Genomic DNA, 144,179 nt, shown 5'->3' on the forward strand with positions numbered 1-144,179 from the left:
GGAATCCCCATCTTCTGCTGAAGATTTCTCAGCAGAAACCATACAAGCCAGGAGAGAATGGGATGATATATGCAAAGTACAGAAGGAAAAACCCTGCTACCCAAGGATACTATATCCAACAAAGTTATCTTCTGCAGATGAAGAAAAAAGAGTCTTTCCCAAACAAGCAAAAATTGAGGGAATTATTCACCAATTGACTGGCCTTACAAGAAATGTTTAAGGGAGTCTTCTATCTGGAAGTGAATGGTCAATATCTACCATCATGAAAACACAAAAAGTATAAAACTCACTGGTAGAGCAGATATACAAATGATTAAGAGAAAAAAAAATCAAGTGTTATCACTACAGAAAATCACCAAACTGCAAAGATATTAATAATAAGAGAAAAAGAAACAAAGGATATACAAAACAACCAGAAAACAATTAAAAAATGACTGGAGTAATTCTTCATCTATAAATAAAAACCTTCAATGTAAAAAGTTTAAATTCTCCAGTTAAAAGATATAGACTGACTGAGTGGATAAAAAAGCAAGACCCAATCATATGTTTCCTACAAGAAGCTCAGTTCAGCTGTAAAGGCACATGGACTGAAAGCGAAAGGATGGGGAAAAATAATTCACACAAATGGAAACAAAAGACATGCAAGTGTAGCTATACTTATATCAGAAAAAACAGACTTTTAGTCAAAAAACATTAAAAGAGACAAGAAAGAGATGAAGTAATTATGTCATGACAGAGGGATCAATTCAACAAGAGAATATAACAATTAAAAATATATAAGCACCCAACACCAGAGCACTCATATATATAAAGCAAATATTATTAGAGCTACAGAGAGAGATAAATTCCAACATAACAATAGTTGGGGACTTCAACATGCCACTTTTAGCATTGAGCAGATCACGTAGAAAGAAAACCAAAAAAGGAACATTAGATATATTTCACTATAGACCAAATGGACCTCACAGACATTTATAGACATTTCACCAAACAGCTAAAGAATACACGTTCTTCTCATTGGCAAATGGAACATTCTCCAGGATAAATCATATGTTAGGCCACAAAATAAGTCTCAACACATTTTTTAAAAATGAAAATTAGATCAAGTATCTTGTGAGACCACAATGGAATAAAACTAGAAATCAATAACAAAAGAAACTTTGAAAACTGTACAAATATGTGAAAATTAAACAACATGCTCCTGATCAACAATGGGGCAATAAAGAAATTAAGAAGGAAATAAAAAAATTCTGAAATCAATGACAATAAATCCATAACAACCCAAAACCTATGGGTACAACAAAAGCAGTGCTAAGAGGGATATTTATAAAAATAAACACCTATATCAAAAAAGTAGAAAGATTTCAAATAAACAACCTAACAATGGACCTCAAGGAAAAAGAAAAGCAAGAATAAACCAAACCAAATAATAATAATAAAGAAATAATAAAAATCAGAGCACAAATAAATGAAATTTAAACAAAGAAGCCCCAAAAGATCAATTAAATTAAAATTAATTTTTGAAAAGATGAACAAAATTGATGAGGTAGATTGAGAAAAATCCAGACTATTCAAATAAATGAAATTAGAACTGAAAAAGTAAACATTACAACTGATACCACAGAAATGTAAATATTCATTAGAGACTATGATAAACTATACACCAACAAAGTAGAAAACCTAGAGATAATGGATAAATATTAGGACACATACAACCTACCAAGATTGAACCAGGAAGAAATAGGAAATCTGAACAGACCAATAATAAGTAACAAGATTGAATCAGTAATAACTAATCTCCCAACAAAGAAAAGCCCAGTATCAGATGGCTTTACTGCTGAATTCTCCAAACCTTTAAAAAAGAAGAAATATCACTAATTCTTCTTAAACTATTTAAAAAATTGAAGTGGAGGGAATTCTTTCTACCTCATTCTACAAAGCCAGCATTATCCTGATACCAAAACTAGAGAAGGATGCAAAAAAGAAGAACACTACAGGCAATATCCCTGATGAATATAGATGTAAAAATCTTCAACAAAATACTAGCAAACCAAATCCAGCAGCATATCAAAAGGATAGTGCACCATGATCAAGTAGAATTTATCCTAGGGATGCAAGGATGGTTCAACATATGTAAATCAATAAATGTGATACATCATCAACAGAATGAAAGACTAAAACAATATGATCATCTTAATAGACAAAGAAAAAGTATCTGATAAAATTCAACATCGCTTTATGATCCTTTAATAAACTGAATATAGAAGAAAAATATCTCAAAATAATAAAGGCCATATATGACAAACACACAGTTAACTTCATATTGAACAGGGAAAAACTGAAAGCCTTTTTTCTAAGATCTGGAACAAGATAAAGATGACCATTATTACCACTTTTATTCAATATAATACTGGAAGTTCTGGCCAGAGTAACTAGCCAAGAGAAAGAAATAAAGGACATGCAAATTGAAAAAGAGGACATGAAATTATCCCTGATTGTAGAATACATGATATTATATCTAGAAAAACCTAAAGAATTCACCTAAGATATTTTAGAGGTGATAAATTCAGTAAAGTTGCAGGATACAAAATCAACACACAAAAAAACAGTAGTATTTCAATACACCAATAACAAACTATATGAAAAAGAAATCATGGAAACAATCCCATTTGCAACAGCTATAAAAAGTACCTAGGAATAAATTTAACCAAAGGGGTGAAAGATTTCTACAAGGAAAACTACAAAACATTGATGAAAGAAATTTAAGAGGACACAAACCGATGGAAAGACATCTCATGTTCGTTGACTGGAAGAATAAATATTATTAAAATGACCAATCACCCAAAGTTATGTGCAGATTCAAAATAACAGTGATATTCTTCACAGAAATAGAAAAAAAATCCTAAAATTTTTATGGCTCCACAAAAGCCCAAATAGTCAAAGCAATACTGGGCAAAAAGAACAGAACCAGAGATACCACACTACTTGACTTCAAAATATATTACAAATCTATAGTAACCAAAACAGCATTGTATTCATATAAGGAAATTAGTATATCAAAGAGATATCTGCATTCCCATGTTTACTGCAGTGCTATGCACAATGGTTAAGATATGGAGTCAAGCTAAATGCCCATCTAAAAATAAATGGATAAGGAAAATGTGGTATATATATATATCTACAATGGAATACTCTTCAGCCACAAAACAGAATAAAATCCTGTCATTTGTGGCAACATGGATCAATCTAGAAGATATATGTTAAGTGAATTAATACTGCATGATCTCACTCATATGTGGAATCTACCCAAGTTGATTTCATAGAAATAGACAATAAGATAGTGGTTAGTACAGGTTGGGCAGGTAAGGGGTAGGTGGGTATGGGAGAGGTTGGTCAAATGTTTCAAAGCTACAATTAGACAGGAAACATAAGTTTTGGTTTTCTATACACAGTAGAGTGACTATAAGACATAATGATGTATATTTCAAGATAGCTAGAAGAGAAGATTTTGAATGCTATCACTACAAAGAAATGATAAATGTTTAAAGTAATGGATGTGAAATTACCCTGATTTGATCATTATACAATGTATACATGCATTGAATCATCACACTTTACCTCATAAGTATGTAGAATTATTATGCATCAATTATAAATAAAAATTAATTTTAAAAAGTATAGAGTAGAATTGTGGTTATTAGAGGCTCAGACAGGTAGGGGGAGGGAAGGATAGGGAGTCATTGCTAAACAGATACAAAATTACAGCTATATAAAAGGAGTAAGTTCTATTGTCCTGTAGAACTGTAGGGGAATATAGTTAACAATAATTTATCATACACTTTCAAAAAGCTAGATCAGAGGATTTTGAATGTTCCCAATGCAAAGAAATGATGAATGTTTGAGGGGATAGATATGCTTATTACCCTGATTTGATCATTATACATTGTATACATGTATCAAAATATCACTCTGTACCCCATAAATATCTACAATTCTTACATGTATACTAAAATAAAAGAAAAAAATCTGAAAATTATAGGTTGCCGTTTTTAAAAATATGGAACCAGTCAATATTCAACTAATAGCTATTGGTAATTGAGATGTATAAATTGTGCTGAACACCATGAGGGGTGTTAATAGTGATGTAGTCTTTCTTTTCTAAGAGCTTTTCAAAGGAAATCATAGGTGTTAGAAATATAAGGAATTTTTTGAGGTTGTTAGTACAGTCCCTAAACTTTATGGATAAGAAATCTAACGTCCTAAAAGGCTAGGTGACCTTGGCAAATGCACTTAACCTTTTTGAGCTTCAGTTTCCTCATTAAAAAAAGGAAATCATAATATCTAACTCATAGGGTTTTCATAAGAATTAAACATAATAATATATGTAGAGTACTAGTCAACTGCTATCCTTAAAAAGCTACCAATAAATGGTACCTTCTTTTGGTATTACTATGGTTGTGATTATAAAATAAGAAGTAACAAAACAAGGACACAAAACCATTTCCTTCAAGCCCATCACTTTATGTAGTTGTCCATGCTATAAATGTATTATTTTCCAATCTAGGCAAAATTTCTCTTTCATTACAGCCATATTTAGAAATTGATAGGTGTTAATTGTTAGACTGCCATTTGTTTTCACCAAATCACACCATAAACAAAATAATGTTTCAAATAAAAATAATAGCAACAAAAACCCCAACTCTTTTTTGTGTGCATTGCTGAAATGCAGCATTAAGTTAAAACTTAAATATATATATATATATATATTTTAAGTTAAGACTTTCTAATATAGACACATTAAATGTCATCCATTTGTTCTGCTAAGCATCCCAAATGCTACAGGATATGCTCCAGATTGTAATTCCTATTAGATCTTTCACACTTTCATTGCTTATCAGTTTGTCTTCTGCTTGTTCTAGTAGTGGTCAGTCTGGCTATCTCTTTCTGAGGGGCAGGGCTAAATCCCACCGTCCAACCTCATTTGCATGCTTTCCACCCAGAACTGGGCAGCAGCCAGAGCTACTGGAGGCTGGTGAATTGGATGTTCACCAACCCTCTGCTCTTGGAAAGCCTGTCTTCTTATCACTTTATGTTCAGTATGGATGGGAAAGTCTCTTCTGCTCTAACCTGCTAAGTTTACCCAGCTCAGAAATCCAATTGTTCCTTTCTTATGGAGGCCTGGGTGGAACAATGTTTAATAGACTTCTACAGAACTGAAATGTGCTGTTTGTGTCTCTGACATGCATTTTCATGTCCTCTATAACATTATTTTAAAGCAATATTTTCCATCAATTTAGTGACATTAAGTAGCTTTACCACTTTGTGGGAAGTTATTCTTTGAATATAAGCTTTATTCTAATGTCAAATTATGTCGAATTATTACATCTGCTTCTTTGTCTTCAACTCCTCTTTGTTGATTTCAGACATCTTAGCTGTATTCACTCATCAACTTTGATCCTAAAACAGCAGTGCTTGTATTAGGGTTTTCCAGAGAAACAGAATCAACAGGGTGCTTATGTATATGTGTGCTTGTGTATACATACATATACATTTTTATATATATGTGAATTTATATATATAAATGTGTATATATGTGTATCTATCTATATACATAGATATATGTTAAAAAAGAGATTATTTTTATGAGGAATTGGCTCATTTATTAATAATTATGGAGACAAGTCCCAAGATTTGCAGTCAGCCAGCTGGGGACTCAGGAGCATCTGTAGCATAATTCCAGTCTGAGTCTGAAGACCTGAGAACCAGGAGAGCTGATGGTCTAGTTCCAGTCTGGATGCTGTCAGTCCTGAGACCCAGGGAGAGCTGATATTTCAGTTCAAGTCCATAGGCAGGAAAAAACTAATGTTTCAGCTCAAGGCAGTCAGGCAGAAGGAAGTCTCTCCACCTCTTGCCCCCCTTGTGAACCTGTCAGTATTTTTGTTCTATTCAAGCCTTAAACTGATTGTATAGGGCACACCCATGTTAGTCAGGGCAATCTGCTTCACCCAGTCTATCGATTCAAGTGTTCCTGTCATCCAGATGCACACTCACAGACAAACCCAGAATGTTTGACCAAATGTTTGGGCACCCTGTGGCCAGTCAAGCTGACACATAAAAGTAATTATTGCAGTGCTTAGTGGTTAGCACGTGTCTTTAATCTCCACTATACAAAGGAAAAACCAGGAATATACTTTTGTTATTCATAAGCATATATGACTATTTATGAAACTAGCCATGATTGAACTTTTACTTTCATAGAAATTTTATTTTATTAATGTAATCCTAAAAGGAAGCACTTGTGGGATTAATTTGCTAATCTGCACAGAGTGAATCATTCAGATAGAGTGACTCAAACTGGGGTCCCCCAAATTGAATGATTTTTGGTAGGGAGAATAACGTTGCTTTCTGTTAAAAAAGAAAAAAATTTGAAGTTGGCTAGATTGTAATTTGAATCCAGGCTTTTCTCTGCAGCATCTGTGTAAATTAGACATATTATTCAACTTTTCTGGGTCCCTGTGTCCCTCTTTGCAAAAATTGGGAAAATAATACCTATTTCATAGTGTTATGTTAATTAATGGCATAATGTATGCAAAACAGAAAGCTTTTTAGTCATTAAATATGAACTGTCCAATTTCAAATCGAAAGTTTAGGTTATTATATCTCAAACAAGAAACAGTACAATTAATTGAAGCATGTGCCTAAACTATTGACATAGTTTTACCATCTTAACAGTACCCTATTTATGCCAGCAGTGAAGAAACCTGGAGAATGAGTGGTGATAAAATCATGAAAGGCATTTTCCCCAGCTTGTTGAGAATTTAATACTTTTCCTTGCAAGAAGTGGGCCAAAGCCTGGAAGAAGTGGTGGTCAGTTGGTGCAAGGTCTGGTGAATACAGTGGATGACAGAGAGTTTCCAAGTCCAGCCTCTGTAGTTAGAGCAACATCGTTTGTGTGACATGTGGTTGAGCATTGTCTTGCAAGAGGATTGGCCTGTCTCTATTGACCAATCTTGGCTGCTTAATTACAAGCATCCTCATCATTTCATCCAATTGGTTGCAGTAGATATCTGGTATAATGGATTGACCAGGTTTCCTGAAGCTGTAGTGGACCACTAAACAGATATCATTAGCATTTTTTGATGAATATTTGGATTGTGTTTTGGCACTTCACCTTTATCCAACCATTGTGTTGAACGCTTGCAATTGTCATAAATAATCCATTTTTCATCACATGTAACAATGGGGTGTAGATATGGTTTCCCTTTATGTCGTGACAGCAAAGAAAGGCAAGCTTTGAGACAATTACTCTTTGGACGCTCCAGCTTCTTTACCTTGCTGATTTGTTTCAAATGGTCCAATATTGTTTGAATAGTAACATCAAACCTTGCTGTTGATTCATGCTTAGGTTGAGATGGATTTGCTTCCACTACAGCTTTCAGCTCATCATTATCCACCTTGGTCTCAGGTTGCCCTCATGGCTCATTTTCAAGATTAAAATCACCAGAATGGAACTTCTCAAACCACCAGTGTGTTCATTAGCCAAATACTTCCCAAACAATTATTTGATGATTTTGAGCTGTCTGGGTAGCATTGATTCCACAATGGAACTCATATTTGAAAATAACTCAAATTTTTGACTTATCCATGGTTTCAAAAAATTGCTCTAAAGAATTTTTGAAAGATAATCACAAGCCACACCATCTGTTTGAAAGAATGAGGATGTGCTCGCACAATTAAAAAAAAAAAAGTGTCAAAGTGAAATTTCAGAGATATCAACTGTCAAACTTAGAGTACCTAAGGAAATAGGACATTTCATACTTAATAACTTAATAAACTTTTTATTAGATGTTGTCATTCTATTCTCCTTGTCTCTTAACCTTTCTTTCCAGTTTTTTAATGTCTCTGTTGAATCATTAATTTTTCCCAATGTTTCCTCTAGATCACTAATTCTCTATTCAATGTGTCTAAATTGCTGTTTCATGTTTTAATTACAGGAAAATATTTTAATATGGATAATCTTTATTCAGTTCCTTTCAAAGCACATCTTGCCTTTATTCATGATACTTTGTTTTCTTGTGATGTTTTAATTTATTTCTTCTTTTATGTCTTTCATAATATTTAAAATTCTTATTTAATAGAATTTATCAGACAATTCTATTAGTAAATGTTATGAAGCTTTAACTCTACCATCTATATTGTCTATGGACTATTGTCTACAGATAATTTTTTTCTCTTTTTAAAAATATTTAACTTGGGACTTCATCTCATAATTAAGTGTTGCTTAATATGTGAGACTGATGTGTGGACTGGGTTGATGGTATCATTCTAGAGCTGTTTTATGTTTGTTTCATTTACCTATCCTAGGAGTACAACCAGCTCAAAGTGTCCTTTAAAGGAAGTATCATTTGCATGAAATGAAATGTATAGATTTTAATTGTGCTATTTGATGACTTTTGACAAACATATACATTCATAAAACTCACACCCTAGTCAAAATATAAATATCTCCAGCACCCAAGAAAGTTCTTTTGTGCCTCTGTTAAGTCAATCCTCTCATCAGTGTTCTGCTTGCTATCACATATGTTAATTTTTCCTGCTCTAGAACTTCCTAAGTAGAATAATGTAGTATATACTATTTAATGTCTTGCTTCTTTCACTCATCATGTTTTTCAAATTCACCCATGTTGATAGGTATACTAATAGTAGGATTTTTTTTATTGCTGAATAGTATTTCTTTGTATGGATATGCCACAATTTTTTATCGATTCACCTGTTCCTGGACATTGGGACTGTTAACAGTTTTTGGCTATTATGAATAAAGCATTTATGAACATTCATGTACAAGGTTTTGTGTGGATATGTTTTTATTTCTTTTGGGGAAAATACATAAAAGTAGAATTGTTGGGACATATTATAAACGTTTATTTAACTTAAACTTTCACATTTCTACAATGGTGGTACCATTTTAAATGTCCACCACCAAAGTATGAGCATTCCTATTGTTATATATAGAGGTTGTACTAATTTATATTCCCACCAACAGTGTATAAGTGTTCCCCATTCACTATATACTGCCAAGGTCTATTGTTTTTGACTTTTTAATAAGGGCCATTCTAATTGAAAAGGGTCTCATTGTGGTTTCAATTTGCATTTCTCTGATGATTAATGATATAGAGCATTTTTTCATATCTTTATTGGTCATTTGCATATCTTCTCTAACACATTAACTACCATTGTGTTTAACTCACTCTAGTTTTGACCCTGGGGCCACGTGAAGCACATATAAAATCTTATTTGTTGATGTTCTTATTATTACAATTAATATTGGCAATTTAATTCTAAAAATGTGGATTAAATGAATAGAAGTCAATAAATTTCATTTTTCTATTTATGTTTACCTTTAAATTACACTCAAAGTTTTTATTCTAGTTTCATAATAAAACACTGTGGCTCCAAAGAAAAATTTCTGATTTTTTTATGTGGGAGTCAATGTGTTAAAGAATCCTGTTCATGTAATTTTCCCACTTTTTAATGGGGTTGTCTGTTTTTTTCTGGCTGAGTTGTTTGAGTTCTTCATATATTCTGGATATTAGTCCTTTGTCAGATATATAGTTTGCAAGTATTGTCTCCGATTCTGTAGCTTGTCTGTTCACTCTGTTGATTATTTCTTTTGCTGTGCAGAAGATTTTTAATTTAATTAAGTTCCATTTCTGTATTTTTCTATTGTTGCATTTGCTTTTGAGATTTTACTTATAAATTATTTGCCTAGGCCAATATCCAGAAGAGTTTTTCCTAGGTCTTCGTCTAGGATTTTTATAGTTTCAGAGCTTACATTTAAGTCTTTCATTCATCTTAAGTTAATTTTCGTATATGCTAAGAGATAGGGATCCAGTTTAATTCTTCTGCATATGGATATCCAATTTTCCCAGCACTATTTATTGAATTAGGGTGTCCTTTCCCCTGTGTATGTTTATGTCTGCTTTGTTGAAGATCAATTCTTTCTAGTAATATGGTTTTATTTCTGGGTTCTCTATTCTGTTCCATTGATCTATATGTCTACTTTTATGCCAGTACCATGCTGCTTTCATTCCTGTAGTCTTGCAGTATAATTTGAAGTCAGGTTATGTGATGCCTCCAGATTTTTTCTTTTTGCTTAGGATTGCTTTGGCTATTTGGGCTCTTTTTTGGTTCCATGTGAATTTTAGAATTGTTTTTTATAATTCTGTGAAAGATGACATTGATATTTTGATAGAAATTGCATTGAATATGTACATTGCTTTGATCAGTATGGACATTTTAACAATATTAATTCTTCAAATCAATGAGCATGGGATGTCTTTCCAGTTATTTGTGTCATCTACAATTTCTTTCATCAGTGAATTATAGTTCTTGTAGAGACATTTCATCACCTTGGTTAAATATATTTCTATATGTTTTATTTTCATCTACTGTATGTGGGATTGAGTTCTTGATTTGGTTCTCAGCTTACTCATTATTGGCATATAGAAATGCTATTGATTTTTGTACATCAATTTTATAACCTGAAAGTTTGTTGAATTTATTTATCAAATCTAGGAGTCTTTTAAAGGAGTTGCTAGGGTTTTCTAGGTGTGGTTTCCTTTGTAGATGATTAGATACTTTTCTCTTGCTAATTTTAAAATTCTTTTTTTTTTCCTCTTTGACTTTAGTCATTCTGATTATAATATGCCATGATGAAGTTTTTCTTCCAATGTATTTGAAAGAAATACATTGTGCGTTCTGTATCTGAATGTCTCTCTTGCTAGCCCTGGGAAGTTTCATCAATTATTTCCTTAAATAGATTTTCTAAACTTTTTTTTTTAATCTCTCTTCCCTCTCAGGAATATCAGTAATTTGTAAGTTTGGTCACTTTATGTAGTTCCAGACATTTGGAAAACTTTGCTTATTCTTTTTTATTCTCTTTTCCTTATTTTTGTCTGACTGTATTATTTCAAAAGACCTGTCTTCAAATTCTGAGATCCTGTCTTCTGCTTGGTCTAGTCAATTATTGAAGTTTTTGAATGTTTTTTATATTTCCCTTAATGAATTTTTTAGCTCTTGAATTTGTTTTTGTTTTTTTTTTTTTAGACATCTTTCTCCTTGGTAAATTTCTCATTCATGTCTTGAATTGATTTTCTGATTTCTTTGTACTCATTTTCAGATTCCTATTGCATTTCATTGAACTTCTTTAGAATCAATATATGGAGTTCTTTATTTGGCATTATGAGGAATTGTTTTCGATTTGGATTCATTGCTGGACAATCTTTGTGGTCCTGTTTTTGGTGTGGTATTTCCTCGCTTTTTCATGTTTCCCATGTCCTTCTGCTGCTGCTACCTGTGCACCTACAGTAGCAGTTGCTTGTTCCAATTTTTTGAAATTCCCTTCAAAAGGAAAATTTTTTTTTCCTGAAGATATATATATGTGTTGTTGGTTGAGTAGGACATTTTGACTTTGATTTTTTTGTGCTTATGGTATTTTGATTTTCTTCTAGTTTAGCAATATACAGGGTTAGTGGTTTCTGTGATTTCACTGGTGGCTTAGGGTACAGTTCTTAGTTGATGTTGTCATGAAATTTTGCTAGGAGCTTGAATGCTAGCTGATCCAGTCTTCAGGCCCCAGTAGTGGCAGCAGTAGGCTGAGTATGCTTGATTTTATACCCCCAAGCAGCATATGCTGGCACTGGTGTTAGTGTGTCCTGGAAGGCCAGTTGTTTTGGGCCTTAAGGTGGTTTGCTGAGAAATTAGCAGTTAGAACAAAGGGCTGGGTGTGTGGGAAGGCTCTCAGGGCCCTGAGTAGCTGGTGTGATGTGACAGGTGGCAGTAGCTGTGTTGGAGCTACCCTTCTGGGGCCTATATGGTCTGTGTTGGTGATGCTGATGGCTGCAATGAATTGGGCAGGTTAGTTCCAAGTTCCACAGCTGCCTATATTACAGAGCAGTGGGTATTGTCCTAAGTTTGCTTATAAGAGCTTGGTCTGCCCTGTTCCTTTCTGGCTGGGTGGTGGCTGTAGCCAAATTATCTTGAATTTGGCCTGAGGGCAAGCCACAGCCCAGCATTAAACTCTCAAAATGGCTCTGCCTGTGGGCTTACAATCAAAGAGCGCTTTCAGGCAAGCAGCATGGGAAGAAACTGTTGACATATGCTTTTTGCTTATGTCTCAGTCTCTCAGCTGCCAGCAGCAGGACGGTGGTTATTGTCCTAGGTGTATATAGGAGAGTTTGGGCTGTCCCCTGTCGCTCCTCAGCTGGGCAGGGCTTCAGCTATGTCAGCCCAAAGTTAACCAGAGGGTGGGGTGCAGCCCAGATTTAAATTGCCAAAATAGTACCTTGGGCCTCTGACCAGAGATGATATAGCCCTTTTCAGGCAGGCTGCATTGGCAAGAAACTGTGGGGAATGCAGTTTGCTTGAGACCCAGTATCATAGCAGCCCATTGAAGGGTGGTGGGTATTGTCCTACATATGTTTTGGAAAGGCTGTTTTTCCTGGCCCTTCCCAGCTAGGTGGGAGTTGCATCCATGTCAGCCTTAATTTGGCTGGAGGGCAGGGTTCAACCCAGTGTTGAACTCTCAAAATGGATCATTGGGCCTGATATCAGAGAGGCTGGCAAGAAACTGCGAAAAATACTGTCTGCTCATGCCTCAGTCTCAGCAGCAGCCTTTCAGCACAGTGGGGACCTTCCTAGGGGTGTGTGGGAACACCTGGGCATCGCTGTCCTTCCTTAAAGCCTCACAGTGGTTGCAGGCATGCCTGCAGTTCCCTCATACCTAAACTGTCGGAATCGCATTGAGCCTAAGCTGCTGTAGGCTCCCATGTCTGTGGGATTCTCTAGGATTCCTTTTCAGGAGCAACATCGCTGTGCAACCTCCAGGCATCTTCCTATGTTAGGCCTAAGACCTGCTTGGGTCAGGGGGTTCTCTTGTAGTCAAGATTATAAAAGCACATCTCAGAGGCTGGAGCCTTATGGGCTTCTGTCTTACTGTTTCCATGCATCTGGGAGCTTCCCCCAACTCTTACCCAGTCCCCAGCCCGGCAAATTGCCCTGAACTCTCTGCTTACTCACTTTTGTTTCTTCTTGTCACTTCTCTGGTGAATCCTAATGTTCTCTCCTAGACAAGCTGTTCAAAATGTGAGAATCTGTTATTATGGTTCCTCTCTGTGGAGGAGGCACATACTACCTGTGTCTAGTTGGTTATCTTGATCCAACTGTGTCAGTCCATTTCTAATAGTGTTTTGATGAACAGATATGTTAATTTTGATGAAGTCCAGTATATTATTTCTTTTCTTTTAGAATTTTATTTTTGTGTTCTAAAATATATTTCTTTTAATTTAGGCCAAGAGAAATTCTCCTTTATTTCTTCTAAAATGTTTATATTTTTTGGTTTTAAGTTTAGCCCTATGAGCCCGCTTAAATTTATTTTTATGTTTAGTGTGAGATAAAGGATAAAGTTTATTATTATTATTTTTCTAACTATACATATATATGACATCATTTTTGTTGTAATGATGTACTTTTTGTCATTACATTGTTTTGGTACTTGTGTCAAAAATAATTAATCATTTAAGTGTGAGTCTGCTTTCAGATTCTGTATACTGTTATATTGATTAATACAATAATTATGTATCAGTGGGTTATTTCTTGCTACTTTTTATCCAGTCTGATTTTTTTATCTTAATTTTGTAGTATTTATAGTATTTTTAAAATGTAATTGTTAATATGGTCATGTTTAAGTGTACTATCTTGCTATTTGTTTTCTCTCATCTGTATTTGTTTTTCTTTCATATTTTCTTTTTGAAGTATTAATAGTTAATGAGTGCCAGGCGCACTGTCTGGAGAATGGACACACTTGAGGCTCTGACTCAGAGGGATGGGAGGGACATGGACAATGTATATAACCTGAGCTTTTGTACCCCCATGATGAGCTGAAATAAAAAAAAAAATAGTTAAATATTGTCTAGTATTCCATTTTATCTCTATTTTCTTTAAGATTGGTTTAAAAAATGCCCTGATGGCAGCTCTAGGGTTTACAATATACAACTTTAACCTTTTACAGTCTATTATGAATTCATAATATACCATTTTATGTATACTATAAAAACTATGTAACAATTTTATTCTTTTTACCTTCTCTAGTGCTTTCTGCTATTGTTGATATATATTTTTGTACACATTTTTACAAGCCCTACAGTACATAATTTTGACTTTTGCTTTAAAGATCATTTATAAAAATTAAGAGACCAGATTTTCCTTTATATTTATAGACATATTTGCTATTTATAGCATTTTTAATTCCTTTTTACAGATCCAAATTTCCATCTGGTATAGTTTCTCTTCAACCTGCAAAATTTTTTTTGGCATTTCTTGTAGTGCAGGTCTGCTGGCAACAAATGCTCTTACTATTTGCTTATCTGAAATTATTTTTAATTAAATTTCTGTTTTCAAAGGGTATTTTTGCAGGAAATATTTAATATTTAAATTTTAAAATAGATGATTCCACTTATTTTCTGGATTGCATTTCTTCTGATGTGCAGTCAGGTGTCTTTTTTACAGTTGTTCCCCTGTATATAAGATTTCTTTTTATTTCTGGATGTTTCTAACAATTTATCTCTATTATTGTTTTCCTGTAGTTTGACTATGATATGCCTCAGTGGTTTGGTTTTATTTAACATATATTTACTCTGCTTAGGATTAATTTAGCTTCTTGGATCTGTAGGTTGGTGATTTTCATCAACTTTTGAAAAATTTGCACCATTATTTCTTTAAAAAATGTTTTTGTTCTATTCTTTTTCTCCAGAAATCCAATTAAATTCGTAGAATCCTTGATATTATCCCAAGGTTCACTGATACTCTGTTCATTTGGTCATTTTTTTTTCTCCATGATTAAGTTTAAATAATTTATAATATCTGCCTTCAAATATACTAATCCCTTTTCCTGCAGTCTTCTATCTGCTGTTAAGACCATTAAAATAAATATTACATTGAAAATTTTTATTTTATTTTGTTTTGGTCAGATATTGTGTTCTCTAGTTCTAGAGTTTCTTTTAGTTACTATTGAGAGTTTTGATTTTTTTAAAAAACACGTATCTTTACCCATATTATAATTTTTTTCCTGTAAACTCTTTAACATATTTATAATAGTTATTTTACAGACCTTGACTTATAACTTCAAAAATAAAGTCTTTTGTGGGTTTGCTTCTGTTGACTATGTGTATTTAAATTTTTAAAAAATTACAGATAACATTTTCTTGATTCTTTATAAATTTCCTAATTTTGGATTATATTCTAGACTTTGTATGTAACATAATAATGGATGAGGATGTTTGATTTTTGGTTATTTTTGTTTATTTTCCAGAGAATGCAAGTTCGTTATTCTAATTTGAAGGTAGAATAAAGGCTGATCTTACTGAGTCCCCCTAGATTTGAGTTTTACTATGGCTAGTCAGCAGTTTTGAGTATATTGAGTTTACCTATGATTAGCCCAAAGCCCATTCTTGACCCTTTTTTGATCTTATAAATATTTGCATCAAGAGTTCAGCTAAAGTCTCAGGTAGTTTTATTTTAACCTTAGATTAAACTCCAGTAGGGCTTTGGAACGCAAGCTCTGTGGAATGATTGGGTCTCTGAAATATCTCTTAGATTTTCAGCCCCTCTTCCACTGCTACTTTCTCAGAAAAATGTAAGATGGAGTATGAATGATGTGTATGGATGAATGATCAGGCTTTGTGATTTGCATTTGGGCCTCTTCTAGATTCTAATCCATTGCTCCAGCTCACACTGTCATCTAAGGCTCTGCTCATTTCTCTTCAACCCTGCAAAGACTCTCCTTCTTTGACAGGCATGTTCCTCCATCTAATTTTGTCTAGATATCCCTATCTTCCCTCCCCAGGTATACAAGTTGCCACAGCTTTCTCCTATCCTATGAAGAGCTCATTTCTTTTTTGAATTTAATTCATAAAGGCTTGTTTGTATTCACTTTTTTTACTGTTCCTATAGAAAAATCATTTTTATTTTTCTGGGTTTGCTTTGTTATCTCAAATCTTAATTGGAATTAAAACAACTTTGAATAAGAGGTATAAATTCACAAGCAGTGTAAATTTACACCTAAGACTCATGTAAATGATTATGAATTCTCAGAGAAGACTATTTTTTCCATTTTTTAAAGCTTAGTCTGAGACAGATTTTATTGTCATCTCTTTGAGTTTGTTTATAGTTCTAGAATCCTGCGAATCCTGAGCATCTGGCTTTAGGTAGAATTTTTAACCACAACCACCTAATTGTGGTGACCCAAGATGTTTTTATAATTTGTATAAATTTAAGGGTTACAAGTGTAGCTTTGTCATGAGGATATAGTTGTGTAGGGGTGAAGTCTGAGCTTTGAGTGTAAACATCACCCAAATAGTGTACATTTTACGCATTAATAATTTCTCATCCCTCATCCTTCTCCCCACTTCCCACCCTTCTGAGTCTCCGATGACTATTATTCCACACTCAATGTTCATGTGAACACATTATTGGTGCCTCATCAGTGAGGACATATGGTATTTGACTTTCATTTCTGAGTTGTTAAGATAATGGCCTCCAGTTCCATCTATGTTGCTGCAAAAGACATGATTTCATTCTTTCTCATGGCTGAACAGTATTCTTTATTTTTTCGTTAAATTCACGAGTGTACTTAAGAAGATATGTGTTACATTTATCTCTAATTTACAGGTTTTTCCACAACGGTGAAGTTTTTGGTTATTTCAATTGTCCTATTATTGGAAATAGAAGTTTCCCTTTTGCTTTGGTACTACATGTCTGTTCATATCCCCTAACCTTCCCTTCCTCCTTTTTGGTACCTAAATGTAGGTGTTGAACTCTGAGTGATGATAGAGGGCAGGTGGAAATGAACTTTACTTGGTGAACAAGCATCCATGGTGATTGTTCAAGAAAATGTGCTCACTTGGGGCTATCCTAGTTTGGAATCTGATGGGGAAAATCCCAGTTACATCAACTGAGCAGTGTGCACTTTGTCTATCCTTAGTCTTTGGCTGTGGGGATCATGACCCAGCAATGAAAAGGTCGGGTAAGTAAGTATGGAAAGGAGGCAGAATGGTTACTGTTCTTTTTGTCTCAGGAGAATCCATAGGGGCCACCACCTTGGACCCAGGACAGTAGCAATAGTCTCCTCTCTCTCCCACTATACACTTAGGGGAGAAATTTTAAGGAGTTTCAAGAGCACAGTCTTTGGAGTCGTACCAGCTTGACTATTTATGGAAACCTCCCCAAGTCCTAGTTTCTTTAGCAGCTAAAAGAGCACGATGATAATATTTATAGCATAGTTTGTGTTTTTATTTTTTAAGGATTAAATGAGGTATAAAGTAATGCTTTCAGAGCACTTAGTATATAGCCTAACATGTAGTAACCTCTGGATTGATGTTAGCTATTATAATTTGTTAGTAGTATTGATATCCAAAATAATTATTATGTAACAAAACATTTTAAAGTACATGTTAGGTCACAATAGCAACAATGCCACCCTTGATATGTAGTGATCGTGAACTCGTAGACATTATGCACTTGAAGCCCCCTCGTGCCCCCACTATAATCAGCCAGTCTATCATTACAAGTCAGGCTTTCATGTGTCATAAGCCATGCGATTGTGTCTTACTTGGATATTATTAATGCTGTATCTGGAGTGTTGGTAGTATATCTTTAAAAGATTGCAGGCCTACTATTTATACATAAGTCACTATGAAAAAAATTGTACCATGTTGTAATAAAAGAACCCTCTCAACCAGAACTGAAGTGTTGTTTCCACAACAGTGAAAGAGGGACTAAACAAAGCAAACTGGAAAAGCTGCTTGGTGTTATGTGAGCAGTTCACATTGTTTTCCTCTTTTATTGTACTGTTTTACTACTGGCAATCAGTGTGGGGCCTTCACTTATGAAAATATAGCTGTTGGCGGTTTAGGCTCAATTTCATTCTCAAGCTGTCATAAATGATCACATGGGAAGATAATACTTGATAGAAATTTTGTTTTTTCTTTCCATTTTTTTAATTTTATTTTTCTTTGAGGCAACTTGTTAGAAGAGCAGATAAGATTTAGATCTATGGTATATTGCAATGCTTGGAAAATACACATACATTCTCGGAAATTCTATTCACATGGCAAAAAGATAACGGCAATGCCCTAATTGAATTAAAACATTTGTAGTCATTCCCAGTAGTTTTCTATTATCATCTTTATAATACACTCTTGAAGAAGAGATAACATATCAAAATTCTGTTAAATACATACATTGCAGCAGAAAATCTGTGGCTTTTTGACCAATTTTATAATAATTATAGCCTCTATTCATTCTTTTTTAAATTATAAATTGACAAATTATAATTGTATACATTTGTGGGCTACAAAGTGATGTTATATGTGTACAATGTGGAATGATTAAATCAAGGTAATTTACATGTCCATCACCTCAAACACTTACCATTATTTGTGTGAGAACATTTGAAATTTACTCTCTTAGCAATTTTGAGATATACAATACATCATTAACTATAGTCATCATGCTATACAATAGATCTCAAAGAACTTATTCCTCCCGTCTAACTGAAGCGTTGTATCCTTTGACCAACATCTCCCCATTTCTTCCATCACTTAGCTTCTGATTACTGCCATTCTGGTCTCTGCTTCTGGGTTCAATTGTTTTAGATTCCACATGTAAGTAAGATCATGTTGTATTAATATTAGCCCTCTCTGTGCCTAGCTTGTTTCACTTAGCACAATGTCCTCTAGGTTCATCTATGTTGTCACAAATGACAAAATTTCCTTCTTTCGTAAGGCTGAATAGTATTTCATTGTGTATATATACCTCTTTTTTTCTTCATGCATCAATTGATGAACAATTATTCTATAACTTAGGTATTGTGACTAGTGCTGCAATTAACATGAGAATGCAAATATCTCCTCAACATAACTGATTTCAAATCTTTTGAATATATGCCCAGAAATGGGATTGCTGTATGGTAGTTCTATTTTAATTTTTTGAAGAACCTCCATAGGTTTTCCAAAATGGCTGTACTAATTTATATTCCCACCATCAGTGTAGAAGTGTATTCTTTCTTTCCACATCCTTGCCAAGATTTATTTTTTGTCTTTTTGGTTAATAGCTATTCTGACAGGTAGAAGGTGATATGTCCTTGTGGTTTTAATTTGCATTTTCCTAATGATTAATGATGTTGGGCATTTTTCATGTATTTGCTGGTTATTTGTATTTCTTCTTTTGAGAAATCTCTGTTCAGGTCCTTTGCTAATTTTTAAATTGAGTTATTTGTTTTCTTGCTACTGAGTTGTTCGAGTTACTTATATATTTGGATATTGACCCTTTATCGGATGTAATATGGCTTATGACTATTTTGTCATAATCCATAGGCTTATTTCTTCACTTTGTTACTTGTTTCCTTTTCTGTCCAGAAAGTTTTTTGTCTGATGTAATCTCATTTGTCTATTTTTGGTTTTGTTGCCTGAGCTTTTGGGGTTAAATCCAAAAATCAATGACCAGATCAATGTCATGTAGATTTTCCCCTATATTTTCTACTAGTAGTTTATAGTTTGGGGTCTTATGTTTAAGTCTTTAATCCAGTTTGAGTTGATTTTTGCTTATGGTGTGAGATAAGAGTCCAATTTCATTCTTCTGGATGTGGATATCCAGCTTTCCTAACACACTTTATTAAAGAGACTGTCTTTTTCCCATTGTGTGTAGGCACCTTTGATGAAAATGAGTTGACTGTAAATGCATGGGTTTATTTCTGGGCTCCCTGTTCTGTTCCATTCATTGATGTGTCCATTTTTTATGCCAGTACCATGCTGTTCTAATTACTATAGCTTTGTAAAATAGTTTGAAATCAGGCAGTGTGATGCCTCCAGCTTATTTATTTATTTATTTATTTGCTCAAGATTTTCTTGGGTATTTGGGCTTTCTTGTGGTTCTACATGAATTTTAGGATTATTTTTTCTATTTGTGTGAAAAATGTCATTGGAATTTTTATAGGGATTGCACTGAATCTGTGGATTGCTTTTGGATAGGATGGACATTTTAACAATATTAATTCTTTCAATCTGTGACCAGGGAATATCTTTCCATTTATTAGCATCTTCTTCAACTCCCCTCATCAATGTTTTATAATTTTCAGTGTATAGATCTTTCATCACCTTGATTAAATTTATTTCTAAATATTTTAGTTCAGTTTTTTGTAAATATTATAAATGAGACTTTTTCATAATTTCTTTTATACATAGTTTACTATTATTAATAGTATATAGAAATGCTACTGATTTTTATCTGTTGATTTCATATCCTGCAACATTATTAAATTTATTTATTAGTTCTAACAGTTTTTTTGGTATAGTCTTCAGGGTTTTATATATATAAGATCATGCTGTCAGCAAAGACAATTTCTTTTCTTCCTTTCCTATTTGGATGTCTTTTATTTCTTCCTTTTACCCAATTGCTCTGTCATGATTTCCATTACTATGTTGAATAGAAGTGGTGAGAGTAGCCATCCTTGTCTTGTTCCTGATCTTAGAAGAAAAGCTTTCCACTTGTTGCCAATGAGTATAATGTTAGCTATGGGCTTGTTGTATATGACCTTTATTGTGTTGAGGTACATTCCTTCTGTGTCTCATTTGTTGAGAATTTTTATCATGAAATTATGCTGAATTTTGTCAAATGCTTTTTCTGCACCTATTGAAATGATCATGTGGTTTTTGTCCTTTATTTTGTTAATAGTGTATCAAATTTATTGATTTGCTTATGTGGAATCATTCTTGCAACCCAGGATTAAATTTCACTTGATCATAATGAATGATCCTTTTAGTGTGCTGTTGAATTTGGTTTGCTAGTATTTTGCTGAGGAATTTTGCATCTATATTCATCAGGGATATTGGCCTGTAATTTTCTTTTCTTGTAGTGTACTTGTCTGGTTTCAGTATCAGGGTAATGCTGGCTTTACAAATGAGTCAGGAAGTCTTCCCTCTTATTCAATTATTTGGAACAGTTTGAGAAGGATCAGTAATAGTTTTTCTTTAAATGTTTGCTAGAATGCAGCAAAGAAGCCACCAGCTCCTGGGTTTTTTTGTGATGTGAGATTTCTTATTACTGATTCAATCCCCTTACTTATTATTGAACTGGTGAGATTTTCTATTTCTTCATGATTCAGTCTTGGTGGGTTATGCTTTTAGGAACTTATCTATTTCTTCTAGGTTATCCAATTTGTTGGCATGTAATCTCTTAGGGTCCTTTACATTTTTGTGGTACCAGCTATAATGTCTCTTCTTTCATTTCTGATTTTATTTACTTGGGGTTTCTCTGTTTTTTTCTTAGTCTAGCTAAGAGCTTGTCAATTTGTTTATCTTTTCAAAAAACCAACTTAGTTTTACTGATTTTTTAAATTATTTTTCTAGTTTTCTTTTCATTTATTTCTGCTTTGATCTTTATTATTTTCTTCCTTCTACTGACTTTGGGCTTAGTTGCTTTTCTTTGTTTTCTTGAGGTATAACACTATGTTGTTTGTTTGAGATCTTTCTTTTTTTTTTAATTGGCAATTAGGCTACAAATTTCCCTCTTAAAACTGCTTTTGCTGTGTCCCATAAATTTTGGTATGTTGTGTTTCCATTTTCATTTGTCTTAAGATATTTCTAATTTAATTAATGAATTCATTCTTTTTTAAAACAGTCACAGATGCATTTTTTAAAGCAGTCACAGATGCATTAAGATATTTTTTAATTTCCTATTTAGTTTCATCTTTGACCCATTAGTTGTTCAGGAGCATGTTGTTTAATATCCACATATTTCAGAATTTTCCAAGATGTCTCCGTTATTGATTTTTAGTTTTATACCATTGTGGTAAGAAAAGATACTTGATATAATTTCTTTTTTTTTTTTGAGACAGAGTCTCACTCTGATGCCCAGGCTAGAGTGAGTGCTGTGGCATCAGCCTAGCTCACAGCAACCTCAAACTCCTGGGCTTAAGGGATCCTACTGCCTCAGCCTCCCGAGTAGCTGGGACTACAGACATGGACCACCATGCCCGGCTAAATTTTTTTTCTCTATATATTTTTAGTTGGCCAGATAATTTCTTTCTATTTTTAGTAGAGATGGGGTCTCGCTCTTGCTCAGGCTGGTCTTGAACTCCTGACCTAGTGGTCCACCCGCCTCAGCCTTCCAGAGTGCTAGGATTACAGACATGAGCCACTGTGCCCGGCCAATACTTGATATAATTTCAATCCTCCTAATTTGTTAAGACTTTTTTTTTGTGGCTTAACGTATGATCTACTCTGGACAATGTTCTGTGTGCACTTGAGAAGAATGCATATTATGTTGCTGTTGGATGGAATGTTCTGTGTATGTCTGTTACATCCATTAGGTCTAAAGTATAGTTCAAGTCCAGTGTTTCCTTATTGGTTTTCTGTCTGGATGAACAGTACATTGTTGAATATAGGGTATTAAATCCCTTAGTATTATTGCATTGCAATCTTCTCTCTCTATTTAATATTTGCTTTATATATTTAAGTGCTATTATGTTTGATACATACATATTTATAATCCTTATATCCTCTTGATGAATTGACTCCTTTATTATTACATATTATCCTTCTTTGTCTCTTTTTACAGATTTTGTCTTAAAGTCTTTTGTCTGATATAAGTGTAGCTACCTCTGCTCTCTTTTGATTTCCATTTGCATGGATTATTTTTTCCTTCCTTTTACTTTCATTCAATGTGTGTTCTTAAATATGAAGTGAGTCCTCTTATAGGCAGCATATAGTTGTATCTTGTTTTTTTAATCCATCAGCCACTCTATGTCTTTTAATGTAATCTATTTACATTCAAAGTAATTATTGATAGGTAAGGACTTACTGCTGTCATTTTGTAATTTGTTTTCTGTTTGTTTTGTTGATACTTTGTTTCTTTTTTCTTTCTTACTGTCTTCCTTTGTGGTTTGATGGTTTTCTGTAGTGGTATGCTTTAAATCTTGTCTATTTATGTCTTGTGCACCTACTATAGATTTTGCTCTGTGGTTACCATGAGGCCTATATAAAATATTTTATACAAGGCTATTTCAAGCTGATAACAACTTAACTTTGGTCACATATAATAACTGTACATTTCCCCCCTCCATTTTATATTTTTTATATCCAAATTTACATCTTTTGGTAATTTGCATCCTTTATGGATTTATTGTAGCTATAGTTATTTTCATTATTTTTCTCTTTTAACTCTCATACTAGAGATAAAATTGCCTTATACACCAACATTACAGTTCTATAGTATTCTGAATATGACTCTGCATTACTTATACTATTGTGTTTTGTACTCTTATATATCTTATTTTATTAATTAGCAGCCTTTTATTTTGGCTTAAGGAATACCCTTTCTCAATTCCTGTAAGGCAGGGCTCGTGGTGACAAAGTCCCTTAGTTTTTGTTTGCCTGGGAAAATTTTTATTTCTTCCTCATTTCTGAAGGATAGATTTACTGGGTGAAGTATTGTTGACAGGCTTTTTTTTTTTTTAACACTATGAATATATCATCTTGCTCTCTCATGGCCCACAGCATTTCTGCTAGGAAATCTGCTGATTGCCGTATTCAGATTCCTTTGTCTGTAATATGTTTCTTATATCTTGCTGCTCTCAGAATTTTTTATTTGTCTTTGATTTTTGATAGTTTGATTATTATGTGTCTTGGTGAGCTCCTGTTTGAGTTGAATTTGATTAGAGACCTCTATGCTTCCTGTATCTGGATTTTGGCATCTTTTCCTAGATTTGATAAGTTTTCATCAATTATTTCTTTAAATATGCTTTCTGGCCCTCTTTATCTCTTTTCTTCTTCTGAAACTGTTATTATATAAACTTACTTTTCTCACTGGTGTCATTAGATAATTCCCATAGGCTTTCTTTATTCTTTTTTGATGTGTTTATTTTTGCTTCCCTCACTGGGTAATTTCAAATGTGTTGTCTTTGAGCTCATTGATTCTGCTTAATTGAGTCTGCTCTTGAATCTTTCTTTGAAAACATAATTTTTTAATTTTTCAGTTCAGTCATTGTATTCTTTAGCTCTAGGATTTCTATTCATTTTTTGTTTCTATTTCTTTGTCTTCCCATTTTGTTCATGTATCATTTTCTAAATTTCATTTAATTTTTGATCCATATATATTTTAGTTCATTGAACTTCTTTAAGAAGATTATTCTAAATTCTTTGTCATTTCATAGATCTCTATTTCTTTAGAGTCCGTTATTGAAGCTTTATTTATTTACTTATTTATTTAGGAGATATTATGATGCTCTGATTCTTTGTAATCTTCTGTCCTTTCATTGGTGTTCATCCATTTGAGGAGACAGCCACCTCTTCTGGCCTTTACAGGTGTTCTTTGGCAGGGATAGACCATTATTTAGTCTACTCTGTGATTCTATATGTGCCAACTAGTAACAACCCTGGGTAGTCAGAGCTTGCTGTTGGGTTTTCTAGTTGGCTGGGCTGCTGCCTTTGCTCTGAGGTTGCATAGGTCTGCTGGCTAAGCTATGCTGCTTGGTGAGATGACTGGCTGGGCACTGTGATTAGTTCTGATTGGGCAGGGTCACAGAGTATATTTCCTGGGCAGGAGGTACTGCTATTTGGGTTCTGCAATTTGGCAGAGCTGCATTCTGGGACCTGAAGTTAGGTGGAGATGCTGTTCTAGACTAATGGTTCCAGAGGCTATGCTCCATAGAAATGTACATTTGAGGTTGCCTATCTGCTTGTGTGGGGCCTCGGAGTAGGCTAGGCATCTGAGCTATGTCACACAGGTATACACTGTGATGGATGTTTTCTTGCCTGGATAGGCTTTGGGATGAACTCTGAGGCTAACCTGAGCTGCTCCTTGGATTCCTAGGCCAGGTAGGTATAAACCCTTTACTCTACAGAAATGCAATGTTGCATGCATGTCCTGCCTGCATGGGTTCTTGAGTTGGGCTCTAAGGCTGAAATGAATTGCTGTTTGGATTTTAGGGTTGGGCATATCTAGCCCCTGTACTCTGCCTATATGTGTGGAGGTGAGCTCCTTCCTTCCTGGCTGGTGCCTTGGGGTAGGCTCTTGGCTGGTTGTGGAAGCTGGCCATCTGGAGACTCAAAGCCAAGTCAAACATCTCACTGTACTTCTGAAAGTGACCAGCTCATATTTGTGGATAATCTATGCCATCAGCTGGTATCTGGTATCAGGTGCCACTGCTGGAAGGAACACAGAGGTACCACCCCAAGAACTGCATGCTGGTTGCTATAAGCTCTGCCTCCTTGCTCTGTTTCTACCTGACCCCAGGTAGGCTAGCCCTGCTGTTTCCCCCAGTGTTCCCTATGAGGTAAGACAGGGTGCGCTTCCTGGAAAGCATCTCTGAATGATAGGGAAGTAGAATATCTACCTCTGGTTCTCTTTTCCTACTGTAGAAACTGTGGGCCCTGGGGGTTCTCTCTTTGTGTCACTGTGCTAACTTGGAGAAGGCGAAGGGACCATGCAGTTAAAGTGAAACCATTCCTCTTAATCCTCTGATGCAGTTTTTATTTGGTACTGTGGCCCACATTGATGTCTCAGTGTCCTTCCCAAGTCTTGGGGTTTTCACAAAGGTGTTCTTGTCTGTGGGTAGTTGCTAGTTGGACTTTGTGTGTGGTGGTGGGGGGGGGTGAGAGGTGGGGGAGAATGAAGTCTGGGACCTCCTATTCTGCAATCTTGCTGCCATCACTTCTTGCCCTCATGCATTCTTGCCACAGATGTGTAACCTGATTGAATCAAGATTTTAAACCTAAATTCTAATTTATACAACACACAGTTTTAAAGAAGCATCAATCAGATGCTTATAGAAAGTAGGACATTATTCTAAACGACAAGTGGCCTCATCTCTTCAACAAGTCAATGTTATGGGAAAAACAGGGGGAGAGAAGAAGAGGAATTTTCTAGATTAAAGAGACTTAGGAGACATAACAAACAAATGAAAAACAAAATGTAGTACTTGCTTGGACCCTGGTTTGATCAAACCAGCATTTTTGAGAAACTGAAAATTCAATACAGATGCGTATTAGTTGCTATTGAGAAATTTTTGTGAATTTTGGTAGATGTGATAATGGTATTATAATTAGAGAGATAATAGTATTGTAATTAGAGAAGAGACTATTATTAGTCTTTTTTTTTTCTTTTAGAATTGTATACTGAAGTACACAGGGAAGAAATGTCATCATGTCTGTTATTTACTTTATACTACTTCAGCAAGACAATACATGAAGCAGATATTGCAAATTGTTAAAAATGGTTAAATGTGGGCATTGAGAATATAGAATTCATTATACTGTCATCTACTTTTCTGTAAATTAAAAATTTTTCTCAATAGACAGTAGAAGAAAAAGTTTTCATGGTATTACTCCTTTTAAAAACAAAGAGTGATATTTAAAATATTTTCTGAAATGAGAGATTCATAATGCACAAAAGGAAGAGCCACAGAAGTAGAAACAAAGGTTAACAGAATGAAAATTGTACTCAAAGCAGAGCCCCTAAACACATTATTAAATATTTGGAGATATTTTTCTTTTTGTAAAGGGGGCATTCAGCTTACGAACCTATTGGGTTATGCCTTTTTTAGGTATGAAAACTTGAAAGATCAATACAACATGTTCCTTGTAAGAAAAATAATGATAGAGAATTTCAGACCATGAGCTTGGTGCTGTAGTAGAGGAAATCGTCTTGGTGCATTGGCAAGAACCCAAGTTACGCCATTGCACGGCACTGATTTGACTACTGCCTATTATGTTCTAACAGTGTGAACTTGAGAGCAAGTTTTTCTTAGATTGAATCTCAAATGTCTCTGCTGTGAAATGGGGATAATAAAACTTATCTTCCAGAGAATGCTGTTAGTATTAAATGAGGTAACATACATAAAGAGTTTAATGTAGAAATGAGTAAAATCTAGCTGAACTGGCTGTATTACTATTTTTTACAGGTTAATTAAAGACAAGTAGAAGGGGAGTGATTAGGAACACAGAAGAGGTCAGATGTGAGTTGAGCCTTCACAAATGGAGAGGATTTCAAGAAAAGAAGATGGCAGCAGAGGGAACATTGCCGGTGCGTTGAAAGGATGGAGCTAGTATTGTACATGTTATGTTTAGAAAGCAACCACAATAATAATTGATTCCATTTAATTTGAATATAAGTTTCCCAGAGTAGAATAATGAAAAAATACTTCGGTGCCTGATTATTATTCCTTTTAATTGGTTTGTCCAAGAAACTTGGACTTTATTCATGATGCTATTTGAAAAAGCTTTGAGTGGTTCTTATGAGGTTTGACATGGTCCAAGTTGTGTTTGAGAAGATAAATCTGGCAATAAGGTTCATGTTGCCCTGGGAAATCTGAAGGCAGGATTCTGTGGCAAAGTCCGCTGACCATCTCCCACCTTTCTTATAAGACATTTTGTTGGGGATGGTGATACAACAGCTTAAAAAGGAAATAGAAAACGATAAAAAAAAAATGCAACCATTTTTGCCTTCCTTCTTGGAAGAAAGGGATGGTAGTACCTAGTTTTGGACAATGTAAAATAACTGAAGTCATAGGGTGAGTCTTCCAAAAGTGCTTTTTAAAAGTGGGAGCAACTATAGGTGATAAAACTGCCTAAGACCTTAAGGACGTAATCAGGGAAAGCCAGCAGTATCTTGAGTTCCTTATGACACTGTGAAACTGCTACCCTATCCCACACTGCCTACTGTCATTTGTATTGTGATGTGAGGAAAAAAAATGACTCCCTATTTGTTTTCAAGATGCTGTATGTAGGGCAAATGTTTTTGTGTTACATGCAGCTGAATTCAATCTGTAACTGATGTAAGCACCAATTAGGAAGTTTTGCAAGGGCGAGAAACAAATGAGATGCAATAGGAAGCTGGAATATGGTAGGGGCAGCATCAATACAAATGGAAAAGAATAATGAATAGCAGACACATTGGGGGATAGATAGCCTAAGACAATTATTGATTGGATGTATGAATGGAGGGAAAGGAAGCAATCCAATATAAATTTAAAGTTTAAGCTTGAGTGACCAGGAAAATGGTAACATTATTTACTGACTGGAGATAGCTGTGAGAAAAGATGACTCGAGTAGTATGCAAATGAAAATAAATTAAATTTTAAATGAGTGAATTTTACTCAAGAAAGAAAAGTCTGAGTACTCGAAGAGCTAAATCAGTAGTATCGACTCTCAAGACCTTAAAAAGACTGGTAGAAAGAAAGGATAAGCGGTTTCCTACCAGACTGTAGGGTTTCTATTTATTTTTCTCAATTTGAAGATGGGCCATAGTTACTGGTCAGAAGTTTTAAACATGAGTTTAAACTACTGGAAAATGTGTAATCATTTCCTCTGGGGCAAAGCAGCTGGAAATATGGCTTGCTTAGCCAAGGCATAGGTCTGCTTTTAGAGTAGAACAGGATCTTGGTGACCTCTGGATGCGCTTTACAGTTCTATGATTCTATAATTATCTCAGGCTTCAAATCACTTTCCAGGGAACAGCAAATAATTCTCACTAATAAAACACCATTTGAAACTTGAAACTGAAATTACACATTTTCAATAAAGTGTTGCAATAAAGATAGTGACTGGAGAATCCCCTTAGGAATAAAGAGCTAAATGCATTGGTTGGCCACTCGTGCAAGACAAAGCTAAAGTCTGCATTGATTCATGACGTGGGAGAGGTAGATGCTCTATATGAGTTTTAAAAATCAACCTGATAGATAATGAAAGAACTAAAAGGACATTGTTATTTCAACGTGGCATCTGGAATCTGCATTTAACATCAGTAAATGTTCTGAAGTGTAAATTCTGCATCAAGCCCACTAAGAAACTGTTGCTTTATTTTAGTTCTTGCATTTAGCTCCTTTCTGAAGCCTCTTTATTGGTACAGTGAATGGAAATCTGTCTTTGAGTTCTTTATAATTTTGCCAACACTAAGAGACCAATGCTATGAGAAATAGGTAGGAAGATATGGAGAGCTCTCATACCGATAAAATTTATCCTAAGTTGCCACAGATTCAGAAGAGCAATTATTTGGGTAATTTTGTTTTTCAGAGGCCTCAAGCATATGACAGAGAGCAATTATTAATGTAAATGATTTCTGATATATTAAATAGTTATCATTTTCTTAAAAATTATACTTCCTACAGAAGCTTGTGATCTGAAATGTAAGGCTGATACAAATAGTAAAGTGTAGTCATTCTGAAAGTGACTTCAGATAATAAGCATTCCTTCAAAAATTATTCCATGGTCAGATAAGTATGGGGCATTCTTTTCAAACAAAAGCACTAAGTTTCCTTCTTGTAGTTCTTAAGAGCCTTATAAAGCCCCATGACCCACCAAGAAAGGAATAGAGGAAGCGGCGTTTCCAGCAATATTACATCTTAGAATTATTTTTATGAGATTATTAGAGAGGATGTAATCAACATTTTTTATTTTAAACAAACATTTATTTCTTGCCACTTGTTATTTTTTGAATGAAAATACCAAAATTCAAAGATATAAAGTAACTTAGACTGGTGTGGATGATTTTTTTTATCTTCTCCATTTTGGGAATTTCTCCTCCCTAAACTCCCTCCTGTTTCCCATGGTTACAGTAGCAGCCCAGCCATTAGTACAGCTTGATACCCCACTTCTTGCTACAGTGTATTGGGCCATCCATGGGCACCTGATCCAAATTGGCGTAATTTAATTTCTTTCCTTGGGAATTTGACATGGAGATCAAGAAATTCTCTCTCTCTTTCTCTCGCTCCCCCACTCACTCTCTTTCTTTCTTTTTCTCCTGTAAAGCTAGACATATAACATGTAAGATATAAATGATATGTTTTTAGTCCATGTGGACCTCATGTCTAGAGACAAAAAAAAAAAAACTAGCACAAATGTATAGAGAGGAAAAAGGGAGGATGAGAGAGCAAGTGTGTGAGTGAGAGTGAGCACTCCGAAAGTGTTTTCAGTCCTTCTTTCCACTTTGTTCAGATGTATTCAGATATATCCTTCCCCCGGGGTTCTATGAGTCTCTTGTAAATTTGAGGTGGATTCTTTTTCTCTTAAAGTTGAATTATTTTCTGCTTTTTTTCCCAATGAAAAAGCGTTTAATAACTGTAGCCACACAAGTTAATAGCAGAATAAGAGCTAGAAAAATCACTTAATAATCAGTGAAATGCCTTTTCAACTAGAAGGCTTGTATAACTCTTGAATAATACTTTACAAATATTGGCTTATATTTAAAAAAATGTAATGCTAGGAAAAAACCATTAATTTTTTTCATCACAGTTATTCTTAAAACTATCCATGTTTGCTTATCTATATGCATTGTATTTAGTTTACTTAAAATTTAATAGAGAAAACCACAAAATAAAAATAACGCAGACTTACATATCTACTATTAAAATGAATAAATGTTAGCATTCATAATATTTGCTTAAAATTTGTTCACTTTTATTCACAGAAATAGGAAAAACAGTCCTAAAACTCATATGGAACCAAGAAAGAGCCTGCATAGCCAAAGAAATCCTGAGCAAAGAACAAAGCACAAGGAACAAAGCTGGAGGCATCATACTAACTGATTTCAAAATATAGTATGAGTCTATATTTACCAAAACAGCATCGTATTGGTATAAAAACAGACATATAGACCAGTGGAAGAGAATAGAGAATCCAAGAATAAATCCACATATTTACAGCCACCTGATTTTTGACAAAAGCACCAAAAACATACATTGGGGAAAGGACATCCTTTTCAATAAATGGTGCTGGGAAAACTGGATATCCATATGCAGAAGAATGAAACTGTACTCCTGTCTCTCATAACATACAAAAATCAACTCAAGATGGACTGAAGACTTAAATGTAAGGCCATAAACTATAAATCTAGAAGGAGAAAACATTGGGGAAACACTTCGGGACATTGGCCGGAGAAAGATTTTATAGGTAAGACTTCAAAAGCACAATCATCAAAAGCAAAAATAGACAAATGAGATGATATTAAACTGAAAAGCTTCTGTACAGCAAAGGAAACCATCAAGAGAGTGAAGAGACAACCTGATAAATGAGATAAAATATTTTCAAACTATTCATCCAACAAGGAACTAATATCCAGAATATACCAGGAACTCAAACAACTCGACAGTTTAAAAAATCAGTTTAAAAGTAGACAAAGAACATGAATAGACATTTCCCAAAAGAAGACATACAAATGGCCAACAGGTATATGAAAAAAATGCTTATGTCACTAATCATCAGGGAAATGGAAGTTAAAACCGCAAGAGATATCATTTTATCCCAATTAGAATGACTGCTATTAATAAGAAAAAACAAATAACAGATGCTGGCAAGGATGCAGAGAAAAGGGAATCTTACACACTGTTGGTGGGAATGTCAGTGAAGTCACCATGGAAAACAGTATGGAGATTTCTCAAAAACTAAAATTAGAACTACCATATGATGCAGCAATCCCACTACTGGATGTTTTTCAAAGGAAAATAAATCCGTATATCAAAGGGATACCTAACCCCCCATGTTTATTGCGGAACTATTCACAATAGCAAAGATATGGAATCAACTTAAGTGTCCATCATGGATGAATGGATAAAGAAAATGTGAGATATATACACACACATGTATACACTCACACACAATAGAATACTATTTGGCCATAAAATGGAATGAAATCATGTAATTTGCAGCAACACAGATAGAACTGGAGGACATTACGTTAAATAAAATAATCCCACACAGAAAGACAAATATCGCATGTTATCACTCATTTGTGGGGCTAAAAATATTGAACTCATGGAGGTAAGGAGTAGAATTATCTAACAGAGGCTGGGAAAGATGTGTGGGGGTGATGATGGTGGCGATGGTGAAAGAGGTTAGTTAATGGGTAAAAACATACAGTTAGCTGGAAGTTCTAATGTTCAACAGTGAAGTAGGGTAACTACAGTTAACAACAATGCATTGTGTATTCCAAAATAACTAGATGAGAGGACTTGAAATGTTCCCAACACATAGAAGTGATAATACTCAAGGTGATGGATACTCTAAATATCCTGACTTGATTATTACACTTTCTACGCATGTAATGACATATCACCTATAACCCATAAATATGTACAGATATTATGTATCAGTAAAAAATTGTTCACTTTTAAAGAAAGAAAAGGTAGACACATTTTTCTATGTTCCCTACCTCTGATCCAATCCCCTCAACATCTCTACAAAGAAAACTCCTAATAGGAATTTGGTGTATGTCCAAATCATATTATTGTGCTTTTATGACATAGTAGTCTCTATTTGATATATTTGTATGCTTTAAAAAATGTATTTAAATAGTATTGTACAACTCATAACACCATGTAATTGTCTTTTTACACTTAACATTATGCTTGTGTGTATATTTAAAACTTTTTCTATTTTAATTTTATTGAACAAGATTTAGCGTTTATTTTATAATCATTATCCTTTACTTGAGAGACATTTTGCCATATTGTTGCATGGTTTTTGTATTTAACTTTTACAATGCATGGATAATCTCCCACTGAATTGATACATGATTGTTTGCTTTACTATTCCCATATAGTTTAGGTAATTATCATGTATTTTTGGCCATTATAAATAAATAAGGAAAAAAAGTAGGTAAATGATAGAAGTTAGGATATTTGTATCTAAAGTTAAGAGATAGTTCATTAACCACTACTTAAGCCATAAGGATATTTGCTGTTTATGTAATAAGCCAATGCCTGTTTGGCTACTCAACAATGCTTGGGATGTGAGTCAACTTCTCTGCGACTCTTGTGGCTTTCTCCTCCTCATCACAAGATGGCTGAAGCTGCTTCAAACACCACATCAGCACAGGGCCACGTCCAGAGAATAGGGTGGGAGAAAAGAAGGGCATTTTCTTCATGGCTCTGTTTTTTCAGACAAAAAAATTCTTCCCGGGAGCTCTTATCAGACTTTATCTTAGATTTTCATGTCCAGAATAAGGTGATATGTCTAAATAAGTCTCAGCTGTGCAAAGAACAACAGATTGTCGTGATTGACTTTATTATTACAGGTCTGGACACATTGCCCCCCAAAGCACACTGGATTTCAGCTGGCTAAGAGAAAATGAAAAATGGCTATGTATTACGTTTCTTCAGAGAATCAATAAGATGTATGTGTATGTGTATATATGTATATATATGTTTATATATGTAAGGTGATTATTATAAGTTATTATAAGGAATTGGCTCAAATGATTGTGACAGCAGACAAATTCCAAGATCTGCAGAGGGAGTCAGCAAGCTGGAGACCCAGGAAAGCCAATGGTTTGGTTCAGTTAGAGTTTGAAAGCCTGAGAAACAGGAAAGCTTTTCTAGTCTAAAGGCCAGTAGGCTTGAGATCCAAAAAAGCTGTTGTCCCAGTTCAAAAGCCATCAGGCAGGAGAATTTTCTCTTAGGGGAGGCTCAGCCTTTTTGTTCTATTTAGGTCTTTGACGGATTAGGTGAAGCTCACTCACACTATAGAGGTTATTTACTCTACCAACTTAAATGTTAATTTTATCTGCAAACACCCTCAGAGAACCACCTGGAATAGTGTTTGACCAAGTATCTGGACATGCTGCGGTCCAGCAAAGGTGACAGATAAAATCATCACAGTAGGGTAGGTGGGTAGCCAATAGTGTCTGCTTCAAAGGTAGGGGACATCATTACATAACATTTTGGATGTTTTTAATAGCAATATATTATCAAGAATGGATTATTGAGTCCAACTGATGGCAAATATTTTTGATACTTTTGATATGTATTTCCAAAATGCGTTCACAAAAGACTTCTACAATTTGCAGTCTTTATCGATGTTTTAGAATACATGTTTGCAGCATTAGCCCAGTATTATGTTTTTTTAAAACTATTGCTTATTTATTAGGTGTAAAATGTTACTCATTATTGTTTTAATTTTCATTTTTTGATAAATAGAATAACATCTTATCATATTTGTTTACCTCATATTTGTATTTCCCTTTTTGTGCATTTTTTAATGAAATCTTAGTAGTGCTCTTAAACATTTTGTAGGTTTCATATATAGTATATAAAATACAATATAAGATATTATTTGATAATATAAACATTGATATTTAATACACTAATATATTATGACATATTATAATATATAATAGTATAAAATGTATAATATATAAAATATATTTATCTCTATTCTCTTGCTATTCTTTTCTGATTTTTTCATTTCTACCAACCTGTTTTCCTTTTTATTTAAATGTTATGATTTTTTTTACATAGGTGTTTTAATTTTCTCAATGTTACCCATTTTGATCTTTTCTTTTATAATTTCTCCTTTTATTATTAATCCTCTTAGTTGTGATAAATACTTTTTCTTCTTTCTTGTGATTTAATTGTAATCTGCTTAGAATTAGTTATGGAGTAAAGCATAGTTTTCTTAATATCATTTATTAAAGAAAGACTCCCATTGTTTTGGTATGCCAACTTTATGATCTGTAAATGTAATGGAGTGAATTGCCCCCCTAAATTTATATGTTCAGGCCCCAGCCCTCAATGTGACTATTTGGAGATAGGGCCTCTAAGGAGATAATTAAGGTTAAATTAGTTCCTAAGGGTGGGGCTCTAATCTGATAGGACTGGTGCCCAGAAGAGGAAGAGACAGCAGAGTTCTCTTTCTAGCATGTGAGGACACATTGAAAATGTGGCCATCTATAATCCAGGCTCAACTGCAGACTGATTCTATTTTTTTTCCTTCAATAAATTTGCATAAGCAATTGATTTGTTAACATTATAGAGAGGTAGCCCAAAATAAACATTTCTTGCTCTTTAAAAGTTGACCATAAGCTGTTTATTACTATTTAGGAAGAGTTTCCAGGGGAGAATAAAACGATTCAATATTTATGAGTTTTATTTTGCTTTAAATTAGCACCCATAGTAATGAAAAAAATAAGATAGGAGCAATTGGGAGATTTGCTATAACTCCTGAATACTTCTAAGTGCCCCTTCTGCACTATGGAGGGTCCAGAAGGCTTGGCTGCTGGTGCTGAGCCTTGGCACATATGGATCGCGTTTATCTGAGAATGTTTCTGAAAAGAGGTCATTGTTCCAACATCAGTACTATTCTCACCACTCTTTGATCTTCCTCCTTCACCTCCTGAAGGACTTTTAGATGCTGTTTTTTGTCCAGATAATGTTTATCACATCCCAATCACAAATTCATTTTCTGGGCCGTCCGGGTCCAGATTCCTCTAGGTCTAAACAGTACCCCTTCGCTAGGGCTGAGTAAACATAGCTTTATTTTTTCTGCACTCCAGAGTAGCTTGTGACTTAAGAGACAGCAAGTCCAATAGGACATTAATAGGACAAAACAAAAAAAAAAATTGAATGGTCAAAACTTAACTAAATTTAGTGCTGATGCCTTGAGAAAAAAAGAAAGGGGAAAAATAGCCCTAATTCAACACCCAATTATTTTTTAAAAAAGGATCTAAAGACATAGCAGGAAATTAGACCAGCCAGTTTGACACCAGTTAAGTCTCAGAGCATTTTAAAAAGATCAAATGCTGGAACATTTAAAAAGCACAGCTTGATAACAGTCAATTAAGGTAGCCTCAGGATGTGGCCAGGAGATTTTAGTAATTTGTGTGTGTACAGCATGGATGAAAATTCTAAAAGGCATTGCCATAAGAATCAAGAAAAACATAGTAAAAATTGTAAACGGGATATGGCTGTTTGACATAGCCCTTCCCTTTCTTTGTTTCTTAATAGCTGAAGCCTGGAATCCTGGGGACCACAAAAGCCTGGCAAAATGAATTAATAGTTGAGTAAACTTGGATATAAGTCAAATTCAATTTTGAATCCTTAGCAACTTAGTTTTGTGCTCAGACTGCTGCTATTCAGTGATATTAAGGTTTTGGGGTAAGGGGTTTGGTTACGGAAGAGTTGTCTAGGACACCACTTCTCAAAGTGTGGTCCGTAGGCTGATGCTGTTGTATAAATTGTCTTTAGCAAGATGAGTACAGACATTGAGGGTGTTTAGAAACTTTGACAGCAATGTGACTAAGCCCGTTTGTGAAAACATGGGCTTGAATTTTTGTATATCTTGTCTTAAAAATATTTTAGTCTTAGCAATTAATTTTACTGTACTTTACAAAATTATAGGTCCATGTCTTATGAAAATAAAAAGAAAATGCTTCCCCACAGAGAAGTACTGATCAAGACACTTTTTAAGGAAATGACACTTAAAGCATGATGTGCACCATGTTATTAGAAAATACCAACCTATTTTTCCTATTCATGAAAAAATTCAGCATAATTACCTCAAACACATTTGTAAAATGGCTTTCGAAAATAGACATTTGAAGAAACTCCTTGGGTTAAAAGGTGAGAGAATCTGAAAAAAGGCTTTTGCAGTGAGCTGTGTTGGAAGATAGAGTGGATCATTGTTCCAATTCTTCAGGCCCTTCCTGTGTTAGAAGGATGCACCCACGCCCTTTGCCATGTGCTGTTGCACTTCCTACCACTGCAGGGCAAGTATGCTACACCACCCCACTGATGTTGGGCTTCACCAAATGACTTGTATTGGCCAGTAGAATATAAGCAGTATTATAAGAAGTGCCAGTGTTCCAGGTTCTGAGACAAAGCCCTAGAGGCACTGTGTATTTCTTTTGGCTCTCTCCAGTGTGTGTGATCATTGTGAGAAGAGCATGCCCCTCCAGCATGGGTCCTGGAATGTGACAGGTGGAGCAGAGTTAAACTTGACCCAAAGCTTAGAGCCAAGCCAGCCTGACTATGGCCTGAAGCAGTCATCCCAGACAACCCTCACACCAATAACCCAGAAAAATAACTGTTGATGTATGCTGCCTAGTTTTGGAGTGGTTTGTTACGTAGCAATGCTGCAGCAATAGATGGCCAACATGGTTGGATTATGATACATTCTATAGTCAACTGATAGCATTCGATTTCTCTTTCCAGCCTGGAAACCTCTTCTGATTGTCATTCTCACATACTCAACTGCCTGTTTGACATGCCAACTTAAATCTGTAATAGGCAACTCAATGCTACACATTCAAACCTGAACTCTTGATTCTCCTCTCCCTCACTTCAGCCTACTTCTCGGTAAATGGCAACTCTGTTATATCAGCTGCTCAGATGATCCTTGGAATCATCCCTGATTTCTCACTTCCTTTCATATCCCACATCTGGTGCCATGTGAAATACATGGAGACACATCCTGAATCTGACCTTTTATCTCCTCCATTGCTTCTTCCTTTAGAAACTCCCTTTAGCTGCTATTTTTATTCTGCCTTTATTTCTCTGGAATCTCTTCTCCACACACCAGTCGGGGTGATCCTTTGAAATACAAGTCACATCATTTCACTCTTCTTCTCCAAGCTCTGTATTGGCTTCTCTACTCACTGAGAATTATCTTTCAAGTTACTGCCATGGCCTAATGGGTCCTGCATGTCTAGATCTGATACACGAAGTATGTTTCTGCTGCAAGGCCCCTCCTTGGGATGCTATCTTCCCAGATATCTGCCACTCACATATCAATCTTATTCTGGAGGCTTCTCTGACCCCATCTGGAATAGGAACTATGACTCTACTGCTTTCTGTGCTCTTCTTCTATTTTATTTCTGATCTTAGCACTTACCATTCAGCATGTTACATATTTATCCATTTATTATCTACCTCCTCTCACTAGAATAGAAGGTCTCCGAAAACGGGGATTGTCATTTCCAAGGCTGTATTCCCAGCATTAGAAAAAGCACTTGGCACATAGAAGGCACTTGATTAATATCTATTAGTAAAAGAAGGAATTCAAAGTCTTTGGAAAGAATATGACCCTGTTAAGCCTTGAAGTTGCTGAATGTGAGTCAGATATTTAAATACTGACTAACTAGAGAAAAAAGTAAAGAAAGACCCAATTTCCATTCTTGACAAGTTGATGTTGGCTAAATAGGCAGGATAACCTTTCAGTTACGGATTTTTAAAGAATCTCAGCACTTGGTTAACATTAGTAAGGGGGACATTTTTATTTTAGCATTGGAGACGTGAAGGTTATGTTCAGCGTTTTAAATTTGTATGGGATATTCTGTAAGAATTTTTAGTTCATTTTTGAACCAGGTCATTTATAGAGCTTGCTCAGAGATGGAAGGTGAGAAAGAATCAGCGAATTCTAGAACTGGAAATGCTATTTTTATTTTAGGGGGAAAAATAACACTCCTTCCAAGAAAACTTTAGGGACCTGTGAGCAGACGAGGCTGGCTGGGTAGGAGGTGGGGACTGTCACTCGCAGGTTTTGCCCACACTAGCAGTTTTCTGGCATTTCAGCAGCACACCGTTTTGGTGAGGACTCTATATGTTATTTTAGCAGCAAAATCTCTGCCAAGATTATGAAGGGAGTGCAAACTACAGGAAATCTTGTAAAAGAAGCAGAAATGTTGTCATATGCTTGGATTTCAGACCAGCTGAGGCAAAACTGCAGCATACCTAGACCCAAGCCCTACCAAGTATGGTAATTCTGGGACTTCCGTCGGAAGTTCTTTCTCAGAGATGACAAGATTTCTAATGTCATTTCAAACTCTACTCCTCTGTATCAGGCTGCTAATCTCCAAATTTATGTACATGTGTCACTACTTGATTTCTATAGTGTTGAGTACTCCATGGGACTATGTGCACAGATAATATATTACCAAAAGGCAAAAATGAAGGGAAGAATGATACCATGATTTTAGAAAACTAAAATCTCTGTATTTTATTCTAACTTATTTTGTGTTCAGTGAACACACACAAAAAATGTATAATTAATTTTCTCTGGTGGAGAAGGGGGTAAATAACACTTGTTAAATAACTATGATGTGCCAGGCGCAATTCTAAGGGCTTCACATATGTTTTTATCGAGCTATAATACATAAAATTTGTGTCTTACATATAACCTCCTTTAAGACCTGGAGTATTGTGGGCTCAGATATTCTCACTATTTCTTAGGGTGAAGCTGAGACAAAAGGAGGTATACCCTGAGAGTATCTCTGGGACTCAGAAATGTTAAGTATTTTTCTGAAGACCACAGAGCAAATGTGGAGTAGGGAAAGGAAAAATATTTTACACTCATTTAGGATGAAAGCTTTCATGGAATGGTTCATTGGTTTTGTAACTGCCACGGACAACTTATATTCTGACACTTAAGAAATATTACAATATGAGTTGTTGTGTATGATGAATATTCAGTAAAACAGATAAGAAACTGTAATTACTCAATAGTTGCATCTTAATGCATTTCTTTTCTTTCTTTTTCTTCTCCCTGTTAGCTTTGTTTCGTAATGCAGAATGCAAAATGAATGCTCCCTGCCTTCAGAAGGACTCTTCAAAGCAACACCTAGTGCATTTATTTCCCGGCTTTCCTGAGTTTAGAACAGTAAGGTGTGGCCTTAAAACCTTGTCAGAAGTGTGTTTGTGTGTCCTTGTCCTGAATTCCCCCCACACTTGCTCCATGGCCAAGTTCATCACCACTCCACCTCACCATGCCCAATAGCAGAGCAGTGGATATTTGGCCTTGCCATCTAATGCTTCTGCACCAACGAAGGCCTTGGAAGTGATAGTGGGATGGCTGTTGGCTGCCTTCAGCCAGATCAGCAGGGGTAACACAACCACCACCATCAGGAGTGGAAAAGAGGCTGCCAGGGGACTGTTGGCCTGGGGTGGGGACTGGGGGAAAGTTAAGGCTTGTTTATAGGGATGAGGAAAGAAAGAGTTCTTATTGTGGGATATCTGAAAGATGGACAATATCTTTTTTTTTCCAACAGAAATATCTCTTCTCTGATTTTTTTCCCTTTCATCTGCTTCACCTATATGTGATCTTCATGCTCTCTTTTCTTAAGTACAGTGCAGTATTTGAAAATTAATTGAATCCTGAAAATTTTCATTTTTATATTTTTTCACTGGTAACTGCACAAATCCATTATATATTTTATTATTCCCTAGGGGTTGAGTGATTTATTATCCTGACCCTACTGGTCAGATAAGCAAACACCTAACTCCGAATGAACAACTGTCTCTGTTTCTTTGAGTGATGGGAAGAGAATTTTAAATAATAGTTGGTGTTTTTAAGAAATGAGGGAAAACCAAGAAAAGAAAAATGCTTTTTACCTTGACATTAGCCATGGAGTACTATAAGCAGAAAATTTTGTTTTTTCTCTTCTCTCTGAAAATATGTTCTTCATTTATGTTCTTTATTGGAAATTAAACACTTTCATTAAGGAAATGTATTAAGTTAATAAATAATACAGTTCTCTAAAATGTTTTCACCCAGAGTTTTTGTTCTCTCTTTTGTTTATTTGTTTTTAATTTGTTGGATCTGTTTTTCCTGCTTTGGGGTGAAGGGGACTAGTAAATAGTTTGTAGTTTCATGTATGGATACATTCAACAATGGTACCGATCACTACCTTAAATGCCATGTGTGGCATTGGGGTTCAAGAAAGCAGAGATGGGAAAATAAACTTTGCCCATAAGAAGAGGCTGCAGGGCCAACCAGTCACACACTCGTACGCACTCATACACTGTGATGGGACAGCCGGGAAGACAGTCGGTGCAGAGCGGGGTCAGAGGAGAAAGCCTTAGCAATGCCACAAAGTCAGGCAAGGTTTCACAGAGCGAGAAATACTTCAAACTGAGTCATGAAAAACCTTTAGCTAGGGAAGATTGTTGAAAGCTAAGGGAAATGGCCACACATAGGCAAAGCAGACTGGGCCAGATCTGGGCTAACGAGAGAAATGTGGGCAGTTTGATGACCTGGAGGTAGGGGGATAGTGTAGCGTGAGAATGTAAGAGCCTAATGTGCAACTTTTGGGGTAGAATCACATGCAAGAGGTGGGCGTGCAAAGGGAGGCTCACCAAGAACACTAAAGAGGCATGTACAGAGAGGTAGAAAGAAAACTGAGAGTACTAACACAGACTTAATAATGAAACTTTTCATTACAGAGAATCTAGACTGAATCACATCTATGGTTTTATCTCTAGGCTGCTAATCTTCTGAATAGCATGGATTATTTAATTTGAAAATATGAAAGGACATGAATTACTGAACACTGTTATAATTTGTATTAATATCAATGATACGAAAAATATATACCTCAACAAACACTTAAATTTAGGATATGATTTAAAGGCATTTGACAACAATAAGATACAAGTGCCAACAGGCAGACTGGCAGAGATTTAGAAAAGTGATATCATTTACATTTTCTGGAAGGCTATCTTGCACAGTGTATATAAATTTAAAAGTGCCCGCCCTTTGATCCTGAAATTCTACTTTTAGGAATTTATTTTAAAGAAATAATATACATGTGTTCTTTGTTCAACAAGAGAAGAGTATTTACATGAATTATGCTTCACCATACAATAGGATTCACAGAATTTACAGAATTCAAAGAATTTTCATATTCTGTGCAAGTTAAAATGATAAACCAGAAATATATTTTTATTAATAAAATGGAAAGATGCCCTTATATTATTGCTAAGTATAAAAAGCAGGTTATAAGCAGCATACATAGAATTACTTTATTTTTAATGTATAATACATATAGAAAGAGGCTAGAAAGATCTGCATCAAAATGTTAACTGTGTTTATTGCTGGTGACGACTTTCTAGGTGATTTTTCACTTTGTAATTTTCTAACTTTTTGTAGTGTCCATGTTTTTGTTGTTTTTCAGTGAGCATATATTATTTTCATAATCTGATAAAAACACTTGCAATTAAAATATTATTTAATAAATAAAGTCTATTAACATTGAAAAAAAATTGAAAAATGATTTCATTGACTTGGAAGTCACATTTGCCATTAGTATTGGGAAAATCCCAGTGCTTCTCCAACACTGCTGTGTATCTGGGGCACCTGTGTACATGTGCCTACGATTCAGCAGCACTAAGGCGGGGCCTGAGACTCTGCATTTCTCACAAGCTCCCAGGTGTTGCCTATGTTGCTCCACACTTTAAACAGCACATTCTTAGTAAACTATAAAAAGCCTCTGTTGCAAGGTTTCATGTTTCATTGCTTTTGTTGTGCTTATTTTATTACAGGCAGAAGCATGCATGGAATAATAAAAGATTTCTGAGTAAACAAAACTGGAACAACTGTTTTAACAATTCTCTTAACAAGTAGAGTAAGCAGATTACATTTCCATCTTGTCCAGGGATACCCAAGGTTCTTCCAAATTCATGTGGCTACCCTGGGCCTCACAATCTCATAGTAGGGCCTTTCTGTCAAAATAGAATCTCATTCTGCACAGCTTTTTTGGCAACTGCCCCCATTTAGAGCTTGCTATTCATACATTTCTTTTCCTTAGAGCACTATATTGGTGACTTCTCTGGTAAACTAATCAATGCTTAAATACAAATACTTTTTAGCCTCTTCTAAATTGTTTTAACATTTTAACAAGTTTCCACAGATTATTAATCCCCCAAAATGAATAAAGCAGTCAAATCAGGCAAGGCAGGATCAAAAGAGCTTTTCCCAAAATATGTCTGAGTTTACTACCAACAGGGCTGACCTTTAGTCAAATGAATCTTCTGTCCTAACTTAGATTATTAAGTGGGAGTTTTGGCTATTCAGTTAAAAGGCTAATCCCATTAAAAAATCCAAATTGCTGATTTAGTCCTGGCAGCCTGAAATTCTGTTATTGTTATTATATATTTACCATTCTTGTTAATGAGCTAACTAGTGTAGCAATTGGTGTTAATATTTATTCTTTGAATTTGTAGTTTCAGTATTCGCAAAGGGTGCAACTGTGGCAATATGCCATGTATTAATTTTTTGTTAATTTATTTATTTGATATACTCTGTTCTGCTATACCTGGGGTTTCTTTGATGCAAGATAGTTCTGAAGTGATTGATAAATAGAGAAATGATGTCAGTAGAGACAGATTTACCCTCAAGCTAATAAAACACTATATTCATATGATGATGTGTTTTTGCAAAATTTACTAAGATACGGTACATTAATTTCCATGGATTGACCATCACCCCCTGCCCTGTCAGACTTTTCTGCAAAGTATGTAGTAACTAGAGTTTGAGAATTAGTGGCTTTGTAATGAGCAACCAGTGAAGACTGGGAGCTAGTGGGTCATATCCAGAATATACTAACAGTAGCCATTCATTGACAGCAAGAGATACACTTTTAATAGAAGTAATGAGTAGGCTGTTGGTTGGTTGATAATCCAGTTAATGAAAGCAGAGAACCATATGAACACATTGGAGAAATATTAAAATTTCCTCATAATTTGACATAAACGACAGTCATTGACAAAGATTAAAAAAACTCAAAATATACCATTAGAGCAAAGACATCAACAATAAACTTGTTAGTGAGTGTTGAAAATCCCAGGTGTATTTAAGACCAGTCACTGCACAGGAAAACTTGAAGAGCCCCACAATCTTGCAATCTTACAGCTTATATGTGAAAGAAACTTGATAAATATCTTCGCCAAAGTGGCAATAATTCTAACCACGTACAAGACATTACAATAACAAATAGTGGAGTTGAAAGAAATTTTTCTAAACTATTAATAAGAAAAAAAATTTTTAGTAGATCTTGCTTGAGGAGACTAAACTTTATTTTCTCTATGGAAAATATTACCATTTTGTTATCATACAAAGACACGATCAAAGAAGATACAAACAAAAATATAGTTAATTAATGAAAATGTTTAGTTTTTCTGGATCTTGTGAAAGTTTTAGCAGTTATCAGCATTTTAAAATTTGTAAATCATTGTGATTTATTTTCCCATTATTCTAATTTGTAAATGATTAGTCACTTTTCATGTTCTATGAAAGGAGAGAAGGTTAGCATTCCCCTTGACAAGGATAGAAGAGGCCCTCAGACCTAAAAACATGCATGCAGTTAAGGCATTGCCACCTACTTCGTGGCATCTAACCATAGTTTTGGATATAAAATACTATATAGCAACTAATTCACATCTGTAGACTTTGTCATTTCATGGAAATACGTGATGAAATAATGTGAAATGGAAAAAAAAAGGCAGCATATAATTGATGACTACAATAATAAAAATATATGTGATATGTACTTACAAAAAACAAAAATATATTTGTCTATGTAAGAATATTAATTTCTCTTCTGGATAAGGTTGCACATGCTAATATCTGTAATATAAATAAATAAGTAAATAAAATAGTCACTTTTCAATTAAATTTGCTATTTATAATTTTACATCCTTAAAGAAGGACTTTGCAGGAATAGCAACTTCATGTGTCACAAACCCTGAATCTGTCCCTGATATCAGAATAGCTTGAAAGTCTAGGTGGCTCATATGGGATGTTGTCTAGCATGTTAATATTTTGAAGTCAGGAGCAAGCTTTTTCACAATAAAAGGGAAATTCTTAGGAATGTGTGAAGAAGTTTAGAAAAACTCAAATTATAAACACTCCTTCCTTTAGTGCAAAAGTGGCTGGTTTTGTGTCATCCAGAATCATTATTCTTTGCTCAAGTGATGCTATCTGGAGAGGCTGTTAGTGCAGGTGAAAAAGCTGTGAAAGCCATTCCATTTGAGTCACCACCCTCCACTTACCAACCCCCAAAAGATTGGTGAAGATAACTACCCCTAGATCATATCTTGGATTTTGGTGAAGTTGGTCTGTATTAGAGAAGAGTGTTAACAAGGGCTGGCACAAGGAAACAGAAGCACAGAATGTAAGTATGTGAAGAATGAATGAAATTTTAAGCACACATGTCTGAGAAAGTTAACTGGGCTAGAATTTTAATATCTCCATTATTTGGGATAGGGTACTTGTTACAAGCCTTCACAGGTTTTGAATTCATCTGCCCCACTTCTATTTTCCCAATAAACTCTATTATTTTTAGTGTATGATTATATTAAATATGAGCTGTTTCTAGAACCCATTTATGACAATAAAGCAGAAATGCCTATATTTATACCTCAACTATTTGTAAAAAAAATTTGAGTAGCTTCTAAGATAAACACAATGCAAAACAAAACTTTAAAGCTTAAAAGGAGAGATCATCTGAGGAAACCAGAGGATAGAGACATTACGAACAAAACATACAGAACAACAACAAAAGAAAGACGTACTGATAAAACTGGGCACTGTTTGTCTCTTCTGCCTGGCATCTAAGATACAAAGAAAAAATACAGTTTTAGCAGAGTTTTCATTTTGGGATGAAATGAATCACAGTAATTAAAAAGTTGATACCATATGGAGAAAACATCCCAGCACTGTGCAAGGCTCATAGTAGGTACTCTGAAAATGTAAGAGGAAGAAATATGGGCTTTGGAGTCAAATGACCTGATTTTGCTCCCAGTTTTGCTGTACATTAGCTTTCTGACCTTGGGCATGTTATTTACTCTTTAAACTTTGCTTCATCTGTGACAAGGGGATATCTCAGAAGCACAAGGTAACTACCTAATAATGTTAAATGGTAATACTGTTGTTATTTTGCAAAAGATATGAAAACATAATTCAGATGGACAGGTTGTTATATACCACTTTAGAAAATCAAAGGCCATAACATTTGATTATTACCTAGGAAGGCATCTTTGTGGATACTTTGCTTTCTGAATAAAAGTCCAGCACTTGAAAATTCTAGATGAAAAATGTCTCTCCTTGGGCAGATGCTATGACAGATCTATTTTGTGAATGCTTTGAAATTTGGTCCACAGACTGCTTTTCATGACTAATGAAAATAGACGTTGCTCGCTAGATCCTGGCCCTGAGGTTTACCGCACCGTTGTCTGTGGTTGGGCTGCAGCCGGGGCGTCCCAGGGCAGTGAATCCTGCCAGCGGATCCCCAGGCTCTGTGATGCGAGGCGAGGCTCCGACTCAGTTAGCAAAGGACCCTTCAGGAGCTCGCCCTGCTGGCTTGCCAGAGAAGCAGCCCGCTCTCCTTGCTTCTGTGACTGAGGTCCCTGCACTTGGGGTCAGAGGCCTCTGCAGATTTGAGCTACCTAATCAAATCTGCCCACTTCATGCAAATATTAATCTGACTTTTGGAGTCTTGGGTTACCGCCTGGTAGGGGACTGCAGGTGCCAGACGGCAGAGAGCTGCCCTGGGAGACACTGTGCTCCTAGCACTCTGAGCTTCGGGTTTCACGTTGCCCCTGCACATTAGGACAACGGCCGCAGTCAGTGACTTGTCTGCCTCACGGGCTGTGGAGCCAGGGAGGCGAGAACGTGTCGCTGCCTTTGCGGAACCATTTAAGGGCTGTGACGGCTCTTGCAGTCTCTATAGAAATGGACCGGACAGCGCCTTTCAGACTGAGGAGGGGAGTGAAACCCACCAGATTTTATATCTGTTGTATATCAGCTTTCAACCTTAAACAACTATATTAAGTGCTCTTTGGGTTAGACTGAAATGCTTAAAGAACCTCATTACAGAGTTTAATTATCATGGCATTTTATAAAGGGGAAAGATGAGCGCGGGTGGGTGAATCATGCTGAGTGCTGACAATGCTGCTTAGGATTTCAGTAACCACTAGAAGGTGCATTTTGCATTTCTTGCAGATAGACTGACTTCGTGAGACCGGAAACTGGAAGGAGCAAGGAGGAAAAAACAACCCCAAACACCACTGATCTGTTTTCTTTTTTGAAATTGTAAATTACATAAAAAAAAAAAAAGAAATTGAAACATGAATAGACAAAGACTTTGTTTATTTATTGCCAGGAGAGGCACATTAGGATGCTGCCCTGTGTTTCCATGGCATTGTGGAGACATAAACAGAAAACACCGGCTAATGCATTCAGTTAGGCACAGATTTTAAAGTCTAATGTGCAATCTAAATATATATCGCATGCATTCTTGCCATTTATTTATCTATTGTATATCCAGCAGTGAAGGGAGAGCCCGCCTAACTAATGGGAGGCTGTGATCTGTTTGTAAATGTGCCTGCACGTTCGAGCCTTTGACATCTGATGTGCGTCTATGGCTTCTCTCTGTTCTTTGTTACCTCCGAATCACTTGTTAACCTACCTTTGCCTCTTCTAGACTAGAGGTAGTAAACCCAAATGCCTTAATTCAACATCTAGGCAGCTAACCTAAAGGAGGGACATGAGTTAAGTGTATATGAATAACTGCGAATGGTGAGGATGTAGAAATTGGAGAGCCTGAGCTCTCTTGACAAGGAGCAATTCTTGACAAGCACAAACATAAGCTTATTTTGTGAGATTTGACGAATTTTCAAGGGAATCTATAAATCTGCATTTTTTTACTTGAAATGTGCTGAATAAAAAATTAGCATATGTGTTGGCCAAGAGCAACAGGGCAGGTAGAATACAAGGGCTGCCAGTTTAGACATCTGATTTGTGATAGTAACTTTGCTGTTTAGCTTGCTTGTTTGTTAAAGACAAAGAGCCTTTACCCCCTCAGCAACGCCAATCGCATATTGCATGTAATGCAACTGAGTCGTTGCCATCTGCAGAGCCCAGAGTCCAGGGCTTCTGGCTCCCTGTTTAGTGGCTTTCCTCGTGGTCATGGTTCCACTTACCTCTTGCTTCTTTAGAACTTTCAGCTTCCACTTTCTCTGAGAAAAGTGTCAAGCAGAGGGGATAGAAAAGCCTAAAACCTAAAGTGAGAAATCATGTGGCACCATGTTCCAAAAAGCTCATCAGTGAGAGAACAACTGGTCAGAACAGAACAAGAGAGATAATTTCATTCTATCGGAGACCATGCTTATAAGTAGTGTGAATGCCACTAGGAGAAAAATTCATTATCAAGCCAGTTAATCATACAACCTAAAAATAGAGCTCTCCAGGCTCAGGGGATTTTTATAATTGTTATTGCCTGCATGGAATCAACAGGTATCCTTTGGGTGTATCACCACTCTTAATTTCAGGAATTCCTCATTATTCCTATACATGGTGTTTGTCTTTAGGGGGTAGGATGAAAGAGATCTATGATCTATGCTCTATTATAAGTAAATATGGCCTTTCAGGCAAACTTTGCACCATTTTTTCCCAAAGCCAGGTGTATAGAAGAATTTTTTTTTTCTTTTAGGATAGTGTGGTTTGAGTCAGGCTAGCTGTGAAATGTAGTATAAGCCTCCAGAGCAGAAGTATGAATCCTTATTGCTTGCAATCAAGCAAAAGATTAAAAATCAATATTATTTTGAAGATATATTTTTCTATATCTCTAAAAGTAAAATGGATTGTTTGAAAATATACCTAAACAAATGAAACAATTAGTTTGAAAAAAATACCAAAAGCCTTCCACTGAATTGTGTTTTCCTTCTCTTTTACTCGGTTTTCCTGAAATTTTGTAACCATGGTTAGGTCACTGTTTGGGGCCAATTTCCTTTGTCTCGTGGCCTTTTGCTTTTTATGGGGTCGTGTTTGCACTGTAGTTGGGAGCCACCTTCTTTTCTTGTTCTTTTTTATTGTCAAATGTCCATTAAATAGGAAACGCCTTATTCTAGCTGCAAAGTTAGCGTCCTTCTTTCTCACCCGCATCCTGTCACAAAGACGGTCTGATTCTCTGTGAAGACTGCCCCTTGCTACCGGTATCACAGTGCGCTTGGATTACCTGCCAAGTGCTTGCTGTATAAATTATAGCTGCCTGGTGGGAGCTTTAATTCATATGCTTGATGTTTTAAAAAAATATTTTCAAGGTTGTACTCCATAAATCCAAGTTTTTTGACTGGGTTATGTCTGCTCTCATTTTTCCTTTTCTTCCTCTTGTGTCTAGGATTAAATCTTCTTTAATGGGAGAGGGAAGAAGATACAGAAAGAACATTGTGTTTTGATGAATCTCAATTAATAAATGCTGACTTAGTATGAATTAGAGAACAATATAGTATAGGATAGTGCTTATTTATTTATGCAGATGAGCCAGCCCTTTTAAACCATGAGGGAAACTTTGGCTCTCAAGATTGCTTTTTCTGTTTTGTAGAAACAGAACACTTGGGTGCATGTGTACACTGGTGTATTGAGCATTGGCATATGCAAATTTAGTTGCACACCACTAAGTGATGTACCATCATTGAGAAACTGAGAAATAAATGCTCCCTTTATGTTTGGTTTAAAGTTTGGCAGAAACTTAATTCCTTCATCAAATTTTCTTACCTTGTCTTTCTCTTCTCATAACAACAAAACAAGATTGTATCTTCAGATTAACTAACTGACATCCTGGACCGAGGGGAAGTTGAACTACAGGATTGAGGGTCAAAGGCAGACTTCATGAGAATGCCTTAACAGGCCAGAATTGAACAGTGCTTGGAACAAGACTTGGAGAACAGGCTGGGCACGGTGGCTCATGCCTGTAATCCCAGCACTTTAGGAGGCTAAGGCAGGAGGATTGCTTCAGGCCAGAAGTTAGAGACCAGCTTGGGCAACATGGTGAGACCTCATCTCTACTAAAAATAGAAAATTGCTGAGAGTGGTGACACACACCTGTAGTCCCAGCTACTCAGGAGGCTGAGGCAGGAGGATCACTTGAGCCCAGGAGTTCAAGGCTGCAGTGAGCTATGATCATGCCACTGCACTCTGGCTTGGGCAACAGAGTGAGACACTGTCTCTAACCAAAAAAGACTTTGAGAGCACAGTTTTGCTAAGAGAGAAGGAGGGGTTCTAAGGAGAGGACAGAAGAGAGAATGAATCTCTGTGACGTTGAGTGATTAGTGAGTGGGATGAGACTTGAACTAAATAATATAATGATTGATTATGATGATGATGTAACTAAATGTGCTATGTTAAATTACTTTCTTTGGATAGAGTCTCTTGTAGCTGAAGGCCTTTTCTTATTGGATATTCTATAAGTTAGAGCCAGAATCTTGGGAAGGTGAAGACTTGCTCTGCATAATAAAGGGAGGAAGCCAGGGGAATTCCTAAGACAACGAAAGGGCAAGGAAATGCCTAGGGGTCTGGGGAGCTGGGAGACTATCAGTGAGGCTGGACAGGGCTCAGGGAAAGCTGGAAGAGGAGACAGCTGAATTGTGAGGAGCTGATGTGTCTGAATGGAATTTTGCAGTATTTGTGATCAGTAATGTGATACGAAGCCTTTCATTTACCGTGTGGGTTACTTTTGCAGTCTGTGAGGAGGTGCTGAGGTTGGCACTAAGGTAGAAGACAAAGCAGAGTCTATAGGCAAGAAGAGGCATATATCTGGATTAAAAGGATAGCAGTTCTAGTGACACAACAATAGAAACGAGAGTCATATGAGCCAGCATTTGTTGAAGACCTATTATGTTCCAAGTACCCCATATACACTCGTATTTGATTTAATTTTTGCAACTCTGCAGAACAGGAACCGTTGACTCTCGGTTCTATTTCAATTTTTCCCCTAGCCCTCTGGATTGTTCTGAACCCTTAACAGGGCAGCAGGAGAACAAGCATCCTCTTTCCCATGCTCTAAGTTGCTTATTTTGGGCATTTCCTTCTAAGCAATGGCTCATTGACATTAGAATATAAATTTATTACCCAATATTGACTGAACATGGTCAGTAGAAGCAGTTACAGGTGGCATATAAAGCTGTCGTCTAGATGCATAGACTCAAGTTGATCCTTTAAGAGATAAGTCATTTTCTTCCCCTTTATGACATTCATAAACACCTCCCCAGATTCTTTCCCAGGTGGAGCTAAGCCACCCCTAATTACGGTTCATTTTATTTTCATGTAGTGCCTCATTATAATGCAATTACCATAAATCAGAGGCAACTTGCCAGGGCACCTGGGCAATGGAATATGCTCGGTACAGACTAAACTGAAGGTCTCAGTCTTCCTTTGTTCTTGGCTTCCTTCCCTCTAGAGGTAAAAGAATGCAAACTATCCCTTTTCTGTTTTCTCTCATTTTGTCTTCTGCCTCCTACCCCTACCTCAAGGTCAGGCTGCTCTGCAAATTTCTCCTGAGTAATCTCCTCTCCCCCAAACCATAGATTCTCCTCTGATCAATACTTCACCGTGATTCAGTAATACAAAGAGGTAATATCATTCCCTGTTTTATAGGTGAGATTTAGGAAGGCAAAGTAAGCCGTTCAAGGTCATACAACTAGGAAGAGATAGAACTAGAATTCCAACCCGAGTCTGTCTCACTCCCAAGAGCAGCCTTTCTTTTTCCTATTCTAGCTGTTTTTACTGGGTACAAAGGAGTCATGAAGGCCAGTCTGCAAATTATGGCAACTTTCTCCTTCCACCATGGGCTTGGCTAGATTATTTGTCGGTGGGTGATGGGCAAGCATTTAGTGTCATGAAGTTAATTTGCAACATCTGCTTATTTCATTTTTCTGAGATTTTTTTTTAGTTTAAACTTTTTTAAAAACATTCAAAATATGAAATCACCCTCTAGGTTTAAGTTAGAATTAGTTCTAGTAAAAGTTAGAGCTGATAACTAAATTTTTGTGATAATGCCTACATTATTATTTTAAGTGAGAATTCAGGGGCAAAACACTTTCCATGCATCTTTTCAAAGTTCAAATGTAAACTTTCCCCCCCCAAAATTATTGCAGAAGACATAAAAGAAAATCTTGCTTAATGGAAGGAATGTGTAAAATACCTTCATCACAGGAAACACCTTTTATTTTACTCTAGGAATAACTCTGAAATATCAAGCATTAAAAACAACAACAACAAATTTTTACAAATGTATTTCTTCCCACACTGACAATTGTTGAGCATATACTTTGCTCCATTATGTTGTATTAACATAGAGAGTATAAATGATGTCAAAATATACCCCTGTGCTTCCATCCCAGGAACCACATGGGGCTGTCTTTTACATTGTGGTATCTGCTTGTTTTCCTACCTAGTAAGTTGCACTGGGATTTTTTTTTTCTTTATGATACACTGGATGAGAATATTTTTTGAACTTTGTATTACAAAAATGTTCAAACATACACAAGTATAGAATTTCATAATCAACTCCCAGTTATCCATTTTGCTTCAACAATTGTCAACTTGTGGCCAATCCTGTTTCTTCTATCTCTTTTGTTCCCCAGGGTTTTTGGTGGTGGTGTGGGGGAGGTTAGAGGGAATACAGTATTTTAAAGCAAACTTTAAACAGATCATCGTGTGTCAGTCTGAGTCTCCTTTTAAGTATCTCTAGATCAATTCCAATTTTTTCCAAATAGTTCCTAGGTATAAAGTATACACTCAAATTTTTCACCCAGTAATTCTGAGAAATGATTGAGAGACCTGCAGGAAGCTGCAATGAGCATGCTATGAGCAGGCTCTTTTGTGTTGTCCTTCCCTCTCTCAGGTGTCAGCAGAAGTCCTGTTTGTGAAGTAGGTAGACCCAGAAGTGGCAATGAGTGACAGCCTGGCTATGTGACAATTGTGCTTCCTAACACTGGCCTTTTCCTTCGCCATCTTCCTCAGCATCCAGGAGGGATCTATTTCAAAGACAAGAGAATATGTGATGATAGTTGCTTCTATAAAACTCATACATTTTGCATGTAATTTAAATACAGATTGGGCTACCAGGGGACATGGTTCACTGAGGAGCACTCTCATATGGGTCTGGCTATTGACTCGTGACCCTCCCGCCCCACCCATGGAGATCTGAGGATGCAAGGCATGAAAATAAAAATCCAACTTTGTCCTGCAGTGGCTTCTGTGGCTCTACTTGCCCTCTTGGCTCTGGAGTCAGGGCAGAGAAGAGAGGCATTTTACACTCATGGTCTCAGCAACCTCTACTGACGGCCCCTTCAAATGGCTCTCCACCTACAAAGGGGGTTGATGGGTGCACCTGAGGCTTCGTGTAACCCGACCTATTCATGTGTTTCTTCTTTCAGTGCCTCACTATCAAGACTGTCCTTGAAAAATTAGGGCCTGAACAGAAGTTAGGATGCATAGCAGACATTCAAAACACACTTCTTGATGATTCATTCATTCCTTGATTCAGCATTTTGGAGATATGATAGTAAAAAAAAGGACAGTCTTAATCTTCATGAAGTTTATATCATAATGGGGGAGATAGACAATATGTAAGTAAACAAATAAATTATAGTAGTTGTATTAAGTAATACAGAGTATATGAAAATGGTGATGAGATAGAGCCTGACTGGGAACAGAGGAGGTATCAGGATTGGCCAGGTCAGTGCTGCTGAAGGTGTGGCCTGGGACCATCAGCATCACCCAGGATCTTTTTAGAAATCCAGATTTCCAAAGATCTACTAGAAATGTGATCTAAAGATGCAAGACCTACTGAGTCAAAATCTTTGGGAAAGAGACTCTCCACGTGATTGTTATGCACCTACATTTGAGATGCACTGGGCCAGCTTATGCAATGACTCTGAACCCAGAGCTAAAAACAGTTTCATGCTGCATGCTCGTAATGGGCCAGCAGGGGGCACTTTTCTTTCTAGTTTTTGGTGGCTCAAGCCACAGTAGCTGCCATCACTGGAAACATCCACGTTTGTCATGAGGAACAGGAGAAAGCCCTGGGGGGTCTTGCAACTAGATGTTCCAGTCAGGAAGTGATACACATCACTTCCGTTCACGAACCACTGGAAGTTGTGAACTTGGCTAGTTCCATGGTTGCACCTGATCCCAAGGGTTCCAGGAATAGCAATCCTACTATGTTCCTAGAAGGAGAGGCACAACAGGAGAGCAGGAAAGGCTGGTCTCAAGCCACATTATGAAAGCTAAGACCTGATGGATGAGCAAGAGCCAGCTCTGTGAAAAACATTCCAGAGACAAGTAATAGCAAGTACAAAGGACACAGATCAAAAATAAATAGCTGTCAGCTCTTTGCTTATGTCCAGGGATGAGAAATAAATGGAAGTAAAAGGTAATGGATGCTATGAGCCCAGAGAAGTAGTGCAATTATTTTTGTATTGTTACTAATGACTACAGAGTCCAATAACAAAAATATTGTCTCATACCTCTTGAGTAGTCAGTACTCCACATCCAACCATGTCCTCTGTGGTTTTCTTTGAGACTGACATGATTTAGGGTGTGGTACTACACAGTAAAAAATACATGGATCTTGGTTCCCATCCTTGGCATGCCATTTATTTAGCTATGTGTCTGTGGGCAATTTATTTAAGCTCTTTAACACTCAGTTTCTTTTTCATCTGTAAAGTAGGATTATAATACCTTTCTTTCAGGGTTATTACACAGATGAAATGAGATAAGGAATCTGAGGGCCTGTCTAGTACAATGTGTGGCATTTGTGTCTAATAGCAGACACAAAAGATACTCTCCTATATCTAATAGTAGACACAGCAGGTACTAACTAATGTTACTGAGTTACAGTGGAAGAGATTCACTGAATCTTGGGAATTGAAAGAGATCTTAAGTCTCCCAGTCTATTATCCCATCCAATGCAGAATTCCCCAGAAACTTCCTGGCGGTTGACCATGCAATCATGCTTGAAACTCTGACAAAGATCCTTTTCCTTTTTGGGAAAGTCATTTTCAATCCAGCGTTTCCCAAAATGTGTGTTTTCGGAAGACCAGTTCATTGATATGGTTAGTTTGTGGTTGAGGAAAAATGTATTGTATGGCCAAAGAAGTTTACAGAGTTCTGGGTTCAACAATGTTACACAGATTTCTTTATTATACAGCTTTTTGGAGCCCATCAGATTTTCATAAACATTGTGATTTTTTAGAAGAGTGCTATGCTGCACAGTGTCTTCCTAGTAACACTTTCTCCCAGGCATATTAGAGGACTAATATGTTTTTAAAAATATACTGTGGTAAATACTGGTATAAATATTACACATTTCTTCTTTACATTGAAGCAAATTCTGTTTAATAACTTGAGATTCTTCCTCTTATCTCTGTTCTTGGGAACAACAGAAATATATTTGCACTGCATTCCACACAACAGATCCCACAGAGTCAATGTATGAATCAGAGACATGGGCTGACATAAAATGGAATATGCCTGGTTGCTGCAATACACAAGGCCTTTTAATACCAGAGTCTTTGTTTGACCTTTGCCATGCACACAGAGTGATTACCCAAAAATTAGAAGATGGGACAAATCTCTTTTTCTGACATTTCTAATGAAACACTGAAGAAAGTACTTATCTAATGGACAAAAGGGAGATTATGCATAATCCTCCATGAGTGCTTTGGATGTCTTTCTTCTTGCAGCCACCCTTCTGCAGGCAATGTTATATCATCTTGGAGTCCAGAATGAACAAGGCACTAAACTTAAGGGACTGGTCAAGGCCACAGAGGGAGTCTATGTGTCAGATCCCAGAATAGAAGGCAAAGGTGTCTGGCTCCTGTGGTCTTGGCTCACCAGCACACCACACCTCCTAAGAGGTCATTTGATGCTGGGAGGGAAAAATGAACTGGCGACAGAATGAAAAGCTTTCAGTGATACTCTTTCCCTTCTGTGACATCTTTGTGATGAGATCTTCTGATGTCTCCTAGTCCACATTAGTTATGTAATGTAATGAGAAATTGCTGTGGTCATCAAAAGCATAGGACGGATAGCCATACATCTAATTTGAGCATTTTATTTGAGTAGTGAGTAATCCTTTTGCAAAAAAAAAAAAATGCATTTACTTTTATAACTTATCTGTGGAAAAGATGAGGCACTATAGATGCAAAGAACTCTGGAATGGGAGTCAGGACACCTGAGCTCTAGGCCTAGCTGTGTGCCACTAAGTGGTGTGATCACAGGCAAGACATTACCTTCTCCTGACCCAGATTCCTTATCCTTAAAGGAAGTAGGTGGAATCAAATTATCTCTCAGTTTTATCCAACCTCTGCGGTCCTACAACCATACTACAAAATATCTTTCAATGAAAGGAATTCCTTTTAGTTATCAAAATCAGATGTGTAAGAAATAATTGTGTTATTTTATCTAAATCAACCTCAATGTGACTCTGAGCTCTCATTTGGGCAACGTGAAGTTCAGTGTCAGATATTATTGGTGTTAACATTACCCACATAGAAATGTATATTTTACTGCCTTATTCAGTGTCAGAATATCAACAAATCCTTGGGTTACCAGATTTAGGACCACAATGGTCAGCACTGCAATGCCACTGTGCCTGGTGGCCTGGTGGCATGATGCCTTGTGGTTTCAGGGTCCACTGCTTAAAGTATAGGTCCTTGTGCTGACGCTAGGAGTTGGTGTCAAGAGTTCTCCTTCCCTGGTAGGTCATGAAGCCATTTCCTTCTTGGCCACCTCCCAAGAAGCTACTACAGAGGAGCTCTACTGTTGTGGGACCTCTCGACTTCTGTCTTGTTCAACAATCTAAGAGAATAAAATTCTCCTCTCTTTTCTAGTATTCCTCTAAGACACTGCCCTTTCTCCCTGTATTCTCCAGGAGATAGACAGTCTCAAAAAGGAATTTTATATTTTACAAAAGAAATGAACAGCTTTTGTCTTCAAGTAGCTTCTGCTTTATATCTACAAATATCCCCCAAACAAGGAAATACTAAGTACCTGCCTACCGGCTTAAAACAAAGGAAAAGAAAAACATGGTAATACAGACATAAATTAACAATCTGATAAATTATACTGACATGTTTGTAAAACAGACAACTTTGTAATATACAAAAGAGAAAGCTAAGATTTTAAAATATGTTTTTATTCCATATATAACATACTTTAAGAATAAGATGCTTAAAATCAAGATAATAAAAAATAATATTATATATTTAAAGCATCTATGATTCAACTTCGTATTTAAAACTATTGTTAATATTTTGGTGTGTATATTAATACTTTCACACTTTTCTCTATGCATATGTACTATTACTATTATTATAATTAAATATACCTAACATTTATTGCTTATTTTCTAAGATACAAGAGGCATGGGGGAAATCTAATCTATGATTGATACAAAGGCCAAATCTTTGAATAATAAAATATTTTAAATGGCTAATATTTATTGGGAATTTATCATATCCACAGACCAGTTCCTATGCAACACTCTTTGGCTGCACACTTTCATTTAATCTTTGTATTAAACCCATGAGGTTAGTATCCTTAGTAGACACTACTGGTCATCTGCAAGGTCTCTGCCTTCCTCTCCCACTTCCTAACACAACTGCAATTTTTTTGAGATTCTATCTCTCTCCTTTGCAACCCTTGTCTTAGGGGAATCTGTCCCCACCTCTAACTTTAGAGATAGGTCTGACTGATGTAAAAGTAACTAAATTTCTGTACCTAGTAATTAGTTCGGCCATGCAAGGATTACTCAATTCTTGACAATGAGACAAGAAGGAAAGTTGGCTGAGAGTTTCTGGAAATGATTTTATGATCTTAAGAAGCCTAATAAGAGGTTTGTTTGCTTTCTTTTTCTTTCTTTTCTTTCTCTTTCTTTCTTTTTTTTTCTCTCTCTCTTTCTTTCTTATGTCACATAGCTGAATGTGATGTCATGTGTCTCATTGTTTAATCTATTTTGAGTTAGCATATCTAATTTTTGAGGCTGTGGGCATCCCATATAAAATAGTGTTGCCAGTACATTTCTACAGATCATGAAGTTGGAGAGCCATTTTAGGAAGAGAAGTGAATTATCTTATTTCTATTTTAGAAAGGACAGAGAATGTTTTAGATCAGGGTATGGCAAAGTTTTTCTGTAATGGCCCATATAGTAAATATTTTCATCCCTGTCAGCCATATGGTCATTGTCTTAACTACTCTGTCTTGCTACTGCACAAAAGCAGCCACAGACAACATGTAAATGAGTGAACAAGGCTATATCCCAATAAAACTTTATTTATAAAAACAGGCAGGAGGCTGGATTTGGCTAGCAGGTTGTAATCTGCTGAATCCTTGTTTAGAAGGAAGTGAAAATCAGGAGATGGAAGGCTGTTATAGGAACTCAATCAAGCAGTGGGGGTGCTCTGAAAGAATGTAGAAATAATTCAGATAAAAAATGTAGGCAGATTTAAGAGATATTAAGAAAACAGTACCACCATTTCCTGATAGCTAGAGGACCTAGATATCACCAGCATCTAGTGATTGATTTAATCTGTTGGTAGAAGCAGAAAAGGGAGGAGGAAACATGGCTCTCAGCAGATTGACATGGAATTGGTGTAGGTGACTGTGCTCCAGCTGAAGACAGTGCTGACTGGAAGAGCAGGCTGGGACCATGCGGTGGGGAAGAAAAGTCTCACTATAGATAAATGGAGGATAAAATATGTGTCAATATCCAGATGGAGATGGATGTTCAGTGGAAGTTGGACATATCGAGGTCGGGTACTCAGGAGAGCAATCCAGGCTAGCCACCAAGATTTGTTAGTCATTGACATATTTTAAGTAGAACCAACAAAAATAACAAAAATTAAAGATGAGATTAATTTATGAACTATGGGAGTGGAAGAAATCTTCCAAGAAGAGTAAGAAGAAGAGAAAAGGACTAGAAAGGGAATCTTAGAGAATCCTGATACCTAAGGTATAGGTGAAGGAAGTGGTTTCCATGAAGGAAGCTGGAGTACCAGAGAGGTGTATAGAAACTGGGAGCAGTTATGCCATGGAAGACAAGGGAAGGGACGAAAGATAAGACAAAATCAACAATATCTGATACTGTGTCCATTAATTTTTGGCCATTCACTTTGTATGGAGCACTATCAGGGGAGTAACAGGAAGTAAACCTTGTTTGTAGTGAATAGAGGAGTATGGTAGAGGGTGAGTGTTGACACCTCTTTTGAGCAGTATGATTGTTAAGTAGAGAAAAGAAATAGATAAGGGTATGTGTCATGTGTTCTCATAAAAACGGGTGAGATGTGGGAACATATTTGTTGAGAGGAAATATCAAAGACACACAGTAGAGGGGTAGTAGATGGAGGAAGGTCTCAGAGGAAGTGGACAAAAATGGGTTGCAGGGACAAGGTTAAGCACCTACTATAGGCAGCAGAGGGATCACAGCTCTTGTCATTGGGACCAGGAAGCAGGAGGTGGGAAAGGTACCTGGTTTAGTGAGTTAGTAGGTAGGGGGTGGGGAAGAGAGCTGAGGGAGATCTATTTTCTCTAAGAAGTGTGAGGTAGTCTTTGATGAGAAGGAAAGGGTTTCTGGTATTTGGAAGCTTGAAAGATGTACAGAAGGTTGAAAACATCTCTGGAAAGCTCAAGAGGAAAATAAAATATTTTTGGCATGTCTTCAGCACACATGGCAAAGCCAGTATTGGCTTTACTATCTCTCTAAGTCTAGAACCACTATTTTGTCCATTACACCATACTGCCAGTGAGAACTTATGCAATTTTCTGATTTGCATGGATCTACACTAGTTACAAGGGACCACAGACATAGCTGTATCTACTTCTGAGTACTTGATCCTTTTTTCTAATTTTTCTTACATAGCTTTTAGGAAGCACTAACGGAGGCTTGTCCAAAAGGTACTATGTACATAGGGACTTCCATATGTCCCCATGTGCTGTGAAGACAACAGACTGGATGTGGACACATTTAAAGATGCAATTTCTCAACCCCAAGCAAACAGTCTACTAAGGCATGGTTCCAAGTGTATGTGAAGAGGATAGCAGGAAAAAAACAAAGATAAATAATAAAGAATCAAACCAGGGATAAATGAGGAAATTTTATCTTTACAAGAAGAGCAACATCGTAAGTGCAAATCTCAGAAATTGTCAAGACCAGCTCACAATATCTTGCTTTCTTAGCAGATTTGAGGGTTGTGAAAATGCAGTACAGTCCTCAGACCAGAGAGAGAAAGTGGGTTGAAAAATTTACTTGCTCTTTGAAACTTTCCTGCTACCACTGTCTTATTTATGGTTAATCTCTTTCTTCTAGCTCCATAGAATAGATATTTATTAGCAAATTTGAAAAAGTCCAGAGTAAACTCACAGATCAGCGATAAATGCACACAGACCAGGTGATGAGAGTACATTCTTCAGCGGAGCACCCTTAGCTAAACTATGGATGAAAAACCTACGGGAGAGCTTTGCTATTGTTTCCCAGTGGGCTGTATTGATTTGTCTAATCCAATATCATTAGATCTACCCTCTTATTATCCCAAAGAAGAGGGCTTGTTCTTATAAATTGGTTGAGTTCTTCTAATGAGTAACACCAGGAGATAAACATCAGAGGAAGTATGAGCAAGTTGGAATTAGAATAGATTTTATAATTTATTTATTTATTTATTTTTTGCAGGGAGGGGTCTATAAACGACAGAGCATTTCACTCAGCCAGTATTTATCAGTGTACATAGACTTGGTTATTTTCGACTGCCCAATTATGCACTACATTAATATTTTATGCACAGCACACTACATTTCATAGTGTCACTAAAATTAAATCTGACTACTACAAACACTGGCAGCAAACCAAGTCGTGTAAAACGTGGCTTTAGCATCGCTCGCTTGGATCTCTACCCTGTTCTAATCATCTCCAGTTCAAAGCAACAGAAGGCCACGTTTCTCCCCATAATAATTTGATAACTTAGATAATGTTTGAAACACGAAAGTTTGACCTTTCCTCACAGTGGAGGTTAATGCTCCCCTTCCTTCAGGATTCTGTCACTCAGGTGATGCTCATCAGGGACTGTAGAAAGATGATGAGATGTGGGGCATGGGCGGTTCTAAGACTCTGCTCCTGGTTCTGACAAACCTTCTGGAAAAGGGGCTGGTCACCTTCAGGCTGAGAACCACAGCTATAGAAAATCATGAGCTTGGGACATATTTGTAGGCACCTTCTATATTAGTAAAGGAATATCTGTATTACATAAGCATATATATGAATTTATGACTACTAAGGGGAAAAAAACAATTAGCCAAGTTATAAACTCTCCTTTTCTTCATATTTTGATTCTGATTACCCAAATGCTTTGTAAAAGGCTTAGTCTTGTTTGCATTTTTGAGTAGCCCATTAATAAATGACAATTTATTTTTCATCTTACAAGATCTGGCTTTTCATATCTCAAAGCCAGCTGAGCCCTCACTGTCACAGGTGTGCAGCTCTGTTCCAGACTTTTATGTCTTAAGCCATAAGCCAAAGGGACAATTCACAAAATATGAAATTAATCTTTTTCCTAGGGATGTTTTCTTAGGAATTGTTTTGATCTATAGGAAATGTTATTTTAATTGATCTTTATTGCTGTTACTTAATATTCATTTAAAGGTTTAATAATTAAAATTTATTTCCCCGCTTAACTTGCATTTGGATTTGTTCAAGAGATACCTCTGGCAGTTTTCGTTGCTTTAGCAAGATTCAGGTATTTTTCTTAAACTTCCTTTAGGTTAAAAACATTAAATTTTAAATTACAAATGATTCCAAGCATAAAGTACAAAAAAAATCATATAATGGACCCTTGTGTACTCATCATTGAGATTAAGCCGATGATGACAATTTTTAATATTTGTTTTAGAAAGGACATATAGGATGTGAACCATATAATGGGCAAGCTTGATCAGTGAATGATGACAGCTTTGTTTCTTTTCAATTGTTAGGCTTTTATTTCTCTTTGTTATCTCGATATCAGTGCAGACCACTGCCTGCGACGGCAAGGTGGGTTCTTGACCTCTGTGCAGGAAAGAATTCAAGCACAGGGGCACAAGCAGAAGTGAGAATCCGAGTACTCAGTAAAAGCAGATGCAGACGTTTGTTGAGAGCAAAGTATGCTCTTTAAGAACAAGTAAAAGAGGAGTGGAGTGATCCAAGGAGGAACAGTGCCAACCCGGGTTAGGGCCTGTTCTTTTATGCTAATCTCTAATCATATGCTAAGCTGGGGATGGAATATTCATGACCTTTCCAAGAAAGGGGTGGAAAGTTCTTGGAATGGAGTGTCCTTCCCCTTTTTAGTCCATACAGGCTAATTTCTGGGGGTTGCCATGGTATTTGTAAACTGTCATGGTGCTGGTGTTTTTGTCATGCTAATGAGGCTAGTGCATTTAGGGACACCATTGCCTCAACTGTGTGCATGCCCCAGTTAAAGGAATTCCCCCTTTTACCTTAAAGATGTTATGGCTAAAGTGAAATAACTGAAGGGTCCCTATTGGTTACATTTATCTTAGCTAAGCATATTCACATTCTTGTAGCTTTTCTTATCCTCTTGGCCTTCTCCTTTTGACTCTGCCCTAACTGCCTGCTGGGTATCTAATTTCTGTCCCAGTCTCATTAAGGTGGCTAGTGTCTTCCACATGATGTTGAATAGAAAGGGCAATAGCCAGCATTGTTGTCATATTTTTGCTTTTAAGGGAAATGCTTCAAATGTTTTAACAATAAATTTGCTGTAGGGTTTAGGGAAATACATTTTACTAGATTAAGGATGTTTCTTCCAATTTTTAATGCTCTAAATTCTCCCCCTACCAAACACCCTTCAGGAATGGGTGTTGAATTTATCACATATTTTGTTTTTCTCCAGAAATGGAGATGTTAATATGATTTTTCTTCTACAATCTGTTAGTGTAGATAATTACATGAAAAACTTCTCTAATACTCAATTTTCTTGTGTTTCTAGATAAAGATGATTTTTCCATGATGAATGTGTGTGGGAAGAGCTCCATCATGGCTGGCTAGTGATCTGGCACGTATTCACATAGGCCACATGGGCAAAGATTTGGAACACAGCTTACCTGGGTCTTGGAAGAACACCTTATGTCCTCCAAAAACAGGAAGATGAGAGGGTGGGAGGTGCTGCCTCAAGGCTATCTCCCACTCACCTCCTCTCTCACCTGTGGGTTGGCGTGGGACAGCTTCTCATGTTTTCCTGGGTTCTGTTGGTGGCAGGTTTCCTGTCTGTACCACCTCAGAATAGAGCTGCAGAATGTAAAACAACTTATCTTCAGTCTAGAATTGGATATTTTTTAACTTGTGCTGCGTTCATGGGCCCTTTGTTCTGGTGTTGCCACTTTTGGTGTGTGGGACAAGGACCATCACGAGGAGCTGGCTCCTGTAGCTACTCCTCCTGTCCCTGTCTCCGTAAGCATAAAATTTCCTGAAATGAAAAGTAGCTCTGAGTGTCTACTGGTCATAACACTAAGGCCTTGGCTTTGGCTTTGCCTTGTCTTGTGTGCTTGACAGAACCTTTCACATGTTGTTAAATTAAGTTAGCTAAATGTTTTATTGAGGGTTTTGAGTATATCTTCAATAGTAAATAGTCTAAAATCTTTCTTGTACATGTTTTCTTTGTGTTGGATATCTAAGTTCTACCGATCTAATAAAACAGAGAGCTCTTTTTTTTTTCCCTAGGCAAAAAAAAAGAGCTCTGAAACAGTTTATATTAGACTTGAATTATCTGTTACTTGTCTATTAGATGAATTCATCTGAAATGCTCTCTAGATCTGGTAGATTCCTTTGATTGGGGAAGGATGACTTTTAACTACCAATTTAATATATTTAATAGCTATAAGTCTATTCATATTTTCTATTCATTCAATTTTGTTAGATCCTCCCCTTTAGGTTTTAATAATATCCATTCCATGTAGTCATTTATAGACCTTTATTTTTATTGTACTTGCTTTAATCTATACTGAATTTTTTAGTATTTGATGTGTAGTTGTGTTTTTAGTATTTGATTTAGTATTTGTGTTTTATGGCCTAGTATATTTTCGAGTTTTATAAAGGTCCCAAATATGCTTAAAATATGTATTCTTTGACTTTTTAATGTAGTATACTACATATATCTGTTAAAATAAGGTAGGCAATTTTGTTCAAATGTATGATATCCTTATTAATTACATTGCCTACTGAGCTGTTATTTACTAAATAGAAATGTTAAAAGTCTTACATGATTTTTAATTCATCAATTTCTGCTTGTAATTCTGGCAATTTTGTTTGTCTTGTTAATATTATTATGTTAGATGCATACAAGCTCAAAACAATTAAACATTATTAAAATCATCCTGATAAATCATCTTTTATCATTCTGTAATGACTGTTTATGCCTAATAATGCTTGTGTTCTAAAGTCAGTTTTGTCTGATGCTAATAGAGCCTCACCAATGACTTTCTTTTGATTAGTATTTTCCAGGTGTGTATTTTTTTCCACCAGATTTTTTGGGCCATTTGGCTTGAAGTATGTCTTTTAAACAGCACATTGTAAATTTTTAAATCAATCAAATTTGAGATTCGCCACAGTTTAAGTGGTGAATTTAGTCCATGTATTTTTATTGTTATCACTCATACTTTGGGTATATCATCTTTTTTGCAAAGCCAGCTTTTATTCCTTTTCCAGCTTGCTTTCAGATCAATCAAATCAAAAATTTTGATTTCATATCAATCAAATATTTTTCACTTTCTCTCTATAAGTTACAAAGTTATATTTTCTATTTACATCATTTTGTTACTTTTAAATTTTAATTTTTACCTCAAGTCAACTTTATGTCAAATGTTAAGTTAATCAACATTGTCACCCTCCCTTCTGAAAAATATAAGTACTTCCTTCCTTCTTTACTTTCCTTATTTTCTAAATTCAGCTATTTATTTTAAATAAATTTTATTAATGATTTGTGTTTATAGTATAAGAGTTTGCAGATTTTCTTAGTCTACCATTTCATTGGAACCAAGCATTTTAGATGCAGTTTTCAAATTGACTGAATAAATTTTCCCTAAGGAAATATTATTTGATAACCTTTACTTTGGTGAAAAGCAATATGTAAGACCCAGATGGATTTTTTTAAATCTTTTTAGCATGAGCTACTTGAAGCAGTAGAAACAGTTTCTCCAGATTCAGAAACATCTCTACCTCTGACAAGGTCTGAGTTTAGGTATGACCTAAGATGACTGTAATAATGATATTATTTTGCCTTTCTCATTGTTTGGCAATATCAAATAATCTATGCTCTAAACACTTGTTGAGCAAATATAAGGTGCTACTTATCTATGTATGTTTCAGAGGCAGGGGCAGCTTTGTTGGGTGCTCTGAGGTGTAGACAGTGGTGGCGTGGAGATCATTCTGATTGCTTCTCTTGCCTACATTTTGCAGCAGCCATGTTGCTTAGGTTGTATTGATACCGCCTGTTCCCATCTCTGGAAAAGACACCTAATTGGTTTAAGTCTTCTCCTCCTCACCAAAATTATTGGGGCAAAGTGCATTTCCTGACTACAGAGACTAGCTATGGCTAGGCAAATGACCTAAGATGTACCAGTCAGAGCAAAGCTCATAATTTTACAATCTCTATGAAAAGTAGTGTGGAGATACTGCGAAGAAGTAAAAGTAGACCTACCATTTGATCCAGCAATCCCACTTCTAGGTATTTACCCAAAGGAAAAAAAAGACATTTTATAAAAAAGACACTTGTCCTCCAATGCTTATAGCAGCAAAATTCACAGTCCCAAGGATGTGGAATCAACCCAAGTGCCCATCAACCCATGAGTGGATTAATAAAATGTGGTATATACATATATATATATATATATATATATATATATATATATATATATATACCATGAAGCATTACTCAGCCATGAAAAAAAATGGCAGTATAATATTTTGTAACAATCTGGATGGAACTGGAGGCCATTCTTCTTAGTGAAGTATGGCAAGAATGGAAAAACAAACACCACATGAACTTGATACTAAGCTAGAACTAATCAAGCAACACTTATGTGCATATATGGAAGTAAAACTCAAGGGAAGTCAAGTAGGTGGGAGGTGGGAGGAGGGAATGGATAAACTCACACCTAACAGGTACAATGCACACTACCTGGGTAAAGGGCACACTATAACTGATTCAAACTGTTCAAAGGAAAATTATGCAACCAAAACCTGTTTACCCCCATAAAATTCTGAAATTATAAAAGAATTAAAACAAATATAGTTGTTGAAATGAATGTCCTCTTTCCCTCTTTATATAGCCTTCGGAGGTGCTGGAAGCCATTTTGTCACCATGAGATAATGCAGCTTGTATATGAAACTGACACATAGAAGAGGGGAAAGTCAAGAGAACTCCTAATTCTTGAACTGTGCTAAAAGGCACTCTCTCTGGACTTCATAAAAACTTGAGCAAATATATTTCCTTATGGCTTAAACAGGCTGACTTGGATTTTCTCCTGCTTAGGATACAAAGAATCCTAATTTACAGCTAGCAGGCCAGAAGGCAGAGAAGGGAAAAATCAAATGCTTTCTCCAAATGGCTTAAGTAAACCCGATTCCAAAAGGAAATGAGTTAATGTTATATGGAAGTCTGTAACCCTTGTCTTCCATTTATTTCAATAAGTTACTCCTGATATTTATTTTAAGTTTATTTTGCTTATACAAATATTTTGAAAGGTGAGGAAAAACACAATATGAATTGCCTTGGGCTTGTGTAATACAGAGAACAACTAAGCATATGGGATTCACTTCTCATAGTGTATTGGTGCACTTTCTCTAGCCTAGGCCATAGAGGGACATCTAAGAAGTAGGAAAAATAGTAATAGCAAACATTTATAAGGTGCACACTATGTGTGAGGCATTTTTCTAATTGCTTTACACAGAATAATCCCTTCAATAACCACAACCACTCTTTGAGATTGGTAGTTTTATTATACCAAATTCACAGATGAGGAAACTAAAGAACAGAGAGATTACATAGAAAGGGAAGCTGTAATTTGAACCCATGTAGTTTCTCTCCAAATCCCATGTTCTTATCAATTATTTTGTCCTGTGATATTCAGGGAAAGGTTAGTTGATTTCGGTTTAGAAAAAGCATTCTAGAGACCTGTACTGAGTTTATTGACTATTTTTTACCTTTGCCACCCCACTTCTCATGCTCTTCCATACTGTCCATCTTGCCTGTGCTCACATAACTCAATTTGCCTTTTTGGTTAATGGTGGCAATAATAATTTGTGCTCTTCAGAGGATAGGGAGGAAGGATAGGATGAATTTGGGAAAGAAAAATGGTAGAAGAGAGAACACAAGTTTATCAACTGATGTTCACTATGTTGGTAAATGACAGAAAATCTAACTTAGTTGTGCTTAAAAAGTGTGTAATTTATGAGGTCACATAATTGGAAAATCTTAGAATGAATTTCAGGTTTGCAACAGCAGTTTAACAATTACCATCAAAGTCTCTTTTTCTTTCCAACTCTTCGTTATGTCTATTGAGGGGCTAGCCCATTCTTATGTTGGTCTCCTTAATGAAGAAAAGCAGTCTCTAGGATTTCTGGGTCACATTCACATCATTTCAGGAAAAAAGGAGAGAGACTGAGTTTCTTTGGTGTGTTTAGCAATCCGCTTCTTCAATCTCATTGGCATAGAGTAAGTTATTTGGCCATTTTGATCTGGGGCCAGGACATAGGATTATATTTATTTGTTTTGGCCTGTAAACCATGCCCCCATCTAATGCCACAGGTGGGATAAACTTCTATCTCATATGAAAGAAGTATGGATAATGAATAAAAGTGGAGAAGTTGCCAAGAGAAGTGGGCATGGGTATTGGAACATGATCACAGTTCACCAGATTCAGCTTTAGCACAAAATTGACAGCATTTTTGGTCAGAGACTCTATAGCAGGGGTCAGTAAAATTTAGCCTAGGAGCAAAACCTGGTTTCCCATGTGTTTTTATGCAGCCTGTAAGCTAAGAATTTTGTCTTTATTCCAGTAAAATGCACATAACGAAAGATTTACCACTGTAACCATTTTAAAGTGTACATTTCAGTGGCATTAAGTACATTAGCAATGTTGTACAACCATCACCACATCTAGCTCCAGAACTTTTTCATCACTCCTAAAGGAAACCCTGTACCCAAAAAGCAGTCACTTTCTTTCTATACCCCACAACCTTCATCTGCTTTTTGTCTCTATAGATTTGCCTTTTCTGGACATTTCATACAAATGGAATCATCCAATATGTAGCCTTTTGTGTCGGGCTTCTTTTACTTAGCATAGTGTTTCAAGGTTCATTCACGTTGCAGCATGAATCAGTACTTCATTCCTTTTTATAGATGATTAATATCCTTTGTATGGATATACACATTTTGTTTACCCGTTCACCTGTTGCTGGACATTTGAGTTGTTTCCACCTTTTAGCTTTTGGGAATGTAGCTGCCTTGGACATTCATGTACAGGTGTTTGTTTTCCTGTTTTCAGTTCTTTGGTACGTACCTATGAATTACTGGGTCATACAGCAATTCTACATGAACCTATTGAGGAACCTAAGAATGGTTTTATATGTTTAAATGGTTGGAAAATAAATCAAAAGAAAAATAGTGTTTTGTGACATGGAAAATTATAGAAAATTCAAGTTTTAGTGTACAGAAAGTTTTACTGAAACACAGCCATGCTGGTTTGTTCATCTACTGTCTATAGCTAGTTGCCTTTGTGCTACAGTAGAGAGTACCTGACTTGCAGAGAATTTGAAAGCAAAATAAAATAGACTAAATGTAGATCTGCTTTTTATTGTTACTATGCATTAGTAATTCTTATTAATGCTAGTTATAAGAACTCTTCCCCTCAAAATATTTTTTTGGTTTAAGTTCTTAAAGACAGTTGTGCTTATTACTGAGTTTTAATAATATATGTGTAAACTTCAAACTAGCACGTTTTTAATTACCTGTCATTCCACAAACATAGTATTGTGCATGGAAGTTAATTTGGAGAACTACTGGTTTTATGGTCACCCCATATACACATGGACATGTTTCGGTAGTAAGTTCATGATGGTCTGAAATCACTCAAGCTTGCTTCAAGAGCAGCTCATGTCTCTAGCCCCCATGGAAATACACATCTCTGTATTTAAACAGCAGATTCAAAATTAACAATGACAGCACAGCGTTTTTAAGGACCAAAAAGCAGAACTTGAGTTACTTTAGTTCTGTCATTCAGTCTGACCACTGAGAGTTTCAATTTATAAAATCACGCAGTCTGAAAGCTACAGTATTTTTATTTGGTAAGTGTAAATTTCAGTTCATACATGTAAAGTTTTATGGAATTTGATTGTCTTTAAAACTGAAATTTATTCTTTTTAAAATTATTAATAGTCTTAAAAGTAAAGAAAATGATTACTGATTATTACATGATGATAACAAAATAAAATGGGCTAGCCACACTGCTTGAGAGTATACCATTCGAGAGAAAGTTGCAGATGTCATAACACATCATCCCTAAATAATTCAACACGTAACTCCTAAGAATAAGGATATTTTTAAACATAACTGCAATGACATCATCAAACCTAAGCAAGTGAACAATTATTTTTTAAATATATAGCATCCAGTCAATATTCAAATATCCTTAGTCATCTCTAGGATTTAGTTAAGATTCAAGCACTGCATTTGGTTGTTACGACTCTATAGCTTTTTTGTTTTTAATAGATGATTTCAAACACAGTAGAGAGAACAGTATCATGAGCTCCCATGTATCTGCCGTCCAGCTACAACCAATATTAACAAATGGGCAGTCTATTTTCACCTCCACTTTCCATCCTTCTATCACCAAACCTGGATACTTTTAAAGGTCAACTTTGCACATCATACGTTTCGGTATATATGTCTAAAAGATAAACATTTGGAACATAACCACCATACCATTATATATTTAAAAATTAATAGTTTCTTAACATCATCAAAAACAACATTCAAGTTCTCCCAATGATACATTTTTAAAGAATTTGAGTGAGAATTCAAACATGTGTTGCACCATATTTGGTTGCTTTAGCTCTCATGTGTGCTCTCTCCATATATACATATGTTTCTTAAATCTATTTCAATCTATAATTTCCCCTTTTCACTTTTTCTAACAGTTCTAGGATTATCAGATCCTAGAATTCTAAGTAGTGAGTTATAGGTTGAATGATCATCCAAACTGGGGCACTTTTGAAGAAAAATGTGACAGTACTCAAAATTACACCAGGACAGCAGTGTGTGCCAGGTAGTTTGTAGCAAAGAGTGATATGTGCTTATGCTAAAGATGTTTGTTGTACCCTTTTTCAACCTTTATGTGTGTTTCAAAGTTTTCAGAATAAAAGTTGGCAAAATATTGATGTTCAGAAAGGAAAACAATTGGTTATTTGCTATTACTATATCTTGTCCTTAATCCAAAAGGAGATTTAGAAAGAATAGCAATAAAATATGAAACCTTTAAATGAGAAGCAAACATGAAACATTAAAGATATACCTAACCTTCAGAAATCACTTTATTTTGTTCTCTCATTCATTTATGCAAGAGATTTAATGATCCACCTTTGTATATGCAGTGGCTGATGGTAAAAGAAACATGTTTCTGCCCTTATAAAGCTTACCATCTATGAAAAGAAATAGACATTCATAAAAGAATATATAATAATGAAAGAAAGTCTTTTTAAAGAAATATGACCCAAGAAGAGCATATATGAAGGTTTTGGACATGAGGGTTTCTTCAGCACGGAATTTAGTCTATTTTAACAGTCTTGTATGTTACTGATAAACCACAAAAATTCTTACTTCCTGTGAATTGCTAAACTTAATGCAGTTCTTGCCTTTTGCTTTCTCTTCCACTATTCTCCCTTTAGCATATCCCCATGACACTAACAAGCCAGGGCCATTATTTTTCATCCCAACCAATTAAACGATTTTGTTCAAAGTTCCATGGTGAGTAACTAGCAGCCATTGTCAGCAGTATTTTTAACATTAGAGAATGTAAGAGTAGGTGGCATTCTTATTTAGTGTTATGGTTTGTTAAGTTATAGCTATAGACATCAGGAAAATTTGGTTTTTGAGAAGAAAAACTCTTAAATAATAGTGTTTAAGTGATAAATTAAGGATCTCATTTCACAAGTTAAGGCAGGCGAGACGAAAACAAATCTATCGCCCTTAAATCAAGACAAACTTCTTTATCTTTGTCTTGTTTCCCAGACATCTGAACTATTAGAAAGGCCCACGGGAAAGTTATAACATTTAACCAAATGCATGTATATGTGCCTTTAATATAATTTAAGATTTCCTAGCCATATGGCTGTTTGTAACACCTAGTTCAGTGTACTGAGGTTTCTTCACTTGCAACTTAAAAAAGAGAAAAGCAACCGCCTGACATCTGGGAGGCTGCCTGGCAGTATCACGCAGGGCTTGTGTTCTCTGTTGAACACATTCTCATAGAAAACCAACAGCAGACAAGGCCACTCTGTGACCATGATTAAATGAAGCAAAAAGACAAGATCATTGCTGCAATTTTGTCTAAGCATAGACAAAAACAAAGTCTCATGAAACCACAAAAATACTGAATATCCCCTATCCTGGCTAATGTGAGTGACTAATGTTTCTTTACCAATTACAGCTTTGGTCTGGCTTTAATCTTCTCCTCCTTCTAGATAAGCACTACTAAGATACCAAGTTATAGAATCTCTTCTGACAGCATTCAATCTAGAGCCATGTCCTACTTTTTGGAATACTCCCCCAAATCACCTAACATGAACCCAAATCCTTTAAGTCCTTTCTAACATCCTCTTTCGGCTGTACCTGCTAGCTCCCCATGGGGTATGTTCTCCCTCACTGCAATGAGCAACATACCCAGCCTAGTCAACTACAGGCATGTCTGTGGTGGGTTTTGGCTAGAAAGCATTGAAAATCTCCTCTTCACATGGATTTGGGGAAAGTGGAATGCTAGGGCACCTTTCTTAATGGATGGATTATCATGCTTAAGCCATAAACAGGCCTTCATTTAGTTTATGCCAGGTACAAGATGTCTTTTAAAAATTGGTTTACCCATGGAAATTAATGATTTCAATGTGGTTTTCAAAGCTCTCTGAAAGAAGCATATTCAATAGGCCGCTTGGTGATTTTTTTTTGGTGACCATTAGCTTATTTCTGACCATAGTGGCCTCTTCCAAATGTCCTTGACAAATGCATTATTGTCAATACTAGATGACGCAGGATTGAAAGGGTTTAGATCAGCAGTCCCCATCCTTTTTGGCACCAGGAACCAGTTTCATGTAAGACAGTTTTTCCAGGGGTGGGTTGGGGGTGGGGGTGTAAGAGACCTCGGGCAGTGATGTGAGCCAATGGGAAATACAGATGAAGCTTTGCTCTCTCACTCACCGCTTACCTCCTGCTGTGCGACCAGTCCTAATTTTTCCAGGGATGGGGTGATGGGGTGGGGAGGTGAGGGGTTGGTGTAGGAGCTCAGGCAGTGATGCACGACCCCGTTCCTAACAGGCCATTTAATGGGTTTTTGTCGTCTTCGTAATAATGTTTAGATGCTCTCCTAGGCTAGAGAAGATGAGGATCTGGCCCAGGTTAACTCTCCCAGCTTATTTTCCCCCATTATCACCCCAAAATACACTGGGTGCCCTAAACTCTCCAGATACATTTAGCTACTTTCCTTTGTGTTTTACTTTGGAATCACAGTTATGAGTGACGAATGAGGTTGGCACAATGGGTTGGTGATGTTATTGAAGAAAGGATGGAAGGATGCTAGCATAGGCAAAGAATATGAGTTCAAGCTCAAAGAATAGTAGGGAAAGTGTTCAATGTTCTGCCATCAGCAGGATCTGAAACAGACATTGTCAGACAGGTACAATCCCCCTGGCCTCCAGCCTCCAGCCAACCTCCCTACTCCCTACATATCACCCCAGCAGGCCTATTCTTTGTGTCTTTTTAAAACATTTCTCACCTCTCAGGCAGAGTACAAAACAAAATCTTGTTGTTTCCACAGTAACTCTTTGAATTACCTAATGATGGGGAGAAAATATATCAATTAAACAAATTAAGGTTAGCTTATGTTTATTTTCTGATTCAATGATTTGCTCTAATTATACCCTCTTTTAAAACATATTAGAAATTTGGCATTGGTCAATTGCCTCAATTAATGATCTTTGTGGGTTTTTTTGTAGGTGTGTGTTTGTTTTTAGCACATTATAATTTCCTCCTCTTTAATCATTATGGACTCATGGCCTTTCACTGACAACCAGTACCAATAAATTTCTGAGATGCAGCTGCTTGTTAAAGGATTCATACTTTCTTGTAAGATTTCTCAGGCTGTTCTCGATTTCTCCTGTTTTCAAACTACTCCCTGAAGACCCTTGGTTCCTTTTAGTGGGGAATGGTTAGAGACTAAAATCTAGGTGCTAGGGTCTACATTACATTATTTTAGATGAACACTGAGTCAGAGCAGGGTGACTCAGAGGCTAGCAGCCACTCCATTCACCAAGGCAAAAAGTTACATTTTTAGATACAGATTAATTCTTTTGTAGTTGCAGTTAGTATTTTTTGCTCTAATTTGAGAGTTCATCATTTTATTTCTTCTCGTATTTTATTTTCCCCCTTTCTACTAATTTTGATGTTATGTATGCATGACGACATCATGTATATACAGCATTATTCTAAATGGAAGGTTTAATACACTGCTGCATGACAGAAAGGAGGAAGCTGGACAGAGAAGACCATGGACAAACTTACCAAAAAACTAGAGCTTTGCAAAGCTCTAGTGATGATTAGATACAATATATGTAAAGCTCCAGGCCACAGTGTTGGCAGAATACCTCCTGATAATTAATGTTATTGCCAGAAATAATTTGAGCTATAAAATTCTTTATTCACATTTCATATTATGGTTTTGGGGTGGGAAACAATGGGACTTAGCCTCGAGGATTATTTTTTGTGATATAATTCACACACTACACCATTCACCAATTTAAAGTATGCAATTTAGTGGATTTTACCTTATTCACTCACAGAGTTGTAAAAGCATCACCAACATGAATTTTAGAACATTTTCATCACCCTATAAAAAAAAAACCCTTATAGCTATTAGCTTCCACTACCCATTTTCCTCTAACCATTTCAGCCTTTAGGCAACCACTAATCTGCTCTATATCTCTATAGATTTGCCTATTCTGGGCATTTAATATAAATGCAATCATATAATATATAATCTTTTGTAACTGGCTTCTTTCATTTAGCATAATGTTTTTAAGGGTCAGCCATATTGTAGCATCTCTCAGTACCTCGTTCTTTTTTATGGTTGAATCATATTCCATTGCATGGATAGAACACAGTTTGTTTAGGCGTTCATCAGTTGATAGACATTTGGGTTGTTTCTACTTTTTGTCTATCATGAATAATGCTGCTATGAACATTCATGTACAAATTTAGTGTGGACATATGTTTTCATTTCTCTTGAGTAAATACCTAGGAGTGGAATTGCTACTGTACTTTCAACCTTTTGAGGAACTGCCAGACTGTTTTTCAAAGGTGCTGCACCATTTTACACTCAGCCCAAAGGATTTTGCTGTGCTATGGTCATTTATTTTGTTAGATTTGGACACTATCATTTTTGTTACTCTTAATTTGGATGTGCTGGTGTGCATGGTGGTGTTACAAGCATATAAAATGAGTGTGTCTATTAATACACACAGCTTTTTACTGAAGAGTCATACCTGGTGGGTTCAGAACAGATCTCCGTGTATAGAAGACGGAGCATGAGCAAGAGGGAGAGGATTTCCCAGTTGTTACAATCTAAAAGGCAGAGAGGGTCAAGAGTGGCCACTGGGATTTAACAGCTAAGACTGAAAAAATGAAATCTGGGTATGGGCATTAAGTGGAGAGAGAAATATGGGAACAGGTAGGTGCAAAAGAGAGAAAATTAGCAATTTTATAAACCATTATAAACTTATTAATTTTAAATTAATAAGAGGTAATCCAATTAAGGGCTAGAAGTGTGGTTGATGTAAGACAGGAGCTTTGATACAACAGAAAGAAAGCATTACAGATTTGGGCCAGAAGCCATGGACTCAGTTCCTTCCTTTAGTACATTTGAACAGCATGACCTTGGGAAAGTCACTTGATCCCATCTGTGCTTATGTACTATTTTGTACACCTCTCTAGCACAGCTTTATTACATTATATCATTGTGAACTATTTATTCATCTTTCTCCCTTCTCAGACTTTGGGTATTTCAGGAAAGCATTCTTAACTTACTCATCTTTGAATTCCCAGTGTCTGGAAACAAGGCTGGCACAAAATAGATGATCAGTTATTGTTGAAATAAAATGCATAGTTGTTGTGAAAATTAATTGATGAGAGAACTCTGTGAAATGTAGAGAACTATACCATTGTAGACTATTTTTATTAAAAGTAAAAATCTGGGAACTGAGCCGTAATGAAGGAAATGAAGAATTCAATAAAAGGTATTTCTTAACTTTTTATTTTAATGCTTGATTCAAGTCCAAAGGGGTGGAGATATTACAGTGTCTTTTGTTTTATGATTATAGACAGAAGATGACATTAATTATAAACAATATAAATAGCTGCAGTTTGATTAGGCTACTTAGGGATCGCATTTGCATGCTCATGAATATCACGGGTTGCAGGTTTTTCAAACTGCCATTTGCCTTAGTAGAATTTTGCTGTGAAAGGAATAGATTTAATACCTGATCTTTCCTCTGTAACTCCCATGTGTTTCCCTTTTCTTCACTCCTTTGTGCTCTAATGGAGCAGGGATTGGTATTTTCTCTTGTCTTGAAGTTAATTTGAGCCACTACTCAGCATCGAAGAGGGTGTCTCTTCCCATACCTAGTATGGCACCAGGTTCCCATCTGGGGGCTTGTGTTTCATGTTTTATCAAGCATCCCATAGCACAGTTATCTCTGCGCAGGCAGAAATAAGATCTACTGCTGCCGGAGCCATCCTGGAGACTTGGCAGATGGGATGCCAGCCTTCTCTTGTAGATATAGGAAATGCTTCATGATATCATGAACCTTGAGGATAATAGCTTTGACCTACTCTAGGTCTCCTAAACTCAGACTTTGAGCTTCCACAGGGGTGACTCCAGTGTAGGTGAGATGAATGGAAAACAAAACATTCAGCGACTATTTTGATGACCCTCAAACTCTGGAACTTAATTGCCAGCCACCTTTCCAGTAAGAATGCTGAGCTACTGTAGTTCAGTATTGTATCAGGTTATGCTGTCCCCTTGGATTAGTCCCTCCCAATTTATTTTCTCCCTTTTTATCCTTGAAAAGAAATTGTTCCCAAAGATGACTCTAGTTGATTATCCAGAGATGTCAGGCATGATTAATACCCTACCTTGCATTGTACATCATCTTTTTTTCCTTTTGGGGCCCCGAGAGCAATGTCCTTTTCTGCTCCTTGCTGCCACAACAAATAAGTTCCCCTGTACTATATTTACAGAAAGACATATTTCCTGATGTCTGTGCCCTGCACAGGTTAGCAGATTGGATGGCAGTAGTTAGGATTGTCATAAATCCAGTGCTGGCATAATGTGTCTGGGGTGCTGCCAGGGGTCAGTCTCATGGAGCTGCTGTAAATGGCTGTCCGGGAAATGACAACCAGAAATAGTATGAACCTTCTTCTTGTCCCTCCCGCCCCAATCGCAACGGCTAACAAAAGAGAATCCAGTAAGTCTGAGCATCACTGTTTGAGCTGAGAGCTGCCGTCATTCCTGCATGTGCTGAGCTGGAACCATCGTGCTGTGTAGGAGAAGAGGATGCATTGGAGTCAAGCATCAGAAGACCTTGGGCTCAAGAACTGCCTCCACCTCTTTCAGGTTTACCTTGAGAAAAACAAGAAAACTCTTTGAGCTTCAGTTTCTTTGTCTGTAAATAGGGGTTAATGGTACTTAACTTGCCCTTTGTGAGAGAATGAAATCCCATATTATACATGAAAGTGCTTTGTAACCTGGCAAGTACTGTGGAAATACAAGGAATCAGTGTCTTCTGCGATGTGCTGGACCTTTTGGTACTGCTTCCTTCTTGCTCTCAGTTTCCAAGTGTTCATGTAGGTTCACGTAGCTGCTTCTGCTGTCCTCCTTCCTTGTCTCTGTGCTCTGGCATGATCCCTGGCCCTGGACAGACACCTTCCCATCCCTGTGTCTGGCTTCTGTGCACGTACTGACCCTCGACTACCTGCTGTGACCTTAGCCAACATTTTTCATTCTCTTGTTGTAGTTCACAGCCTGACCCCTTTTTCTATAGATACCCCTTTTTCCTGGTATCTATAGTTCCACATGACAGAATGTTTCAAGAACCCTGTCAGATAGGTTTAAATGTTTTTTACAATACGGTTTATCTTTAATCCAACTGGAATTTGATTTTGTATCTGACAGAGGTTAGAAAACTAGATTTTGGTCTTTCTGGTGGGATTCTATAAGTTTTAAGTCAGGATTCTTGGATTGGAAGGGACATACAGTAATTAACAGCTCAATAATAGCCTGAAACTAAACTAGCCTAGCAAAACACGGGATTTGGAAACAGGCCAGAGAGGAAAGACAGTGAAGAAGCAAAAGCCTTTTAAAGGCTTCATTCTAGTGTCTGTGTAGTTATGTTTAGTTTTAAATTTTGATATAATGATAGAGCAGTATAAATTTTATTAGGATCTGTAGGAACAAAAAAAAAATTATTAGAAAAATTGAAAAGAATATTAGAAGTCTCAGATGAATAAGAGGGAGTATGGTAGAGTTAAATAGAAATTTGATTAAGCCAAGAAAAGAAAGAGTAAAAGAAGAACTAAAAGCAAGACAAATATATAGTAAAAGAAAAATAAGATGGTGGGTAGACTTCTGGGCAATTATTTAAGCAGGAATTACACGTATTATTTCAATAGAGGGAAAAAGGAGTGAAATAACATTAGACTTACCTGTAGGTACACTCCTGAAATCTCTGGGCAGAGCTCAGCTCAGCCTTGGTGTGACTTTGCAATAGGCCCACTCTCAACCTTCAAAGGACCTAGAGTCAGTACAAATGGAGGTCTAAATATGCAAAGGTCGTATATCAAACTCACACATTGATAAAATATTTTCTATGCTTCAATCTTTCTTTTACCTTGACACAAGTATTTTTATAATATCCTGGAAGCTCAGCTTCAAATGTAGAGTTTTCAGACTTCTGTGCAAGCACATAGCAATGTGGGGAGAGCAGCCCTTATGCCTTGCCAGCTCCTGTTCTCTCCCCATCCTGCTTTGTCCTGCTCTGCAAGAGGCTCCAGCCTGCATGTCTAAGCTCTATCTATATCCCCAGCAAACAGTCTCCCCTTTCCATATCTTGGGCCTGAGTATGTGCCTATTGGCCAGGCCTGCACTTAGCAAGACAGACGAGGGAAGGTCCAGAGCACTTGGAGGTTGTTTGAGCAGAAGATTCTGGGCTTCAGGTGCTGGGTTCATGGTCTTGAACAGGGACAAGACAGAGGCTCTGGGTGGGCATGAGCCGTGGCCTTGCAAAATTCTCCCCTGTGTTGGCACCCAGCTGTCACAGGCATAGAATGGGCTCTTGGATATGTGCATCCTAGGACAGGGGCCTGTGCCGTGCTCTAAGTGCCGTACTCCAAATGGAAGACTTAAAATATTCTCTTTTCATTTTATTAGAACTCAGGAAGGATTTAGAGGGTGTTTTGTTCTCCCTCCCTTCCCCCCAGGCAAGGAGGGCTAAAGTCCCAAATGGGGACACGTGAGACTAAATTCCATTATTGGCTCAGATAACACATCAGCTGGCTTTCCTATTTATGCTTTCCTCATTGGTGAAATGGGAGTAGCTGCCTCTCCTAGGGACATTTAAAAAAAGATAAATGTTGAGTTTCAAGAATCTGAAGGCATATACTCTGAGCTGATGAATGTGAGGGAATAACACTAAACTCTTTCCTCCATTCCCAGAAAGTCGAACTCCAGGACTTCCTTTCTTTGGGCCTACAAATTCCACAGGACTCCCAGAGGGAAACCCAGTTAGTTGCTCCTTAGAGAGGGAATACTAGCACCGCCTGTCATGTTCTTCCTCCCACGACTTAAATACCAAGGGCTTATTTTTCCCCAATGCACTTTCAATCTCTACGTGTTTTTCTGCTAACGCGGGGGCCCCAGCCAGCCAGGTGGCTTTGCACTGGGGACACAGAGGGCACAGCCAGCTGCCCAGCTTCTTCTAAGTGCAAAGGGGAGGGAAGCCAGGGCTCTAGAAACAAGCCAGGACTGCCTGAGTCAGCCCCTAGTAATCATCTCTCCTTAATGGCAGAGAAAAGCACATCCCCTTCTAGACCGAGGAGGAAAATCACAGATGTGCAAGTGATGAGAGGAGAAAATGACGGGGTTCACCCGAGGGGATGAGCCAAGGTTTCCTCCTTTCCTTATCTGAGCCTCCTGAGTTTATCCCTTTGCAGCAAATAAGCACCTTGAGGCAATTAAAAGTGCTGAGCTCTCTGGAGTGATCACCCTGATTTGGTCTTTGTAGGAGGAAATTACTTCAGCGACAGCAGTCAACGGCCTTCTACGTGGCTTGGGGAATATGTACAAACTTCACAAACATTTAGAGCCCTTCTGCTGACTAACTGCCTTTGAATGAAAGGCTTTGGCCATCGTCTTTGTTTCTTGAAAATGCCAAAAGTAATTGGGACCAGGACGAGATCCACTGTGGAGTCAAAGTCACCTCTTTCACCGGAGATGAAAGTACAAATGAATGCTTTAAAGTCTTAACATTTTCTCCTTCTGAGGGTTGCACTTAAGTAGCATGTTTCAAACGACTGTGTGTTTTTCTCAAATCACTAAAACAAAAGGCAAACCAAAACAAACCAACAGTGACCAAGGAGAGACCATTTTTTTCCTCCGTTGAGGTGCTATTTGCCAAATCGCAGCCCAGGAGTGATTTTTACAGCCAAGTTATAAATGGCTGGACACCAGGAGGTTTTGATGGAAATGTGGGCCGACCTTTCACTGTGTTGACGCTTATGAGTGCTACTATGATAAAAATGCCCTCCTGCTCCCTCCATCCCGACTCCCCAAGCTCTTTAATTCTTGTAAGTAATGTGCTCGGCTCTCACCGAAGCTAGTCAGAGAAGCAGCCATGGAGATATGATTAAGGAATAAAGTTCCCATTCTGGGTCAGGAAGCAAGACTGTGGGTTTGATATCTGACCACTCAACTGGGAGGAAAAAAGCTTTTTAATGGCACAGTTATCTCTGACCAGCAGTGAAATGGTTAATTGCCTCTTCTTCCACCCTGCTCCCTTACTGGGGACCACGGAGGAAGGGACAAAGCCCTCCCTGACCTCTAAGCCTTTGTCTCCTCTTGGCAAAATGTCCTGATGAGGCCACTAGCAGTGCCCTTTGGCTCCACTGATTTTTTCCCCTTTTCACATTATGAGTGGCAAGAGATGCTCAGTGTTGATAAATGCTCAGTCGGCACCAGGTTGCGGTACAGACTCAGAAATTTTGTCTCTTAGTCAACTATTTGATTGCTACAAATTAAGCGGAGATATTCGCCCTTATCTCTGAGGGATATAATTCTAAACTCCCTTCCATGAAAGCAAGGTCTCTTCCTTTGGAGAGCTCACAAAAATGTGAGGGCTTTGTCATTGCTTTCAATCAAATTGCTTTCAAATCATAGTCCACACACATTTGTCACCCTTGCCTCCCACCCAATAAAACATATGTTTCAATCTATTAAGTTCTTTGCACATCAGAGCCACCAAAAAGAGGTCAAATAATAAAGTTTGGCACATTTTCCACTTTGTCAGTTACCATCAAGAATTTTCAGATGGAAAAAAAATTAACGACTGCCCTTGAAAACATAAGAATATGGAGATTTTTCTGCCTTGACAGATTTCTCGCCCCACCACCGTCCCCTTAGTCTCACAAATCAGGCAGTTCCTGTATTCTATGAAATGTAAAATTTAGTTGGATGACTTTTCATAAACTTCATTTTTAACACATTTTTTCCTCTTGTATTTCTATAATATATGCAAAATGCCAAGTTCCTCAAAAGAACTTTACAGGTCATTTTCCTGCCATAATTGTCAAATCAGCAGCAAATGCACTTCATGGTTTAAATGCAGTGACAGAAGTAGTCTGACAGGAGAAATATGTACTGGATAGTAACTTCCACAGAAGCCGTGAGATTTTCACATGAGTAGAGATTATGGCTTTGGAAATCATCTTTTTTTTTTTTTTTTTTTTTTAAGATTGGTTCTGTGTAAATATGGACAAAGAGCATTTATTGGCTCTGTACTATCAAGTGCCCTTGACCTAGTGACATTATTGATTTCTCACCATTGTCTTTAAATGTATTGGTCCAAGAGGACAGAACCATAATAGCTGCCTACCTCAACAATTAATTTTGATCTGCTCTATGTAATGAGCCTCACAGAAGCCCTTGAAAGAATGACTTCCAGGTCAGTGCCTGAGCACACACACACGTACACACACTCATGCACATGCACGAGAATGCATCGTATTTTTTTCAAACCAAAAATTAGGTCAGCTAGTCTGCTAAAAGATTTTTTTTCAGATTTGTAAATCTCTTGATATAAAAAGAGTTGCATAAATAAAACAATAAAATTATGTTGAGTTAATCATATAATATTACCTTTATTGTAATGAATAAAATTAAATAAAATTGCAATGGTTGTACAAAAGTGGAGATGCTTATTTTCTCATTGGTGGTGAAATAAAGCTACCCCCTCCTCCCTCTAAATATAAGGGGAGTTTTGATCACTTGAGCTCATGCTGTGTTTTCAGTAACCTGAGTGATTCAATTCTTTTCAGTAGGAATCTTGCTAAATACCCCCGTGCCTGGAATTTTGGGACTCAGAGATAGTGTTGTGATTAATAGGCTTTCTTCCATTGCTGCCTTTTGTGTCTGTATCTTTGAAATATATGTATAATACATCATCAGAACCCGACCCCTAGAGGGCAGTGTTCAGATGAATTTATTTTTTTAATTGAGAAACAGTTTTTGAATTGAAAGTTTCTATGTTATTTTTTAAAAATAAATTACCAAACTATAAATATCACAAATTTTTCATCACATAATTATAATAATTTTTAAAAATATTAGAACATAAAGATGTTACTAGATGTGTAAAATAGATTGCCACTATTGAATCTTGTTGCACTACCCTGGAAGATTTGGGCTAAGAAAAGTTTGTTTGTTAAGTCCCTACTTCATTGATATTGGCATTGTTATTGTCTTTAACTTCCGTTACGTAATTTGCAAAGCAGAAATAGTGATAGTCTACATCATGCCTATTGCATTCCAGGGAATAAAATGAAGATTAATCACTGTCAGTGTTTTGTGTTCTTGGATCAAAGCAACATATCAACAAGTGTGCATTTTCCAGTATGTAATTTCTTTACTTTAATTAATGTGGTTTGGTTGTTTTGATATGTTTAATACTAGTATTTAAATCACAATGAAAGTCTTCCCTTCAGGTACAAAGAGTTTAATAAATACCTATGGAATTTTATTATTCATGGCAGTCAAAATAAGGGACCAATTGCCCTTTTATGTTTTGAACCTTCCATAAATGTGGCTTTAATTTTTCTTTCTGTTCCACTTTTACTCTCTTTCTTTCTTTCTCATTTTCAATAATAGAAACTACAGAAAAGTTTAGAGAATAATGTAGCAACTACTCTGTATTATTAGTTAGTATTGCTGTGTAACATACCAGCTCAACATTTAGTTGCGGAAGACATTAATCATTTTTTTATTCCTTATATGGGCAGGGGCCACAGGGGGAGTTCTGATGATCTGGGCTGGACTTACTCATGCATCTGTGGTCAGATGATGGATTGGGGTGACGTGGGCAGAGGCTAGCTGGTTTGTAATGGCTGCAGCTGGAATGACTCAGTTGTGCTCCATGTGGCATCTCATCCTCCAGTAAACTAGTCCAGGGTTGTTCGAATGTCAGAGGCAGGAGTCTGAAAGAGAGAGGGCATTCGTGTGTAAGGCTCTTGAAATCTAGTTCCAGAACTGTTATGCCATTGGACCATTTGCTTTCCATTTACCAGAACAAGTCACAAGGCCAGTTCTGTTCAAAGAATGTAGAAATAGACTCCGCCTCTATATGGAAGGAGGTATGAAGTGGTATTATATAACAGAAGGTGTGGATGCAAAATCCTTTAATTGGGGCTAACAATGCAATTAAACTGCCACACACAATATCTCTGACCTCCTGAGAATGATACTAATTATTAACATTTTATCATATTTTTCTCAACTAAAATATTAATGGAATATAAAGGATAAATGTGAAAAAAATTTGGATCTTTTTTGCAGGCTCCATTCATCTCCTCTACTAGGGCAATCAAAATCATGAATTTTGTGTGTGTCCAGTCCATTTAAAAAATACTTTCGTACCTGTGGTGCATACACATGCCCCCACACACATAATAGTGGCTTTAAAATATTTTCCAAATTCTTTGGCATTCCTCCTATCAAGAGGTAGTGCTATAATAATAACCCTTACGCCTGAATATAGACTGACCTTAGTATGTTGCTTCTAACAATTAGAATACTGTGGAAGGGACCCTGCATGACTTCCAAGTACAGGTCATTACAGGGGATACAGTGTCTCCTGGTGTTCTCCCTTTTGGCACACATAGCTGGGCAGCTCTAAGCCAATGTGTAAGAAGTACAGTTAAAGCCACCATGCTGAAGAGCCCACATGGAGGCACCATGTCTGGATAGAGAGATACTCAAGGAGCCCAGCCCTTCCGGATCCCAGGTGCCAGACAGAAGGCCATCAAGCCTTCAGATGATTTCAGCCTCTAGCTTTTGAGCCACCCCAGCTGATGCTGAGTGGAGCAGAAATGAGATTTCCCCATCAAGCCCTGTGCATCTTGTGGTTTGTGAGCTATATTTGTCAGCTCTGGCTGCTATAACAAAATTCCATAGATTGGTTGGCTTTAAGAATAGAAATTTTCTCACAGTTCTGGAGGCTGGGAATCGGAGATCAGGGTGCCAGAGTGGTTGGCTGCTGGTGAGGGATCTCTTCTTGGCTTGCAGACAGCATCCTTCTCTCTGTGTCTTCACATGGCAGAGGGAGAGAACAAACTTTCTGTCATTTTCTCTTATAAGGACACTAACACACTCTGATCAGGGCTCCACCCTTATGACCTTGCTTAACCCTAATTACTTCCTTATTCCAAATACACTCACACTGGAAGTTAAGGCTTCAACATGTGAATTTTGAGGGGGCACAGTTCAATACATAGCATGAACAAAATAAATGTTGTTGTATTATATTTTAAGTCACCTAAGTTTTGGAGCAGTTTGTTCTGCAGCCATAAATAATGGGAATATTATCATGATACTGTATTGTTTATATGATCACGATACTATACTGTGCTTTGTCATAAATGTTTACATCAATAGTATTATACTGAGTATTCTGTAATTTTTTGACTCAACATGCTTTTGACATGAATCCATATTGCAATATATAGACATAAATTATTCATTTTAATTAATGTAGTCTAGCATGCAACAATATTATATTTTATGTATAAATTCCCTTAATCATGAACTTTTGGGTTGTTTTTAGTTCTGTTGCAGTTACAAATAATGCCACAATAAACATTGTTTATATTTTTATCTCATGGGCAAGCACAGACTTTTTCTAAACTGTATTCACTGAATCATAGGATGTGCATAATTTTTTATGGATATGCATACTTTTAATTTTACTTATGTGGTGAGACTATTCATCAGATCCCCCATCACTCTCTTTTTAGTCATCCCACTAACCACGTTGTGCAGAGACCCCAGAATCTCTACACTCTCACTGACACTTGAGAGTTATAGATATTTGAATTGTCAGACTGATGCCATTAGTATTGGGTTACTTTAATTTCTATTTCTTTTATAGTTGATGAAGTTGGATGTCTTTGAAAAATATTTTCTTGGCTATTGGTGTATACTTTTCTCTATATTGAGACTAGATATACTTTGTCTATTTTTCTATTAGGTTTTGGTCTTTTCCTATTCATTTTTAGGAACTCTTTATGTATACTGAACATTAATGCTTCCCTGTTACATAATCTCTCAAAATTTGCCTTTTCTTTTTCCTTGGTTTAGATGTCATCAGAAGAATTCCCACAATTTGATTTAATCATATATATGTAATTATGCACAGATAAGTATGTATACCTATACATATATAAGTGTATGTATGTTTTCTTGTACATATATAAGTATGTGTATGTATCTGTATATACTGCACATACATATATATAAAACTTTATTTTACAACTTGTAGGTTTTGTGTCCTCTTTAAGAAATCCTTCCTTACTCTGACATCATCAAGATATTCTTGGCTTTGGTCTTTAATGGAGAAATGGTATAGTATTCCTGCTATTTTTAGAGCTACAGTTTCAATGAATTCATAATTTCCACTTATGAATAAAAAAGTCAGATTGTAAATTTTACATATTTTCTGAGACTGATATTAATAATTAGGGGCAATGTAGAGATTTACAAAATGTAGACAAGCAACTGGAAAAAGGAATTGGAGCTTCCTGAACCCTCAGTGATATTTGTAGGGAATTGTGTCACTCAAGGAGTCCAGTTCAACCAGTGAAAAAGTTTTATCTTAATGGCATCTTTGAGGTGGCATGAAGTTAAAAGTTCTCTCATTCTGAACTGTCCTTTGAGTCCGCATGTTATATAGTATTTACCAAGCCATTGGTATTAATTATACCATTATTACCAATTGTACAGTTTGTTAGTTGGTAGCTGCAAGAAATTTGAAGGTGGTATATGGAAACTTTAGGAGGAAATAAGGTTTTTAAATGGGGATTAAGGGAAAGAAGAACAGGAAACTTACAGAGAAAGAATATGATATATTTCTTTATCTTGGCCCATGTAATTTATTTGTCTTTCTTCTAAGATGCTGATGGCACATATGTTTCATGGAAGCTTGTGTTCTAGGTTAATACCAGCACATGTGTTGTGGAAAGCACGTACACAGGCTGCCATTCTGTAACTCGGTCACCCAAATGCAATATAGCTATCATGCTTTCTGTCTTTCCCCTGCATTTTAGTAGAGGCTAATAAATGAATCCTTCACAGCCAGGGAGAGGAGTGATAGCAAGAAAGTAATATCACCCCACTTTTTATCCCTTTTTGTCTGCCGTTGTTGCCATGCCTATGTCAGAGCACATTGCTTAAGGCCACAGCTACGCTAACCCCGGGGCGAGATGGGTGAGAAGGAGATAGCTCTCCAGGCTGTGGCTTCATTTTGTCTGAGGAGAGTCTGATACAGCTGACGGCAGGCATGCTGTTCTCCTGTCAGAGCTTTTCAGCATTTATGGATGCCTCAGGGCCCCAAGCTGTGTGCATGCATGTCTATCACAAAACATGAAGTTTCTTCTGGGGTTGCCATTGTGGTGTTGTGAAAGGCACAGTGGAATACAAATGCAAACACCCAGTCAATATTCCTACCTTGCCAAAACGAGCTTCATATCTTTTATATAATGATCACGCTTTGTGAATATCTCTATCTCAAGGAAGTGGTTGCTAAGTCACATCAGAATTACCTATGTTACTTACTATCTCCTTTAGCATGTGATATTCTCAAAGACAAAGACTATGTCTTACTACCTTTCTGCCCCACTGCTTAGCACAGGGTGAGCACTTAAAGAAACATCTGTGGAGGAAAGTAATACACGTTCTCTGGGTCTTCGTGTCCTCTAGAATTGGACAATTGGAATGCAGTAGCTGTGGGTCTTTCTGTGATTCCGCGACACTTGTGTAGCTGTAATTAAGCTTAAAGTGGCTAAGCTGCCACCTTCTGCCACCCAAATGCCATGGGTATGCCCCTCTCGTACCATAAGAGAGAATATAGCAAGACCATGGTGTCTGCACAGTGAGGGAGACTTGGAGAGGTGCTGAAAGAGACAATTTAGAAATTGCCTCCTGCCTGACTGTGGTACAGACATTATGCCCAGTTGTTGCAGAAAAGGCTGCTCTAGGGTAATATGACAGGTACAGCAAGTATTTTATAGAGTACATATTGAACAAAGGGCCTTCAGTTTAATTTTCTCCATCACAGATAATCATGTGATAGCAAATTAGAAATATTAGTGGCTCAACCTCAGTGGCAAAGCAGATAAAGACTCTACACTTAAGTCCTGAACTCTTGACAATTGAAGACAAATACTGATCATTTCCCTGCAATGAATATAAACCCTAATACAATGAAGCCATTACTTTAGCGCAGAGTGCTCAGCACAGAAGGGAATCAATAGATGATACTGAACCTGGACAATGTTTCTAGAAGATGATCTGGACCTCAATAGGACCGCCTAAGGAGGTTTTCTAATTTCCTGGTGTGAAGGTATTGCTGTTAATACCAGACCTACATTATTATTTATTTACATTGTACATACATGCATAAGCACAAACTTCAGTAAGTATCTGTGCCTAAGATAACTAATTTAGCCAGCTGAATGCTATTCATGTCCCACTGTGAGCTCGGTTCAGATAGTCTCACCTTCAAATTTAAGTCAACAGTCTGGTTTTCAAGAGCATTTCTGCTGGATGTGACACGTTTCATGTGAATATCCAGTTTTCTTTAGAGGAACTGTGCATGGGGAATGGGATTTCAGATATTCCAATAAATAACTGGAATATGGTTTCAGATATTCCAATAAACTTTAGTAAAGCAAGAATTTTAGTAGAAGGCTGAAATGGAAAATGCTCAGCAATGGGGGAAAATGAGGTTACTGTTAAAGAAAAGCTCATATATGACCAGTCACCAGTGACTTTAAAACCATATGGAGATGAACCCTAACTGGAAAATCAGGTGCAAAAATGATGGATATGTTTCATGAATCACAGGTGGAAAATGAAAGTTTATAATAGCTCTAGTAAGGATATTCTTATAATGGTTCCAAGTCTTGAATTTACATTCTTACGGTGATTCTAACCAAAATGCTGGTCTTCAGAGTGACATCATTGTTGAACAATTTTATGCTAGTCCTGAGCAATGGAATATACTTTAAAACATCTACTTTCTTTTTCCTTTTATTCAAATGGTAGAGAAAATTGAACTGTCACATTGGATTTCTATTTTTGGAGAAATGTACAACATTTTACCTTAACTTACTTAAACTAGGGATCAACCCAAATCTGCCTCTGTAAAAAAATTCACCATTGCCTGATGTGCTTTCAGTCACAGAGGTTCTCCAGCAGTTGTAATTTCTAGAAACTACCAATAGGCATCTCCTATCAGTACTTTTGGTCATGGAAAGGTTGCCAATCATTTCTACTTGTTAGTAATGGGCGTTATGGGAAATTTTCCCACAATATAATGTAGACAAGCAAAGCCCATTTAATATATTTCTAAAATGGATCATCTGATCTTCATTTAAACCTCAACTTTTCAGGAAATGAGTTTCTAATAGTGGTTGCTGTGCATGTGTGTGTAATAAATAATCAGAATATTAAACTCAATAGTTTAGCTGATTTCTTTCAAAGTCTACCAAAATTATGATTCAAAACAAAACGGTTTTTAAAAACAGAAGAAATTGACAATCCTGCTGTGAACATGAACATTTTCTTCACAAGACTGGCAAATGTGGGAAATTTCCAAATATCCAATCCTGAGACTTCGTATTGCACGAGGTGAACATTTAATGTCTGAAATCTGCAAGGTCTTCCTAACAGAAAAAAAAATACAAGCTACTTCTATGTGGAAGAAAAAAAATATTTCTTTAGAGAAAATAAAATAGAGTGATAGTGAAAAGTTAGCCCTGAAATGTTCAGTTTGTACCCAGGCTCCTTCACTGAGGTGACATTTTATTGCTGCAGACTTTCCAAGACTGTCCTCTGACTCCCCACTCCCCACCCCCCACCCCTTTAATGCTGTCACACTTAGTGAGCAAAAATTCATCTGGAGCTGGAAATGTATTGCCTTCTTTCCCCAACCAGATGGTACTGTATCTGAGGACACGTTTTGTCTTATATTCCCTGATCTCTCTTACAGTATCTAACCTGGAGCCTCATGCTGAGTTGACATTTACTGAATGTTTCTCAATTATTTCAATATGGCATCAAGTTTTCTAGGGAAAAATACTCACGTTTGTGACAGATTTTTGGTACTCCCGTAACCCGTGACAAGCACAAAGCCTTGCACATAGTAGGTATCATATTATTTTTGAACCAACAAATGAAGAATGAGACTGATAGAACAGGAAATACACATACCAATTGCAGCAGTGGTGTGTTAAAAAAGGAATATTTATTAAGTGCCTAATGCAAGTAGGCAGCACCCCTGCACAGTCTACTTAACTTACTCAAAGATCAACCGTATGTTCAGCTGACCTTAGTCGACCATGGAAGAATTGGAGTTTAACTCCAAACAAGGCAGGTCTCACACTCTCCAGGGATTAATGCAAAGAGGGGCATGAAATGGGGTTCTTGATCAGTAAGCTGTTGAGGAAAGGATGAAAGAATTTCAGAAACTCTGTTTTAGAATATCTTAAATGAAAATTTACACCACTAGTAATGTATTAATTGCATTTGATTATGAATGAGGTTTAACATTTTAAAATACATTTGTTTCCTTGTCCACTCATTATAATCGGCATTCATATTTTCTTGTTGATTTGTGAAAGCCCTATATGTATTCCCCTTATTCTGTCACCTATGCTGTAAGTATTGTCATTAGTTTTTTGTTTTCAATCTTGTTCATAATTTAGTTGATTGTTATATCGAGAGATCTTCTATTTTTATGCACAGAAGTCACATCTAATATTTTTGTTTACATATAGCTTTTCCATTGGTACTATGCTTAGGAAGTCTTCCACCAATCTGCTTCCTATGCTTAGGAAGTCTTCCACCAGTTCAAATATCTGACATGCGGAATTCAAAGAGGAAGCAGATGATCGTCTATTATTTGTATCTATTTGATCATCTCAGTGATCATTTGTAAGGGGTATGCCAGGGGCTCAGCAAGGGTGTTCAGGTGGCCATCTTGAAGTGGAAGTCAGTTCCAGTTTCAACAGAGCACTTTACATGTTTGGATTTTTCTCATTTAGATTAGAAGAGTAAATTCTATTTCATTAGACAGGATTAGGAAAAGGTGTTTAGGTACCAGGATGCTGGCCCAGGATTGTCCCTGGTTCCCATCATGTTTGTTGGCCTTTGGTGCAGGAAGGAGCTAGGCTTGGTGAGAGGGCAAAAGAGGAAGGCAGGTGGCAGCCAGATGGGGACACTGGCCACGGAAACTTCACAGCCTAGGAACGATCAACCAGTTTTATATCCCAACTTTTCCATTCCATGTTGATTGCTTGATCCTCCAAACAGCTGAGGGTGTTAGTATTTTCATTACTATCCATCCAATTTAATTCTTTTCATATGGTTTCTAATATACGGTTTTTATACTATCTAGTTTTTTTTACTGTCCAAGATAGAACTTGAAATATGTATTTAGCTTGCCTTACAATATTTTAAGTTTCCTGATATAATTTAGTCATAGCCCAGAGCACATCAGTTTAGTTGGTTGAATATGGAGACTCACCTTGGTGTGAAATAAAATACATGATGAGGTCGGGCACTGCAGCTCATACCTGTCATCCTAGCACTTTGGGAGGCTGAGGCAGGAGGATTGCTTGAGACTAGGAGCTTGAGACCAGCCTGCGCAACATAGTGTGACCCCACCTCTACAAAAAATAAAAAAAAAGTTAGCCAGGCATGGTAGTATGTGGCTGGGAGGCTGAGGTGGGAGCATTAGTTGAGTCCAGGAATTTGAGGTTGCTGTGAGTTATGATGGTGCACTCTAACCCAGGCAACAGAGTGAGACTCTGTCTCAATAAAATAAAATACCGGCAAGATATATACAAATATGTATGTGCACACACACACACACATATACACTAACATATAAAGATATACAATAGCTATACCTTTTGTCAAAATACTTAAAGTCAATAAGATTCTGCATGTGAGTCAGAGAAACTCAGTTTGAATCTCATCTCTGTCATGTACAGCTGTATGAGTGTGAGCCTCAGTCTCTGCATCTGGAAAATGGAGATAATATATCATCTTCCTCATAAAGTTGAATTAATACATGATCCAGTTCATTCTGAGTCCCCGAGGTGCATCAAAAAAAGATGATTTAATTCTGTGGACAAAACTTCAAGATTTAACTTAAATTCTCTTCCAACTCAAGTCATAGTTGTTAGGGTAGTAGGAAACCAAAAACCAAATTGTGACTCAACAACTAAAAACCCCCAATTCAGTCATTACTAGAGCTGTTTTGTTTCAGGAATTGTTTCACAGTTGAGTTGTTGGTTTTTATCCCAACTCAATCTGTATACATTATTAAATCTGGAATAGTGAATTTGTGACACATCTGGCAAGAGGAAAGAGGCCAAACTCCAATTCTTTATGTCTACCCTGCCCGTGAAGCTCTCCAGTGGGTGCAGCAATGTTGTTTTCACTCCTAAAATGGAGCCATGTGCGCCATGCTTGTGGGTGACTGTTAAGCAGCTGTCATTTCCAATCCCCAAGGTGGGCAGAGATGCAGTTATTATATGTATTTGGGGCAAAATTTCCCTCATCCTGGCCCCATGGACGGTTTTGACTCCAATATTCCATTCTCCTGATGTGTGGGTAATCTCTCATTGACATCTGGAGGCATTGTGCCGCGAAAGCAGAATATTAGCAATGAGATTCTCCATGTGGACCTGAAAGAAGGCTTTTTGTCTGTAATTTGTGAAGTTTTTGTGAAGCTCTTTGGGATCCTTCTGGATAAAGAACCTTGTATAAACTTCAGTTATTATAATGATGACTGCCGGCAGAATTGAAGTTACATGTGTGTATTGGGAGGACAATATATCTTCTTTGTGCTCACGTAAACTTCCATTTATCTATACAAATATCTCTGAAAAGAGCAGAGCTGAAACGTCCTTTCTCCAGCTGGGGTGCTGTTCTGTTGTTGCAGCACAATAAATTGGGTCGCCGTCCAGCTTGGCATCGGGCACCTGCTCAGCCACAGAATGGGGAAATGAGTGCTTCTATAGTGACGGTGGCAGCGTGGGGCAAAACCCGTGCCGAGGATCGCCGTGAACAGCTACTAAGGAGTCCAGGAGAGCCGATCATTCCGATTGCTGTCTTTGTTGCTCTTGTCTGGGAGGAAAGACATTACTAAAAGGAAAATTGTTCTTTTAACTCCGACTTTTGAACTCTTTCTGTACTCTCTGAGAACAGTGATTTTAAAAGGTTAGATTTTGCCTGTATGTGCCAATTTGCAGAAGAAAATGTCTCTAATGCACAGGAATACTGGGAACCACAGACGTTTTTGGAGACTAAATGTGGCGGTTTGAAATTGATTAGAAAGGGTCTGATGTCTGAATAAATGGAGTTGTGGGTGTAATTGAGTGAGAGCTAGACATGGAGTCAGAGTTTAGATCTTAAATCCACCATTGACTTGCTGTGTCATCTTGCCTCAGTTTCCCCCTCTGTGCAATAGAGTTAGTGTGAAGGTGAAATGAGCAAAGTGCCTGGCATATAATGGGTAGTCATTTATTCATTAAGTCTAAAGAGTAACTTTATGAGGGAGGGGTTGCGTTAGTCAGCATAGGTGAGATTTTTCTGCAGTAACATACAATTTAATCTCAGTGGCTTAAACAGCAAAGGTTTATTTCTCTGTCAAACTTCATGTCCATTGAAGCCAATTGTCATGTCAATGTGGTCCTGCTTTATTTGCATAGTCCTCAGTCTGGGGTCCAGGCACACTCGAAGCCACCATCTGGAAATCATGGCAGCAGAAAGGAAAGCTGTGTAGGGATTTGTAGCTGCAATTAAATGATCATTTCAGAAATGACACCTATCCTTTCTGCTTAGAATGCACTGGCCGGAACTAGTCACATGGCGCCTCCCAGTCACTAATGACTCAATGTACAAATCCTACTTTTGCCCCAAACAGGAGAAAATATTTGGCAAGTAGCACTAATGACTTCTGTGGTGTCTACCGAATAGTCTCTGTCAAGATATGTCTGTTCTACATGTCACAGTGCTACTGTACATATTCTTACCTCTTCACTATAATATATAATCATTTTTTCTCTTTTCTTGAATTTTTAATATTGATTACATGTTTTTTCCTTTTTTTCAGATGGAACACAAGAAGAAAATTTTATTTTTATGGGATGGAACAATTCTGTTAATTAGTCTGGGCAAGGACAAGGCAGGCAATGATGCTTAGTTGCACCTTCCTTTCTGGTCTTGGGAAGTTGTAGAGGAGGATGGAGCATGAGAAAATGAAGACAGGTGGGGGAGGAGCAGCTCTCTGAGATTTTCATGGAAGGATATTTATTTTATTGGAGATGATTACTCTGAAATAATTGTAGAACATTGGCCAGTTCCAAAGGTGTGCTAAAAGAGAGAGGAGCTAGCTTTGACATATCTATTGTGTACTGGATGTATACTGCATGTATCTGTGTGCATATGCCACAAAAAACAGAAAGTTAATTGAATTTGTACACTTGATATTTTTTTCAAATAATTCCTTTTGGGACTCTTTATTTCTATTGACCATATGCTCATGTATATATGTGCCTTTAGGAATTTGAAGATGGAACCAAAGGAATCTGAGTTCTTATTTGTGCAGCAGAAACTGTTAATTACCTCCCAGTATCCATTTTCCCATCTCACCTTGATGATAGAATTCCCACCACCCCTTCCTGGCTTAGCTAGAGACTAAAACCTTGCCTATTCTGACTGATGCATGTCCTCCCTCACAAAGTTGCTTTTTGGATATTAGCATTTAATGACTACCAATTACTGCCAGTCTCTCTTGCAGCTAGGCATCATGACCACACGTTAAGCTTTAATTGATGGGATGTGAGCAGAAGTGATAGGTACAATTTCTAGGTCATGTTGTTAACAAGGATACTATTTTCCATCTACTTCCTTTTCTACCTTGGTGACTTGGAAAAGGTGACAACTTTCTGAAGAAATGACTTTGGACCCAAGGATAGAACCCACATGTTGAGGATAAATCACTGCCTGTCTCTAAACAGCTATATGAGAAAGAAATAAGCCAACTATATTCATCAAGCCATTTTATTTTCAGGTCTCTTTATTGCACCAGTTTAGCATATACCTACCCACTCTCAGTGTTAGATATCCTTTTTCTAGGCTTAGTTTTATTTTCAGCACCATGTTTTAATTGCATCTTTTCTTATGTTGGAGGATATGAGGGAGGCTGATCCTTCGCTGATTGTGGGATTTAGGGACTGCTTTGTTTATACTTTCTTGCATTTTTTACCCTCCTAAATTCATCAGGCAACAGTGAACACAAGGGTCTTTAAATTCCAGACTGTACTTGTTCCTCCAAATGAATAGTCTACCTTATATCATGAGGCCTATTTTATGCATCCAGGGCAAGTTACTTTATCTTATACAGAACCAAATTCTGTACGATTAACATTATGAAATGCACTAAAAAGACTCCCAGGGCTTAATGGCCTTGTGTGTTTTGAGAGGAATTCTGGAGGCATATTTAGGTCCAATTGGTCTTTGCACAGCCCTATTTTCTTCATTTTGTCCCACCTCAAAGATGAATATAAGCTCAGAGTAAAGGTCTGCATTTTTAGAAAATGTGGCTCTGGTATCGTCTCAAGGCAGGTGGGTCTTTTCTAAGGAGTTGATGCCTTGCTGGGCAAGTAGGTTTTGCACAGTGGAGACAGAAAATGAACTGTAGCTAGAAAAAAGTGAAGAGATAATAGACATTCTTTGGGGCAGACTGGGAATTTTACCTTTCCCCTTGGTTATAGGATGGCTCATTTAGTGTCTTGAAATGGAGCGGGAATTGGTGGGCTATTTTTCTACCTTCGTTTGCCAAACTCACTTCCTAATGGGTGAAACAGACCCAGTCAGGATCTCAGTCCCCATCACTACACACAGCATCCATTTCCTTAGCAAAATGATGGAAAATTCAGCTAGTTCCCTCGTTCTTTCCTCAGAAGGTCAGGCCAGGATCTGTTGACAGCTGTTTGGATGAAACTAACTGAATCAGAGAACTGAATACATTAGTTGTTGTGGCATCTCGGAGAGTAAAAGCATATTATTGGTAGAATATTTTACTCAGTCTTTTGGCAACTGACCAGAAGAATTAGTGCTATTAATAAGTGTTTCATCTAAATTATTTACTGAAAACCAGAATGCTGGGTTTTTAATTGTTTCTTAATCCAAAAGAAGGCTGTTCAGAGGATTAAGATCTTAAAATGTTTTCTTGCAGAATTTTGTCCTTTTCTTTTTTATTCTTTTTATTTTTCTACCTAAGCAAGTTATTATATACTATGTCTCACTTAGTATAATTTATAAAATGGATCCACTTCACAGACTGAGAGTTTGTGTCAGAGAATTCCCATCTAAGACATTTTTCTGTTAAGGGAGTTAAAAAAAATTTAGAGCTGGGGCTAAAACCTGATGATTCTAAGAATACATATTATTCATTTATTTATAACTATGATTAATGATCATAGAAGAAAATACCAGGTTTTAGTCTTTTACTATTTATAACTATCATAAAGTCACAATGCCCATTTGTTAAGATTTCTTGGTTGCTTAAATAATTGGCAATACAAATAAACCTTGGTCATGACATGCTAGCTTCATGGCAAATTTTCTTGAGTTTTTGTTCATCTGTGTAAAATCTGTTTCAAATGCTGAAATAATGATGGGAGTAACTCATTTGAAATACCAGGATCGTGTACAGAAAGAACATGTTCACTCTGGCAGCTCAGAGCAACTTTGAAAATCATCACACATCATCTTAACTTACTGAATTGGAAAAGTAGAGTAATGGGCTGGGGAACTCCACAGGAATGAGTTGTATTGTAATAATCAATGTAAAGAATAACTCTTGTCAGATTAATGTAGTTTTTTGCTATGATCTGGTAGAAAACACTGTGACTTAAAAGGATAAAGGGGAATAAGGTTGTTATAATTTAATATAACTTTATTAAAACTTTCCCTTTTTAACTCATATAATTTGACCATCAGTACATCTTGGTTAGTCTATGTATCTATAGCAGATAGAGTTTCTTGAAATATCAAACTTTAATTTTATCCATACTATACCAAGCCCATTGGATTAGGAGCTTCATTCTCAGGTGCCTGCTGGGTCCAGGTAGATAATTCACTAACTGAACCAGAGGGTATAAACTATAGGGAACGGTGGTGACTGTGTGGAACAAGAGAATTCACACAGTTGCTCCACTCCAGCTGATGGTTGCCATGTGGGAATCTGGGTTGTGTAAACAGATTTTACAGTTTTGAAGAGAAAATGGAAATCTGGGTTTTTAGGAAAGCTCCTAAAAACAGTTTGAAACACTGTGGCCTAGCCAGCTGTCTCTACTGAGTTTAACCCAAGGACCACAAGCTTGAAATCTCTGAACTAGGTATTTATAGTGAAATAATTTATTTAATCATATTGATGTTTCCTATTTATATTTTTCTTTCATTGGGGTGAAAATTTCTTCATAATTGTCTCACTGCGGTTTCAGTTTCCATAGATATGTGTGTGTCTGTGTGTATGAATGATATATATGTATGTGTATGAATGATATATGCGTGTGTGTGTGTGTGTGTGTGTGTGTGTATGAATGAAATAATGTCTTAGAACCAGTGAATTTGATACAGTTATTTGTAATTCTCATAGGTACCGTATTTGGATATTTGGGAATAGCTGGATGCCCTGTAAGTTCCTTGATAACCTTGACTTAGGTGGGGGTTGTAAGCAACTCAGAGTTTGCCATAATAAATGTGAAAAGTTAGCTGAAATAAATAAGTTAAAGGTCCAGTGCTAGAAGTAGAATTGCTCACTTAGAAATCAAAAAAAGAAACACACACCTCTAATGTAAACATAAAATAACTGATGTATGTAAAAACAATGGCCAGAAATATCCTTGAAGTCATAATGACTTGGAAGTTAAATGCCATCTTTTACAAATCGTGTGACCCAGGGAAGGTTAGGATATAAGAAGAGGTCAGAAAATGTCTTTATCTTTACCATATAGACTGTAATACTTGCAAGTTTATGAAGCACTTGTATCATATAACTAATCCATCTGATATAGCCAGTATGTTTTCCTAATAGGCTCAGCTAAGGTACAATACCACTTCAAGGAGGTATAAAAAATATTAATAAAGAGAGGGTTCTATCCAAGCAAGAGAGAAATCAAAGAAATGAGAAAAGACTCATCTAAAAACATGGACTCTACAGCCAGAATGCCTCAGCTTGAATTCCAGTTCCACCATTTACCAACTCTGTGTACCTTGGGCAAGTTACTTACCCTCTCTGAGCCCAAATTTGCCAATGTGTTCAACTGTGATGATAAGAGGAGTCTCAAGGACACATAGAGAGTGATTAATACAGAAAAAATTTAGTGGAGGAAAATAAAACGAGAAAAAATTGTAGTGTTATTATGGATTGTGTGCTTTGCCCTCATTTTAAACACTCTCTATGTTGATCTACTTATTTTTCATGATCAGCCTGTGGGTTAGACTTGATTATCTTCATTTTACAGATCCAAGATCAAGTCTTAGTCAATAGAAACTCTTTTAGCCAACTTCTACTTCACCCCCTTTCTAGATTACTCTGTATTTTCCATTGCATCTGTAGTGTTCACACACTGCTGCCCATGGCTGCCAGATGTCTGTGGCTAGCAGGATGCTCTAGTGTATGTTTGGTCACCACAGCGGCTACCAGCTGGGTTATGGCCCTGCCAAGGGCCAATTGTGTGTGCTCCCAAACTATTAATACTTATACCTCTTCCTGTAATCACACCTAACTCTACCATTAATGGGGCCATGGGCAAGAGTACAAATGGAGGTCCATATCCCTTCCATCTAAATATTTAAAGATATAATTCAAAATAACCAACTCTTAAAATGTGTTCTCTCCTCTTTACTTGATAAATAAAATTTCATAATGATTGGGAAGGCCAAGTTAAAATTTCAAGTTCTCAAAATCTTTGGTGTTCCATGCAAAACACAGTGGCACACAGAGAGCCCATGTCCTCCAACATGCAGTTTTTGCTTTGCGCCCTTCCTCCCTTTCTTTCAACCTTTAATCTGTCTCACACCACATGGAGTCTCATGTAGTATTTGAACACCATAACCCATGCTTCTAAGCTTTGCTCACATCCACTGCTACGTGACTGGGAAATTTCACAGACCTTGTACTTGGAACATGGTTTAGAAAGGGGCAAGTGGGCTCTGGATGGGTGTGTTGCTGTGGCTCCACTGAGGGGAACAGGAAAGATCAGGCCCCAATTTTGGACTTCAAAGCATGGGCCTGGAATAGGGTATTGATAGTGATTGTCATTCAGTTAAATGTTATGCAGAGTGATGAAATTGTTAGCATGCAAAGACATGGTTATTATTTCTGAGGGTCACATTTTGAGTAGCAAGAACCTAGACCATAGCTCTCACCTAAGAACAAAATGTTTCTATTACGATTCTCAAATTAAAAAGAAGGGATAGGAAACGTAGGTCTTAGAAACACTGCCTTTGTTTATGAGTTAGTAAAGATAGAGTTGATGAGAAAAAGGAAACCAGCAACAATAGACACAAAACTCCTATTTACTTCTAGCTTTGTCTTAGCGGCTAAATAAAGCCAAGAGGCAAATTCCGTGGAGGGTGAGAAGCCTTATCTATAGAATTCTGAACTGGTGTTAGAGGATGTCGGGAAGCACAGAAAACACTTTGCACCTGTGATAGTTACAAGCAAATCCCAGGCTGAGGTTCCCAGCAACTGCTAAGTACATTCCACTTTCTCCCCTGACCCCATCCTTCCAGAGCTGATAATGAAAGCATAGCATTTAATACAAACCAGAATGAACTACCACAAAATAAATAGATTATCTCACCCATGAAGGGTGAGGATAAATTTATTACATGCCTTGGAGCAAAGCACACGGAGGCCTGTGTCCATTCTAGTCTAGCTAAGAAGGGAAAGCCCTGAAGTCGGCATGCACACCAGCAGATCTTCCTTTCCGGAAGCACAGTGACATGAGTCAGGGTGTCAGAATAGGTAAGAGGATGTAGCCACACACCAGGATTGGGCTGCTGGATTTTTCCAACCCTCTCTTTTTCCTCAGGCGAGTCACTCAGTGTGTGACCGGGCCAGTACCTGCTGTGTAATTACAAGTTACGTCACACTGTCAGGTCCTGGGTCATGGGGCCAGGAGAGCAATGGTGGGAGGAGAAAGGTAAGTTAAGAAACATGGTGGGGAAACCAAGTCAGGCAGGAATTCTATTTCCAATCAAAGAGCATTTCAGAAAAAGGAAGTACAGAGAGAAATCCAGCTGACAATTGTATAACCAGAGAAAGTGGAGTTAGGGAAATTGAAATTAGGTATGATGGCACGTGCTTTGGTAGAGTGAATGCTAAAATAAACTCTGTTCCATATTTTGGTGACATTTCATAATGATGAGCACATTTCCTGGACCTTGCTAGAATAAATAAGTCCTTAGAAACCTTATAAGGTACATATGGTTATATTTTCCATACTTTTTTTTTTTGTTCTTGTTGTATCCTGGTGGTTAGGCACATTGGTTTGAGAGCCAGACTTTCTGGGTTCAAATCCTATTTCTGCCACTTACAAGCTGGGGAATCTTAGAAACATTTCCTAACTTTTTGTGCTCTAGTTTCATTATGGAGATAATAATGGCCCCTTCTTAACATGATTATTGCAAAGAATCACTGAGACAGTATTAAGAAGATATAGTTATAAACATTCTCGGGTGCAGGTGTCTTTTTTATAGAATGACTTTTGTTCTTCTGGGTAGATGCCCAATAATGGGATTGCTGGATCGAATGGTAGGTCTACTTGAATCTGTTTAAGGTATCTCCATATTGCTTTCCACAGATTCACAATTGCAAAGATGTGGAAAAAACCCAAATGCCCATCAATTCATGAATGGATTAGCAAAATATGGTATATGTATACCATGGAGTATTACTCAGCTATAAGAAATAACGGTGATATGGCATCTCGTTGGTTCTCCTGGAGAGAGTTGGAACCCATTCTATTAAGTGAAGTATCCCAAGAATGGAAAAATAAGCACCACATGTACTCACTAGCAAACTGGTTTCCCTGATCATCACCTAAGTGCACATTTGGAAGTAACACCAATTGAGTGTCAGACAGAAGTGGGGGTGGGGGGACGGGATGGGTGTATACCTACTTGATGAGTGCGATGTGCACTGTCTAGGGAATGGACACGCTTGAAGCTCAGACTCGGGGGGGTGGGGGAGCATGGGCAATATATATAACCTGAACTTTTGTACCCCCATAATAAGCTGAAATAAAAAAAAAAAATAAAGAACCAAAAAAAAAAAAAAAAGGAATTAAAGTGCTTAAAACAATGCCAGATGCAGGGTAGGCACTATCTGGGCTAGTTATTATTGTTGTTATTATTATTATTTTCGTATCTATTAAAAGCATGCAGAGCATCATGCTCACATAAATAATCTGACAAGCAAGGCCAGATAAAATGAAGAACAACTTGAAAATGATTTCTGATAGCACTGTTAATTGTAACAGGGAGGAAATCATTCCCCAGAGAAGCATTATCATTTTGATTGGTTCTTAAGTTAATATACTGTTTGTTTTTCCGATTCAACAATTGAATAACTACAGTGAGCCAGAATAAGTTCGACAGCATTGTCTAAAATATGAAACTAGCTGCTGAAAAGCTTCCATTCTAGAGGCAATATAGGTGATTATTACAGTTGCCTAAGTTTTCTGCAGCGGTCATAGTGGAGTCCTAGCTTCAGCAATTACACTTCTTTTTGCTGATTTCTTCTGTTAGCTGGATTTTTCTATTGGCTTGCTTTAACGTTTCATTCAATGGAGGTGCCTAGATCAATGCCCTGCATAACATGGCTGTCATTAAGTTTGGAGAGACGGGCTTGGAGGGCAGAAGATCCAAATGCATTTAAGAGACAGACCGACCACTGTTTCTGGCTACTCTCTTTTTGTCCCGGAACTGCCTCATTCTGATTGCCACTGTATACGTGCCCACAGACCGAGGAATGCTTTACATGTATGCTGGGCCAAAAAGAAAAATCTGAGGTGAGAGGTGTGACTGCTTTGGTGTTTATTTATTGGGGGCTGTATACTTTTAATTCTGGCTTTAAATTCTGCAGCTAGCAATGCAGCTTGTGGGCAAGGGACAGGTGAAATTCCAAAAGAGATCTCAGAAGGTTGACTTTTAGAATCCCTGAAGATGGGGATAAAAGGGGAACCTTTTAAATAAACCAAGTGCCCACAATGGCTTTATTACCACACTGCTACTTCACACTGTAGATTACACGAAGGCCTGGAGACTAATTTCAGCAACAGCCACAATTTACTAGCTATAGTGGGCCTCAGATGAATAGTTTCTTGTAAAATCAGTGGCAGCTTTATCCTAGCAGAGCACAAATAAATCAGCTCTTATTATTCCACATTCATTTAATCCTGGGACATTAGTCAGTGAGACCTTTCTGCAGCCTAATAAACAGCAGCAGCAGCAGTTTTTCTTTATGAGAGTAGTTGTTCATCCTAAATTAGAGCCGGCATTAGGCGGAGGCAGAAACTTTTGCTGGATGATTTAAAGATATATAATATGCGACCATAATAGTGTATGAAAACTGTACCCATGTGTATAAATATAGCAGGGTCATAATTTTGCTGTATGTGGATCACTTTAGAACATGTGGCTTATTTTAGCTTTCTTGAGGGTTTCCTTTGTTGCAGATGATGTTGTTATCCTCTCTCTCTTGACTTGAGTGTCCTTTTATTTTACTTGGGAGTTGGGTAGGCACTGAAGTTGTATCATCCTGTTTCTACTTACCCAGGAGGAAATAGCCCTGGTAGAGGTTTCTAACCTGGTAGAGGAGGATGCGTGTGAGGTGTGTCTAAAATGTGCACCTGGCTATTTCAGTTTGCTGAACTGTCGATCAATTCAAAATCCTAACCCAAACCCAAATAGAACTTCTTATACTGGTTAAGCCCAGTTCATAAGATTTCTGTTGTAAATTCCATACATAGGTGATGAATCTGATTTGACTTATTTTGTTACTGGTGATGTGGCTTAGTGAAATACTTTAAAATAAGCCTTCAATATACAAATTGGCCTTGCTTCATTAGCGTTTGTGGTTTCTAAATAGAGATGACCATATTTTTGCTCATCTACAGCATAAATATGTACTCAGCAAACTGTGGGCTAATTCCATTCAGGATGTTCTTTTATACCTCCATCAGGAAAAAAATACATTAGGGAGTGATCAGCTTGAGGAAAAAATACATATGGAATCACTTGCTCCCCTCAAGCAAATGGATAACCAAAAGTGAATGTATTCCACTCCTACATACTCCTCCACTCCACATCACTCTTCCTGTGTTGTGAGTTTGTGTACTAGCACAGTGCTCTTCACAGTTCAGCAAGCATTAATTGAATACCCACTACGTGCACCACACAATGAAATTTTATGTAGATCTGATTATTTGAAATACGTTTCCTGTGGTGAAAAGAAGAGGAAAATAGTGCTGGCCATAGGATCCAAGGATTATAAGCAGTGGAATTAATATGAAATTAGTGAGATACATTTGCTATTACATGAATGTTAAATGCAGTTACCATAGCTAGGTGTCATTGCTTTTGACCACTGAATTCCAGCTTATTCACTTAATGAAAATGAAAATATCTTGACACAAGTTCTATTATTTGGAGATAATAAAGATAGAAGGTACAAACTAAAATAAACTGCATATTGGCATGAAAGAGTTACAGATACATAGTACTCAAATTAACTTGTTCTTCTGTAGTTAAAATTATACACTTAGTCATTTAATACTATATATATATATATATATATATATATATATATATATATATAGTCAAAACAGATTCTGTATGCCCCCTAAAATACATCAATACACATGATCCTTCCTTCTCAGGGAGAATTACATTGTTTGAAGAAAAATACCAGATAATTTAAGCAAAATCCTCTTAGAAATCAGGGTAGACCTTCATGGATCCTGGTTTTTAATAACATATTGCCCCCATGCTATTAAAACTAGCATACTTTTAGCATGTTATAAAATAGAATATTTCCTTCTCCAACACCTTGCAGAAGGGGCTAGTCAATTCTGGCTCATCTTTGTGCAATGCATTCTGCTGGTTCTTAGGTTCTTAGGATGCACCAAATGATCTGTAGAGTATGTCTGAGCACAAAGCCATTATAGCACCAAGGAAATGACACCAACTGGCCAGTCCATTATCTTCATGTAGTGAGACCAGCATATTATTAAACAATGATTTTAGAAAAGACATCTACACTCAAATGTTTATAGCAGCAGAATTCACAATTGCAAAGATGTGAAAACAACCCAAATGCCTATCAATACATGAATGGATTAATAAAATGTGGTATATGTATACCATGGAGTACTACTCAGTCATAAAAAATGGTGAATTATCTATTGTATTATCCTGGATGGAGCTGGAGCCCATTCTTCTAAGTGAAGTATCACAAGAATGGAAAAGCAAACACTACGTGTACTTATCATTAAATTGGTACTAATTGATCAACACTAATGTGCACATATGGGAAGTACCATTCATAGGGTATCGGGCAGGTGGAAGGGGAGCAGAGGTGATGGGTAAATTTACACCTAACATATGCGGTCTGGGGGATGGGTATGCTTGTAGCTCTTATTCAGGCAGCGCAAAGGCAATTTATGTAACCAAAGTGTTTGTACTCCTGTAATACTCTGAAAAAAAATTTTTAAAAAGATAAAAAAAAAAAAGCTACAGTTGTTTTCCCAGCAAGGTATAAATTTACATTGTTCAAAAAAAAAAAAAAGAAAAAAAGAAATGGATGATCAACCACTTGAGCACAGCAAATAGGTTGTACTTTTAAATTTTCTTCAAAGCCTAATGTAATACTCTGAATGTAACAGATACACACTGTCAATTGGTTTACTAACAAATGTTAATGAAAATTGTCAAATATTATAGAAAGTCACCAATCCTTAAAGATAAAACATATCTAAGGCTAGTTTCTTCTACTTTTTTGGCACTATTTTTATATATCAATTTATTACAGCTATTATTTATAATAAAAATTCCTTAGAACTAAAGGAATAAAATAGCAAAATCTTCAGTTTGCATTTGTATTGGTACAGTGAGGAGAATTGAGACAATAATTTGGATAATTCAGGCTAAAAGGCTTAACCTTTGCAGATAGCTAATGACACTGGTAGGTTGGACAAACTGGATTCTTGGGGTATAACCGTAAGGCAACTTAATTTCAATTGTCACTGCCCTTTGAAAATGTGTTCAGCAGGGCAAGTTCTTTTCCCACCCTGGGTGAAAACATAGCAGTCTCATGACTTTTCTCATTACTCTTAGAGGTTATCGAAAATTCAGTCTATATAATAATTAAGAGGCCAAACTTGATTAAATATTACTTTCTCCCCAACCCAGGTAGGATTTCTTCTTTCTTTCCTTGCCCTTCTTTCCTCAGTTTGCTTCCATGAGAGGTTTCTGGCGCCTCTAGGTTTTGAGCATCAGAAGGGAAGAGATGTATGGAACGCCAGAAAGTTCTTACTTGAGCAGTATTCTTAGAATATTGCTTTACACTCCCAGGTGGTTATTAAAGCTTTCTCTCATGGGTGGTTTCATGGATAGTTTGGAAAACACGCCCCTCTCAGTTGCTGGGGCATGGTATGGCTATTTCATTGATCTATCTGTACTTTGGTAGCTTGCTCCTTCCAAAGCCCTTAGAAATTTGTGACTTCCATTCTCCTCAGATTTCCCTTTATTAGCCTTCTTGGTACTGAATCTAAAACAACCCAGGGCAACTTTATTTCATGCATGACTCACATCTGGTCCATGAGAAAGTCTAATGCTTTTTCCTGCCACCAATAAACTCAAAGGAGGCTGTTCCTTAATTCAATATTCATTTCTCAAGTTCACCTGTCACAGCACCAGTCAAGCGCACTGCATGAGCCTAATGATTTTATACCCTTATTATGAGTGAGGGGTTAAAAATCATCCAAATTGGACCCCAGTCTCTCTTCTATGCGAGTACCCTACAGCCTCACAACTCCTGTTGGCATCTGCTGTTATTTTCATACCTTGGATGAAACTAAGACAGGAAGACCCCTCGATGTCCTGTTACATTTGAGTTACGTGTTTTCAAAGAATGTAATTTATTCAAATGATCATTCTCATTCTTCAGTGTTCTTAAGTCTGACCTGACCTTAGTCTTCACTGGATATTTTATAGTTAATTTTGCATCCGCCTATCTGCTGGGTATCGGATGAAAAGAATGAGATGTATGACTGAGAGTTTTTCTTTCATGTACCAAATTTCTTTTAAGCAGTATTATCCAGTATTGGCACATTTTCATTTTGCTGACATATAACTAGAAACTAGAAACAAATTTTATATGAGCCCTGTTTTGTGGGTTAATTGTCTGTTTGCACTTTAATTTGGGAATCTGTATAACTTCTATGAATCTGCACGAGTCTTTTAATAAAAATTATAGCTTTCACGCATGTCTGTGGTTGTGGGGTAAGAAAACAAGAATGCAGAGGCGTAAGAGAGTAATTCGTAAAAGAGGAGAAAAAAACCTTTTTGTTAAGTACCTAACTATAATTCTCAGTACTTTATGTCTAGGGATTAGAACCTACATTCTTCGTAAAGGCAAAAGTTTTCCTACTGAATTTTAAAATCTGGAGAGGTTTAGTGATGACCTGTGCTACCCCTTTATCTTATGGTTTACATTTTATAATAGGATGGAAAATTTCACCTCTTTCAGTTGCAAGATTCTCAGTTCTATAAAGCTGAATCTTAAATTTTAAGTGATTTTTTTTTCCAGGTTACAAAGCTGAATAGTGGCAGAGGTGGAGCTAGAACTCAGCTCTATAGGTCAAGCTTTCTCTTTTGCTGGAGCTAAAACTGGTAAGAGATTTTCCAATAGTTGGAGCTAGACAAAAATGCATTCATCACTGGGCATTTCAACACCACTAACATCATTCAAGCTTGTTAAAGGTTTCCATGGCGAGAGGGTGTGTGCAGGTTTGGGTATGGAGACAAGTATGAAAGTAGCACAGGTAACTGACACTGACAATTTCATAAACTTTCTCTAAAATATTGTGCTGGTTTCTCCTAAGAATCTTCTGAAGGGGACCCCTCCAAAACCCAAACAAAACTTAAGTAGCAAATGCAATTTATGAAGAGTTTGATGAGAAACTATTTGAATATGCTACTTAATTGTATATATTAAGTCTGAGATGTCTGATTTCCTTAAGTACTAAGTTTGACAGTTGGTATCTCTGACATTTCACTTTGACACTTCTGTCTTATTTTTATTGTGGAGGTACATCCTCAGTCTTGCCAATGTATGGTTTGGCTTGTGATTATCTTTCAAATTTTTTTAAGAGCAATTTTTGTGAAATGATGGGTAAATCAAAAATTCATGTTATTTTTTAATACGAGCTCTGTCCTGGAGCTAATGCAGCACAGACAGCTCAAAATATCAACAAAGTGTCTGGAAGGATGTGGCTAATGAATGCACAGTACGTCAATGGTTTGAGAAGTTCCATTTTGGTGATTTTAATCTTGAATATGAGCCACATGGGTGACCTGACACCAAGGTGGATAATGAGGAGCTGAAAGCTGTAGTGGAAGTGAATCCATCTCAACCTGGGCATGAGCTAGCAGCAAGGTTTGATGTTACTATTCCAACAACATTGGACCATTTGAAACAAATCAGCAAGGTAAAGAAGCTGGATAGATGGGTTTCGCATGAATTGAACGAGTGTCAGAAGAGAAATGGTCTCAAAGCTTGCCTTTCTTTGCTATCATGACATAAAGGCAAACCATTTCTACACTCCATTGTTACATGTGATGAAAAATGGATTCTTTTTGACAATTGCAAGTTTTTGGCACAATAGTTGGATAAAGATGAAGTGTCAAAGCACAGTCCAAAACGAATATTCATCAAAAAAAGCTAATGGTGTCTGTTTGGTGGTCCAGCACTGGTATTATCCACTACAGCTTCGTGAAACCTGGTAAATTGATGATGGCGGATGTCTACTGCAACCATTTGAACAAAATCATGCGGATGCTTGTGATTAAGCAGCTGAGATTGGTCAACAGAGACAGGCTAATCCTCTTGCAAGACAATGCTTGATCACGTCTCACAAACAACACAGCTCAAACTACAGCAGCTAGACTTGGAAACTCTCTCTCATTCACCGTATTCCCCAGACCTTGCATCAACTAACTACCACTTCTTCCAGGCTTTGAATCACTTCTTACAAGGAAAAATATTCAATTCTCAACAAGCTGTGGAAAATGCCTTCTGTGATTTCATTACTTGGTCTCCAGGCTTCTTTGCTGCTGGCATAAACAAGCTACTGTTAAGATGGTAAAACTATGTTGATAGTTTAGGCACATTCTTTGATTAATTGTACTGCTTCTTATTTGAGATATAATAAAATACACGTTTGATTCAAAATAATATATTTCATACTTAATGACCTAAATACTTTGCCCATGTTTTTAGAGGTTATCCTAAAGTGTACAAGAAATATCCTTGATTTATCAGACTCTATAAAATGATTTCTTTTACTATTCCCTAATCAGTTCTAGGACATTAGATGACTTTATCTCTTTGTTCTGGTTATCTCTGCAGTGTAACAAACTACCTCAAAATCTAGTAGCATTAAACAATAATTGCCTTCCTGTGTTCATGGATTCTGTGAGTCAGGAATTTTGAAAAAAACACAATGGGGATGGCATATCTCTGTTGCATGATGTCTGGGGCCTCAGCTTGACTTGAATGGCTGGGGGTGACCCAAACAGATGGCTTCTTTACTCACATGTAGGGTGTCTGGGCTAGGCTGGCTGAAGGATGGGATCAACTGTGTTCATCGATCAGAGACTCTGCATGTGGCCTCTCCAGCAGGATGGCCTAAGAGTAGTCAGAATTTTACATGGTGACTCAGGGCTCAAAGAACAAAAGAGCAAGGCAGAAGCTAATGTCTTTGATGATCTAGCCTGGAAAGTCACTTATTGCCACTTGTACCACACTCTATGTACTTAAATGATCACAAGTCCACCCAGACTCAAGGAAAGAGGTTCGAGTCCCCTGGATGGAGGAGCATCAAAGGATTCGTGGTCATGTTTTAAAACACACACTGTAGTTAACCTCCTCCTGCCTTTGGTGTTACTTTTGTCATAGTTTTAAATTTTACTCACATTTTAAATCCTACAAGAGATTATTATTATTGACTTTAAAAATAAACATTAATTTAGATTCATCCACATATACAACCTTTCTGTTGCTCTTTATTTCTTCCTGCATCCTTTTATTTCTGTCTAAGATCATTTTCCTTCTATCAGAACAACCGCCTAATTTGTGTCTTGTCTTTTTTCTTTGTCAATCTTGCTAGAGATTTATCACTTTTACTGATATTTTTCAAGCTTTTGGTTTCATTAATTTTCTCTATTGTCTTCCTGTTTTAAATTTTATTAATTTCTGCTCTTATCTTTATTATTTCCTTTCCTCTGCTTGTTTTGTGTTCATTTTGCCTTCTTTGTCTAGGTTATTGGGGAGGAAGCTTAGATTACTGATTTGAGACTTTTCCTCTTTTCTAATGTGTGCATTTACTGTTATACATTTCCCCTCAGCACTGTTTTAGTTGTGTTCAACAAATTTTGCAATGTTGTATTTTTATTTTCATTTAATTCAATGTATTTTTTTATTTCCCTTGAGACTTCTCTTTAACACATTGATTATTTAAAAGGATTTTGTTTACTCTTTAAGTGTCTGGATATTTTCCTGTTATGGTTTCATTGTGATCAAAGAATACACTGTGTATAATTTTAATTCCTTCATATTTGTTGAGGTTTGTTTTATGGTCCAAGATGTGTTCTATCTTGGTATGTGTTCCATGAGTACTTTAAAAGAGTATGTATTCTGTTGTTTTGGTGTAGTGTTCTATAACTATCAATTAGATCCTGTTGTTTGATGGTGTTGAGTTCCTCTATATGCCTGCTGATTTTCTGTCTAGTTGCTCTGTCAATTATTGAGAGAGGCATGCTAAAATCTCCAACTGTAATTGTTGTATTTGTCTATTTCTCCATTGATTTGTGTCCCTTGTTACTTCACATATTTTGTACCTCTATTATTTGGTGCATAAATGTTTAGCATTGCTATGTCTTCTTCATGGATTATCATTATATTATATATATAATCATTATATTAATATAATGTCATTATATCATTATATTAATATAATGTCCCTCTGTGTCTCAGATAATATTTGTTGCTGAGAAGTACACTATATCTAATATTAATATAGCTGCATCTGATTTTCTTTGGCTAATGTTTGCATATTATATCCTTTTCCAAACTTTTACTTTCATCTTGACTATATCATTATATTAAAAGTGAATTTCCTGTAGGGAACATATAATTGAGCCATGTTTTTCGATTTACTCTTCTAATCTCTGTCTCTTAATTGCTGTATGTAGACCTTTCACATTTAATACAATTATTGATATAGTAAGGCTTAAGTGTGTGTTTTATTTTTATTTTTTGTTTTCTGCTTATTGTCTTTTTTCTTTTTTGCTTATTTCTCTCTTTTGTTTTCCCTGCATTCTTATGGTTTACTTAAATTTTTTTTTAGAATTTCATTTTGATTTATCTATAGTATGAGTATATCGTTTTGTATACATAGTTTTTTTTTAGTGACTGTTTCAGATGGTACATTATACCTACATGACTTATCCCAGTCTGCTGATATCACCATTTTATCAGTTTGAGTGCAATACAGAAATTTTACCTTCCTTTATATCCCTTTACCCTCTCACATTTATGATATGGTTGTCTTACATGTAGAACCATATCAGACAGTTTTATCATTTTTGCCATCAAAGACATTTTGGAAAACTCATGAGGGAAAGAAAAATGTATGTGTTTACCCATATTTTTTGCTTATTGTGTTCTTTCTTCTTTCCTGACATTCCCAGGTTTCTTCTTTTATCATTTCCTTTCTGTTTGGAGAATTGCTTGCAGCCAGTCTTTTACGGATGCCCTGTCCATGACAAATTCTCTTACCTTTCTTTCATCTGAAAATGTCTTGATTGTCCTTTTATTCCTGAAGAATAATTTTGCTAAGTATGGGGTTCTGGGTTTGTAGTTCTCTTTTTTCAGTACTCAAAAAATATCATGCCACTTCCTCTGGCCTCTGCAGTTTCTGATATTATTCAAAAAATTTCTCTGTAAATAAGGTGTTAGTTTTCTCTGGATGCTCCCAAGACTTTTTCTTAACTGTTAGAAGTTTAATTACGATGTTTCTTGGCATGGCTTCTTTGGATTTCTCCTGCTTGGATTCAATAAGCTTCTCATATCTGTAGGTTTATGTCTTCTGACAAATTTGGAAGGTTTTCAGCCATTATTTCTTTGAGTACTTTCTTACTCCCACCCTTTTTCTCTTTTCCTGGAACTTAATGGCATAAATGTTAGAACTTTTGTTATAATCTCACAGGTCCCTGAGCCTCTCTTCACTTTTTTTTATTAGTCTTGCTTTCTCTGTTGTTCATATTTGGTAATTTCTTTTATATCTTCCAGTTCACTGATTCTTTCTTCTGAACCCTCTATTCTGCTCTTCAGCCCACCTATTGAACTTCTTATTTTGGTTATTGTGTTTTCAGTTCTAAAATTTCCATTTGGTTCTTCTTTATACACTTTACTTCTTTTGCTAATACAGGTGTCCCTTGGTATTCATGAAAGATTGATTGCAGAACCCCCTGCAAATATCAAAGTCTGTGGACACTCAAGTCCCTTATATAAAATGGTATCATATGTACATATAACCTACACACATGCTCCCATGTTTTATTTTTTTAATTTTTTAAATCTATATGAAGTACTTATTTTTTTATTTCAAAATATTAAGGGGGCACAAATGTTTTTGTTGCATGGATAGTTTTTATAATGCTTAAGTCAGGGCTACTAGTATGCCCAATACCTGAATAGTGTTCTTTGTACCATTAAGTAAGTTTTTACCTCTGCCCTCCTTCCCCTTCCCTGCTTCTTGATTTCCAATGACTTTTGCTTCTCTCTGTGCCCATCGATCAGTTCCAAATGATTAAAGAGTACATGTGGTGTTTGTTTTTCCATTCTTGAGATATTTCACTTAGGATAATGGTCTCCAGTTCCATCCAAATTACTGAAAAATACATTAATTCATTTATTCTTATGGCTGAGTAGTACTCCATCGTACTACTACTACTATTACTCCATGGTACTACACCACATTTTGTTAATTCACTCATGAATTGATGGGCACTTAGGTTGCTTCCACATCTTTGCAATTATGAATTGTGCTGCAATAAACATTCAGTGCAGGTATGTTTTTGGTAAAATGACTTCTTTTTCTTTGCATAGATACCCAGTAGTGGGATTGCTGGATCAAATGGTAGGTCTATTTTTAGCTCCTTGAGGAATCTCCATACTATTTTCCACAGAGGTTGTACTAATTTCTCCCATACATTTTAAATCATTCTAGATTACTTGTAGTACCTTATAATATTTATATTGTATTATAATATAAATACTATGTAAATAATTTTTACACTGTATTTTTTATTTACATTATTTTTATTGTTGTATTGTTATATTTTATTGTTTTTTCACATATTTTGACCTGTGATTGTTTGAATCTGTGGATGCTGAACCCACAGATAGAGAGGGCCAACTGTACTTTCTATTTCTTTGTTGAGCTTTCTAATTTTTTCTTTGTTATTTCTTTTTCATTGCTCATTAAAGCATTTTATCTTGACCTCTTTAAAATCTTTGATAATTAACATCTCTGTCTTCTCAGTGTTGGAATCTATTGTTTTTTAAAATTTAGTTTGAGATCTTCTTGGTACTTTGTATGACTAGTGATTTTTTATAGAAACCCAGATATTTTCTTATTACGTGATGACACTTTGGATCTTATCTAAGTTTTCTGTTTTAGCTAGTTTTCCCTGACACTGATATAGCAGAGGGAATAGGAACATCACTTCCAGGTGCAGGTAGAAGTCGCTATTCTTCGTTTGGAGTCTGTTAACACCAGAAGAAAGACTCCTTGTTTTGGCTAGGTAAGAGTGGAAGTTCTGTCTCCCATGTGATCTCTACTGATACTGTGACAGGGGTGGACTTATTACCATCAGGTGATGAGGAAAGTCCTAGCTATCTACTAGGCATTCTCTGATACCACTTGAGTGGGGAGGTAGACTGTGTCTAATTACTGACAGATGAGGATTAAAGTCCAGGCTCTGCATATGGTCTCCACTGTTAATACAGTGGAGGTTCCATCACTGTAATCACAGCTTGTTATCAGCTGATAAGGAAGAAAGTCCTGACTTCCTACTTGACTTCTGAAACTATCCTAGTTGTTGTGTTAAGGCTTGTTATATGAGACTTATAACAAGGGTAAAAGTCTAGTTCCCCATTTAGCCTGTCTAGTGTAGATGGAAGATGAGACTACAGTTTTTTTCTGTGGTGTTTGGCCAAGGTAGAGTGATTATTGTCTAAAAGTTTTCTTTCGTATTAAGATGTCTTTCTTGGTCTTTTGGCTAGAACCAGCAGGTTTGTATTGTGTCTTTTTTGTCTGTTCTCTTTGACATTTCTGGGTTGCTGCTTTCTTCTGCTTCAAGTCCTGGATAAATGAGGCAAAAAAAAAAAAAAAGTAAGAAAGAAAAGAAAACCCATGGAACTCACCACCATATTGTTACTCAGGTGCTGAGGTTCCTGTCATATGTTTGTTTTATATATAATTTCCTGTGTTTTTAATTGTACTTCATAGGAAGCATGGGGCAAACTGCACCTATCATATCTTCCTAGAAGTGAACATTCCTAAAACTCTGGAAAAATTTTCTTTTCACCTTCTTATAGTTAATATAGAATCTTAGACTTAATTTGGGGGCAATTTTTTTTTCAATGACTCTTCCTCATTTATTTTGAAAGCTCAATATTTTTAGATGTCAGAATAAAACTTGCACGGATAGTATTAGAAGTCTTCTAATGTACCACGTTCAACTCACAGATTCTTTAAAAGAGACACCTCTTGATTAAAAACACAGAAGGGTGGAGGCATTGATGTAGTTGAACCAATGCCATGGCTAATCTAACAGGCTGGAATTAGATATTGAAATATAGTCAAAGACATATTCATCAGTATATTTGTTGTAATGGTTTTAAAATCATGGAATTTTCAAGTTTCAAGGAATCTCGGCAATCATCTAGCTGGATTTCCCATTTATTTCACATCCTTGGAAGGTAAAGATTCATGTATTGTTTAGATGCTTCAGGTGATTCCTTAGGCAGCCATATGGGGTAACCAAGGACATACAGGAAGCATGTAGCCCCAAGTGGTGAGGTGGGAATGAATGCAAACTGGGCTGGGATAAAGAATATGCAGTCATAGTCCACACATGGATAATGAGCACTTAAATCTAATAGCCATAGGTCTGATTTATTGTGCTTTACATACCCTTTACTATTTTACTATTAAATTATTTATGTGTTATAAAATGATTTTTTGGCTGGTGGCCTGATGATATTGTAACTCTGTTTCCCAATGTTGCCCACCTTCTTCTTCACCTTTTTGAATACACATAGTTGAGAGTAATGAAACATCAAATTTATTACATACCAACAGCTGACATGCTACATGATTAATTATATGACTTACTGGGGGATAATTCTTGCCAACAGTGAGTTGACAACAGAAGAGTTGAGGATTTTAATGTAAAATGTAAAAGCAGCATAGTATTAAATACCCTTGCTTGTTTATGTGACTTAAGGTGAACAAAAATGACATACTAGAATTATTATATATTATTACATATATTAAAGAATCTTTGAGGCCATGTATTAAAAAATATCCTGTGTACCTTCATCTGAGTTGAGGTAAACCACTGGATCTGTTCAGCTGGACTAGATTAAAATTTAGCTCCTGAAGTCTAAGACATAGATACTGTACTTTGTCTTCTTGACTTCACATAACTCAGATCTGGAATCTTGCAATTAATATTTATTTCCATGAGAGCTCTGCAGGGCTAATCATTAGACTTTTCCCACTTCATCCCATAATATATTTTGTGATGGGTGGGCTTGACCAAATGGCACAAAGATGGAAATAGGCAAAGAAATTATTAGTATTATGTGAAATTAAATTATTCTCAGGGTGACTAGTCATACTTCATGGTTCATTGGGGATAGTTCCAGTTTACAACTGTTGTCCTGGCATAATTATTAATAGTGTCCCTTTCACTCTAAGAGACCCTAGTTTAGACAATAAATTATATGGTCACCCTAGTTATTGTGCTTTGTGGGTGTGTTTGTTTTTTGTTTTAGTTTTTGACAGCCACAGATCCCATGAAAAACAGTCAACATTTGGATAATGAGATTTATAATGAGTTGCTGATCATTTTAGCACTGATGTACACCATGAGACACAAAAAATTATCTTCTTTGATTGCTTGGCTGGTACATGAAATGAGAAAGCAGAGTTCATAAAGCACATTATATCTGAAGAGTGCCTAGAACCTCTCCCTTCTACTGCCTAAATGACATGGAAGACAGAATAAAACCAGAATTTATTTACAACCAGTATCCTTAACTTTTTTTTAGGTGTCATGGAACCCTTTAACAGAGTAAAGAGTCCATGGAGCCCTTTTCAGAATAGTGCCATAAATATGTACAATAAAATAGGATTTCAAAGGAAATGAATTATACTGAAATGCATTATGAATATTAAAAATGTCTGATATAGTAATATATGTCCTTTTTAATGAATACATTAAGTAGTAAGATCTAGCAGAAGGTCTAATAATAGCTATAATTTCAAAGACCAGATAAGCTGAGATATCTGGAACAACCGTAATGTGATATGAAAACACCTGTAATTTCTATTAGTGACAAAGTCACAGATACTACCAAAGCTAGTGTGCTCTTTGGTCTACATTCATAATTGAATGAAATGCTAAATTACAGCTGGTGGGTAGTGAAAATGAAGATGTGATACTTTTCTACTTTTCCACCCAAATTCTCAGACCCTTTGGCATTATGGAATTGTATTCAAGAACCTCCTGATGGGGGTGTCTATGTACCCCGGTTTAAGTATCCATGCTCTAAAGTAAATTTGAGGAAAGTAGATTATTTTTCATATCTTTTAAATGCTGTTGCAGTGAAACAGCTTAAATAAAGTAGAAACATGCTTCTTGGTAGAGCAAATAAAATCAGATAGTGTTATTAAAAATAGCACCTTTCTTTTATGTGCATTCAAATTTACAAATTATGCTTTTGTATTGCATACACTGCTGATTATGTAAAATGTCCTTCATTTTTATATAGAACTCTGATGACAACCAAAGATAAGGCAGACACAATACCATCCTCTTTCCATGATGCCATTCTCCCCATTTATATCTCACTGAACTCACAAGCTTGAGAAACTCTCTGCTGTCTCATGGTAACAGATTACGTCATTCAGCCAATTATTTTGGTCATTTACTGGATCAATGGTTCCTAGATGTTTGTTTGTAACCTTATCAGTATTTCCCCCTTCCTCAGGGTTAGGGTTATTATTCTCAGAGTAAGTACTAGTCACACCACCCAGCACTGGGTGGGGGAAGGGTATGTTCTCAAATTACAGGAGAAACAGAATTAGCCAGAATAGATATTCTATGTTATCAAAAAAAGAGAATCTATGGTCCATGTTAAACGCAGGATTAAAAATGTAAGGCAAAGTGTCTGGAAGGTTGCAATCATAGGTTCCTGAATGCAGAAACCAGGTGACGGGCTCCAAGCTTGATGACAAATGTGGCTGGAAGAGAACCCGGCTCATCATGATTGGTTCCTGAAGAAAATGGTGCTAGGATGCACTGTCGATAAAAGTACCATTTCAAGGCAGACTCACACAAGTCTTTCTTATCACTTTTCTATATTCTAAAAACATCATTAACAGGTCCATGTTCTTGCCCTTCTATGTATATATTGGTCCATAATGAGACAGCTGAGTGTCAGTGGGGAAATCAGCAAAATAAGTGAAACAACACCTGGCTTCCTTCTCGCTGGCCTCCCTCTTTCCTAGACTGTTTCTAGGTTTGATCATAAATCTGATCCTCCTCTAAACTGAGAATGAGACTGCAAGAAATCTGGTCGGGGCATGAACTCTACAATGTGCATCATTGCAGACAGATCACCTTCCCTCCCACCCCAGTGTAATGGAAGAGATTCCCTTACTTCTCTGGGCTCCCCAGCCTTCCACTGTGGGGTCAGGACACACCGCCAAATTATTCTCTATGTGGCACCTACTCCCTGTGGCAGACGAGGCTGAATTCCTAGATAAGAAACAAAGACAGTCACTTTGGGCCTCAGAATATGAATGTATGAGAATATAAGAGTGGGTAGGAAAGCTCATAGTTAAATCACTGTGATGACCCATCTCTGTCATGACACACAGCTCCTGTGTAAGTTTCTCTAAAGGCTTTTTATTCGACTGTTTCTCCCTCCACCACATGCATCAAAGAAAGACAGGGATGATGATCAAGAAAGTGGTTAACATAAGGCGTTTCTGCCATAAATAAGAGGGCAGAGAAATCCCCTTGCATGTTCTGTGGTTCGGGGAGACTTTGCTTTCAGTAGCCAGGGCAGGAAATGCCACAGAGGGGCTGCAGGTATCACGCACTCAGGCATGTCAGGGGTGCGGGGCTGAGGGGCAGATGCGCTTTCTGCTGCTGCTGCAGAGAGGGGCAGGGGCCCAGTGTCCACCCTTGGCTTCCTTAGGTTTGAGGATAATGTGGGAAGGCAAAAGCAGAAGCAGGGTAGTGAAGTGGGGCAGCCCCCAGGGAGGGTTAAAAGCAATTCCCAGTTGCCGATAGATTTCAGTTCATCACTGTTGATTTGGGACTAAAAACCTTCTTTCCAGCCAAGCAGGCAGGCAGAGGTGAATTTATCAGATGTGATTTTTATCAGAATCCACCGTATGTGGCGGCCAGCAGTCACCACGGGACCCCGGTGTCTGTGATTGGCTCTGACACATTGGACCAAAAGGGCTCTTATTCTGAGAATGATCTTCCTTTTTAGATGGTCTTGAGTCGGGACTGATTTTGATAGCCAGTTTCAGTCAAGAATCATAAAGTTATTGCACATTTAAAACCGTCGGTATGAGAATCGCTCTCTCTCTCTCTCATCATTTCGCAGGGCTGCAAGGTTACAGAAAGGTCTAATCAATTGTCAAACTCTCTTTTATCACGAAGGTGGTAAGGGAAAAAAAAAATCTAACTGCCCTACTGTAGGGGGTTCTTTGACTGCACCGCACCCTTCTCCACACACAATGCTGCGGTGATTAATGTCCTCCCACCTCAGACCTCGCCGAGACCTGCTCTCTGCAGCAGCCTGGCGGAGCGCAGTGAGAGCGGCCGAGGTTGCATAAATCACCGCGTTCTCGCAGCCCCCAGGATATCCATTATAGATGCCAGCTGGATGGCTGGAAGATAGAGAAAAATGAATATTGTATCCTGTGGCCTTTTGCCTCTAATGACCACTTTTCAACATTTTTGAAGGCATGATTAAATTTTGATAACTGGGGAAGTCACTCTGCGCGGGCTGCAATAGAGATAAATTGACGGAGGGTCTGACATCTCAGCGGAGAGCGGGCCACTAATTAGCGTGCGAGGCGCTCTCGGAGAGAGATGTAAAGGGAGGCCGGTGTAATCAGAGCGGCCGCTGCGTGCGGCACGGGCGGGGGTGACGGCGGCCTAGGTAGCAATCACAGGCTCCGGGGAGCGGCTCTTTCCGTCCGCTAGATTGGCAGCCACTGACCCAGTGGCCGGCACCCTTGCACCCTTACAACAGCGACGGCCTTGTCAAAGCAGTTTGCTGGAAGCTCCCGGTGACCGGGCCGAGCCGGGACACCCGATCTGAAAGGGCGCTGCGCTCCCCTGGCTGGCGGGGAGCTGGGCGCAACAGCCTCATTATTTCTGATGACTTTACTTTTGAGCCCCGCCGCCCTTTCTCGCCCCCAACCCTCCGCAGCCCGCTCACACTTCGGCTGCTCCCTGGGCGGCTTCTGCAAAGATACAGTGTCGGGCCCTCGGGCTGTTCCCGTGGGGAGCGGGGGACCGGGGAGTGAGGTGATGTTTGTGTGGGGACTGGGCGGAAAGGGAGTGCCGGGGGTGCAGAGGCCAGACCAGAAGAGGATTCCCTGCTCCTGGGAACGGCTTTCTCTGGCTGCCTGCCTTTCCCGCCACAAGGCAAGCTGGGCAAAGCTACAGGCATCAGGGCTTTCTACCTTCCTCCTTGGGTGTGCTTGCGGAGCTCGGAAGCAGCCCCTTTGACGCCCTCCCTTTCCAACAGCGCGACACTTTTCCTGACTGGCTGGAAGGAAGGTGCCCTCAGGCCAGAGCACAAGTGCATGCATTTCATCTTCTTCAGGCAGCTGTGTAGGATTTTTGTTTATTGCTGGCATGCAGTTTTCTGACTTAAACTTGTATTTAGGAAAAGATAAGCTTTTCTTTCCCTCAAAGGTGCATTAGCAACCAATACGTGACTTTTCCCTCCTTCATTATATTGTTTTTGGGGCAAAGGAGGCCGGATGGATGAGAGCAGGATTGCAGGGAGATGGATGGGGAGCAGACGGGCTGGTGTACGGGCTGTGTTCTTTAAAAGAAAGTAAATTTGTCTTCCTCCTCCTCGTCCTCCTCCTCCTCTTCTTCCTCCTCCTGCTCCATCACCTGAAGCTTATCTTCTCTTTTTAAACTTATCAGTCACCTGTGCCTAGAATAATGCTAAAACAGGATACCTGGTATGATTTATGTTTATAGCGACAGCTTACGGTTTCAGAGAAGCCTGTAGCTGGACTTTTTTTCCTTTTTTTTTTTTTTTTTTAAATATGGCGTTTCCCCCCCATAAAGAACAAGGCCTTGTTACTCAGAGGACCTAAGTACATGCTTTGACTGTCCTGGTCCTTCTGTGTTTGCTGTGAGGATTGGGCCACACGTGGCTGCCTGGTCAGTGAGAGTGGGAGTGGCCTCAGGGTGTTGCTCCTTGCCCTGAACACACCTACTTTATACTACAGAATGTTAGATGTGTAGGGTGCTCCATTCTAGCTTATGGGGTCTCCTTCCCAGTCTCATTCTCCTCAGAGACTGGCTGCTCTCAGTGAACATTAGGGAATATTCTCCAGTTACTTGGCCTCAGAGTTCCTCAGGAACCTAAAAGGTGAGGGGCCACATGTGCCCATATCCAGAATGGCACCTGGCTTCAGAGAGCCCAATTCCTAGGAGATGGGAAGCTACTATTTTCAACATAGTACTTACTCCCATTGCTTACAATAACAGCTTGGTGAGTTACTCTTCCTTCCTTCTCCTTATCTTAGTTGGGAAGTGCCATACAGAATGACAGGGAAAAACAAAAAGTTGACAATATCTAAGCTGTAGGCTTTCTCAACTCCCAGACAAGTAATTACAATGCCCTATGATAAATAAAATAGTGAGAACCCCCAGGGATGCTGTGCAAACAAAGAAGAAGGAGTCTGAATTCTGCTTTGGTGGGTGAGGAATGCTACCGTCCCTGTGTCCCTGAAGAATGAATAGGTGTTTACCACATTTACCAGGTGAGGGTGGCATGGAAGGGAATTCTTGGCAGAGGAAAGAGTATGTGCAAAGTCATGAAAGTGAAAGGGTACTCCTTGTTCAGTGAGCACCTGGGTGTAGCTTGAGCACCCTGAGGAACATCACCAGTGAGGAAGATGGCAGCCACATTCTGAGAGGTCTTGCACAAGCTCGAGGACACGCCTGCAGCCATGTTATCACCAAAGATTGTGTAATCACTGGCACACAGTAGGAGCTCAATAAATGTATATTTAATCAATGAATGGAAGAACAAAGGAATGAAGAAACTAGACATTACTAGAGAATCTTATAATGAGAATTTTTTTAAAAAAACAAGGAATGTAACTGGTAGATAATGTGTTCTCTTGAGAATGGGCTAGATATTAATGTCAAGGAGACCAGGTGAAATAGACAAGGAAAAGGGAGATGGGATGGACTGAAACAAAAATGCACCCTGTGGAAAGCAAAGGAAGGCACAGACTCAAGAGATAACTCTGGGGTGAACCCAGGTGCTCAATGGGATGTGGGGGCTACATTGAGTGAGAGGGATTGGGAATGCCTCCAGGGGGTGTGGGTTGGGTAAGGCAGAAATGGCATAGATAGAGGGAGGTGGTGAGAAAGAGCTAAAACTAAATATGAAGGAGCCATTGTACAGTCGAGCCACACGACCGTGCACTGGGGAGAGAGTGAACTTCCCAGTGAGCTTTCTCACCAGTGTCCCCCCAAACACTCCACCGTGGGCCCGTGGGGTTGTGCCCATCCCAGCTGGGCATCTCAACCTTCACTGGTTTGCTGTGAAATTTTGATAAATATATTTTCCCCTGAGTTTTTTTTTTTTTTTTTCTTTTTTTGAGACAGAGTCTCACTTTGTTGCCCGGGCTAGAGTGAGTGCCATGGCGTCAGCCTAGCTCACAGCAACCTCAAACTCCTGGGCTTAAGCGATCCTACTGCCTCAGTCTCCCGAGTAGCTGGGACGCACCACCATACCCAGCTAATTTTTTCTATATATATTTTTAGTTGTCCAGATAATTTTTATTTCTATTTTTAGTAGAGACCAGGTCTCGCTCAGGCTGGTCTTGAACTGACGTCGAGCGATAAACCCGCCTCGGCCTCCCAGAGGGCTAGGATTACAGGCGTGAGCCACTGCTCCCGGCCTCCCCTGAGTTTTAATACCATTACTATATGTCTGTTCTGTTGGGTGAGAACGTTGAGTTGGATAGACTGTCATTGGATTATGTAGATTCTCTGCAGTGGGGCATAATTTGTTGAAAGTAATTGAAAGACGAATAGCATTATATCAAGCTGATACCAAAGAAGATGGTATATGCAACTTGATTTATTCTTTTTAAATTTTTTTTTTATTTTTTGCAATGTACCATGTATTAATACCAGGTATTCATCTAAATGCTTCATAAATATTAATTAATTAATTCTAGCATCCCCACAAGGAAGGGGTCATAATTATGTGTGTTTTGCGGATGTGAAACTGAGGAACAGAGAGATGAAGTTATTCCATGAGGTCACATAGCTAGTAAGTGCAGGAGCCAAGATTCAAATCCAACATTCTAACCAAAGTTTCTGCTCCTACACCCTCCTGCAGTTTGATTTCTCTTGTTAAACTGTGCCCTGGGTGGCTGACAGCCCATCTGGGAAAGGAGTGGCCCAGCCTGAAGGGTAACCATGTGCAAATGGATCTTTTCACATATGCTGACAAAACATTTAGTGTTTTGCAAGTGCAAAACGATTAAGAACCCCTAACTAGAACCTTCTGTTGATCTTGTCTAGATGTTAAGAGGTAGCTCAACCCCTTCCTGCTACCCTGGGGGGTACAGGAGCTAAATCGTGGCAGATGGATTCAGGGGAGGGTGGGTCTGTGAAATTGAGGTAGACGCCCCAAAATAGTTCTAGAACGCTTCAGGTTTGTGTGGTGCTTATTGCCACTGCCTGAAGGCTTTGGAGATACCTAATGGTGAAGCAGGAGAGATTGTGGAGTCAGACTACCTGAGTTCAAACCCTGCCTATAGCACTTGTTAATTTTGTGGCCTTGGAAAAGTTACTCACTCCTTTACCTCTCTGTGTCTCAGTTTTCTCAACTGTAAAGTGGGGATAATAATGGCCCTTGCCTTTAGAGGGTGTTTGCAAGCTCTGAGTTAATTCATTCTCATAGTAAGCACTCAATATGTAACTGCTTTTGTTATTAGTCTGCCAACAGCACCCCAGAAATCAATCCACACCTCTCTCCACAAATTAGTTTTTCTCTTTGTGTCCCTGTAGCATCTGTATGAATTGTTAGTACAGCAAAGGTAAGATATTTAGCGATGGGGGTCCATGACTTATTTCTCAAATGGGACCCGACACGTCAGTAAAGTGGGGCATTCTGATGGAGACTTTCACCCGACATACCCCTTCCCAACTAAGCTTGTCGTGTTCATAATTTTAACAAAACAGCAGACAATGGCTGGTATAGGATGCATTTGTAAAGTACCAGTGCAACTTTAACCTCCTGGTTTTCACAAAATCTATAAGCACTTTACTATTTAAAAAACATGCAGTACATCTTCTAATGATTGTAACTCTATACATCAGCATTATTTTATTTATTTTGTTTCTCAGTTATACTTCACATATACAAAATTAGAGAGATCACAATCCTTGCCTCCTGACATGGTCTCGTCATTACTCCACACATGGCTGACTTCTCTTTTCCCTTTTTGTTTTTGATAAAGTTGCGTGTCCCAGTGACGTACCTAAAGCAGGGCAGTGGGAACTGTCTGGCCCCAGTAGGAAGTATGTGTCACTGGCATTGTTTAGAATTACAAGAACATGGTGATTAACAAAAAGACTTGACTTTTGGTTGGTATTATTACCTGGATCTGGGCCCTGCCCTTGGTCTACCACTAACATGTACAACTCGTAAATGTCTACTCAATTAACATTACATATATGCACACCTTTATAGCCATCATGAAAATCAAGATGTTGAATATCAAAAACTTCAGAAGGTTCTTTCATGCTCATCTCCATCAACACTGGTGAGCCCTACCCCCAACTCAAAGGTAACTACTATTCTGACTATTATCAACATAGATTAGTCTTGCATGTTCTTATAACTTTGTATAAATGAAATCGTACAGTATGCACTCTTTTGAGCCAGGAGCTTTTTGCTTATGTGCATGAAATTCATCCAAGTTTTTGCATGTAGCAGGAGCATGTTTTATTTTATTGCTGGGCAGTATTATTTACATGACTATGTGGTGATTTATTTACCCATTTGGATACTGGTGGACTTTGGGTTATTTTCATTGCTTTGGCTAGTGATGAAGCATCTATGAAAATTCTTGTACGTGATAAACACTCATTTTTCTTGAGAATATGCACAGGAATAGAGTTCCTGGTGCATAGGGTATGGGGCATAGGTCTAGCTTTGATGGATACTGTCAAACTGTTTTCCAAAACGGTTGTGCCAGCACAGTCCACTTTGATTGATTTAGTTATTTCTAATAATGTAAAAAGTATTCACAAACCCATTACTGAATGAAATAAGGTTTATCCCTCTGCAAATGAAGGGACTGATTCCAGAGAGGGTTAGTGCTCCTACAGATCACACAGATAGAAAATGTCATAAATGAGAGTGAGACACTGGTCTTTGGAATTCAAGGACAGCACTTTGTCTGTTACAGCTTCTTTATATAACAACTACTTTAAAAAATATTGCGTTATCTGTAAGCAGAAAAGGCACTTGTAAGGCATTCACTGGACAAAAATAGGGAGAAAAAAATATCAAATTCTGGCCAAAAAATGTGCATTTTCTACTCCTGCCAAGGAACTTGCTGGCAGAGAGCAAAATGCCTGTCGGACATGGAGACTGGCTTGATTCCCAGCACAACCAGCCCATACCTTGTTTGGCATCATAGATTCAAGATTTTATATGCCCACAGGGCCAATGCATGGCATCCCTGCATAGGTTTTCTGGTATTCACCACTGAAGGTTTCCTTTCATAAAAAAAAAAAAAAAAACAAACAAAACAAACAAAAAAAAACCCTATGCCCTCATTAAGCAAAGTACAATCTTGCTGACCAACAGCAAGATCTCACTGAGGAGCTTGTCAGAAATGCAAAATCTCAGGCCCCTTCCCAGATTTTCAAACTCTGCTTTTCAACAAGATCTCCAGGTGATTCCTCTTGCTTATCAACTTTTGAGAAGCTTGAACTTGTACAGTTGTAGATTAGAAGTCACTTCTTCCTGCTTTGGAGTATTTGTGAATGTGACTTTTTATCTCTGAGTCTCACTTTCCTAATCTGAAAAATGAGATTAACAGTATGTGCTTTGCAAGGTTGCAATAAGGACTAAAAGATAAAATAGAGGTAAAACAGCTACAACAATTCTAGATAAATGGTTGGTGTCCAGCCAAGTGATAGTTGCTATCTTTAGAGGTACTCTCAAGCAAAGTGGGACAGTCTAACTTTCTCAATGGCAAGTGCAAGCCTTTAACTGTGCGAAACACCCTGCAACCAGAGTCCAGCCCTCCCCTTACCTGCACCAGCACTGCAAAGATATTAAGTGTTTGTAAATGTCAGGCCGGAGTTGGAGCTATGTCTGCAAGTTATCCAAGCATGAGGACTGAGTTTCAAGCCCGCCTCAGCTGATGTTCTTTGCTGACTACTGTCTGCAAGCCATAGAACTTAAAAAATGGAGAGCTGCAGCCATGGAATATAAAGAACAAAGCACCTGCCAGGATAATAAGCAGGTTTCCAGGGAAAGTTTGTTATACAATAGGACAGAGACATCCAGGAGAGAGGAGCAAGGACAGAGGGTTGGGACATGGGAGATGTGACATGTCAGAAAGTCTATAATGTGTAAATATTGCTCATAAGCAAATTAAGGATTTTTAAAACAGGCAAAGAAAGGTCTTCCCAGCTGAGCTGTCCTGAAAAAACGAGATGTCCCTGAAGTACAGTTAGTATACTTTTCCCAGTTGAATAAGAAAGATATGTTTGATTGGATGAATGTCTTCAGCAATGATAATTATATGGGTACCTGAAACATTATCTGCCTGGTCATTTTCTGCAGGGTTAATATTAGTGGAATAAGAGTTTTATTTAATGACCTTTTCTCTCTTCTCCTGGTACTAGTTTCCACTGCGTGATTTCTGTCTTGGGTGTCAGGTTGTGCAAGAAAGCAGTTCAGAAGGGATCAATGATTAAAAAAACAGCCCTAATCAGTATTTATAGGGCCAGTAGTGGTGATGACTTAATTGCTACCTTGCTGAAAAGGCTGTGATTCTTACGCTAAATTATTTAAAAAATAGCTTTCAATGTAAGTTTTCAGAATTTTGTCCAGTCTCTTGGCATTTGAAATATAGTAACAACACCATTCAAGTGCTGCAATGTTTAAGAATGGCAAGTTCATGGCTAATTTGAAATACAGGATTTCAACAGCTCAGTGGAGCTGGGGCCCGGGAGAGGGTGGAGCAGGCTGAGGAAACACAGACCATGTACATAATGAGGGCAATCAATCCAACTTGGTAGCCAGCAAGCAACCGTGGTGTTTTAAATGGAGTATTGTACCTCCCGTCATGATGACATATTCAATTAAGTGATATCCTATTATTATTTCTCACCCTGTGTGGTTTAACAAAAACATTATTGAAACTAGGAGAAATCATTCTACGCACAAGGAAAAGAAAATGCTTTGATTGGAATTATAATGTTGTCTTTCACAATCCCTGACAGGTAAATTATGAACAGTTGCAGCAAAACTTTGCAATATAATATTAATTCAAAATAAGTTCAGACTATCTTTAGGGCTTTTATTTTTATAAATGAGTGCTAAACTATGGGGAGGGAGAGAAATTACTATTTCTTTCTTTTGAAAGGCAATGACTTTAGCATTTATCTTCTAGATAGTGATAATAAATACAAAGTGAGGGTCAGATTAGAACAGAGTGCTTCCTGGAACAAGCCCTTCATGAGCAGCTTTTCTCAGAACCGTCTCTCTCCTAAAGCTTTCAAGGTGGGGTACATGAGTTTTGCTCACTGTGTGCATAACTTTCCAAGTATGACATTTCCAACTGACAATATTTTCTAAGCTACTAGTCAATGATTCAGCATAAACATAGAGCAGTTACATCAAATTATTGCTGTTCTAAACTTGAAAGATTTAGAATATCATTTCCTGGGGGTGGGAGGTTCCCAATAATGCAATACTGCAATAACAAAACTTGAAAAGAGACGTTGAAAATATTTTGCAAGGAAACAGATGGGCCAAAAGTCAATGTCTTAATAGGCACCATTTCTGGTGCTTGATTTGTCAAGTCAAAAAGCTCAGACTCCTCCCGGGGATTTCTTTCTACAGACAATGCAAGCAAAATGTAACTCGTGTCACTGCAGCTATTACTCATTGAAATGGGTCACTAACCAAATTTAAAAAGAGATTCATTGGAACCTTAGAAATATTTTAATAAGTTTTAACATTGAATGGTATAGAAGATGAATGAATAAATGTGGTATCTAACAGAACGGCGAACACATACACTATTGTAAAACACGTGGGGTACCTAGAAACTTCAAGTATGAGAACCACAGATTCATAAAGACACAGGAGTATTTTGTGTTATGTAATCCATTCCTAAAAATCTATAATACCTCCCTCAACAATTTTATTGTTTAATCTCTACTTGAACACATGAAATAAAAGGAAACTCAGGAAGCCCGTTTAATTTTAAATATATCCTGATTTTTAGAAAATTTTAATGTTGAACCAATTTCTCTTCCTTTATTGATTCACTTTATGGTCATGAATCTCCCTCTAAGGTCACATGAAAAACTGCTGATCCCTTTGCTGCAGGACATAATTTTAAACATACATAAAAAGTTCTGTTACAATGCAAGTCCTTCTTTCTCTGCTTCAAGCTGTCCATACAGTTATTTATTCACATAATCACTCGTGCATCTGGCATTTAGAAACATTTACTGAGTGCATATGCACACAATGTGTCATAAACTCTATTGGGCATAAGAAATACAATATTAAGTGTACATAATAACATTAAAATGAACTCACAATGATTTAGGATTTCCTGTATGACAGGCATTGTTATATGCATTATGCCACATGTCTCAAAATAATCTTATGAGTGAAATACAATTATTCTACCCATTTTACAGATGTAAAAACTGAGGATGGGAGAAATTAAGCCTTTTGTCTCTAAATTTACACACTTGTAAGTGGTGACATAGAAATTTGAGCCAATATTTCCTACACTCTATAGTCTAGGAATTGAATCACCATTCAATTCTGATGTCCATAGTCTAAGTTGGGAGATAGATATATAAAACTTTATAATACCATTTAGTATATATTATATAAGGGAAATAATATAGGAAACATAGAAAATAATGGTTTTAAGTCTGACTATAGGTTTCAAGAGCAGGTAATTCTTTGAAGGATGTACTTTTAAAAAATTAGTAGGGTTGGCCGGGCGCGATGGCTCACGCCTGTAATCCTAGCACTCTGGGAGGCCGAGGCGGGTGGATCGCTCGAGGTCAGGAGTTCGAGACCAGCCTGAGCAAGAGCGAGACCCGTCTCTACTAAAAATAGAAATAAAAATTATCTGGACAACTAAAAATATATATCTAAAAAGTTAGCCGGGCATGGTGGCGCATGCCTGTAGTCCCAGCTACTCGGGAGGCTGAGGCAGAAGGATTGCTTAAGCCCAGGAGTTTGAGGTTGCTGTGAGCTAGGCTGATGCCACGGTACTCACTCTAGCCCGGGCAACAGAGCAAGACTCTGTCTCAAAAAAAAAAAAAAAATTAGTAGGGTAGCCAGAGAGAGGTGCAATTAACGTACAAAGTAAATGAGCATGAATACTTAAGGTAAGCACACTAATGGAGCAAAAGGTACAGGGAGAGGTGGCTAGAGATGTGAGGAAATGATTAGGAAACCAGGGGGCAGAATTTGTAGAGCTGCAAACACCAAGAAGCATTAGAAAGCGATCTTTAGAAAATGGTAGGAAAGCATTAATAGGAAGTTAATAATTAGATCTGCATTTTAGGAAGTTCTTACTAGTAGCACTTTTAAAGTTGAATTGCAGGGGGCTAAACTGCAGACTTGGAAAACAATCTTAGGGGAGACGGTACAAAGGAATACTCTTGAGTCCATTTATAAATACTATACCCGTAGGAGGAAATATTAAATACTACCCTCCAGGTATCTTCAAAGCAGTGCAGAGTACAGTGGGGAAGACAGGATATCACAGGTGTCTGCTTTGCATCACAGACGGTTGACTTTTGGGCCTGTTTGTGCTTATCATCCAAACTGTGCTTCCTAATTTCATGGGGCAAGGACATTGGTATTCTAAATGAACATCCTGCCTTTGTTGCTGGCCGGTATGCCTGGGCAACTTTGCTACTCAGCAGCTATTAATGGATATTTTCTGTTTCATCAGAGCCTTGCTGTGCTGACTACCCCTTGTGTATTATCAACTGCCCTTTTTTTTCCCCTACCAATTAAGCCCCAAAGATAACAGGAGCAAACTAATATGTGATTCAATAGATCTTTGCAATATTTAAAAGGTCTAATATTAAGGGCTATATTGGGTTATTGAGCATTCAATTAAAGAGCCTCAAGTGTTTAATTTAGGATTTTCCATAGGACAGGTATTGTTTGTTAATTAGTTAATTAAATAACAAATGATTATTGAAAACATGCATTAGGATTAAGCAAGCTGCAAGAGAGATAAAGATATCTCCAAGGCAATTAGCTCACTGTAATTTTAATGATAAATGTGTAATTAGACTCTTATTCTAAAGAGATTGTTTGGAATGGTTTTCACAAGCATTAAACAAGTATGTAACAAGATATTTACTTATATGACAAGCAAAATATAATTCTAATTCTTATTAAGCATCAGCCAGTGTGTTCAAATGATACCTAATTTGCTAAAAGCAAAAATTTTTTACAAGTATTAGTACTTATAAAAATATAATCCATTAAAAGCTTATATAACAAACTTAATTATATTACAACTAGATTTATCCCCAAGCTTGTTTATTTCACCTCCTAGACAATTATCTGAGACTTTCAAATGTATTATGTCTTAACAGCCAGCACTTATACGTTTATATATCCAACATTTGAGGGGATTTCTATTGCATTACAAAATGACCTCCCCCAGGAGCGTTCACTTGCAAAGATTAAAGTAGATTTCTTTCTTAGATGTCTACAACTGACCACATTCTTGGTCCATGGAACTACATAAATGTCTACAAAATTGATTTGAATGAGCAGAATCAGGAAGTCTGGATGTTTCTTAAGGTGTATAATTCTGTTTATCCCCATTTTACTGCAGTCGCCTGGCTGCCTTTCTTCGTATGCTTCCCTTCTGTATATTTTTTCCTCCGCAGCCAGCAGCCTGGTTGAGTAGGGCTGGAGAAATTGGATCTCCAGAGGAAAAGCCTGAGTCATGGGTGCTATAGGAATTATAATAATAATGGCAATCATAATCAATACCAGTGAACACTTATTAATTGTTTGCTATCTGCCAGGCACTGACAGAAGCTCTTTCCATTGATTACTATGGTTTAGATTTTTAATAATTCTATAAGGTAGATCTTTGTATTTCAAACAGGGAGACTGAGGCTTAGAGCAGGTATATAACGTTCCCAGGGTCACACAGCTGATAAGTAGTGGAACTGAGATGTAATCCCATGTACCTGAGGCAGAGCCCATTCTTGCTTTAGAAAAAGTTCCCTAGAAGCAGAGCCTGGTACAGAGTTACTTGTGCAACTGGTTCATGAAAGCACACTCTCAGCAGAAACCTGTGAAGGAGTGAACCAAGTAAGGTAATGTAGGGGCAGAACCTAGGCAAAGATGGGATTCAGTGGAAGTCTAGCCTCGGTCTGGTCACACAGGGAGCTCTGGAGTGTAACAGCACAGAGTAGTCCTGTTCTGATGCATGGGGGCAGGCATTTGTACCCTGGAATCTGTCTGTGTCTCATGGGCTGTCAGCTGCCCCTGGGATAGAAGAAATAACCTCATGGGTATGTTCTGGTGGGAGGCAGCTCACTTTGGTACGGATCAGTTCTCTGCTGCAGCCAACCCTCACAAAAGCAGGGAGAATGGTAATAACAGCCAGATGCAGCAAATCGGGGTAGGGCACCTGTACCATCTACTACTGAACCTACTTCCATAATGGTTCTCTTAACTTCTAAGCTACCATGCAGAACACAGGATTTTTGTCAGGCACCCCAGATTTTTATCCCGTTCTGCCTTTTCCTAACTTAGTGACTTTGGGAAACATTTCTTAAATGTTCTCAGTCTCAATATCATCATCTATAAAATGAAAGTCTTAATATTGCTAGTCCCATGGGATTGTTATCATGACCAGATGAGAATGTACATGAATGTATTTTGCACACTAAAACGGAGTGCGAATATTGTTTGTGGTATTGTTATTGCCATGGCTGTAACAATACCGCAAACTCTGGGGCAGCCAGTGAGTGGTGGCCCATAAAGCTATGGAAGTCCTGGCCAGATGACCAGTTTGATTGGCATGAGCACAAGGTCAGTGATGTAGAAACAGAGGAGAAAAGGGATAGGGATAAACTGAACTTGAAAGGAGGATAATTGACCATCTAGATTCTTTCATGATTCCTAATTAATATTGATAAACTTAATCAACATTTCCAAAAACTGAGAGTCATAAAAATCAATTTACCCAGGTTCCATAGCCAGTAAATGGCATACCCAGAACTTTGTCTCAGGTCACCTGAAGCTTCATTTCACAGTTTTTTTCAGTTATACCATATAACTTTTCTTTCTCCAACATGGGCAAGCTCAAGCAATTTTTCCCAAAGCATCTCCTGTTCTCTTGACCCCAGGAATACTGTTCCCTCCTCTGTCTCAGGAAGTCCCCAACCTGACCATCTTGTACCTTGGCTTTTTATCCTGAATCCTTGACTGCAACTAATAATCACAGATTCTGAATAAAGCACAAAAAAACATTTTTGGTTCTGATTTCTGCTCACAACCAGCACTTAGCCCCAAGAGGCACTTGGAGGCTTGTGTGAGGCTTAGAAGGCAACTAGTTCACCTTAATAACATACTCAGTAGAAGTCAGTGTGGAAAACTGGCTTCAGTTTCCTCAATAGTTGCACAGCACAGAAGCCCTAATGAAGGACTGTAAAGCCAGTTGTTATGGAGACTCTAAGTGTCTGTAGAAGGTCCATCACTTGCGAAGGGAAGGGAATTAATCTTTCAGGGGAGTCTAATTTTACTCCAAAGAACACCATGCATACAGTAGCCATTAATTCAAAGGGATTGTCTTGGAAAAAAAAGCACACATATAATGATCAATTCTTACTGATAAATAAGCCTCTGTCTCTCATTACATTATTATAGTTAGCTAAAAAAATATTGAGTGCATTCAATGTTTGCTGTCAATTTCATGGTGAAGTGTGCAGCGGGGTGCAGGTATCTACATTTTCTTCATTTTCCTGCCTTTGCTCATAAAGCCAAAAATATTTCCTTTAATTGGGAAGTCTCAATGGCCTTAATAGTATTACCTGAACATTCCCTAATCAATCATTGGCAAAGGGTGGACTAGGTCTTAGACCAGTTATGACCACTCCTTGAGTGGAGTGAGTCACTTCTCCATCTGAGAGAGAGCCAAGGAGACATGGATAACTGAGCAACACTGGAGTTCTTTTAGGAAGAATGAAGAGAATAGATGATGGGTAGACAACCGGTAAAGGCCACAGCATAATAGCAAAGATGATACCATATTTTAAGCCTCTTATTAATTGGTCAGAACATTTAGAAGAGGAAGAATGTAAGTTTTGAAGGTAGCACCCTCAAATCCACCACCCCAACATACAAAGACTTTTTCTTCCTGATGAGAATGAATGTGTCCTAAAGCTTGAGGCCATGGAAGCGAATGTGGAACTACCTTTCTGGGAAATTTCCATATGGCATGAGATCCTCCATGAGTGATCCTGACAGTGTTATAAACACTTCTTTGGCAAAGGGAAGATATTAAACTTCTCTCCATAGCCTGTGAAGGAACACAGGTTTTATAAATTAGGCAAATCAATATTTGAATTCTTGCCTAGTAATTTCTATCACCTTAGATTGGTCTACATTTTAGCCTTAGTTAGTTCACTTGGAAGATAGGGATCACAGTTTCTACCTCACAGGGAGGTTTAGAGACTCAGTGGGGGTAAAATATGAAAAAGTACTCAGTGCACAATAGCATGATAATACAGTCAGTTTCTTCTACTGTAGACGTGAGAGTAGGGCAAACACTGTGGGCATCAATGGCCAGCATGTAGGAGAAATGCCATTCACCACCTAAATGACCCAAGCTTGTACTGCAGGCCCCTGATGGCAGCATAAGAACTGGCAGAGGAAAACTGAGGTTTGCGGCAAACTCAGTTCTGTCGTGGTTTTGCTGTGAGATCTGGGAACCATCAATTGACCTCAAGATTTCATCATCTCAGCCATGATATTTACTTTTTGGCTTTATGAAAGAATATGTGAAGACACAGAATGAGGAAATTTCTGAGTGCGCTGAGCTTGCACATAGCCTTTACGCTGAAACAGACTTTCTATAGAAATACCTGCAAATAATGAATGGATTTTTGTAAGCATATATTTGTGCTTTGAAAAGAAGTAATCTAGGAAAAATGTATGGTGAAATGTTTACACAATGTATTTGAAGATTAGGATAGGTACTTAGAAGGGAGAAGAACACTAATGTCCAGGATTAATGATTAATGGACTTCCCCAAAGAGGTGGCATAATCTTTCCTTCTACATGATATTGTGAAAATCTCATGATAGCTGTTCATTACAAGGCCATCGTTTTAACAAAGCACTGGTTCTCACATATCTCAGAACTTGGAATCTTTTTGTGTCAAAGAAACATCCTTTGTATAAGGAATATGTTAAAATTAAGGTTTAGGCTTGGAGTTGTTTAACTCATGACATATCATTTTGGAAAAAAGATTGTATTTTTACCCTGTGAAAATTTTCTTTATTTCCATTACACAACTGGCTTAATTATTTTAAAATTCATCTTATTAAGGGATTTTCATTCAGAGACTATTGCCATGCTTGCAATAATGGCAATACTTATTTTAATTTCTTCAAGGCATACTTAACTGACTTTCCAAGTCCAACTTTTGGTTTGGTAGCTCCAAATAAACTCTCCTTACAAAGCATTTTTAATAGCATTTGTGAAAATCTCTTCTCTCTAAGTCAGAATGTTCTGCATAAACAGTAAAACAAAATGGAGGCATGGTCTATTAAACAAACACAGTGATAGACTCCAATATTTCACAATATCACTACTTGCTTAATAGGGTGCAAGCAACTCTAAAAAAAAAATCTGAAGTCGTTCCCTAATTATTTCCATTAACTGTTCAAATCAGAGCTTTTTCACGATGTCGGTTATGAACAGTAAAAGTAAATCAAGTGATACTAATAATAATTTTCAATTAAAACACAAGCTAGAAAATGAGTTGCTGGCTCAGTTCAGTTATTTGAGGATATATACACCCTTTCCATTAACGCGAGACCTTGTTAAATAAATGGGTGTAATTTTATTCTTGAAAATAAAGAATTTTTTTCCCAGGACTCAAAAAATTGCAGGCCGGAATCGCTCAGTACTGGTCATCTGCTCCAGCCTCCTTGTCCCTTCATCCCCTTCTTCCTGTCCCCTCATGGTTTATTATTTCTCTGTGATTTGAGGCTTTGCAAGGAGAAGCAAAGGTAGATTTGAAAGAGGAAAAGGTAGATTTGAAAAAGGGAGGAAATCAGGATCAGCAAAGCTGGCATTCCAGAGCTGCATATGCTCGGAACTCAGTAATGAATAAAACCCCCAGAAAGGAAAGTTGAGTATTCCTTGTCCACTAGCATTCTTCTACAGGCAGGGCAAACAGAAGGAAAAGGCTAGCTAGCATCTACTTTTTTGTCAGGCTGTGCTTTTTAGAGCTGCTTTCTTCAAATGTTCCTGCTTCTTGAATTTCAACTAGAGGCAAAGGCCTATGGAGATATTTTGTACTAAGGCATGATAGCCAATGACTTATTAAAGAAAATGGGTTCTAGTATATTATAATACTGAGCCTACAAAATTTAGGTACCATTGTTGAAATTTCAGTGTTAAGCTTCTATTGTATTGCATAGTCTAGAAATGTCCTTAAATATATTTCTGAATGTTAGATAAAATTTTATATAATTTCAATATTACTATAATATAAAATTGTATATGCATATAAAAGAGGAATGGAAAGGCAGGTACCAAAATGATAATAAAGGTTTTGTTTGTTTGTTGAAAATAGAGAAAAAAACTCTCCTCTTCTTTCCCCAGTCACTCAACTTTTAACAATCTCATTTGATATCTTTTATATTAAAAAGAACTGCTGGGTACAGTGACTCACGTCTGTAATCATAGCACTTTGGGAGGCTGAGGTGGGAGTATCGTTTCAAGACCAGCCTGAGCAACATGGCAAGACACCATCTCTACAAACACTTGAAAAATTAGCCGAGCATGGTGGCACACGCCTGTTGTCCCAACTACTCAGGAGGCTGAGGCAGGAGGACCGCTTGAGGCCAGGTATTTGAGGTTGCAGTGAGCTATGATGATGCCACTGCACTCTAGCCCTGCAACAGAGCAAGACTCTGTCTCGGGAAAAAAAAAAAAAAAAAAAAAAAAAACAGGAAAGCAAATACATATGAACATCTGAAGAATAAAGTCTAAAGTTGAGATGAGCCACAGTTTAGCTGTATATGGATTAGCTCACAAGAAGGGAGAGTCAATATTTTGCAGAATATTCAGGGAATATAAAAGCTGTAGCAGGAACTCAGTAGAGGTTAAAATGGTACTGGGTGGTATTTGATGTCACTGTCATTTCTTCCTCCTTAGATCCATAGGGTGACCAAGGTTTATAATAATCTATTGCACATTTCAAAATAGCTAGAAGGGAATAACTTGAATGTTTCTAGCATAAAGAAAAGATAAATATTTAAGGAGATACATATCCCAGTCACTCTGATTTGGTCTTTACACATTATCTGAATGTATTAAATGATCACATATACCCTGAAAATATGCATGTCTATTATGTATCAATAAAACATAAATTAAAATGAGAAAATGATGTTGTAGAAGCAAGAGCGTTAGAAATTTAGATTCTTATCCTGCATTCTGTCAAGTATTCTCAGCTTGGCTCAGTGTTAGGTCTTTTGAGTGGTGAAGATATTATACGAACAGACTAAATCCAATACCTTAACAATCTTATTCCACGTATTCAGACTGACTCACATTTCTCAGAGGATCCTGATCTGTAAAATGCCTGATTCCAGAAAAATGGCTTAATCTAAATTTTATATAATTTTTGTTTTTGTCTAGACTACTCAGGATTATGAATTTCATGAAAGGTGATAACCAGTGCTTGGTTGAACTTCGTTGTACTCAGAGAAGGCAAATACAAGCCATTGTTGCCCCTTACCTCAACCATGGTATCTTGGCTTAGTTATTTCAGCATATTTTCCAAGTAAGCCCGGATTCTACTCAAAATCCTTTTTAACTGTGGAAAGATTGGAAAAGGCAAGCAATTCCACTCTAGCCCCCCAAATCCATTCTGTAACTCATTTCTTACACAAGCAGTTCTATCCCGAAAAAAAAGGGGTATGCTGTAACTAAATATGAGTGCATATTTTAATCAGCAATCCAGGGATAGTGCTGTTTTCCATCACGGCACATGTTTTGATCTTCATGGTTTAGCATGTAATTTATCTCACACATTTAGAGATCATTCATACTGGTGATTAAATGGCAAGTGGTCTTTTGTCCTTATTTGGATGAAGAAAAAGAATTTGCATTCAATATTCTAAAAGCACAGCTAACTATCTGGTCTGTAAGGCAATGTAGACCATCGAGTGCGTGCACAGTTTAAAAAATTCCAGCCTCTGAAATCTTAGTTGAAAATGTCAGAGTTTGAGCTGCAAGGAGCCTCATCTGAACACGAGAAAGCCCCCAACCTCACTAATAAAACTTTCAGATTTTTTTGATTGAATGCCGTTTGAAATTACCTTCATCACGTTACCGTGCAATAGGTAGCATGCAGTAGGGTTGCCTCTCGACATGACCCTATTAGAGATTGCCACTTGTAAGGAAATCTATTCAAAAGCAGAGACTGTATTAAGCTGGATACCAGGTCAAATGACATTATTTGGGGAAAAATGGAGAGGTACTTCAGCCTAATGACTTGTGAAAAGTTAAGTAACAACAAATTCCATGAATATGAAATTGTGGAAAGAATGCTCTCATCACGGCTTTTATCCTCTGCACTCCACGCAGACGGTAGCCGGAAGGAATTAGAAATGGCACCTGCTGGTGCGCCTGTCTCTCTCTGAAATGATGCTTTTTAAGACTGTGATTTTAGAGCCTGTGAGATGGAAAGGGAAAATTTCAGTTTGGGATTCTCAAAGTTCTTTTTAGTCAGTAAAAGGGGAAGGTAGGAAATGCAATATGAGTATTCTGACATTTCCTACCTATTTTTGCTTCCAAGAACCTTTGTATATTCATGCGGTTGGCTGCAGAGAACTTTGACAGTTTTAGTTGGAAGCTGTGGAAATCTCAGGGAAAAGCAAACTTGGTTTCTGCATTAATAAATGATGGAAATAGATCTGGGATGCTACACTAATTTATATTTGGTTTTGGGGATTTTAATTTTTATAAACTTTTCACTGGAATAGAATATGTGTTAATAAAATATGCAATACGGTGTAAAACATTATATAATATATAAACAGGAAAGTATGCATATCATGAATGTACGATTCACTGAATCTTAAACTGAACACGCACCTGTGTAAAAGTCATAAGATCAAGAAATAACAACCCATACTCCTCTCTCATGTCTTCCGGCCCCTACTCACTCTCCTGTCTTCTAGTTCATTTTGCCTTTTGTGCACTTGGAGAATATGAAATCATATTGTATGTACTGTTTTGCATCTGACATACTACACTCAGCATCGTAAGATCCTCCCATAATTATTTTATTTCATTTTGATTCATTTATCCTCATTATTATATATTAATATTTTTCTATTATGTGATTGTGCAGTTTATCCCTTTGTGATGGGAATTTAGTCTGTTTCTGACTACTGTAAGTAGTGCAGTTTTGACAATTCTTGTATGGATCATTTGAATACAAATATATGTATATTTCTGCTGGAAATATACCTAGGAGTGAAGTTGCTCGGTCATAGGTATGGATAAGTTCATCTTGAGTAAATATTGCAAAATGGATATCCAGAGTGGCTATTCCTCCTCCTGCCCGCAGTAAATGAAGGTTCTAGTCGCTTTATGTCCTGACCATTCTCAGTGTGTTTCTTTCCTCTCTGTTACGGTAGTTATTCTGGTGGGTGTGTCTCTGCTGATACTTTTGGAGATCCTTAAAGACACTGTTGTTTTCTTGTTTATCTCAGCATTTATAGCACTAAGCACAATGATGGGCTTTGGTTAGATTTCTAGATTATTGTCAGCCCTAATAACAGAAGGATATTAGAAGCAAAACTGAAGTCTCTCTTGCATTAGGAAATCGGATCCTTAGGGAAAGAAACAAGATGCCTCCCTGTTAGGTTCCTTCCAGGAACCTTTGCTAGGCGTTCATCAACTCTAGAAGACTGTCTATTAGGACATGTCTGGGGAAAAGTGTTTCAGACCGTAAAACCTTCTTCTCACTGCCCACATGTGAACAGATTTTTATATTATAGTTGATTAAATTTTATAGTATCAATCCAGATGTGCAAAAAGGAAATTTTCTTTACCATTCAATATTTGCTCTCAATTCAATATATACATTGTTGTTGGAAAACTGTTCTCTTCAACTATCTGTTCAGTTTTGGTTTAAAATCCTCTTTTATATAAATATTCTGTTAGGTTGAAAATTTGCCCCTTTATTTCAGCTTCTTTTCTCACAAGATGTGATCGCTTCCCTGGGGGCACTGAAGGAATACTGTCTGGTCGCTTCTCAGGCTGCCTCTGACTCCTTCCAAGGCAAGATGACTTGATCTGCCACTCTGGCTGTGGCTCCTGCCATGGCCTGTGGCTATCAGGCCCATGCACTCTGCATCTTGTTGTTTAAACCCAGGACTTTTCTAGTTTGTGGTCCTCAGAGCCCCTCATCAGCCCTTTGGAGGGTTGGGATTCTCAGCTACTGTTCTGTGCATCTCTGGGGTGTGAGGGACTTGTGAACCTGCTGGAGCACTTTCGTTAATCACAGCCAAATACTCCCTGTGCATTATGTTGCCTCCAGCCCCGAGCACATCTCAAGGATATTCTCCAAGGCATAAAAGCTGCCTGGGATAAGCTTTGGGAAACACAGTGCTAATTCCACTGCTCTGGGATCACTCCAATACCACTCTGCTTGGCTCTCTCACTCCGCCATCCTTTGTGCATCTAAGAGGAGTTTGAGAACAGAGTTGGTAGGAGGCTGTTAAGACAAGCACCAGCCACTTTATTCCAGTCTCCCCACCTGGGTCTTCCCACGTGGGTATTCTTGTCTGCTGGTTGAGCACTTACTTCCTTTTGGGGTTAGGGGAGATAAAGGACTCTGTTCACTGTGCATTCTTCTCTACACTGTGGTTCTTAGTGTGCACTCTCTGCTCCGTCTTGTAAGCTGGGGTATTGATATTTAAAACCATCCTTGGAAATTCTGAGGAGCCACCAGTCAGTCCTCCCTTTCTTTCAAGCCCAGCTCTCATCTACCTGAAGTGTGTCCCCTTCACGCTTTATCTGCTATGGTTTTGAGAAATACATTCAGGAACTGAACTGACTTTTGGTCCTGGGTTGTATCCGGCCTCCCTCTGAGAGCAATGCCTATATAAAGCTAGTATTGCTGCTTGAATGGTGGAAAGAAAGGAGGAAAGGCAATGAAAACACCGTTTTATATCACAGAAGTACCCCCATTACTTTATGTAGCTGCATTCAGTGTGTATACAGGAGGTGAAACTTGAAGAAATTAGAGGATTTGTTTACCCAGGAGGCCTTTTAACATCACCGTATAATAATCTCTCTTTTCATTTTTCTTAAGAATATAAAAATAACAAGCTGAGTATTAAGCAAGTTCGCTAAAATGTGTGGGCCTCTTTCCAAGAAGCTAAATTATACATAATGTAACAAGAGAAAAGAAAATGTCATGTTTATGAATTTTCTATGAAAATTCTCATTTTGCAAAGATTTTTTTTTTTTTTTTTGCCAGATTCCCCAAATGAGGTAACAATATTGTGTCTGGATGTTGCAGTTCACGCCACAGGGGAGGTAATAAAAAGATTTAGAATACTCTCTTCCCTTTAAAGCAGCCTCCTTGCTATGCCCAGCAAGGTAATTTTAAAACTAGCCCCTTCCTTGTTCACACCCAGGGTCCTATAAGATAAGTCACCCTAAGTTTCCTTGGCTTGGTTATTAGAAAAAATTCTCCTTCAGGAGAAAGCTGTAATGAAGGGCTAATTAAAACCATTTTGATTGGCCACTTTTTCTTGATGTCCTGAAATTTCTGTTTCACTATGATTAAAGAATGAAAGTATGTTTGGGTGTCTCTGGCTCAAGGAATGGCATTCCTAATTTTGATATTTCCTTTATCCTAGCTCTGGATTAAACCTACTTATTAACATAGCTTTTCTTGTACTTCGTAAGTGTGGAGACCCTTCTGATTTGGATCACAATAATTTTCTGTGGATATTTAGCAGAGATAGTTTTATCCCTCACTTAACACAAAGCTATATGTCTGTCTCTTCATGGATTCTCTCATTCATTCCTTGTATTTTAAACACATGAAGTGAGCACAGGAGATTATAGAGATGAATAAAACATGATCCCTGGTCTTAAGGAGTTCACTGAATAGTGGTAGAGAAAGTCGTGTAAAAAAAAAACAGTATACAGTGTCGCTGATGCTGAGGTAGATGAAGTACAATGAGGCATAAATGTGAAATTGGCTTTCCATGGCAAGGATGGATTAAAATTGTTTATTAAAAACAGTGCATGAGTTGGGCTTAGAAATAGATGTAGATATCTAGAAGGTGAACAATTTGGAGAAGATATTTCCAGCAGGAAGCAAAACAGATGCTGAACTATGGAGTCATGGAGTCACAGGTCATTCCAGAGACCTATGAGTGTGGTGAGAGTGTGGCGTACAGGAGCTCATACTTTGAGAAGAGTGGTGGAGGTTCCCAAGTCCCAGGGGTGGAGTTGCTGGTATGCTAAGGTCAGGAGGTACTGCAGCTTGTGTGCTGGAGTTTGCAATGGAGGCTTGCAGGCAACCACATTCTTTATCCACATCCCAGGCCCACATGTCAGTCACGGTGGCATTCTTTCTTCCCAAGTCCGACTGTGGTCTCTGAATCCTCTGAACATGGACATTTTGGTACCACTACCAATCTGTTGATGTTACCATATAAGATGAAACTTATTTGACATCATTGTTCTAAGAATTTGGGAGTCTTTGAAGAGTTTTAAGCTCAGGTATGGAGCTACCAGGTGTGAAGTTTAGACAGAAAATAAAAAACCCACTATTGCTAAGGTGTGGAAAGCAAACTACAGGGAGGCAAGCTAGAGCCAAAGAGGATGGTGAAGACATGCATGCATTAGTTTGCCAGGGATGCCATAGCAAAATACCACAGACTTGGTGGCTTAAACAGACATTTATTTCCCACAGTTCTAGAAGCTGAAAGTTCAAGGTCAGCAGATTTGGTTTCTTCTAAGGCCTTTTACCTTGGATTACAAATGGCACCTTTTTGCTGTGCTCTCACATGGTCTTTTCTTTGTGTATCTTTTTGTGTGCCCTGATCTCCTCTTCTGATAAGGACACCAGTCACAGTAGATTAGGGTCCCCCTTAAAAGCCTTATTTTAATTTAATTACCTCTTTAAAGTCCTTGCTCCAGATGCAGTCACACTACGAGGTACTGGGGGTTAGGGCTTCAAAGTATAATCTTGGTGGGGGGCAGCTGCAATTTTTCCCATAACAGGACACAATTAAGTTTTTTTAATATTACAGAAACTAAATATGATGCCTGAACTAAGGTCATGGTGGTGGGATGGCAAGACAAAGATAGACATGCAAAATACATTGGGTCTATATACAATTCTGAGGTTTTCAGCTGGGTGAGAAGAAATAAGGGGTGCATTCTTTGAGACAGATAATTCAGAAAGTTTTGGAGAACAGATGATCAGTTTAGCTTTGGTAGATTGAGTTTTAGACACTGGAAGATTTTTTTTCTTTTTCTTTTTTCTTTCTTGGACACATGGTCTCACTCTGTTGCCCGGGCTAGAGTTCAGTGGCATCATCACTGTAAGATTTTTGAGAGAGTGTTTCTAGTCGGTAGCTGGCTATGTGACTATGAAGCTATGTACTGCTTTAGCACTTATCCTTAATCATTTTTTCTTAATAATTCCATTGAGTTTCTTCTGGTAAGTGAACATCAATCTATTATGTATGGAAAGGAAAGGGTTTTCTTGGAGAAGAAATAGTCACAAATCTTTATGATGTTTCAGAAAGAGTTTGTTTCCTCTAATTCTCATTTCTTTCAAGAAGCTCTTGAAATGTCTTTGCCTTAGTTTCTCATGATATATGGCATCAAAAATACTGAAAAGAAAAATATATATCTTTCATTTGTTACAAGTAATAAGTGTTAGTTTGTTAGTAGAATCTTCGTTGGAACCTAACACCCAATGTTGGGAAGTTTCAGTATCAGAGAAGGTTTTAAGATTTGACAAGCTAAACCTTTTGAAATAGCAAACATTAACAAAAGGCCTGACTGCTTGTTACAGATGGATGCCTTTCCAAATGTGACTTTGGTAAACAAAGCTGCATTTGAACTACAGAGAGAACAAGGGTCAAAGAAACAATATTACTTTCAAGGGATAGGGGTGAGGTGAGCAGAAATATCTCAGTTTTGTTCAAGGGCAAAAATGATCTCGTATGATGAGTAATAATTGTAGGTAAGTGTATAAACTATTACAGAATGGTCACAATGGAATTTTTATATAAGTACTTCAATGCCTTATTTATTATATTTCTCTGAGCTAGCTCATATACCCTCAGATTACATCAGTTATTCTCAACAGGGGTGATTTTGCTCCCCAGCAGACACTTGGCAATGTTTGAAGACTTTTTTTTGGTTATCATTACGGGAGCTTGGGGTGATTATTACCAGCATCTAGTGATAGAGGCCAAGGATGCTATTAAACATCCTACAATGCACAGGCAGCCCCCTAGAACAAAGAATTATCCAGCCAAAATGTCAATAGCGCCGAGGTCGAGAAATCCTGGGATCATAACAAAATAAATACCATGTGCTTTAAAATGTAGAGAACCAATCTTATGAATTGACTTTCAAGTTTGCATCAAATTCCTCCCTAAGCAATTACTTGATGGGGTAGTGGTCAGGGTGGCATGCTGTTGGTGTATGGATGAGAGTGTGTATGTGTGTGTCTGTATGTGTGTGTTGCTTGGGGTAGCTGTTGTTTTGAAATAATTGCACTTCATACCTTATATTTCTGGATTTAGATAGAATTACGCTATCTCAGTATTTTATTTTTAATCTTATTTTTGCACATATATAAATCAAAATAAGCAGATATTCTTATAAGCTCCAAAAACTGCTGTGCTTCTTAGAACGGAAATTCAGAGCTCCACTGAGTGCCCATATAGATCATTTTAACTTTGAATGACTAGCTTAGGGTCCATAAACTCAGTGTCTTTCCCTTTTCTTAGCAAGATATGTAAATTGGGTCCATTTGTATTAAATATATTGCATTATCATTTACAAAATATTTTCATATGCATTTTATCACTTAATGTTTATAAACCCAATGCCAGTTTTCTTTTATGATAACCTTTTTAAAAATGAAAAGATGGGAAAACAAACAATAAGAACCTTCCCAGCTATTGAGAGCATATTAACTTTAAAATAAAATCAATGACATGTTAATTTGAATTCAACAAATATTTATTAGGCTCCTGCCATGTGCCAGGTACTGTGATAAAGCACTGTGATAAGTTGTGAAATTAGAGCTGGAGTCTCTTTTGAATTCCATGAGAAAAGCTTTAGCCCTTTAGGATTATAATTTAGGTAACTTGAGAAATTCCAGGAAAGGTTTGTATTTGATATTTTAGTAGCATAATGTTATTCACTTTTATAGAATTCTAAGAGGTGGAGGTAACCCTGGGCTGCAACAGGCGATTAATTTACTAATTAATATTTTTAAAGTGTTAATAGTGGCAAAATTCTCAATTTCAATGTCACATTCCTATATCTAATTATTCCCCCCTCCCAACTCCACTGGCTGTGGATCAAGGATAAACAAAAGAAAACAGTTGTATTTATTCTTTATATATATTTATGATGTTTATACACACATCTAAAAAAATTATAGAAAATTGGGACTGGAAAAGATCTTTGAAATTTCCTATTTTATACCCCTCAAGTCAGAAAGGTCAAGCAACCCTTTAAGTCAGAGCCAATTACTAAGAGATTGGGAAAAACAAATCAAACAAAAAATCCCACCTAAACCTCAGATATCCTGACTCCCAGATCAGTAGACTTTTCTACCAAATTTCTTGCCTGTCTTCCTCACAGAGCTCCATGTTTGATGGTAAGGTCCCAGTTTGTCTGGGACGGTCTTGGTTTTAGTACTTGGTTTTAGTACTTGGTTTAAATTCCATACTGTAGAAAACTCATTTCCAGGCAAATCAGGACATTTGATAACCTTAAATTGACAAGACACATAAAAATATTTTTGTGGCTAAGTATTGCTTAAGGCGAGAGAAAGAATACTGAAGCAGTGACTAGGGTATACAGAAGTAAAAGTTTATTTATTTTCCTGAGAGAGAAAGAAAGAAATGGAGGGAGAGATTGATAGAGAGAGAGAGAGAGAGAGAGAGAGAGAGAGAGAGAGAGAGAGAGAGAGAAAGACAGAGAGAGGCCAGTACACACAGAGGGAAAAAAAAAATGTCAGGCCTCGGGGAAAGTTGCTTGGTCCTTTTAAAGGGTAGAGATGGCTTTTTTCCCCTCTGCTTCAGGGGACTGATAACAAAAGCGGCTGTGAAGCTGCTGTGTTGGCTTTTTCTGTTTCTCAGGTAGCGGATTGATAGCAGAATTACTTTCTTCTTTCTTCTTGACAGCGGGAGGCACCTGGTACTCTTCTTGAGGAAGCGCCAGTCCTACTGTCCGCTCAGGACTCTTTCAAGGCTGAGAAAGAACTCAGAGACAAGTTGGGCCACAGTGTTTTAATGAAACCAAGGGTAATTGTGTTGTGAGTTTGTTTCTCTTTCTGTTTGGTAGTTTAATTTCCCCTGTTAGTTAGGTTATTAGTAAGACCACCTTTCACTGATAATGAGACCATTATGTCACCTACTAGTTTTCTTACTGCCCGTTCACCGAGAACAATCTTTTGTTTCCATCCTAACAGTGTGAGGCCAGTTGATAAAATTTGAGTCCCTCTCTGATGATCTGTTTAATAAATCCCTCCTGTTTCCATATTGCCAGTCAACGCTATCTGTCATCCCCAATCAATTTCCTGATTAATGATTTCCTACTGGGAAGATGCTGCTTTTTATTCATTGGGCCCTTACTTTTGATGTCACCTTATGGCATTCTTGTCAGCCTGCTCCAATATTTTTTAATGACCATTGGTTACCTGAAATGGAAATCTGCCTATAGTCAGAGATTTATTAGATGCAAGGAAATAACAGATGGGCCCTGAGCATGTTGAGTAGGGAGGACTAAGAGATAAGTATTTTTATTGAAGCTTCTTGCACATACAGGAGCTACACTTTCAGTGATGGACGACAGTTATTAGTTTTAACATGTCCCAATAGCACTAGAAATAAAATCCTAGCCTATTAATAAGCATGTAT

General features: G+C 37.3%; 1 non-coding gene across 1 annotated transcript; it reads left to right on the plus strand.

Annotated features, from left to right (window-relative positions):
• The first annotated feature begins 43,875 nt into the window (after nt 1–43,875).
• On the plus strand, nt 43,876–44,001 carry LOC123646798. Its single transcript, XR_006738047.1, has one exon. It is a non-coding gene; the product is annotated as a U6atac minor spliceosomal RNA (small nuclear RNA).
• The last annotated feature ends 100,178 nt before the right edge of the window (nt 44,002–144,179 follow it).

This window comes from Lemur catta, chromosome 10 (assembly GCF_020740605.2).
Source record: "Lemur catta isolate mLemCat1 chromosome 10, mLemCat1.pri, whole genome shotgun sequence".
In the NCBI taxonomy this organism is placed as follows: domain Eukaryota; kingdom Metazoa; phylum Chordata; class Mammalia; order Primates; family Lemuridae; genus Lemur; species Lemur catta.